At 46.1% G+C, this 144179-nt stretch overlaps 1 protein-coding gene across 1 annotated transcript; it reads left to right on the forward strand.

The window, feature by feature from the left end:
* The first annotated feature begins 19887 nt into the window (after positions 1-19887).
* WDR76 (WD repeat domain 76) lies at positions 19888-95024 on the forward strand. Its single transcript, XM_086957900.1, has 13 exons — positions 19888-20176; positions 31357-31641; positions 32080-32172; positions 34998-35056; positions 36450-36579; positions 37573-37674; positions 48305-48351; positions 49733-49886; positions 62600-62758; positions 76490-76707; positions 78323-78475; positions 92870-92926; positions 93841-95024. Exons 1-13 carry the CDS (start codon positions 20108-20110, stop codon positions 94094-94096), a joined length of 1782 nt encoding a protein of 593 aa, XP_086814026.1. The 5' UTR covers positions 19888-20107; the 3' UTR covers positions 94097-95024.
* Positions 95025-144179: the final 49155 nt, after the last annotated feature.

Genomic DNA, 144179 nt, shown 5'->3' on the forward strand with positions numbered 1-144179 from the left:
CGGGGGGGGAGAGGGGAAAGTCAAGGACGGGGAAGATGCGTAGGGGAGGACCAGGCCATGAGGAGGCGTACTGAGAGCCCCTCGCCGGCCCGGCAGGGGGCGGGGGAGAGGGGCAGGAGCGAGGGGAAGAGAGGAGGGAAAGGGGGAGGGGCGGGGGCCACAGGCAGGGGGAGGGGTCAGGTGAGGACGGCTGTGGGGGGGCTGGGGAGTGACCAGGGGCATAGGGTGGGGGGGTCCCCGCTTCTTTTGGATTCGGAAGAAAGCGAAAGGGAGTGGGAGGGGCTGGATGTGTTTTCATCATGGGAGGAAGGGATCAAGGAGGCCCGCATGGCGGCGGAAGGGAGGGAGACGGTGGTGGAGGAGGCGGGCCGTCAAGGCAGGCAGAGGTGGTTTATGGGCGGGTTGGCGGCGGGGAGAGGGCGGGGGAGGAAACCGCGGGCGACGCAGGGGCAGGTGTAGGGGGGCTCTGTTGGAGCGAGGACGAGGAGGAGGGGGGGGCAGGGGGGAGCTGGGGGAAGTGGCGCTGGGCAGACGAGGCGGAGCAGTGGCAGGGGACCAGCACACCAGCAATACCTTTTTTATTACAGGGAGTTAGACGGCGCGGGGAAGCAGACTTGGTACGGCTTGGGGCGGCCCAGCGACGCCAAGGAGAAGGGAAGGCGGAGCCTCCGGCGGCGAGCCTGGAGACCACGCGGGATCACGGCGCGGCTGGCTCAAGAAGGCCCCAGGCGGACTCGCCGGTCCCAGCACCCACAGGGCCCAAGCGGCTTGGGGAACAGCAGCATACCTGGAGCAACGCCAAGGAGGACTATTTTACTTTGAGCGAGGGCAGAGGCGAAGGGAGGGCCTCTGGCAGGTTTAGGTCGGCGCCGCCGGTGGCGCGCCGGAAGTATAGATGGGGAGGTGTGGAGTTGTTGGAAGGAGAGGATAGTGCAGAGGAAGGTGAAGTGAGAGAGGGGCCGGGCGGACGGGGGTCCGGTAATGGTGTTGGTTCTTTGTTACAGGTGTCATGGTGCCTGGGTGCAGCGGCGGCCCGGACACAGTCGAGAGGTAGATCGGCGGACAGGAGAGTCGAGGAGCGACGAGGGGATACTTTGCTTGCAGGTAAAAGCGGGATGACGCCGCGGATGGTGTTGGTGGGGGTGGGGGGAGGAGGGGAGGTGGGGGCGGGTGATCCGTTATGCAAGGGGAGGTATGTGGCGGACCGGGGTGTGGGGACGGATGTGGCTGCGCTTGGGGGTACGGGCGGGGACACTACGGGGTTGCCGGAGGGGAAGGTGGAGAAACCGGATGTAGGGGGCAAGGCGGACAGCGCAGCAGCGGACAGCGCAGCAGCGGGCAGCGCGCCAGCAGAAGGGGAGGGCGCGAAAAAACCTGACAGCAAAGAGTTAAAGTTTAAACGACTTCCTTATATGGGGGTCACGAAGCCGCTAGGGGCGCATTTGATGGCAGCTACTAAGGAAAAGATATGGAAGGGAGAGTATGTGGAATTGTTAAAGCTCTTACATAGGGAAGTGCGGTCGAAAGAAGGGTCAAAAGAGGAGGAGTACGAGCTACAGAAGCGCCCGAGGGTGCCGCTTACAATTGAAAACTGGACGGCGGCATTTCTGATTTTCGCGAGTGTGTATTGCGAGAAATTCCCAGAGAGGTCGGTGTCCCTGTTTAAGTACATGGACGTTATCCGGAAGGCTCAGATTACTGGGGGGGGGGTATGCGTGGGCGCAGTACGACGAGGAGTTCAGGGCAAGAATGGCGTGGGACACGGAGGCAAAGTGGGGCGAACTGGATTGCGATTTGTGGCAGCACACGATGGGTCTGGTGGGGTCGGGCAAAACTATCTTTACCGCCAGCGGGCTCCCGATAATATATCAGCCCTTTCAAGGGCGCCCCACCCGAGGAGGGGTGGGGGCGGGAGCCAAGAGCCAGCCCGGGACCGCGGGGCCCTGCTGGGATTTTAATAGAGGGGCGTGTGCCAGGGAGCACTGCCGTTTTCGACACGAATGCTCGGCGTGCGGGAGGTATGGGCACCCGGCGACACGCTGCTGGGGCCCGCCCGGTCAGCAATATGGAGGCGCACACACGGCGGCGGGAGCGGCACGTCCCGGGGGCGGGCAGCAGTCTGGGGGCGGTCGGGGTGGAAAGGGACTTTGGCCGAAGGGCTCATACGCCGGTTAGAGTGGATAAGTTGACGGCGGCCCTACGCAATTACCCAGACGCGGGGGCTGCGGAACGTCTACGGAGCGGGTTTCGAGACGGTTTTCGGCTGGGTTACGAGGGTCCGCGGGTGCGTCGGTGGGCGGACAATTTGCGGTCAGCGAGGGAGCACCCGGAGGTGATACAGGCTAAACTAGACAAGGAAGTACAAGAGGGGCGCATGGCGGGGCCTTTTGAGGACTGGCCGATGACGGACTTGATAGTGTCCCCTATAGGTGTAGTGCCCAAGAAGGAGGCAGGGCAGTTCCGGCTCATACAACATTTGTCGTGGCCGGACGGAGGGTCTGTCAATGATTTTATCAGCGAGAGCGAGGCCACAGTGGTGTACTCCTCGGTGGAGGCGGCAATGGCTTTGGTGGTGAAGGAGGGAAGAGGCGCAGTGATGGCAAAATGTGACATCAAGTCGGCTTTCCGGCTACTGCCTGTTCACCCAGACGACTGGGGCCTACTGGGGATCCAGTTCACGGCCGCTGGTATGTGGACAAGGCGTTGCCGATGGGCTGCTCGATGTCCTGCGCGCTTTTTGAATGTTTCAGCACGTTCCTGCAGTGGTTTTTTACGGAACGCACGGGTCACCAAGGAGTCACGCACTACCTGGATGACTTTTTCTTGGTCGGGGCGCCGGACTCCACGAACTGCCAGGTAGCTCTGGACAGGTTTCAGGAGATCATGGTGGACCTGGGGGTGCCGTTGGCACCGGAGAAGACAGTGGGGCCAGGCACGGCGCTGTCCTTCTTGGGCATTGAGATAGACTCACAAAGGATGGAAGCACGGCTGCCGGCGGACAAAAAGCAACAGATGCTGGGGCTGCTGCAGATGATGGTGGCCAGGAATAAGGTGACGGTGTTGGATGTCCAAGTGCTGCTGGGGCACCTCAACTTCGCGTGCAGGGTGGTGCGGGTCGGTAGGACGTTTTGCAGGCGCCTCGGCCGGGCTTTGGCGGGGAGGAGGCCTCCACATCATCGCGTGCGCGTGTCGGCGGGGGTGCGGGAGGATTTGCGGATGTGGCGTTTTTTCCTGCACCAGTTCAACGGAGTGCCCTTACAGCGGGACGTGGACTTGGTGTGGGATGTGCAGATCTTCTCGGACGCGGCGGGTAGCGAAGGTTTCGGGCTCTACTGGAACGGGAAGTGGTGCGCAGAGAGGTGGCCCCCGGAGTGGTCGGGGGGCGGGAGGAGCATTGCGTTTCTGGAACTCTTCCCTTTGATTGTGGCGATCTGGCTGTGGGGAGAAGTGCTGGCGCATCGTCGAGTGACGTTCAATGTGGACAATATGGCAGTGGTGCAGGTGGTAAATCGCCAGTCCGCCAGGGATGAGCAAGTGCTGAAGCTGCTGCGGGTGTTTGTGCTGGGCTGTTTGCGGCATGATATTGCTTTTCGCGCGGTACATGTCTCAGGAGTTGACAATGACATTGCGGACGCTCTATCTCGTTCGCAGTGGGGGAGATTCCGTGGGTTAGCCAAGGACGCGGAACGGGACCCGACTCCACTGCCGGCGCAGATGTGGGACATAGGCAACACCGGATGTTGCAGCTGGTTCTAGGATCCTTGGCAGAGTCAACCAGAACAGCGTATGTGGCAGCCTGGGGGGAGTTTGTGGCGAATGGGGCGTGGTGGCGGCCGCCTGGCAGCGACAGGCAGGAAGAGGTGGTGCAATATTTGCTGGAACTGATTGGAAGGGGGTTGTCGAGAGTGACGATAGCGGGTAAGCTGGCAGGGATCGGTTTCATGGGTAAGCTACTGTGGGGATACGCCCCGTCCGCAGGTGAATTGGGGTCCAGGATGTTGGAGGGTTGGGCGCGGGAATGCGGGGGGGGGGGGAGGTGCGGCGGCCGGTGTCAGTGGAAATGTTGGGCAGAGTGGTGCTGATGCTGCCGCGTGTGTGCAAGGATGACAGGGAAGCATGCTTGTTTGGGACACTAATGGTGTGGATGTTTGCGGGGGCCTTCCGGGTGTCGGAGCTTTTGGGCTCCAAGGCTGAGCGGGGCGTGGATTGGGCTGAGGTCCAAGTGTCGCAGGCGGAAGTGCGATTGTGGTTGCGAAAGTCCAAAATGGACCAGAGGAGTGTGGGGGCCTGGGTGACCATGGAGAAAGGGGGAGAGGGCAGTGAGTGCCCGGTGCTTTGGGGCAGGAGATGGAGGGCGATGGGGGATGCGAATGGTCTGGTGTTTCAGCACGCGAATGGGAAGGGGGCGACGGGGCGTCAGTTGTTGGGAGTGTTGTGGAAGGCATTGGCGAGATTGGGAGTGGATGGGCGAAAATTTGGCACGCATTCTTTTCGAATTGGGGCGGCATCCGAGGCGCACCGTCGGGGGCAGGGGAGGGGAGCCATCATGCGCTTGGGTAGGTGGACATCAGATTGTTATCAACGCTACGTGCGCGGAGCAGACCCGGCGCGTGCGCGCGTTTTGGCATTGGGGGGACAGTGTTGATTGACATATGTTTCTCATTCCAGGTTCGGTGGCGGGACCCTCGTCCCGAGAGATGTTGATCTGGATTGTGGGTCACTCGTTTGTGAAGAGGGCGAAGCTGCAAGCGCAAGACAGCTATTTTGTGGATGGTTTGGGGTTCAATCCTGATTTGTTCAAGGTGTTTTGGTCAGGGAGGGGGGGGATGAGATGGAAAGAGTTGGTTACAACCCTGAATGGTTTAGTGTGCGGGGGGCGGTGCCCCGACGTGTTGGTCCTCCATTTGGGGGAGAACGATCTGGTGCAGGAGACAGGTTTGGTGCTGATGAGGGCGATGCGGCGGGATCTGGCGGAGCTGCGCAGGTGTTGGGCGGGGTGTACGGTGGTGTGGACCGAGTTGGTACCGCGTAGAGTGTGGCGAGGAGCGGTGAAGCCGCAGGCGGTGGACAAGGCGAGACGGAAGATAAACGTGGAGATGGTTCGCTTTTGTCGTCATGTGGGTTTCACGCGCATATGGCACAGAGACATTAAATATGATGCGCCGGAGATGTTTAGAGGTGATGGAGTACATTTGTCCCGGATGGGAATGGATCTATACCTGTTGGAGCTTCGGGAGGTGTTGGCGAAGTTGTTGGGGGTACGACGGGAGTAATGTGTTGGTGACGGGCGAGGAAGTGACGGGGCGGGGGTGGGGGGGCAGGGAAAGGGGGGATGAGGTGTAACCACCTACCCCACTTTCCCTGGGTGGCGGAGTTTGGGTTGATGTTGGCCAAGTTTGGCTGGAGTTCGGGTCTTTATATTGATGTTTGGGGATTTGGGGAGCGGGAGCGGGGAAAGGGAAAACAGTTGTGGAGTTACATTAGAGGGGCTTAGTTACAGTTGCAATAAGGGAGATAGGTCTGCAGGTTTGACAAGGTTTGGAGTTAAGATGTAGGGGAGAAAATGATACATGACGATGTTATGGAATTTGTATATCTGTATATGCAGGGTGGGGGGATTGTATCATGTGGGGATCGTAGGGGTGGAGGGAGACACAAACCTAAGGGGTCAGGTAACTCGATGTTTAGAGAGGTTTAGTTTTGTGAGGCGGTTGCCAGTGGTTAATACATGTGATGTGCACCTGTTTCAAATAAAGCGGCCTTTTACACACAAAATGGTAGTCGGTCTTGATTGCCCCCTTCATCCCTCCCAAGGGGGATTTGGGGGGCAGCCGAGCCACGAGGTCTGCCCCCCGGGCAGGTTTGGGAGGGGGAAGGGGTTTCATGGGCGCGGCCATTTTGCCGCCGGATGGGCTGCCTGGGAGAGCCCAAAGGCAGCCCAAATACTACTAGCAAGCCCAAATAACGGCTTCTTAACGGGTCTCCGCTTCCGCCCAGCCACCATTTTAGGTATTGTAACCTGGTGGCTGGGTGTGAAGTACTTTAGCTTGTCCCACCCTCCCACCCTTAAGTGAGGGCTTGGGGGGGGGGGAGGTTTTGGCGGTCAATATCGGGCAGGTGGCAGTGTTTGGGACAGGTGCACAGGGGAAGTTTTGCTGTATGGTTTTGTCGCTTGGAGCAGGTGCAGGCGGAGTTTGGGTTGATGTTGGCCAAGTTTGGCTGGAGTTCGGGTCTTTATATTGATGTTTGGGGATTTGGGGAGCGGGAGCGGGGAAAGGGAAAACAGTTGTGGAGTTACATTAGAGGGGCTTAGTTACAGTTGCAATAAGGCAGATAGGTCTGCAGGTTTGACAAGGTTTGGAGTTAAGATGTAGGGGAGAAAATGATACATGACGATGTTATGGAATTTGTATATCTGTATATGCAGGGTGGGGGGATTGTATCATGTGGGGATCATAGGGGTGGAGGGAGAAACAAACCTAAGGGGTCAGGTAACTCGATGTTTAGAGAGGTTTAGTTTTGTGAGACGGTTGCCAGTGGTTAATACATGTGATGTGCACATGTTTCAAATAAAGCGGCCTTTTACACACAAAATGGTAGTCGGTCTTGATTGCCCCCTTCATCCCTCCCAATCAAACTAATGACAGTGCTACGCTGACTGCCACAGCAATATCCCACGTTGCTCTATCACACCAGAGATATCGTCCATCATCTGCAAAGGAAACTTTCAGCCAAGTTCCCTTAAATGCTGTGCTGTGACTTTTAGTGCAGTCACATGTAGTGCATCGAGCCCAGCGTGCCTCTAACACTTCTTCAGTTAGGAATGACCGTAAGATTGTGCAACAAGCTTGCGGTCATAGAAATAAAAAGAGGACTGCACAAACACGGTCCTCGGAAGAGAGGCACGTCTTTCACCGCTCAGTGGCTCCCAAACTGTGTGCTTGGTGCGCGGCGCCCCTGGCGGGTTTTGACGGCGCACCAGGGTGCCGCGGCGCACATATTGGGAACCACTGGGCTAGCGTATGGGATCATCTCAAAGACAGGGCCTTTTCCACTGGTGTAACCCCTTTTTAGCAGGCTGGGTTTCGCCCAAAACATGTTGTTACTGACAACATTGCAGTATTACAGACAATCATAGATAAATATGTGGTCCCAAAATCACAAGTTGTTTATGCTGTCTTCGTCGATTTTACAACAGCATTCAACAGAGTGGATAGACCTACACTTTGGAATAAGCCCAGAAACCAGGGAATCCCATCAAATCTCCTTTACATAATTTTATCACTCCATACCGAAACTTGGTGTCAAGTTCAAATGGAAAAAGAGAAGGGTCTTACACAACCAATAGATACAATCAACGGACTAAGGCAAGGGTGCCTGCTGGCCCCCCTACTCTTTTCGCTATACCTTAGTGACCTATCGGCACGTTTTTCGTAGGTCACTAATTTTCCTTCAAAGATAGCTTCTTGTAAAATTTATATCATGATGTATGCTGATGGTGTTGTAATATTTGACCTTGCCCCAATTGGAATTCAAATGACTCTTGAAGCCCTCACCAAATATACAAAGGAAAATTTCTTGATCCCCAATACAAAAAAAACGAAAATACTGCAGTTTCGAGGGAGAAAGCACTACACAATTACAACTGGACATTAGGGGGAGAATCGCTGGAAGTGGTAAAAGAGTACACATATTTGGGCCGAATATTCACTCAAGCATTACAAAACTCTCCCCATCTGCAGCATATTAGTCAAAAAGCAGACGTCCACGTCGGGGCGCTCCAGCGCTTAAATTCCTCCTCAGGAGAAAGGCATTTCCTTCCATTATTACAGGTCTATAGTTCTAAGATTCCGCCAATGTTATCATATGCTTTGGAATATATCCCAATGCAACACTGGCATCAAGTGCAAATTAAGGAAGGGAAAATTCTTCGCAAAATGCTTAAAGTCCATCAAGCCGTCCCGGTACAAGCGCTACGTCTAGAACTTTCCTTAGTTAGCTCCAACGCCTGAGCCATCACTAACATTCTTAAAATGGGCTTATAATCAGTGGCGTCAATAGGAGGGTGCGGGGGTGCGGACCGCACCGGGTGACACCATCACATGGGGTGACACCCCGTGATCCGTGTCGACAATAATCTTGGCCGGTGGCAAGGTAAGGTTCGACAGACAGTAATATTATTTTGCATTTGACCGGAATGCAAAATAATATAATTGTCTGTCGAACCTTACCCGGCCACCGGTCAAGATTATTGTCTAATTAGGCTACCACGTGGGTGTTAATTGGTAGGTAATGTTGATGCCTCAGCGCACAGAGTGCAGCACACAGCGCAGCCTCGAACAGAGGCGAGCTGAGAACCGGACTGAGGCACTTTAAGACCCTTGTCACTCTCAGAGCAGCGAGAGGAAAGTGCACTACGAATGAGAGCTCTGCAGATGTGTCCGTAGAAAGCAGGCATCCTCCATACTGCAAGCTATGGGTGACTGTGTAAGAAGAACTCTTTGGATAACTAACAACGTCAAGATGCATATGTGAAAATGCATGTGTCTGAGCGGTGTGTGTAGCGCCCCACTTCAGGCATGGTCATTCATGATGTGAATCAGGATAGAGTTTCATTGAGAGAACCACCTCAGTATCCCAGTTGTGACTTTTTTTTTTAGAGCTCTCTTGATGTCACAGGGGTGGGATATTAGGGCATGGCGTATCAGCGTTGAGGTGCAATACGATAACCCTGCAAAGGTGCGTGCATTGGAATCTGAAACACCCAGCACCTTGTGAATAATGTTGCTGTGTAAGTACTTAACTATGCAGTGTGTACGACAGATCCTGATGGGCATAACGTGAACTCTGTTGATTGGTCAGTGGTGTTCTTTTCCTGCATGTGGTGTGTCATAATACATATGCATTATGAGAGCTTTGCAAATATCTCATTATGGGCTTGTCCGTGCATGATGTAAGCCAAAATAAAGGGGCATTCTAAATGTATTTTATGAATTAAGTGAAAATTATAACTTGTAATCCGATCATGGACGAGTTGGGGGTGACACCATGAGTTACCCGCACTGGGTGACACCAACCCTAGTGACGCCACTGCTTATAATCTCTTACACTCTGATCCAGGTACCCTAAGATTATTACTAAAATTTGAAACGTTCGAGCAGGAATCTACAAAGTATATTTAGCCAAAATCTGACTACTGTTTTTAAACTATCAAACTGCACAATTGCACTTCTGATATCATGGACTCCTGCACAACTAAAGCTTTTTTTTAAACGTCTAACGCCGAGGCTTAGTTTTGACTTGGACATTCAACATTGTTCTAAACTCCATCATTACAAACTTTATGCTGCGTCCATTGAATACAAACAGTTACAACATTATATCCATTTCACCCTAAGGCATGGAGTTCGGCGTTGTATTATACTTTTACGTTTTGAGACACTCCCTCTTAAATCCTTTACTTCCAAATGGAACTATAAAGAAAATGTTACCAGTGAATGTGACTTATGTAAAGGAGGAATCCAAGATCTAAAGCATGTTTTATCTTTATGTCCAAATCCGATAGTAGTAGAGGCCAGAAAGCGCTATTTAAGATTAATCCAATTTAGATACAATAGTTCGTCAGTGGAGAGATTGAGTATGTTATGTAAATCTCCACCAAACAAATTTGTTTGTCACAATCTGTTTACATTGTTTTAATCGTTTATAAACCATATTGAAAAATTCATTTTATACTATATATTTTAAGTTTGTATCAGAAAATGTGTTGTTCTCAGTAGAGAACTAAACCAAATAAACTTGAATTATGACACTGCACTAGAAGCACTTTCAAAAAGTTAATGAAAACCCTGTACGCGACCCTGATTATTATAAAGCAACATTATTGTCTAATAAATCAAACACATTAGGTTTTTGTACAACTGGTAATCTGAAATTCTGATCTAAATACAAAGTAAGGGGTAACCAATAAAGCTCAACATAGCGAGGAGGTTTACAAGAGGAGGCAAAGGCAACATCAAGTCTGTGGGAATTACACAGGAGATTCCACCAACAACGAATGGATCGGTTTGTAAGTGACTTCCAATTGGAAGCAATGTATTGAAGTGCATGGGCTAGCATGAGATCAAAGAGACCCAGTGAATGTGAAGGAAGGTTCAAAGAATCTGAAAGACTTCCTAGAAAGATAAGGGAGTTGGAATAGGGAACAGAGAGTGTAAAGATACGTGAGATGCGAGCCCAAACTTGTTTCCAAAAAACTTGAACAGAAGGACAGAGAAAGAAAAGGTGAAATAGATCAGCCTCAGGAGTATTGCATGTCCAGCAGTTAGAGGTGGAGGAAGAAAGGAAACGAGATAAGGAAAGAGAAGAAAGGTAAAGTCTATGATAGAAGAAAAAGATGGATTGAGTGAGGGATGTAGAGCGAGAGGTCTTCAAAGTTTTAATCCATATTTTATCCCAGAGAGAGATAGGCCAAGAACAAGCCAACTCTTTCTCCCAAGATAATTCTATCTTAGATTTGGGACGGTCAGGGTTGGGGGCGGAGAAGAAGCGGTAGATAAGAGAAGCTTTGGTAACAGAGGAAAGTATGGAAAGAAGAGGGGAAGAAGGGGGAGGTAGTTCTAAAGAAGGGAGGGAGTAATAACGATCAAGGATAATTTCCATAAGGATATAATATTTCGGTGCAAAGGAACGAGAGCATTGAAACCGCAACTGAAATTGAGGAAAAGAGCAAGGTGAAGAACCATCAAAGAGATGATGAACCCAAATAATACCTTTCGATCTCCAGGAGGACCAGGAGATAGGTCTATTATGGAAAAGAATGAGCGAGTTATACCAAATGGGCAAAAGTAGAAAAGACTCACGAGAAACAATCAACGGGGAGAGCAAAGGTTTCAAGAGAGAAGAAGTATGTTTAAACAGAGGAGAAATAGTATAAGGAGATTTAGAAGTAAAGCGAAGAATATCTTGAAATGAAAAGGGTAATAATAAAGAACGTTCAACATGAAGCCAAAGGGGAGAAAAGGGGGATAATTCTGACGATAACCAACGAGAAGCCTGACGAAGAGAGAAGGATTTATGGTAGAGTTGAAAATCTGGAAAATTAATTCCTCCATTTGATTTAGGTCTGCGAAGAGTCGATAAAGAAATACGAGGTTTTTTCTGTTTCCAAAGAAATTTAGATAAGATAGAGTCAATGCGATGAAAGTAAGTGGTCGGAATGCGTACCGGAAGCATAAAGAATAAATAAATCAAAATAGGTGCGATCATCATCTTGACAGAGTTAAGACGACCCCACCAGGAAAGAAAAAGAGGGTTCCAGAAGGACAGCAAGCGTTCAATTCTAGAGATGACAGCGTTCATATAGAGGATGAGATTGAGTTGGAAAAAAGAACTCCAAGGAATTTTATCTTATTACTATTCCAAGCAAAGCCAGTGGAGGTAAAGAAGTGCAGGAGACAATATTTAGTCAATGGAAGGTTTTCGGTTTTGTCAGAATTAATTTTATATCCTGAGACAAGAGAAAACCTCTCAAACTCAGCCAACAGAGAGGGGACAGAAGAAATTGAATCTGAGATAAACAAAAGAATATCATCAGCATAAGCAGATAGTTTGAGTTGATGATCTCCATATGGAAAACCAGAAATTGAAGAATTGTTACTGATAGAGGAAAGAAAGGGTTCAAGAGCTAAGATAAATAGAAGCAGAGAAAGGGGACATCCTTGACGAACTCCACGTTGAAGTGTGAAAGATGAAGTGAGTTGACCGTTTACAAGGACTGAAGCTTGGGGAGTACTATAGATTAAAGAGATGAATGAAATAAAATTGGGACCAAAACCATGCCATTTTAGGGAGGCAAGAAGGAAAGACCAATCAACTCTGTCGAAGGCTTTTTCCGCATCTACAGAAATAGCTGCCAGGGGAAAAGAAAGAGACAAGGCTTTATTTAAAACATTGAGGAAAAGTCTAGAATTATCCGAGGTAAGACGACCTTTAACAAATCTGCATTGTTCCTTCCCAATGGGGGATGGCATGAAGGGATCAAGGCGTAGGGCTAACAGTTTAGCATACAGCTTATAGTCAACATTAACTAAAGAGATAGGACGGTAGTTTTTACAGAATTTGGGATCGCAGCCTTCTTTAGGAATAAGACAGATAGTGGCATCTTGAAATGAACCTTGAGCAAGACCAGTGGAACAAAATGACTGAAAGAGAGAGAGAAGTTTGGGCAAAAGAAGATCAGAAAAATTTAAATAAAATTTGACCGGAAAACCGTCGGGACCTGGAGTTTTGCCTTTGGTAAGAGAGGACAGTGCAGTGCAAAGTTCATGTAGAGTAAAATCAGTTTCCATGTCTGAGAAACGAAGATGGGACGTATCAGGTTGGGGCAGATTATCAAAGTAGGATTGAAGAAGAGTAGGCGAGGGGGGGATTTTCAGGAGTATACAAAGATTTATAAAAAGACTGAAATTGGTCTAAAATCTCTTTATCTGTGTGCAGGAGAACATTGGAAGGGGAATAGATGGAGTCTATGAAGGTACGTTCTTTCCGAGACTTAAGATAATTAGCGAGTATTTGGCCGATTTATTTCGACCCCCATAGTAGCAAGCACTACTAAGAAGAAGGAAGGAAGAAGCTGAATCAGTGGTGAGTTTGTTAAAGGCAAGTTTAGCTTGAAGAAGGTCAGAGGGTATATGATTGGGGGAGGAAGTATAAAACCGATGTTCCAAGGATTTAATATGTGCCAAAGCAACAGTACGCTTTTGAAGAAACTGTTTTGTTTTTTTTTCTTCGAAACAAAGTCAATGATAAAACCACGGGCTGTAGCTTTGAAAGAATCCCATAAAATATGGGGTGAGATATAAGGATCAGAGTTGAGCTGAAAGAATTCAGAGGTAAAAGCACGGAAAGAGGTGGAGAAATTAGGGTCAGTTAGTAAGGAAGAATTGAAACGCCAATGAGATGATTTAGGAAGAGGGGGAAGGAGGTCAAAGTCTGTTACAATGGGGGCATGGTTAGAGATTACAATAGGTTCGATAGAGGAAGATAGAAGATTTTGGGATAAAGAAGAGGAGAGAAAAATATAGTCTAGACGAGAGAAGGAAGCATGTGGGGGAGAGAAGAAAGAAAAATCTAAAATGTCTAGGTGAGTGAGTCTCCATGAGTCCACAAGGTGGGCCTGTGCAATAGTATCCAAGAGTTGTTTATGGGGCTTATGTGGGGTGAAACGAACAGAGGACTTACGATCCAAGAAGGGGTCAACTATCTGATTACAATCACCACCTAGAAGGAAACATTCATCTTTATGCTGAATACATTTGGAAGTAATTGTTGCTCAAAAGGAAGAATCGAAGTTCGTGGAACCATAAACATTAAATAGAGTAATCGGAATTGTGTTAATAAATAATTTAGCTAATACCCAACGACCTTCATCATCTTTGTCCTCCAGCACAATTTTGCATTTGAGGCGTTTGTGAATCAAACTAGCAACTCCATTCTTTTTGTGAAGGGCCGGAGAGAATAACACAGTACCAACCCATTGTCTTTTCAACTTTAGGGATTCAACATCAGAGAGGTGGGTCTCTTGGATAAGAGCAATATCAGGGTTATAAGAAGAGAGGTGAGATAATACTTTCTGCCGCTTAATAGGATTATTAAAACATATCATGAAACAACTTTAAATATTAAAACAGAGTAAACAATTCAAATTCAAAAAGTGCAAAATATACAGTAATAGTGAAAAACCAAGTATAAAAAGGCCGGAAGTAAGAAAGTAGGAGAAAAGAACAAGGGGAAGGGGGAAAAGAAGGGATAAAGGAGAGGAAGAAAAATCAGCGCGAAGAAAGGGAGATAGAAAACAGAGAAGACAGTACAAATCCATAAGGATGACTGCAAAAAACATACCTGAGGGGAAAGACAAACATGGATAAGGGGAAGTGGTGACGCGTAACAAGACGGAGCAGACCAGGAGCAGGGACAAGACCGCACCGAGATCTCACAGAATCATATAGGGATGATACAAGATGAGGGGAATAGTCGGACAAGTACAAAATCTGTAATGGAAAGAAAGAAGAACAATTAATAAGAGGGTCAAGTCAGAACAAAAAGAACATACACTATTGGATACAAACAATGTAAAAAATACAAGCAAGCGGAATATAAGTCACAAATAAACACTACAGCAAACTAGAGGAAAAATGAATAAAGGGGAAGAAGAACAAGAAGCACAAAGAACATGGAGTACATAAGTACAAGAAACAACAGAGCGTCTAGAGGCAAGAAAATAGTAAAACCATTTAGCCACTATTTGAAGGGGAGGATTCCATTCCATCACTATTCTGCAGAAGGAGGAAGTTACGAAGTTCACCAAGCTCTTGAAAGGACCAAGTTTTATTTTGATGAGTCACTCTGAAGGTGCAAGGATGAAACAGGCCATAGCGTGCGCCCATGGAGCGTAAAGAGGGGCGAAGGGAAAGAAATTCCTTACGCCTAGAGGCAGTAGCATTAGATACATCTTGGGTTAGAAAAACACGTTGACCTTGCCAGTAAATTTGTCGTTTGGCTCTAGCTGCAGAGAGAATGGAGAGAAGATCCGTGAACTTCAAAAAAAGGATGATGACACCCCGAGGTTTTGTAGATGTAGTTGTACGTGGTCCAAGTCTGTGAGCTCTTTGGATGCTGATGGTCGTAGAAGGAGGCATGTCCAAAAGTTTTGGAAGGAAAGAGGTGAAAAAAGTGACTGGGTCATCCCCCTCAAGAGATTCTGGCAAACCATAAATACGTAGGTTATTTTTCCAAATCCTCCGTATGGTATTGAAGTGAGAGAACAGTCTTTTCCAAAGAAGTGATGCGTTGTGTATTGGATTGAACCTCCGGAAGTTGATGTTCAATTGAGGAGATGCAGGCATCCATGGTCTCCCACCTTTCTTTTAAAAGTTGCATATCTTTACTTGTTTCCTCAACAAATGGGCGTAACGCCCGGATTTCTTCCACGATCAAATCCATGGAGGATGAAGAAGAAGATTTATCCAGTGAAGGAGGATCTTGCTTTAGACGTTTGGAGGAAGACGCCGGAGGGGAAGATTTATGTGAGGAGGCCTGCAATGTGGAGGAACGTTGAGAGGCAGAGGTCGCCTTCCTAAGAGACTGTGAGGAGGCAATCAAATCAGTGGGAGGATTTAAAGGAGTCTTCACAGAGGAAGTAAATATAAATGTAGGCTTGCGTAACTTGACCATACGAGAAAGTTTCGTTAATGATAACACAAGAAAAGAAGGTGTATATTCAGCACTCCATTCAGCAAAAGTTAGTCAAGTAGAGCCACCTTAGGTAGGAATAGGAATCGAAGAAGAGAGCCAGCGAAGAACGTAAATTCTACTTATATACTTTACTGAAGTTCACTGAGAAACAAAAGCACCTTGTGGAACATTGTAAAGCTTATAGCAGGAAGGGGCCATCCATGATATGTAAAATAGCAGAAGGTGCAGAATGCCTGGAACACAATTTACAAGGGACTGAGGAAGTCATGGAAATCACAGTTATCAGGCATAAGAAAGTGCTGGAGGCCTCCTAATAAGCAGGAACATTGTAAAAAGTTGAACGAGGCAATTGTAGAAACAGTGCATCCAGAAGAAGGTTTGTCATGAAGGACGCTCATTCGATATATATAGATCAAACTTGTACACACCAGTTATGCACCAGTCATGGTGTAGGAGGTGGAAGCACATCGAAGCAAGACATAAAGTGAGATAAAGCCGTGAGGAGAAGCCGTGGTATTGAATGAGGCTGTAGCACTCACAGCGCACTCAAAATGGCGGCTTCCTGACAAACACCAGTTGCATTGTAAGTCAAAATAAAAGTTAGGTAAGCGCAACATATTCAGCAGGAATCTCCACGGGGCTTACCGCAGTGTTCACAAAATTGAAGCAGAGGGATAGCGGAGAGACCAGCGATGAAGAGCGTTGAAAGTTCAAGAAGTCCGTTACTGCTGCGGCGCTCGCGAAATGGCGGCTGCTCAGAACGCACGTTTCCAATACGCGACAGGCGCGTCGCGATTTACAATGGAAAAACGGCTCCGATGGGGTCGTAGAAATGCCCAAGTGCTCAGCGCCAATTCCGATGCCAGGTGGTATCAAGCCGCTGCAAAAACAGTTCCCTTCACATCGGGAAAACTGTCTGGAAGGTCTGTGGTGTGGCGGAGCTCCGCAACTAGCCGGCCATCTTGCACGGCGTCCAAGCCACGCCCCCCCATATAGGATATTTTAAATACAGACTTTGCAACCAATTAAGCAGAATACATTTACTGCCACATTTCTCTTTGTTGCCAATTTTTGGGTGGTAGAGTTTTAAAAAAAAGGTATAGGTTGAGGTCCGTATTTTGCATAGGGGTTGCATTACTTTTTTGGCATAACCACAATGCCATAAACTCATTTGTTACATTTTGTAATGTATTCATGATAGCCCTGCTAAACAAATGTGTGAGGTGTTAGGATCTGATGTTGCTTCTTGTGATGTCACTTCCTGTGAGGTCATGGGTTGTGATGCCACTTCCTTTGTTTTCACTTCTAGTGATGTCACATTCTGTGATGTTATGAGGAATTATGTCATTTGCACCCTGCCTGATCTTGGTCAGTCATACCACTTCTTATTTTTATGACTTATGCCTTGACAAAGGGGTAGTGAAGCAGCAAACTGCAGGAGGCTGAGGTTTGGTTGCTACAACAGCTATATTTTGGCTGTCCATGGATGCTTCTTTCACAGGACCTTGGGGTGATTCAGGAGATGCTGCTTGCACCAGGGGACCGGGATATGGCTGACTTACCCAGGTCCATCTTCCAAAGAGTGCCAAGAGGTTTCAATGTTGGGTTGTCATTGTATTGTTTAGGGTATAAACTGTTCGTTGGCCCAAGCGGGCTCCCCTGGTGTGAGGATGTAGCTAAGTTAACCTTGCCAAGTACTAAGTAGTGGCCCTAGTGGAAATCTGGGGAGACCAAATCACATTTTCATGGGGATGATGCTTGATGGGCCAGACTGGTGGGTAACTATGATTTTGACAAATTTCAGACAGCAAATGTTATGTATAGCATTGCATTGATATGGATGTTCAATGTACATGACATGAATATTTTGAGGTGTGTCAATATTAAGAAATTATACTTCTTTGTCTTTTGGAAAATACATGAGAATGATTCATTCTCAAACCAAGTTGGATAGTTTCGAGCTACTTCCTTGCTTTGATGCTGGGGTGGGAAATGGGGCTGGTTTACTGTATTTACACAGATGTCCTCACCGCTCAACCTCGGTGGGTCCCTTGCCTATGTAAAATATGAGCTCTTCTCTCTGGCATCAAGCTTGAGCTTTAAAATCCCCTCTTCAGGCAAACATTCAAAAGAGGCGAGGCATCTAGACAATGTCTCAGCAGAAGGTGCATTAATGCACAGGACTGCGGTTGCCAGTTTGAGGTTGGCATAAGGGAGTAGAAGACAGGGTGGGTGCCAGCTGATTGCAACAGTGGACCAGGATGAGGGACAGCAAGGTCCAGAGGTTTCACAGCCATGATCCATTTCAAATGAGCCTTTCGAGTTTTTAAGATGGAACTGGGTACTCCTTTTCTCCATGTTTTCCAACCACCACTGCCACTCGCAGAGATGGTAATTAGGCCCAAAAGGTAACACAAGGGCAGAGCAGTCTGGGATACATCATGCTGCTGTGACAGAAATCTTTGGTGGAGAAGTGTGGCTCACTGGTTAGTGGAGAAGTGTGGCTCATTGGTTAGAGCAGGCATACCCTGAAGCAGAGGTCAGACCCGGGACCAGGGTTCAATTCCCGATGTGGCAGGGTCTGAGCCCAAGTGTCCACGGACTTGATAATTCTCACTTCGGTGCCTACTCGAATCACGGGTTCACACTCTGCAACTCTGGGCAATAGCTTTCTTAATCTCCACTATGGCCCCCCGCGGCGGGATGCCTGGCTTTCACCCTGGGGATGCCCAGTACGGGTTATCTCACAGGGAAAGAGCCAGGACGGGTTCCCAAGGCAAGCGCCGAGATGCCCAAGGGTAAGTCGAGCGCTATATAAGAACATACATACATACATACATACGTTGCCAAGTGCTGCTTTTGCACAGTGCCATGCTGATCCACTCTACCAGTATACTAAATGTTCACTCAGGGCAACAAGCACACACAGAGTTCTTTGATGTTGACCAAAAGAGGTCAGCACCCAGCAGCCCTAGACATAGCACAGTGAATACTGCACCCCATGTATGTCCCTATTGTGATGCGCGTGTCCCACTCTACCCAAACTGAGCTACAAAGCAAACAAGAATTAGAGGTGCAAAGTGATAGGCTGCTCTCCTCTGCTGCTTGTTTACAGAGTACCTGTGTGGCATGACAGGCAGCGAGGGAAATTTTACTCAGAGGCTGACTGCAGGACCATCTTTTAAAAATTCCTGCCCAAACTCTTAAGTGCTGGTGCCACCCACCATCAACCACCGAAACAAACTAACTTTCCAGACCCCTATTTGCCAATATCACTATGCACATTCTTAGGTCCAGATTTATCAAGGTTTTGTGTTGCCCTTGCACCATGTAAGGGGGTGCAAGGACGACGCAAAACCTAAGTAACATTTATCAAGCCATGCAAGGCCACCCTGTATGGTCCTGCAAAGTTTGATAAATCTGGAGTAACGCATGGCAGGGCAATCGCTCCCTTGTTTTCCTCTCACCCAGAGAGGCGCTCCACCGATGCACCCACCACACAGCTCCGCCGATGCACCCACCACACAGCTCCGCCGATGCACCCACCACACAGCTCCGCCGATGCACCCACCACACAGCTACGCCTAGGCACCCACCACACAGCTCTACCGATGCTCCAACTAAGCTCCACCAATGCACCCACCACACAGCTCCACCAATGCACCCACTAAGCTCCACCGATGCACACACCACTCAGCGCAACCACAGCATCACTCAGCGCCACCACAGCATCACTCAGCGCAACTACAGCATCACTCAGCGCAACTACAGCATCACTTATCACAACCACAGCATCACTAGTTCAAATATGTTCTTTCAATGTTTCAAGCTGTTTTCAAGCTTTATTACAAATCACAAAAAGATGTTAATAATTCACTTCTGTTCTTGGATTTTCGTCACAATAAAAAACACTGAACATAATCTTCACAAAAGTTATTTACAAAAGTTTAAACTATTGCCATTACAAATTAAATAAATTATTTAAGTATTAATTATTTAAAAAAATTAAAAGCCATTGTTATTTGTAATATCAATATGATGTAAGTAAGATAGACGATCTGACACGTTGCTGGTTGGCAGATAGTAGATTTATTGCAGCACAGAAATAAGCAGGACTGTCACCCATCTGGCCAAAGCTCTAACTGCCACAGTATGGAACATACAAGAGCATCATCACAGAATCTACAGGCAATCTAGAAGGCTGACAGGGAAGGAAGGCTAAGCATAATACAACACAATACTTCTAAGTCACGTAAATACAAAACATGTTGCATTACAAATGCTATAGGTGTCACATTTGCGAAAGTTATAACTATTGGCATTGTAATTGACAAAGTTATTAATTTAGCTATTTTAAAAAATAACACATAAATAAAAAAATTCATGTATAAGACCAATAGCTCAAACTTTTCTAATGCGAGCCCTATTGCATTTCCAATGCTTGTTTCTATTTCCAGTACGTCAGTCGGAGCTCCAAGAGGAAACAAGACAATGCTACCCCACACACGGGCTGGTCCTTTTGCTGAAAAAACGGAAGGTTGTATAACCATTTCCTGGTTATTATACAATTACAACAGTGGTTTCCATGGAGACAGTTCTCCCGCCCTAATTGCCGACTCTTCCTGTGACGTCACTTTGTGAGCCGGCTAGTTATGAAACTAGTGCTGGCGGGAAAGAAAGAGAAGAGTTGGATTTGGGGATCTGGTGGCAGAGACTCAGGGGGAAGGCAAAGTCATAGACGCAGACTTTTAACAGACAAAACTTACACAAGAACAAAGAGTGGAAGACAGCACTCGTGAAAGAAGTGGAGGTGATCGGAGAAGTTTTTTAAAAAAGCGAAGAGACGCACATCATGGAGGGGATGGAGACTGACATGCCCGGGCTTGAGAAGTTCTCCCCAGGGGCGCTGCAAAGGCTTCAGGTAGGTTGTCGACCCGAGAAAATTAAACGATACATGGGGAAAACAACTCCCCACCCGTCTGTCGCTTCTCCCTGAACTCCGCTGCTTGCCTATTATGCAAGTACCTGGCTCGAGCTTTTAGTGGCTCGCCCTCTTCTAATTAATTTACTATAGATTATCGTATGTTACCAGTGGCGGGCAAGCCACTGAAAGCTCGAGCCAGGTGCTTGCTTGGCTCAACTCGAGGCCCTCGTAGACCATCGAGCTCAAAACTGAGTGTTATGTAGTTTCTGCTAGCCAACACGCTTCAGCTTCATGGACAGGATTTAAAGGCAGCATTAACCCTGGCTGAAAATAGACAGAAGGAGATGCCCATCTACTAACTAAGTTGCTCATTGTGAAATCAGAAAACCTGAGATCAGTCTCTGCTTCCCGCTTGACAAACTTGTGGTATACTATGCAAATATTTTATTGAACCAAGTCTCCCTTTTCTTCATTATCACACAGCTTCTTCAAATTTGTGAGTTCAGGGTATGTGCTGTACAAAAGCCTCTTGTGTTTGATTTAATAGTCTACAATGGTGCTCAATGTAGGATTGGAATCTAGACTTCGTAGACCACCAGAGACACAATAGTTGCCTCTTAGTCCACTAATGGCATTGTTGTCATTGCAAGGGGCAGAAAATGTTCATGATTTAAAATTCGCCTTTTTAGTTCTCGCCTGTCAATGCAATGATGTACTTGGGTAAAACGCTTATGCATGCACTTTTTTAAACTTTTGAATAGACTTTATCATATTTTGTTCGTTTGTTGCGGATTTAGATGCCAAATATTTTGGAAGCTCAGCTCAAGTAGGTACTCTTAGAGCCAAACCAGACCTTTGGCATGCATGGCTGTGGCTTGCCTCTCTTGACTTTTTTAGTCTCCGATATATAGCTAAATAAACACTGAGCAAAATTACACCGAACTTCGCATGACAGTAGAACGTTATTCAGGGAAGTGCACTTGCATGAATTGATGGAAATCTTTTAAGTCGTTTTTGAGAAATTAACACTTAATTTTTTGGGAGAGGCATGAAGAGTTTAAATTATAGAGCGATCCCGACCATTAATTAGAAGATGTGAATGAACTTAGGCATACAGTCTTCCACTGCCCAAAAAGAAGAAAACAAAATATAATCTAATTGGCCAAGGGAGCTGTTTCTTCCTTCGACCATTTCAGGACCGTAACCCCAAGTCAGGTTTATAGACTTGGAGGTCTCTGAGTGTGGACCCAAACTTTTGGAAAAGTGTTGTGGCTGCCATTACAGTACAAGGACACTCGGTTCTTATGTTCTGGGAAAAAAAACTATAAAGAAGGAAGGGGAGATTCTCTGGCTAAGGTTGAGGGTGAGGATTTAGCCTGTCTGTCCTTCCCCAGCCGAAAGAAAATCAATAACAAAATACAGAATCACTGATTTTGCAACTAGTTTAGCATTCCAGAGGTGAGTATTGTGCTTGATTTGAAAGTTATAGTTTGCACAGCTGTTGTGTAAACTATAGATTGTTTTTTTGAGTTTCAATGTGCAACCACAAGTCTAACTTACCTGTTTTTAAGTGAGTGTCTGACTTTTTGCCCCAATAAAGTTAATCTTATCTTAATTTTAATGAATATGAGCTGGTGGCCCTTGCATGGCAGCATGTGCACCACGTGCTGCCTTTGTTCGAGGAAGCCAACATCCCAGTGATGTTACAGGTGCCCCACCTAAATCACAATAACCTCTACGCTGAACATGGGCTCTGGATGAGTGATGCCAGCACACCATTTTCCTCTTAATGTCTTTTCAGAAAAATTCCGGGTCTGCTGCATGCATTGTTCCTGTAATTATTTTTGGAATGCAGTTTGTTTAGCCAAAGACTGGTAGCCCGTTAGCATTGGGTGCTTCCAATTGCATGGCTATCTCTTTCCTCTCATCTGCTGGGCTGTTTAACCTGTAACTGTCTACAAAAAAGGCAGTAGGTCAGGAATTACACTTTATTTTGAATTTCACGGGTCTTCCAATGACCTAATGACATATGATGGTTTGAAAAGGCAGGTGACTCACACATATGGTTGATGAGTTATCCGAAGTAAGCAGAGACCCCATCCAAATGAGATCTGACCACTCCAGCTTCTCGGCTCCTACTCCTGTTCTTTTTAATCAACCCATTCTGTATTCTGGAGAGGCCAGCACATTACAATTCCATGCTATGTATTCCAAAATACTACAGATGCCATTTTCTATTCCTAGCTTTTCTGTTTACAGCATGTTGCATTGTGGTGGCGGCAGTCGTGTTTTTAACTCTTTCATTATGGGCCTAAAACCCCAGTATGGTTGGTGATGTTGCCAAATGTGTTTTACATGTCATGGAGCTACTCGTCAGCTGTATTTTTTTTTTTTTTTACTATATCCGTTTAAAAAAACGCTTGTTTCACACACAAAACCAGAAGTGAACTCTGCTTTTCTTTTGGGAGTTCACTCTTTCCATATACATTACAACAAGCATTGTTCTATCGTTTGTGCAATAGAGACTTTAAGGTGAAGCTTCATAATGCCAAGGTACAACATGAGCACTAATGTAAAGCCATAACCCCAATATTTAACTGAACCCCAATATTTTGATCACCCCAAAACTTACTTAAGGTGATTCAGCTCCAGCACCCTTTTTGCTTGCAGTAAGTCACCACCCTCAACGACATCAGGCCCACGAATATTAACAGAATAAATCAAATAGTAACTGGGACCAACGAATAACTGAGTTCTAGATGTATTAAAGAGTTTTATTACAAAAATCTCAAAATAAGCAATACAGAGAAATGGAGTAAATGCCATAGAGGTTCAGATGGCGAGAACAGAATCAGAATGAAATAAAGTCCCACAAATCGTGTAACTCTAAAATTTGAATGTAAGATTCACAAGTAACCCTGACACCATCTTTAAAACAAGCATTTACAATGCAATGGTTTTGCCTTTGTTAAAGCTAGAGCTATTGCCATTGCTCTTGACATTATTTTTATTTATGTGTTTTTTTAAAACATAAATAAATGGCATTGTCATTTACATTGCCAATAGCGTAATCGTTAAATAAATGGCCTTGTCATTTACAATGCCAATAGCTTAATCGCTCGCAAATGCATGACCTATTGCATTTTACACCCACACAGAGCCACACACGCAAAGCCACCCACACACACATAGTCACCCACACACACATAGTCACCCACACAATCTGCACTCTGTATCTGCACTCTGTATCTGCACTCTGAATCTGCATTCTGCACTCTGAGTCTGCATTCTGCACTCTGAATCTGCATCCTGCACTCTGAATCTGCCCTCTGAATCTGCCCTCTGAATCTGCCCTCTGAATCTGCCCTCTGAATCTGCCCTCTGCATTCTGCACTCTGAATCTGCCCTCTGAATCTGCCCTCTGAATCTGCCTCTGCACTCTGAATCTGCCTCTGCACCCTGCCTCTGCACCCTGCCTCTGCACCCTGCCTCTGCACTCTGAATCTGCACTCTGAATCTGCACTCTGAATCTGCACTCTGAATCTGCACTCTGCCTCTGCACTCTGCCTCTGCACTCTGCCTCTGCACTCTGCCTCTGCACTCTGCCTCTGCACTCTGCCTCTGCACTCTGAATCTGCACTCTGAATCTGCACTCTGAATCTGCACTCTGAATCTGCACTCTGAATCTGCACTCTGAATCTGCACTCTGAATCTGCACTCTGAATCTGCCTCTGCACTCTGAATCTGCCTCTGCACTCTGAATCTGCACTCTGAATTATTTGGTAATATTTGGACCACTTTGTGTGTGTTGCCCCCAGCTGTCCTGGAAAGAAAATCCCAGAAAAGCAACATTTTTGGCTAAACAGTATGGAGGCTGGAAGTAGGGTAGGGTATCTTTGCTGAACAGATTGCATTAGCAGATTCAAGGTGTACCTTCAAAGAAGAGTGTTATGAAACAGAGTCTGATACGGTCTACTTCAAAGGCATGCACATCCAAATGTTGCATAGAGTAGATATGTTTTACAACGTGCCATCGTTTTTGTTGCACTTTCAAGAAGGTTTATACACATGGAAGTATTTACATTGCAAACAAAAATGCCATAAATCCATAAACAAGTTAAGGGGCAATCAGTGACTAGAACTCTGTCTTTATGAATGTTGATGCCTTCCAACAAAACACAATTTCCAAACAAAAAAAGCTAAAAACGAGTAATTAAAATGTTGTTGTTGTTTCAGCAAAGTAAATTAGTTAACACTTATTGGCTCTCAATTTCAAGGCCAGAGTCACAATACATTTGTAGTCTAATAAATAGGACTACTCCGGTCCCCTTCACCAAAACCTAATGGAAATGTCACCATCCACGAAATGCCACGGCCTTGATGACAGCCCTTCCCCCCCCAATGGCAAAGAATGAACACTGTGTGGAAGGCAACGGCTGAACGGGGCTAAACCGTAGCCCGCTCTCTCGGTGCATCGTTTTTGTGGGTGTCTTTGAAGAATGGATGGCAGGTCGTCCAGACAGACAGCTAACGTAGTTAATAGTCAGACTTCCTAGAAGCGCACGTGTCTGCAAGAATCCTGAATCTCAAATGGTCTCTGTGTTTAAATGTGTACCACCCAACGTCTGGTGCTATTTTTATGGTTAGTTTAGTGCAGGGCTCGATACAGATATAAACAAGTACAGGTCTACAGTACATTAACCTCCCCCCGCTGCGAGTGAACACTTAATTAAATAAACAACAAGCATATTAATTATGGCAATACAATTGAGGAGCCTAGTGGAGTGTAAGCATGTATAAATATGTATATGTAGAACGGCTGTGTATAATAAACTGCATAGGCATGCTTGTGCTTGGTGTTCCGAGTGTGTGTACACGGGCATCTAAGATGTCCGAGCCTGGGTCTTTGTTTGCTATTGATGAGCCGAATTTACTTGTGGCTTCCGTTTGCCTCGCTCAAGATCATTTTAAATGCATTTGGCTGCATACATATTCCAGTGGCTCATAGCAGCAACTTGCCATTATTCACCATTCATATGCTGTGCCACGTGTACGGAGGGAATCTGCACATATAGTCAATTTGAGACTACTAACAAGGGCAAAGCAAGTGACCATGAATATCTGACGGATGCCCCACCTATAGATCCGACCATTAGCCACTCCCCTACCTCAATTTGATAAGTACCTACACTTATTTTTTTCCGCCCCTTTTAAAGCCCTGGTTACCATTGAATTAACGTGACTGCAAGTACCACGATGCAAATGAAACGCCTGCTGTGATGAGCGGGCTCGCGCACGGACCTGGGAACCCTGGAGCTCTGTCCGCGCAGCCTCGAGGAGTCTCCGGTGCTTGTCTGCAGCTGGGAGTTTGACGTAATGTGATAGTGTGTATTTGAGCTGGCCCTGCCGTGTGCAGCTGGATATCACACGGTTCTTATTTTCTTTAGTTCTCAGTTCTTCCATTGTTGGCTCATTTGACGGAGGGGATGATTAATTAGGGGCAGGAGGGGCCAGGGGACTCGGTCGGTGCAGCAGCTCAGAAGCCGCGCTGGGGAGACCGTGAGAGAGAACTAAGGGAAATAGGACAGCTTAATTTGCACCGGGGCAGTCCTGGACCTCTTGCTCTAAAACAGGAAAAAACATACATATGAGCTTTGGAGACTGAAGCTTGAGAATTGTACAATTTATTTGAAGACACAGCTTCTAGGAATAGTCATTAATAACAGTTTGAATATACTAAGTACAGTTTAACATTTGCTAAGGGAGAGAGATTTTGCTTTAAGTACACTTGTGAGTTCTGAGGCAGATTGAATAAAAACGGTTGTGCTTGTTCACATAGATGAATACTCACATTTGCTTATAAGTGTAATCCTGCAAGATACATTAGAATGCAGAGTACATGTTATTATCATTAGGTACGCTCACAATGCTATATCAGTGAGATGTCCTAAGACCACAATATAAATGCTTAAATGTAGAGAACAAGTTAAAAAAGTACATATGCAGATATGAAATGACTTATCTAAAAGGCAGTTAAAACATAACACAAGTAAAATATTTACATGCACAAAAGTATGAACATTAGATCAAGGGCCCTTGGAGACAACTCTCGGTCTGAATACCTACAAACAGACGAGGAGTTGCCCGCTGATGTTCTTGCGGGGCTCCTTCTTATACTGTCCAAAACACATGAGATGATAATTACGTCATCCCACACCACCACGTATCACATACCCGTCCATTGTCATTTACTGGCCTGCCCTGTACCTTTCCCACCCGTAAGGTTAGGTATGGCCTCTTTCCTGTAATTGTGGTACATACTCCAGTCTAGACTGAGACCTGCCACTTGACTGGAAGTTTATTATTAAACTATCAATGGACGACAGAAATGTGTTAGTATTGCTTCGAGGGGTTCTATTCATGTGTCAATCAGGCAGTCTGCAATAATATTTTGCCACATTTATCCTCAGTTTATCGGATATCTTGCTTGACGTAGCTGTGGTGGGAACTTCCCTTATTCTATTCATGGCTTAGGTGGGGGACGTGGGGTATGTTGCAAGATTTATAGAGGAACTTGACTTCTACAGTGTGTGCGAAATATACAATGAGGTGGGGCCTGGTAGGGGTGCGGGTCCTTGCAGACAAGAGCAGCTGGGTGAATCTTGGGTCAGACCTGCTTCTGCTTAAGCTAAGAGAAAATGGCAGTGCTCAGGGCAACGTAACTGAGGCCTGTAACCTCTAAACAGCAGGGCCTACACAGGGGCCATGTTGTGCAGGTGACAGGTGTGTCCATGGATAGCTATGCAGCTAAAAATTCTTCCTCCAACACATTCTCACATGCAGTGACGTAGCATGGGCGCCAACGCGCCATAGGGGCTAATGCAAGCAAGGCGATTTGGTTTGGTATTAAATACAGCCACTAATGTGGATGAAGCGGGCCCCTCACGACCCTGGGTCCCTCACTGCCCTGTGCCCCGGTGCCGCCCCACTTGCTGCACGAAGGACAGCTTCGCCCCTGTCTGTATAGGCTTTGCATCCTCCATGCTCCAGCCAGTGAACCCTGCTCTGTTTGATGCCGCTGCGTGTCTCTCTTGTGGCTAATGTTCACCTCAGGTCAGTCGGTAATTGGCTTCGGCCTTCGGGGAGTTCTCGCTCTCGTGTTTGTGCTCGTTTTCCTGCTCAGCTCGATTACGTGTGTGTTTTGTTACTGTGCTTATTCGCCCATTTACCCTGACACTGCACACCGTTCCATCTGTACAAACCAAAGTAAGCCTAGACAAGCCATAATGCACCTGGGAAATAATGCCTTTACTTTGTGTAAGAGGAGTGTGAAAAGACGTTGAAGAAAGATGGAGGCAAACAGCAGTGACAGGCGGAGAAGACATTCCCGAGTGCAAGGGGAAACAAGCAGGAAGGCGGGTGCCGGCTCAATGCCGGAACAGATTCGGGGGCGTTCTCGGCTTTTGGCTGACGTCGCGTGACGTAGCCAAAAGCCAAAAATTCTCGGGAACGCCCCCGAATCTGGTCCGGCATTGACGGACAGGCCCGTCTTCCAATGGCTAGCCTCCATTTATGGAGCTAGCCAATGAAAGACGGAGGCCGTTCCTGTCTCCCGTATACATCTCAAGAGGTTTTCGCCTGCGCGAAAAAGATGCGCAGAGCGCATCTTTTCGCCAGGCAAAACCTAAAAAGAGACGTCACAGGGTGAGCAGGCTGCCTCAAGCAGGAAACCGGACGCTATAGTGAAAATGAAAGTGGGCACGTCGATTAAAGGTGCACAGCCTCTAAAGTAAAACAATAATTAAACCAACAATGCAAATACCAACCGAAACATGAAGCACAGCGTCCGTGAAGTGTGCGCTTTTCTGATGCCCAAGCTGAGGCAAACAAGAAACAAAATAGTGCGCACAATGGAACTTGGATAACTTGTGACTCGGCTCCGCCATAATTTCAATTTACGACATCAATCCGGTCAGCATTCCTCGGTGTGTGTATGTAGGGTGGGGGTAGGCAGCGCTGAGATCTTGGAAGTTGGAAGTTCTCGGGTATTAAATAGACAAGTACGCAAATCTTTCATCAAGCCTGCGAAAATGCAAGGAGAAGCAGGCAAACTGAACCAGGGGAGCTGGAGAGCGGGGGAGGAGAACGAGCAAGCCAGCAAACAGCAGAGGAAGTGTGGCCACCGGGAATCCAGTCTATGCTGTGTGAATAGCTGTTCATAGTTCCTGCGCAGAAAATGAAACAATCGGTCACACGTGTGAAAAGAGAAACAAGCTCTCGGCATTGCGTTTGGGGGGCGGGGGCGGGGGAGCAGCAGCCTTTGATGTGGTGTGCGAGGCGGATGGGGGTGGGAGGCGGGGAGCGAGCGAGTGGGAGGGAACCAGTATTGGGTGTGAGTGAGGCCAAGCGCGCGCCTGGCGAAGTGTCACGATTCAGTAGACCACATGCATTGGGAGGAATCCGGCTTGGAATCCTCTTGGTCAAAGATTTTGTTACAATAGTTCAGAGCTATAAATAGCTCGACCTAAAAACGGGAATGTTGATTTAAAAAAAATGCTTTTTTCTTTCAACGTGTTTTGTTGTTTGAATATTTCCCTTCCGGGGTCAGGTGCATTCCTTAGGGCTAAAGAGATCTCGTATGAAATATTATGAAAGGTTGTTATGCAAGTGCATTCAATATATATTTTACTTTTTCTATGGAAACTGCACTTCTTCATTGAACAAGCATACATTAGGCAGAAATAGTTCAAGATTCCCTCCTTCAGAGGACAGGTAGAGCTCGGGCAGTAGCAGTGCAAGCAAACCCCATCACAGAATATGTAAAAATCAGGCCTCATCTGCGCATGCTCTGCTTCTTTAGGACCGGTATCGTACGGCAGTAGCAAATCACTGCATAAGGCAGTAAACACAAGCTTCCTGTCATGCATAAGGCAGTCAACACAAGCTTCCATTCCCTGCGTAACAGATCCAGCAGGTCAGCAAGGATGAAGAATTCCCTTTTTAGAGTGTTGTTTCTTGCGTCCCCTTTACCAGAACACTTTTGCCCCTTTAACATTGTACTTAAACCATTCTGGCCAAGTGGCCAGACCTCTGAACACCCTAGTGTCCTACTGTATGACCCGTTCAGAACTCATTTACCAAGCTGAGCTTGTCATGAGCCGCGGGATTTTCGAATCTTCAGCGGGAAAATGCGCCGCACCGATGGAGTTAAGGGAGCCTCAGCAAGTGCAACTCAATAACAATGAATGAAAAACATAGTACACATACTGTATTATGGATAATAACGATTCATTCGTAGATCGAACTATAGGTGCACCTGGTGCAGATGCCGTGTAAGTGAAAATGGTGAAAAAATAAAGTGCACAGACCGCTATATACTATTAGCAATGTTTAGAAGAATACATTGCAGTATATAGCGGTCTGTGCACTTAATCGTTAATATTTAATCTGTATTTTATTGATTGTTATGGGGGATTATCTTGGGATTGTTGAGGCTCCCTTAAGTTGTGAAGGATCTTGAACAAACCCGAATGGAACACTGTATTATTGTATATACATAACTTCCCTAGATCCTAGGAATACTGGGATTGCCCCCATTTCTTCCAGTAGGGCTCACATTAAGCCAGAGTTTCGATTCTAGCAGAATTCTGATCAGGACACCATTCTAATTATGCTGATCAGGCTAGTGCTCTGTTTGAGTCAAATCTGAGTATTCACAGGCTCTATATATGTAGATCTCTATTTGTGAATGGGTTCTGTTTAGGCTAGCTTTCTGATCACCGATGGATTGTAAATGTGCCAGCTCTCTAATTATTCCAGAATTCTGCTTATATAACAGAGTTAAGAATATATAGATAGATGGATGTCCTTTTATTTTTTTATAATTTTTTTGTCTACATATCTTGTTGGTTTTTCTAAATTTTAGTTCCTGTCAAAGTGGCTTGGTACATGCTCGGGCAGATTTATTTTGCAATATTCACTTGTTTATACAAAGTATTCTTGTAAATAAACCCAGGCTATATTTGCTGTTAAGTGCCTAGGACACCAATTCATCTACAACCTCTTTCTCAAAAGAAAATGTAATTTACTATTGACCATGGTGGGAGTACAATCTTTTTCATGGTAGGTTGAGACCCCACCACCTTCTAAAACGAGGTAGGGTATTGGGAAAGGAGTTTCTCCATGGAGGAAAAAAAAAGTTTCAACAAGTGCATTTGCATTACTTGCATCTACAAATGTGGTTCTATATTTGCTTTTGCTCCTACTTCTATAAACTCTTGTGAATTCTTGACAGTTGTAAACCTGCCCACAGACAAGGTACTTGCTCTACAGTGCACTTAGTGTCTCTCTTTAAGATGGGGTCCACACTTTTTTTTCTTCGTTGCATATTATAATAGTTTTATCCTGGTACTTCATTTTTCTCAAATCTTGGAATGCAACCTGCATGCTTGATAAATGATGTTGTAGAGAAAATGGATATAAAGTTGTCCTTTAAAAATTGCAAATTTAGCAAAAGTATCTTTAACTTTAATATGTTTTGCTGAAGGTGCAAATGTTTTGTGAAATTATATTTCGAAAGCAAATTTCATAAGTTTCAATAGTTTAGCAAAACTGTCTGCAAACGTGTATTTTTTTTTTTAGCTGCGGCGTATGTTTTTATTTCAATTCGGAGAATCCCTACTCCTGTTTCCATCCTTCATATTTTCAAAGCACATTGTAGATACCTTGCAAACCTCCACAAAGTTATATTTTGCAGCCATTTTTAGATGTTTTATAATTGGAGCAACTTTTGGTGAAGCAAGCTGAACTTATAACTCACTCGGTTTCCTGTTTAGCCATCGCCCTACCAATAAATGCTTTGCAATAATGAATTATGTATACTAATTTAAGCATCTTTTACATGTGCATAGATATCTTGCCCTTGCAGCAGCAGACAATAATAATGAGGCACTGCAAAACTGCTAGCCAATGGGTTGTGCCTCATGCAGTGGGTGTACTTTTCCGGTGGACAAAATAAACATGAAGAAATGTTGCCTTTGATCCCAAACAATCTATCCTAGGCATTGGGTGCTGTATATTCCCTGATTTCCATGAGTCTTGCTTCTCACACATCGCCCACAAAAATCTTCGCTTTTCTTGTTTTTGAGTATGCTTGTCTGTCTGATTTATTGGTACAGGAACAAACCCCCAAAGAAAAGCCAGATGTAAAGAACTCACCTCGACGTTCAGTGCGTATCGCCCTGGAGAGGTTGCCTGTTGCCGTTTCGAACACGCCAGCACTGCTTCCACAGAAACGAGGACCACAGAAACGCCTGTTGGAGGCATATTCCAGGAGTCAGGAGCCTTCAAGAAAGGAGAAAGTCCGAGGTCAAAGGAAGCCCCAGACACTTACAGCAGACAGAGACTCGGGAAGTGACAGCGATGACCACACTGAAGACAGTGACCATGAGGATAGCTTCCTGGTAAGATGCCCCGAAACACAGACTGACTTGCAGCAATTGGTTGGTACAGTTTCAAGCTTGTTTTCTAAGTGTGCCAGGCTTGTACTGAGTGATTGAGATTCCTATATAGTATTCACTCAGAGCATGAAATGGTTTTTTTGGGGGGTGGGGGGGTTAAAAGGTACTAGTCTGTGTTAAGAGCAGTGTTTCTCTGTTTGATCTCTGTGACTCGTTTAGGGGGCTTCCTTTCCAAAATCGCGTTGCCCCTGTAAAGTGGGCTGGATGTCTGCAGTATATCGATTACCCCTAAAGTGAAGGGAGGTTATCTAATTCTGATCCTAGTGATTCCGCTAATCGGGGCTGACTATCATCTTTATGATCAGACCCCTGTAGTGAGAGATGGGTTACCCTACGCAGTCCCTGTGACTTCTGATATAAAGCCTTTTTTTCGTCTTCAAGGGCACACCGGCTCCGCTATCAGAGTACGAAAAGAAGAGGTTGCAGAGTATCAAGGACAACGCAAAGTTCTTTGCTGCTTTAAATATACTTGAGGTGAGTTTTGTATGTTAGTATATTTTGGGGATATACTGATTTATGTGTTGCTACTAGAAGTGTTAAAATAGTTAAATCATTGTGATCATCATTTTGTTATAATTTGCATCACGTTGGTCAAACAGTTTTCAGCCATTGGCCTATTTCAGAGTAGCTCATTCTTAGGTATCGCCCACCAGACAGCACAAGATGTCTGAATGCAAAAGACTTGTTGTGTGCTTTCCAAAAACAGATTAAACTTCAGCCTCTCCATTGCTTACCATTTGTTGGCTTGATTGTTGTTTACTCTCGATGCTTGCTTCTTATTCAATGACCTGCCTTCTCCGGTTTGTCCCTCCCTTAGAGCATATTGGGGCACATGCAGCTTTGAAAATTGCATTCGCAAATGGTGCGGATTGCAAAAAAACGGCCGTTTGCGAATGCAATTTGAACTTTTGGGATGCATCATAATTTTTGTACTTTTCGCAATTTAAGAAATCGCAAAATTGCGATTGCATTTAAGGAATCTCAAATTGAGATTCCTTAAATGCAATGCATCAAACAAAAATAATTAACAATTTCGCTAATAGGGGGAGCAAATTACCATGAAGTTGACCTTCATGGTAATTTGAAAAAACTTTGAAAAATGCACTAAAGTGCATTTTTCAAAGTTCCATTTTACACACACACATGCCCTTGGGGCATGTGCGTGTGCAAGATGTACTTATAGGCAGATTTCAGGGGTGCAACAGGGTGTCTTTTGACACCCTGGCACCCTTGAAATTGCATTTTCAATTTGCGATTCTCTAATTGAGAATCGCAAATTGAGAATGTCTTCTCATTCATTCCTATGGGCCTCTAGGCCCATAGGAATGAATGGGGAGGTATTCCTTAATTGCGATTTGCAATTTGCGAGTCGCAATTAAGGAATTTTAAGAAATCACTATTTTATTAGCGATTTCTTCATGCATAGCCATTTGCGATTCCTTATTAGCGAATCCTTATTTTTCGCTAATAAGGAATCGCAAATGGCAATGTTGATGCATGTGGGCCATTGTCTTTACCATCCTTTTGGTTGGCTGACTTATAGCCTTCCATTGCTAGCGTTTAGGGAACTGTTGTGTTTTTACTCAAGCGCTGTGAGAGTGCATGTTCCTTCCTGCTCTCCTCTTCCTCGTGTGCTTCCTCTCCCACCAAATACCCACCCCACGCTCGGAGTTGCTCGTTACCTTATGTGCTGCTCTTTATCTTGTGTCTTTTTCCCCCACGCTCAGTGTTTCTCCCTTGTGTGTTTCTCCTTATACCCCCCAGTGCTGTTCTCTTCCCTCATGTGCTGCTTGTCCTCTCCTCCTCTGATCGTGCTTTTATTTTTTAATTTTAATCACTCTGCTCACTCCTATGGGCCACAACCCTCGGTCCATTTTATTTTTAGATGTTGGGGCAGAAGCAGAAAATTTCAGTTGGCCCCTCTGCTTTAAAAAATAGTGCTACATGCTGCTGATTTAAAAAAAAATGTTTTATTTGATATTGGATCTGTAAATAAAAGAAAAGGCATCAATAATTTCGAAAGCGCATGCATGTGTGATAAATGATGACACATGCGCACACTCATGCACTGATGTAGCTGTTTCCTCGCGCCGTTTATTATTATTATTCCCAATACTGCATCTCATCAGAAATAAAATACTTTTTGTCGATGCTTTGAAGTACGGTCTTGACAAAAAGCATTGACCAAGCCAACGAAGGACTGATAAGCCCCTGGTATTTGCTTGAAGTTGGTGCAGACCCCTTCCATGCTAAAGTGCCGTGATAGCTATGTCTGCTCCCACATCCTTCTGCCCAAGACCTTAAGATTCTCTCCTCCACCACACCTTTCCAAACTAACCCAGCAATCACTGATTGTGTTTCCAGGAGAGGCAGGTTGCCAGTGCAAAAGCACTGCGCCACATCCTGTCACACCTTCCCTGGTGGTATTGTAGTGCGAGTGCTCTCTTGTGACTGCATAGCTGAGTTTCCTGTGGCTGAAGGGATGGTCCAGGGCAGCACTGCTCAAGAAGCCTTCAGCCTAACCCCGCAAGAGTGGTTGCAATTTGGTATAAGCTACTAGAGATGAGAACATCCTTAAGCCCCTCTGAACGAGCTGGTATATTGTGTTACCGACAGTTTCTGCTCACAATTTCGAAAAACATTCCAAAACTCTTGTACCTTACTTCATGTTTTCACTAATATTGCAGTACGCCTCCCTGCCTCCCACCCCGACTATATAAGTGCTAACTGTATGAGTTTTGGAAAGCAGCCTTGCACAGATTATTCCTCCTCCCCCCATTCTGGCAAACTGGGGGGATGCATGTTGTGCAATTAATTATTCTTATTTTTTATTATTGGCAGTGCTGCACCAAAGTGCTGTGGTGAGGTGTCGCTGTTGTACAACACCGAGTGGTGCAGTTCTGCACAGAGCCTTCAGTCTGCAGTATGGCCGCTTTTTTGGGGGATCTCTCAATAGTTTAAGGGGATAGTGAACGTGGCACATAAGTGTAGGCAGCCCTTTACACAGGTTGAGGTGCCCATCACTAATCTTAAATCAAATTATCACGCAAGAAGACCACAGTAAACTCAAGAAATGGATTGGGTGGTAGGGAAGGGTTTCAAACTGGTCAGGCCAGAGTGGCATTTATGAAAGTAAGGCACTCGTCAGAAGTTTAGAATTATACAAAGGAGATTTGAATTCTCTCTATATATCTGCCAGACATTACATCCTCCTAAGGCTTTGATGTTCTTCTGGGTTTGACAGTTTAGTATTTGTATCTATAGGACGTAAAAAAATTTTTTTCTAATTTCTGTTGCAGACTGCAGCGACTCTTAAGAAAAAGACAAAAGTGAAGATTCCTTCTCGTCAGTTGAAAAGGTGAAACTTTTGCCCCTATTTTGATCTCCATATTATATTACTGAGGTAATCGTGAGGGGTTGTATATATCAGAGTGGTTTTATTTGGTGGTGCGAATTCTTTTGGGTTCATTGATGTTGCAAAGGTGGGCCATACAATAACCTTGTATTACTTAAAGGGATAGGCATGGAAGAGGCAGGGCAATGAGGACCATGGTTTCTGGAGGTCTGGGAGCCTTTGGAAGCGGAAGTAAACATCTGCACGCCACGTGGGGTCAAACATGTAGTACAAATCGATGCAGAGTATTAACAGTGTTTGAGATAAAAGCTCAAGTGTATTTAGCCATGAGGATAGCTTTTGCTTCATTTTTAAAGAGTGTAGTGGAAGAGAGAAGCCTGGTTTCGGGCGGGAGTGAGTTCCAGATCCTAGGGCAAAGAAGGACCCTCCTAAACCAGCCATACCCCAATTACCTGTTCACATAAAAACAACATGCCTCTGAAACAACCCGCCAACCACCCCACCATGCTTCTTACCCTCTCCATCCCACAACTATGTACAGCTCACACATGCACAGACTCCTAATGAAGCCTATCTGCTAACTCCAACAACTGCACCGCTTTAGGCCAGTTCATAAATTTTGATATTTCATTGCCATTTCAGGCGTCATGAGAAGATTCATAGAAGTAGGGAATTGAGCAACACACTGGCTATAGTTTTCTAAACTATTCTTTCATCTTTGAATCATTCTTATATCCTGTATTTCACAGTTTCAACAAGTCGTGGAACTTGAACGACTTTACAGGAAAGTCACACTCGCAATGTAAGCCCATGAGTGTGTATGTTAATTTAGGAGACCCCTCGTTAAGTTGCTTTTATCAGAAGAACGTGGCACGTCTTGCCCCTAATGCCTCTGGTACATCTTAACAAACGTAGATCCTTTAAGTTTAGCCATAAGACCAGAGTTGCTGCCTTATTCTACAGACTCAAACAGCAGCAGTACATATAGGGTAAAGTGAACCGACAAATGAAGAGCTAGTTTGTTAGGGAGACTATGAGACAAGCCTGCTTCTGCATCACATTATTGTTAGGGTCCTCCAACAATGGTTACACTTTGCAGGAGCACCGAAGTTTCTCAGGTATGGCAGGAGGACTGGCTTATTAGGGGACATCTGGACAAGAAAGTCATTTTGTATAAGGTAGTCATTTGAAAGATGGTAAGCGTTGCCATCGTTACCAAGTCATGTTCCATCTACTTTAGTGAATCTGAAATCCGTCATAGGCCAGGCCTCCTCTACAATGACACAACTTGCACTCTGACCCTGAACTTGCTAAGTAGATGAATCTCACTGTATGCCTATATTTGCATGTGTTCACGAAGCTCATTAACCTGTGAACCCCCTTCTACATTTCCTAGACCGTTTATCAAAGTGCAAGAAGTGAACGGCGTTCGTCGCAGGTCAATGCGGCTGCAGAGGGTTGATCCTTCAGGGACACCGCTACCAGAACCAGCAGTGCAGTTTGATCCTCTGCCCGGCGATGAGAACGTAAGGCTGTGTGGATTTTCAAAGGCTGGCACTGCATGAAGCTCATTTTATGTTATTTATTCTAGCTGCATAAGTCGTGGTGTAGTTTTGGCCTAAAAGCTAGTATCAATGTGTTTTTTTTTTCCACCACGTTCTTCAGTTTGAATATTTCAATTTCTAACAGTTCTATTCTCAACCTCTACAAAGTGTCTTCAAAGGATGAGATCTTTTTATCATCTGTTTGTGGTTTGGGTTACCCATCCCACAGCCACTCCCAACTTTTTTTTCCTTTTATTCCTTCCTGTTTGTGCTAATGTCTCCTCTAGGGGAAAGTTGGTTGTGTTTTGCAAACACAAGTGATTTTTTTTTTTCCTGACAAATCCCTTGCTGATTTATTAGTGTAAGATTTCTTTTTTTAAATACACTGGCTTCACGTCTCTACTCCTATAGAATGTGACTAGTTTAAACTTCTTAAAGCATAGGTCCTGCAGATTGGGGGCACTGGGCATGTTTTGACTTGCTGTAGAGGTACTTTCCCACGCTCGCCCTCATTCGAAAGTTTTTTTTAACCATGAAAATGCAGACTTGTTTCTTTACTTTGATGGAAGGTAGATTCCTACTTGTGTGATGATTGATGCATTCCCTTTAGCTTGAGGATTTATGTATTTCCTGCACTCTGGCTTGTGTTGAGAATGCAAAGAAGTTTGATTCAGAAAACTCAATTCAGATTTGGTGGGTTTGTTTGTATGTTTTTCTGTTTGATTTTATTTTCTATTTTTTTCTCCTCATAAGTTTTATTGAGTTTTGCAATATTTGAAGGCCCAACCAACCCATATACATACATAGGAGATTGCTATATGAGCTCCCATAAATAACTAATACACACGAGTTTGCACAGTCAATCCCGCCCCACTCTCTTCCCAGCCCGCACCAATAAGACCTTTTCTGTTTTGTGAGTGGAAATGCACACAGGTGACAAGTCTGTCCTGTTAATTCCTCTGCTTGTTTCAACAGCCAATGAAGCCTGTAGGACCTCTGGACATGAAACCTATTCATGAGGTGCAGGACGAGGCGGTGATGCTGGACTTTCTGAATACATGGAAAAAAGCGAGTCTGGTAAGTAAATCATACAAGATTGCGGACTCTGTAGAGGGTTCTCTGTGGAAAAGCTTGTATGGGATCGGACAATGGGCACAGCTTTCTTTTCTCGTCTGAAATACTCATGGCACCTCTTGTGAATCGTTAGCATATTTTCTGCAAGGAATAGTTCAAAGCACTTCCCCATCGCTCCTCAATCCTCCTATTTATCTATTCTCAGTCAGGATGCTTCACACTACTTTAGTGACTCATTCTCTCCTCTTTTGCCCCATCTTTATCCCTAGGCAGTGTTCTTTCCAACCTGTGACATTCTTCCTTCTACCGCGTCTGTGTGGAGCCTTCTATAGCCCCCTAACCTTTCTGGTGTCCTGTTTGTGTTTTATGAGTTCATGCTTATTTTCCCTGTTTGGGTAAACCCGTAGTGTATCAACTTCTCTAGTAGTGCTGCGGCTAAACTAATTACTAAAGGGACTCGAGGAGCTTGAAGGAGCCTGGATAGATATAACCGTGGAGATCACCTAAAACCAGGGGGCAGAATTGTCTGTAAATAGTAGTTATGTGAGAGTAGTTAAATGGGAGATGAAGTAAAATAAATCCTCTCTGGTCTGTCAGTGCATGAGCTTTGTCCTTTGGCTAGTACTTGAGTTTAACGTGAGTGCAATTGGATATCTATTATCTATTGCCTTACACTCTCGCAGTTTTTTTTTCTTTCTCTTATTCTAAAACCCTTTCTATATTGTCCAGGCACGTGGCTGTCGTGCAAGCTAGTCCAAAAACTGGATGCTTCATTTTTGGTGTCTAGTCTGTCAAAATTCTCCCTATTGTTACTTTAAATACATCACAATGATTTGGGGGACCTTTTGGATATTTTGGTGGCATCCGATTTCCCCACCCCGAGCATACCACACGTTTCTTAAGATGATTATTTGGATCTTAAGTGCGAGAATTGATGCTCAAACAAAATTACTTTTGTTAACATCTTCCCTCCTTTTTTGACTGGAGATACTAACAACCCTACCCATGGTTACTCTTTTAGTAGAGCTGTGCAACTTCCTCTAAAGGCCTTACCCACCCTTTTACACCTCTCCATTCTTCCTAGAGCTACCAGAGCCCATAAACTGCCTGAAAGTTAAATTTATGTGCTGCTCATTCTCAAATCTGTGACATAAATAGTTTGCAAATCTCTTCTTCAGTTGCAGAAAATGAGCATCCGCTGTGTGCAAGGCACAGGTTTTCTGTGCACGGCACACTTTGAAATGTCTGGTACTAATTCAATAGTGAGAATAGTAGTTGAGGCTCTGCACGCTATTATACTTATAATGCTTATATTAAATGTAATAATTTAAGGAACAAGGGGGACCCAGCGGGTAGCTATGGACCATGGGTGTCAGTTAAGTTTTTGGAAACAACGGTCCTTAGCAGTGGTGAAATAATAAGCAATTGTTATATAGACCACAATAGGTGCTATATATTTATCTTCCTTGCCCAGCCGGACAGGAAATTTATTAATCAAAAGATTCTCAGTCAAAATAAATTTCTACAACAACAGTTCATTGCAGTAAGGCACACTCCTGTCCCGTACCCGGAGAAAAGAAAATAGAAGAGAGTGAAAGGGGTGTTTCAGGCAAAGGAAAAGAGCAGGCAGGGTACTGTTTCAAGTCAAAAGTTAACAGTATCGCCTCGAGTAGTGCATACAAATTCAGATAAACATTGCTTTAATGTATGCCCACTCATAGGTGTCGACGTTTCGATCCCACGCTCAATTAATAAAGGGGATCATCTTCAGGACTTAAATAATAGTTTTGCCTGGGTTATAACGGCCTCTTGTTGGAGGTGTGGAATTCAGGTAATGCCAGCGTCGCGGGGGCTTTCCTTGACAATGCAAGTAAGGTTTAGTGCCTGTGAGGCGCTATCCAGGCTCCTTCAAGCGCCTTGAGTCCCTTTAGTAATTAGTTTAGCCGCAGCACTACTAGAGAAGTTGATACACTACAGTTTTACCCAAACAGGGAAAATAGGCATGAACTCATAAAACACAAACAGGACACCAGAAAGGTTAGGTGGCTATAGAAGGCTTCACACAGACGTGGTAGAAGGAAGAATGTCACAGGTTGGAAAGAACACTGCCTAGGGATCAAGATGGGGCAAAAGAGGAGAGAATGAGTTACTAAAGTAGTGTGAAGCAGCCTGACTCAGAATAGATAAATAGGAGGATTGAGGAGCGATGGGGAAGTGCTTTGAACTATTCCTTGCAGAAAATATGCTAACAATTCACAAGAGATGCCATGAGTATTTAAGACGAGAAAAAAAAGCTGTGCCCATTGTCCGATCCCATACAAGCTTCTTCACAGAGGACCCCTTACAGAATCCCAACCCATATGCTGTAGCCTAATGAATGGGCGTAACCTTCCCGTCACCTTTCACCTCGTGCTACTGCTTCTTACCTTCCCCCCCCCCCCCACCCCCCTTGTGTGGCTGCCTCCCGCTTTGGTTTTTTTCCCAATTGTCCATCTGTCTTACCCCTTGGGCTCATGTCCACCTTCCACTTTTGCAGCTGCTTCCTGCCTTGGGCCCCTCTTTCACCAGACCAGCTTTTTTAGGACTGTTCCATCTGAGAATTTCCTCCTCTGCGGATGACTCTGGTTTTCTTCCTGCTCTCTTTTTTTTTTTTTTTTTTTTTTTTTTTTTTTTTTTTAGTGGTTCTTCTCTCTCCCTTCCCACCTTGCGGCCCCAGCCCCTATGTGCCTGTCTTTGGTCTGGCTTCACAACCTCTGTGTGGCTTTGTCTGCCCTTGAGGACGCATACCCTTTTGTACAGCTGTTGCTTGCCCCCAATCCATTATCTTTTGGGCCTCCCCTTTTACTTATCTTGGGCCCTTTTCTGTGCGGTGTCCCTGACTATGTCCCACCACTCAATGCACCTTTTCTTTTGTTGTGTCTTGTGCATGTTGTGACAGTGACTTACCCTATTAAGTATAGCTACACAGAAATCAACAAAATATGGATGGGTTGATTGTTTGAATGTCTCAGTCATTGCTAATTACTCTGTGACGTAAGCCAGTCCATTTTCTTTTTTAATTGACCACCATTCCTCTTCAGTCAGGACCCAGCCATATGGAAATCGGCCTTGCTCCTCCTTCACTGGGAGCAGTCCAACCAAAACTGCCAGATTAGGCCCCTCTGAACAGGAAGACAAGCAAATCTGGTTTCTGACTATTTGAGTCCTGTGGCGTAGTGACCACTGCCACCATGTCAGAGTGTAACCTTCCAGTATACTAATCCCAAACATTGAGCCTAGACTCTCAGCGTCCTTCATATATTCCTTTAGTTATCGATTTGGAGTGCATGGATGTTCTGCGAGAGGCAAGCAGACCTACAAGGAGTTAATATGCCATTAAAAAAAAGGAAGATTTTGACTGTCAATTGCAACAAGTGTAGTCTTATACTTCCTAATGGGTTGTATGGCAGAACATGAAGGGAAATACTCTACATGCCTTTACGGTGCATTTTTTCAGATTGCATATGCTTTTACAACAAAGTCCTTTACCACACATTGTTTATATATGTGTGTGTGTGTGTGTGTGTATATATACATGTGTGTATATATATGTGTGTGTATGTATGTGTGTGTATATATATATATATATATGTGTGTGTTTGAGGCATGTGTGCTGTAGATACACATGCTTTGCATACTACTGCCATCTAGTGTTGGGTCAGGATGTTTGTAAATTGTTTTTGTTCGAAGAAGTCTTCCTAGTCACAAGTTAATGTGGCGCCTCCTTTTGGTGATAGTGCGCATGCGCATCGACTCCATTGTTGGAGTTTTTTTTTCCACCATCGGGTTCAGACGAGTATTGCTGCGCTCTGTTTCAAAACCGTTCTTCTGGTTCCCCTCGGTGTGCAATACTGTTTACCCTTGACAGTATTGTTTCTTACGCGTTTCCCACCTCACCGCGTATCGTTTCAGTTGACAATCTATTTTTTGATCGTAAAGCTTTGTGGACACCGTTCAATTTCTGTCCTTGGTGCCACCCAAAGTATCTGCGCACTGACTCACACCAAGTGTGTAACTTGTACTTGTCTCCGGAGCACAAAGAAGAAGACTGAGACGCTTGCAGATCGTTTTGGTCAGAGAAAACCCATTATTGGGCACGACGTCGAGAGATGCAGCGTCAAAGGATTGAAGAGTCCGTCTCATACACCAATATCTTCTTGACCGGAGGCGTAAGAGGCCTTTTCGGTCTTGGAGTCTGATTCGGAGCTCAAGATAGACCTTGATGGCGAAGAACTTCCACAGGGACATGGTGAGGTGAGTTCAGAAGACCCCCTTGCCCTATCAACCCACTCACAAAAAGCCCAAAGGCTTTGGCACCACCTCTGCCTTCTGGCCAAGGTCGGCACCGAGATGACATTTCCAACGCCCCGCCTTCCGGATGCACTCTGAAACACCCAGTCAAGCCTTCTGACTCGGGGCAGAGTCGAGACAAGACCTTTCCGGAACCGAATCCCTCGCGTCCCAAGTCGCAATCCGGCTCGGAGCCGAAATCCTCCAGGCTGGAAATTAGACCACCTTCGGAGCCGACATCTTCCGCACCCAAAGGCCAGTCCATATCGGCACCGAAAACGCCGGTACCCAAACCGAAAGATGTCCCCTTCAATCCAAATTTAGATATTGTTCCACCAAAAATGGATCCCAAACAGAAGAGACTTTATATTAACCCAGAAATGGGTCATATCAATACCAAGCTGCCTCGTAAATGCAAGCTTTCTGATGAGGACAGTCATTACAAGATCCCTTTAAAAAAGTAGACTGTTGGTACCAGCCCTTTTTATCCACCACCAGCATCCCCTCCACCACCCTCTTCTCTGACTTTAAATCCTTTGCACATCACACGTCTGGATTCTCCACAATCTCAGCCTGATGGGGGATGATATTGATAAAGGGGACCAGCTTTGAAAAGATTATACTATTGACCCTCCATTAGACAATGATCTAGACCTTTACCCTGCCAAGCCATCTCCACTTGATGACAATGTATCTTATCAGGAACTCATTGCCAGGGCTACAGAATACCATGGGGTGGTATTACACAAAGAATCCTTAGAAGAGGATTTTTTTTGTTTGAGACAATAGGATCCATACATAGGTCGACACAAACACTCCCTATGCGTAAAGGTATGATGAGACACACTGAAGACATTTTTAAAGATCCTTTGCGTGCACTCATCTTGACTCCTAGAGTCGACAAAAAATATGAAGCTTCCCGAACAGATCCGATATTTATCAAGGGCCAGTTGCCACTAGACTAACTGGTGGTGTCCAGTGCTCGCAAACAGGCTAATTCCCAAACCCCAGGGGATGCTCCCCCCCCATATAGTAAATAAAGAAAAACTAATTTCCAATTCTTCAATAAGATGTGCTCTAGATGCTGCTAATACTGCAGCTAGGGAGGTCAACCTTAGCATCTTACTCGGAAGACATGCTTGGTTAAGAAAGCCCGAAGTCCAACAATCTGTTTTAAATACACCATTTGACAAAAAACATCTCTTTGGACTTGAAGTTGATCAGGCGTGTGAGAAAATGAAAAGACACTAAAGTGGCTAAGTCCATGGGAGCTCCCTAGTCTCCTTCAAAGAGAGGCTCCTTTTGTCACTGCTTTTACTGAGCAGGATCCAAAATCACACCCTCAGCCCAGAACACCTCCTCTTACAAAGGTAATACTCAGTTCTCTTACTCAAGGTTTTTTTCGAAGAGGATATGGAGGAAACAACTCTAAAGGCACCAGTGACTTTACCATGTTTCCCTCTGACCATACCACACCTGTCGGAGGAAGACTTCAACAATTTCTCCCCATTTGGCAAACTATAACAACTGACAAATGGGTGATCGGAATTATTCATCTTGGCTATTGCCTAGAGCTTACTACCAATCCCCCAAACATTCCGCTTCGCTCTCACAAATTGTCTTCAGACCACTTGCAGTTGCTCGAACAGGAAGTGCAATCTCTTATTAAATGAAGCCATAGAACCAGTTCTGGTACAGTACCAAGGTTCAGGGGTTTACTCTATTTTTTGATTTCCCAAAAAGGACGGCCCCTTAAGACCTATTCTGGATCTCAGGGAGTGAAACCAATATATACTGTCAGCACTTTCACATGGTAACCCTTCAACAGGTGCTTCCACTTTTACAGAAGGGAAATGTTATGTCTACTCTAGACTTAAGCCGCATATTCTCATGTTCCACTTCATCCAGCTCATTGCAAATACCTCAGATTTGTGATGGCAGGAAAACATTACCAATTCAAAGTACTCCTGTTCGGAGTGACTACTACTCATAGAGTATTTGCCAAATGTCTGGCAGTAGTCACAGCTCATCTCAGAAGACAACCTTTTTACGTCTTACCCTACCTAGATGACTGGCTCAACAAAGTCAGCGCTTACCAAAACTGTCTACGACACACTCAAACCACAATAGACCTACTTCATCAACTGGGCTTTCCCGTCAATGTACAGAAATCTCATCTGTATCTTTCACAGATACAATCTTACCTAAGGGCCACTCTAGAGACTATCAAAGCTCTAGCCTCTCTTACCATTGTAGCCAGAATTCACAACATTCAGTCTATGATACTACCGTTTCAATCCATCAAACGTTACCAGCCAGAGTGTTCATGCAACTGCTGGGAATGATGGCGCCTTGCATCTTAATTGTACTTCATGCAAGACTCCACACGTGTCCCCTACAAGAGAGCTTAGCACGCCAGTGGAATCAGTCGCAGGGTCAGTTAACCGATCTAGTGTTGGTAGAGCTGTGGTGGCGGAGTGAGCTAAAGAACGGTGATGGATTAAACCCAGATCAGTTGACTGGGGGTGAGTGTTTGTATTGTCAACGCTCCGTCCATCGTCCCCTTTGGTTTTTCTCGGTAGACGGCCGCACCCATCGCTCTGTGTAGTGGTGGAACCCACAAGTTTATCAAAAGAACGGCCTTTCATCAACCCTGTTCCTCAGATCGTGCTCACAGCAGATGCATCTCTGACAGGTTGGGGAGCCCATCTCCAACATTACACAATACAAGGCCTATGGAGCAACATGCATGAAAGCCTCCACAACTATCTAGAGCTTCTAGCTGTTTTTCTACCGCTCAAAGCTTTTAAGACTCCCCTCATAGGCAAAGTTGTTCTAGTCCACACAGGCAATATGACCGCAATGTACTAGGTACAAAAACAGGGGAGGACACTGACTCTCCAACTGTTAAGCCATTTGGAATTGTGCAAACCATCACCGGATTTATCTTCTGGCAGAACACCTTCCAGCAGTAAACAATCAGATTACCTACCTCCTCCGCAGAAAAGAGGCAGCAAATTCACAAGTGGGAACTTCATCCCCAAGTGCTCCTTCCATACTTCCTACTATGGGGATTTCCACAAATAGACTTGTTCGCCACAGTCGACAACTCAAAATGCCCAAACTTCGGCTCCAGGTTCCAATACCCACTCTCAAAAGTCAATGCCCTATGGATGAACTAGTCAGGAATATTTGCCTCTGCTTTTCCACCTCTCCCACTCATTCTGTGTCTGGTACGAAAGCTCAGGCAAACATCTCACACTAATTCTAGTAGCTCCCTCACCGGCCCGTCCGCCATGGTTGGAGTTGTCATTAGTTCCACATCAAAAGCTCCATCTCACCTCCAGGCTCTTCATGCAGAACCATGGAGAAATCAGACCTCCAAATCCCACAGTAACTAAACTTAGCGATCTGGATCCTGAAGTCATAGAGTTTAGTTATTTAAATCTACCACCAGACTGTATGACTGTTCTAAAAGAAGCAAGAAAGTCCACTACCAGAGCTTGTTAGGCAGCAAAGTGGAAACGATTTGTAGTCTACTGTAATAGCAAAATCATTCCTCTAGATACTGCTATACAAAATGTTACCTGTTACTTATAGCAAACTGGACTGGCTTCTACATCTAGTGGGTTGCACCTTGCAGCGGTAGTTGTGCATTTCCAGAACAGGCAGCATTTATCACTATTTAAAGTTCCAGTAGTCAAAGCCTTCACGGAAGCCTTGAAAAGGGTAATACCACCAAGAATTCCTCCTGCGCCAGTATGGAATCTTAACATTGTCCTTACAAGGCTTAAGGGTCCACCTTTTGAACCATTGAACAATTGCCCTTTGCAGTTTCTTTAATGGAAAGTTGCTTTCCTCATTACAATCACTTTAAGGAGATTTGGTAAGCTACAGGCATTAGCCTAGGAAGAACCCTTCTTTCAGTTCCACAAAGACAGGGTAGTTCTTCGCACCAACCCTAAATTCCTTCACAAAGTGGTTTCTGATTTTCATATAAAGCAGTCAGTTGAGTTGCCTGTGTTTTTTTCCTCAACCTAATTCTGCAGCAGAAAGGGCTCTTCACACGCTTGATGTCAAAAAAGCTTTATTGTACTACATAAATGGGACCAAAGATTTTCGCAAAACAACTGTCCATTTCATCTCATCTCAAAATCTGGCTTTCAAGATGGATTGTTAAATGCATTCAACCTGCTGTGCAAAAGCTAAAAAAAAAACTTTTTCCATACCCCCAGAGCGCATTCCACAAGCAAAATAGGGGCGACTATGGCCTTTTTAAGTAACATTCCTCTAACTGACATATGTAAGGGAGCTACATTGTCTACACCACACACATTTACCAAACACTATTGTGTAGCTGTTAGCACGCCAACAAGCTAATGTAGGTCAAGCAGTACTTAAAACACTGTTTCAAATAACTAACATCTACAGGTTGGCCACCGCTTTGGGAGTACACTGCTTTGTAGTCTATGCAAAGCATGTGCATCTACAGCACACATGCCTCGAACGGATGATGTTACTTACCCAGTAAGCATCTGTTCTTGGCATGCTCCCACCCGCCTTCCCGGACACCTATAGTTGTTGCAGTTCTTGATTTATATATTCATACACATGGACATCTCTATACTACACTTATTCCATTCTCACCCTCTTGCGGGAGAACAATCCAACAATGGAGTCGATGCCCATGCGCACTGTCACCGAAAGGAGGAGCCCCCTTACCTCGTGACTAGGAAAGACTTCTTCGAAGAAAAACAACTTGCAAACATCCAGACCCAACACTAGATGGCATAAGTATGCAAAGCATGTGAATCTACAGCTCTACATGCAAAGCACAGATGCTTACTGGCTAAGTAACGTATATATCACACACAATGTATTTGTGGGGGTGAGACCTCCCACACACCCTCTTTCCTTAAATGCGTGGTAAAGGCATACGTAGTAAAAGCATATGTGTTTTAAAAACATATGTGGTAAAAATTTGTGGTAAAGGTACAACATGGTAAAAACAATGTTGTAAAGGCTGTTTCCCCTTCAAATGTAGCATTGTATATCCTTCCATGATTATGGAGTTGTAAGGCCTCAGCACAACAAACACAAAGTGATCTGTAGATTGCTTGAATTGATCTCGGTCACTGGTAATTACTGTGGGTGGTGATCTTGAGTATAGAAGCCTGGGAAGTGGTCATGTCAAGAACATAGTCTCTTGGACTTAAGACAATATATTCTTCAAAGAGAAAATGCAATTTCAGCTGTGTGTGGAATTTCCCACTTTAAATGACTGTTTATCTACGGTTAATACATATTCACAAAGTCACCAAGTGCAATTGAATATGGCAGAAAAATGTTTTCTTTCCACCAATACACCATCCTTTTATTTTGAATGAAAATAACTCTTCCTTACTTATGTGTGGTCTGGTTAGTCAGACACACAAAAGGTGATGGGAGGAATGCTTGCACTTTGTCTAGCCACTATGAATCGTTTGGGGTAGCATTCCATTCCAACTCATAGTTCTTCTGCTCACTATGCCACATCAGTTTGGGCCCAGCCATATCCAACTCCAACTGGACCCTGCCCACTTAGCAGCAGTCTAGCCCAAACTGCCATACCAAGTCTTTCCTGAATCGGAACACAAGAAACCAAAGAATGGTTTTGCCCTGTTTGGAGCTCTTCTGCCGGGTGTAGCTTGATTTCAGTGGCAAAGTAAGCATGCAACCCTTGTCTGGGCTACCCTTGCCACTTTGGGTGGTACATCAAGACCACAAAAGGTAATGGCAGGAATGCTTGTGATTTGTCTAATCTCTGACAATTGCCCAGGGTAGCATTCCAACTCATAGCTCTTCCGGCACCATGTCACCCCAGTTTGGACCCAGTCATATGCAAATCAGTCTTGACTCTGCTCCAGCAGTCCTGTCAGGCCAGGTCTTCCCTGAATTGGAAAACAAGCAATCCTTTACAAGTTTCACCCCACATGGCCGTATGGTGGGCAAAAGAATGATGGGTTGGAATCCACCCCAAACAATTTCCAGTGGTTAGCCAAATTGCAAGCATTCTTCCCATACTTTTTGGTGTCCGTGTTCTTGTTTGTCTGCCGGGCTACACTAGCTAATTTAGTTTCCCATCTCGATTTAGTCCCTTCTTTTTATTTTTTTCTATTTGCTCATGTAGGACTGTGGATGCTCCATGTTGATATGTGGTATGCGCAATAAGTTTAACATTGTGCCCTCTCGTTCTGTTGTGAGCTCTGCTAATGGTGTGTTCCAGAAGTGCTGCAACTAATTTCACCTTTAATCTTTTCTGTAGGAGGTGCCTCCCTGTGCCATGAAGCAGCCACTAAGCGGTTTAAAGGGGTAAATAGTTGATAGTCTCGTTCTCTCACTTCCCTTTTCTCGTATTGTCCTTCTGTAATATGCAGTCTTCCTCTACACTCCTCCTGTTCTTGTCTTGATGGTGCCAGACCTTTCCCATGTTACTACTGCGGTACCTCTACAGGATGCATACATCTTATTATGGAATCACATGCTTTGCTATATAATGCTGTTAGACAGTGGAACAATGGGAATCAACCCTTGGACATGTCTCGAATTCCACATCTACCATTCCTTTGACTAGAATCCCACAATGCCCTTCAAATATCAAAAATAATTTTGGATTATTGGATGTTGTATGATCATTGATAATCTAAAACTCAGTGTCACCTTGACTCCAAATGAGGAGAATGAGGGCACCCTAGCTGGGGAGATTGTGTTTTTTGTGACCTTGACTCCAAAGCAGTTTGTATGTGGAATATACATCTTAATCAAGATTAGCAAATTTGACATTTTTAATGTAGAGGAATTTTACCATGTCTGAAGTGTGACCCCTTTCAGGTTATGTCAGAGATGCCAAAACAAGCTTACAGGAAACATAAGCAACATAGTGTCCTGTCGCTGTTTCCCCCCCATCAAAAACAGGGGTGCAAATTGTCCAGTTTCTAGAAGTTTTTTGTGTGAGTAAGTAGGTGGGGTAAATTGGTGATATAAAGCCATGCGGGCACTCTTGGGTGTAGTCATTGTGTCTCCTAAGATAGGAAGCTTGATGAGAGTTCTTGAATGAACAGTAGGGCACTTGACCATGACACAATCTTTTGAATTAGCTTTAAGGACATAAGCTCTTGAAGCATAGTTTTTGAAACCGCGAATAAGTGTCCTTGCTAACTGTTGTTTGGAAAACATCTCAATTAGGGACCTACAAAGTCATTGGCCACTAAGGAACTTAATTTGCATTATATGCTCTTGACTCCAAATCTCGGAATTATTGGCAGTGCGCCCAAGAAACCAGGAATGGCTATTTAATAGGTCTTTCTAAACACCCTGATCCCAATACGTTGAGCCTAGGCTCCCAATGTACTAGGGTATGGCCATGTCGGTGTTGACTTAGGGTAGAATAGACATTAAGTGTGATGCAGCCTGACCTCCTGTGAGGAAATGTCTTGAAATATGGTATGAAAGGTAGATTTTGACTGTCAGTTGTAAAAGTCTCGAGCATTGTATTATAGTATTTGTATAGCAGTTCCTGAAAAAAAAAGTAGTAGAAGGCAAGTGTGTACATCTACAACTGATTATGAAGCTGCAAACCTATTGCTGTAGGGAAGTGATGTGTTTTCCCGTCTTCTCTATAGAGGCCATTTCCCAGTCTCGGTTCTCTCCACCAGAATGGAGAGCTTTACTCTTACTTTTGCCACTTCCGCAGGTACAAGGCACGTCTGCGCAGTATGACGCTTGTGGAGGAGAGGGTTGCCAAGGTGACTAAGAACCGGATCTTCTCTTTAGCCATCCATCCTTCAGAGAGCCAGACTCTGGTGGCTGTCGGAGACAAGTGGGGGGAAATCGGCCTCTGGAACCTGGTGAGTAGTTGCAATTGCATTTCATATAGCACTTAATAACCCTGACAAGGTGTCGAATCTCTTTTAGGCGAGTAGCGTGCTATTCCGGAGTCCAAAAAGAATTTGTGGTTAATTCGTATAGGGAAATATGAAATTAATGTGAGAGATTGACATGTGAGTATGTTAACTGGATTGAAAAGAGATAGTGGAATGCTCCTTAAATGAAAAGTGCTCGAGGACTTGTCTGGTGAAATCCTACGGCCCCTGCGCTCCGCGGGGCTGTGCAAGGAGGCTCGGGGGTTGGCACTGAGAGGCTGTGCGCTGACATGGAAGCTGCCGGGCGGATGAGCTGACCACTTGAGCTCGCGGCTTTGGAGGCTGTAGGTGCTGCGGAGGACGCTAACTGTTGTGGACCCTATCGCGGGCCTCCGGAGCATTGCCGAAGAACTGTGGGGGCAGGAAGGCTTCCGAGGGTGCCTCTGGTGTGGCGTGAACGAGGAGGTGAGAGCTGTGTGGCTGCTGAGGCGTCGGAGTCCACCCGCAAGGGAGCCGGAGGAGGCGTACGTATTGAGGCACCTGGGTTGCCATACTAGATCGTAGTGGCCTGCTGTACTGCCGCTAAGTAGATTGGGCAGCTGTGCTATGGGGAAGAAGCGGAATCCTTGCCTCCGCGCCTGTGGGAGAGCTGTGGGGCTGAGGCAGAGGTCATCCCCCGGCGGTGGAATACACAGTGCGGAGGCCGCCATTTTGTGTCGTGCTACTCGTGGCCCTTGCTGAGGAGTGGCGAATGAGCTGAGGCAAAGGCTGGATGTTATGATGTGGGCTTCGGGAGGCACTGCTCATGCTAACTTACCCCACGGTCTGGCTGGCCTGAGATTTCGGGACTCTTGCAGGGCCTGGGCTCCTGTGATCCTCGTGGAGACTATTGTGTGCCATGTAACTGTGAAGGCGCATCTATATGTAAAGGCAGAGTGAGAGCGCATGCAACTTGTGGATACAGCATTCCTTTGCCTGAACCATCTACAGTTCGTCGGGATCTGTGGGGGGTGGATGGAAGCGGAGCTTGGGCTCACGAATGAGACTGCGGTGAGTGGAATTTCCCCCATCCTGCGTCACGACTATGCTGGTCGTTGCGGTGTGAATTTTAGGGAACTGCTGCGATGTGACAAGCTAATGGAGGGAACGGAGAGCGCTATAACACCCCCTCCCGCCCCCTGAATGTAGACTGCTGCCCTGCTATGCATGGTTCCATCTAGGAGGTTGGTGTAGACATCATTTTGCTGTCAACGGGCCATTTGCGACTCACGGTTCCTTCCTGACGCACTACCCTGAGTACGGATCACTGGAGTGGTGTACGGACATTACTGGCGCCGGGCTCTGGAGAACCCGGGGGAGCCCGCCTTGTCGTGGCGAGAGACAGGTGGTGGCGACGTGCATCCCACCTTGATTGTGTTCCCCCCATACCTGGTGGTGTAGGTGCTGTCCGATGCCAGAGGTGTGATCTGCTGGGACAATCCTTCCTCGCCCTCAGCTTCACTGATAGGGGGCCACGTGTGTCCCCCCTGGCCCAGCAGCCCATGGCGCAGTCCTCATGGGGCGACAGGACGCCAAGCAACCTAAACTAACATTTGAAAACAAACGCTCCGCTAAGCAGGGAGAACCGGAGTCTGGCACACAGGCGGACGACTCGGGAGTCCAAGCTGCAGGCGACCAGAGCCTGGATCTCAGAACACTTATGCTAGACATGCGCTCCAGTCTTCGGAACATAGACGCTAAGCTTGACACCTTGACATCTCAACTGGACGCTGTCAAAACGCAGGTGACATCACATGAGACTCGTTTAGATGTGCTAGAGAACCGTCATACTGAATGTCACGAAGTCCAAGTTGAGAGGAAGGACCAACTGCTTCAAATGGATAAGCTCCTAGGTATCATACGGGCCAAAAATGAGGACTTGGGAAGCTAGGTCGAGACGCAATAACCTACGCGTTACAGGAATACCGGAGACGACCGCCATTACTAAGATGGTAACGTTCATCACGAACCTCCTCCACGAGTTATTTGATCCACATCTCTCTGCGGTGTTTGTGGTGGAAAGGGTGCACAGGTCTCTGGGTCGGAGGCCTCCTGTGGGGAGGATGCCCATCATTGCCAAACTACTGATTTATCAAGACCGAGATCTCGTCCTGCGGCTCACTAGAGAGAAGGGCCAAATCATGCATAAGGGAAATACCCTATCGTTCTACCCTGATTTTACACCAGCGGTGCAGGCGGCACGGCGGGTGTTCCTCTCTGCGAAGCGCATCTTACTACAGGCACAGATCCCCCAATTCTCTACTGTACCCTGCGAAGCTGAAGGTGTCTGTGGATGGGAAGCCTCATTTCTTCACGGATGCCAAATCAGCACTCAAATTTGCAAAACATGGGGGGGAAGCAGATCAAGAACAAGCAGGCAGTAGCGGAGGCAACGGGAGGTGCTCTGAGTGACAATGACTGACCTGGGTATCGTATGAGCATTGTATGTTCCGTGTCTTGACTCCTATTCAGGGGAACACGATTGACTATCTGTTGTGTTTGCTGTGGTCCAACATTTAATTCACATGCAGTCCCTCCTTGTTTTTCTATATCACTAATAGTTTGGGGGGCGCTGAGGTCTCCCGACCACCTTGTGCGATGCAAGGTAGTTTGCCGGCATCGCTACGCCTCCAAGAAAAGGCTTCCGACATTGATGTTAAATGCCTTACGGGTTGCATTTGGGGGAGGTAATTAACAATCTAATTGGGGGGTTGAAGTGGGGGGGGGAGGGTGGAGATGTTTTTTTTTTTTTCCTGTCAGTCACATTTCAGTTGGGTACATGAAAATGATTTTAGTATGTGGGTGGTATAGCGTGCCATGGGTTGATACCATCAGTTTCTATGTTCTAGATGTACGTGCCTCTTGATGCAACGCTAAATTTTCTCACTTGGAATGTGCAAGGCCTTAATGATAACAGGAAAGCGAGATTGGTGCATGCCTACTTGACTCGTCACAATGTGGATATATGCCTCTTACAAGAATCACATTTGAACAGCACGCAGTCCCCCATACTCCGATACGCTAGATGGGGTCATGCTTACTCAGCGTTGTGTTCTAACTATGCCCGGGGAGTGGTTGTGCTACTTAGGAAAGGCCTGGATTGGAAGGAGGGTTTGGTACAAATGGATCCGGAGGGGCGGTTTGTCCTGATGCAGGGGCTCCTCTGTGGTAGATCCATCATCATTGTGGCTGTATATGGCCCAAATACTGACTTACCTGGTTTTTTTCACTGATATATGGTCTAAAATTAGAGCTTCTGGCTGTGACTCTATTATATGGGGAGGAGACTTCAATGCCATACTTGAGGATGAGGTAGACAGGAAAGGCACAGCCAGGACCCTGCACCCAGAGGCCACCGCAGCCCTGAGGGCGATAATAGCTGAGGGGGACCTGGTAGATATCTGGAGAAGTAGACACAAATCATTGAGGGAGGGCACCTGTATCTCCGATCACCACAATGCATGGTCCCGCTTAGATTTATGGCTTCTTTCCAGGGACATGGCCACCTGCACTGCTGCGGTCAGGCACCTACCGAGATCCCTGTCGGACCATGCCTGTTGCAGATATCGCTCCGGAACATGCAGTGAAGTGCTTTTTCATGGCGTCTTCCTCCACATGCCCTATTAGATGAAGCCTTCAAGGAGGAGATACGACATGACATTGATGACTACTTTCAGATTAACACAGGGTCTGTAGATACAGAGGGCACCTTATGGGAGGCCTTTAAAGTAGTAATCCGTGGTAAATGCATTGCTCGCCAAGCGGGGTGTTAAGGGCTATTCGTGGGACACTGGCGTCCCTGGAGTCTGACATCCAAACTATTGAGACACAATACTACAATGGGGGAGACCACACGACTGCTGGTCTGTTTAAGGATAAATTGTTGGAATACTGAATACGCTGAAGAGGCACAACGGGAGGTTAAATTCCTCGGCAAATATGCAGAAGCCAGGCGGTATGGGGAGGGAGATAGACCGGGGCATACACTAGCGGCTATGATCAGACCATCTAGCACTGCAACCTACATACACGAGATACATGACACGACTGGTGTTGTAGTTAGAGGCCAGAGGGCGATCTTACAGGTTTTTTCGGGCTTTTATTCTACCCTGTATACCTCCACCCAGAATGCTTGCCCGGGTGGACTGGAGTCCTTTCTCGATTCCATTAGCCTAGCCTGGTTCAACGACACGTACAGGACATATATGGACCTCCCGATCTCTGCTGATGATGTAGCCCAGGTCATCAGGAGTTTGCCACTAGACAAAGCCCCTGGCCCGGATGGCCTCACCACAGCCTTTTACAAGGCTTACGTGGAGGAGCTAGCTCCTCGGTTATTAGGCGGTGTTTGAGGAAGCGCTGGAGGCTGGGAAATTCCCCGCCACAATGCGTGAGGCCCATGATAGTCACACTGCTAAAGCCAGGTAAATCGGAAGAAGAATTGGACTCTTACAGGCCCCTCTTGTTAATTAATGTTGACCTGAAAATACTGGCCAAATTAATTGCTAACCTGTTGCAACCTCTTTTGTCCTTGGTAGCGTTGCCCGATCAGTCTGGTTTCATTCCGGGGCGCTCAACATCACACAACCTACGCACCATCTTTTCGACGTTGCATTACCTTCATCCCAGTGTCCACGCTGCTATGGTGTTTTTGGATGCGACTAAGGATTTTGACACTTTAGAATGACCCTATTTATTTGCTATCTTAACTAGGATGGGGTTCAGTCTGCTTTTTTTTTTTTTTTTTTTTTTTTTTTACCTTTATTTAACATTTGCAATCAAATACAGACAAGGGCGGGGGAGGAACCAAGATGGCGATCGGGACGGTCGTGTAGGCTCCCGGCTCCGCAAGCCTTCGAATCCCGCACCGACATCCTGACCTCCATCCTGTGTTTGTGCTGCAGCGGGACGGTGATACAAACGCCTCTTTGCGTTCCTCTGAGGTCTCTGCCTGCCAGACAACTGGAGATATTGTCGAAAGTGTTTGGCGACTTCCGAAACCCCGGCTCCGGGACTCATGTTGCTCTGCGCCGCTGGATGCTGCTGGAGCGAAATCGGACAGTCGAGCTGGGGCGGAGCTGGCACTCGGGGACACACTGCCTGCCACAAAGGGAAACAGACGAGATCCTTTCCGCCGCGAGGGGATTTTCTGCCACGTACGGATTGCACACACTGGCGAGGCGGGAGCCCTTTGTGACTACTTCTCCCTTGAGCAACGCTGGTGGCGGGTTGTACCGACCCCATCTTGGAGCTTGTACGTTACTGGCGGATCACCTTTGACTTGGCCCCCGTCTTGAGCTGAAGGAGGAATGGCTCTCGCTGAGGGTCGCTCCCTGGCAGTGTGTCATGTTTTTACCAGCGGCTTGGACTGCAGCCTCCCGGTGCCGATTTCGCCTTCCTTCCATTGTGGTTCCCCTGACGAGGTAGAAATGGCTGCTGGCTCCCTGACTGGGAAGACAAGCGCTACCTCGCATCAAGACTGTTTCACCCAGCCTGGTTTTCGAGCTGTGTGTTGGACCGCGTATACCGCTTTGTGGTGAGGAGCTGTCGGAACTGCAGCCTGCACTGACCTGCGGTGCCATTCTGGCCGCTCTTGCTGATTTGCAATCTACATGGCGAGCAGGCTCCCGTGAGCTGGGTCAGAAGCTTGACGATGTCGCACTCGCGCGGGGGCGACCGCGACCGGCCAGCTCCCAGCGCTGCGTTGATCTACCTTTGCCTGTTCCTGAGGCGGCTACCATGTTGCCACACGTGTACAAAGAGGAGCAGATTATCCCTGGCTACAGGGATAATCTGCTCGTCCACCAGCTTCAACGGCGCTACAGTGTTTCTCTCCCCGCCGAAGGTTGAGACTTTACCCATGATGTCGCTACTGTTGTCTCAAATGCCATTTTTGCAGTTATTGGCCCCCCTTGCTGCCTTCGCCTCGCAATCCTTTTTCTTCCTACAGTGGAATGAGTGTCATTGTGCGACCTTGGGGTTGCTCATCTTTTGGGTCTATGGATTTAATGGTAACTGGCGACGTCCATTTTGCTCTCACACGCCTCTTCTTTGCCGAGTGTGGCCATCTTGTCCCTTTGTTCTGCTTGGGGCGGGCTCTTTTCGGGGGCCATGTTTGAAGGGATTTTTACGAACAGGCCAGGGCTGATGGTTTACTTTTCGCTGTTTCTGACTGCTTGGCTGGCGGAGACCCGGGTTGGAGCGCTTTTCTGATATACTTGGCTGTGTGATAAGTGCTGTCTCTCCCCATTTAATGCTGTAACTGACATTTGTTGTTGTTGACTCTTGTTTATGGGGTGGAGGTCTTCTGCGGGGCTGGGGAGTCTGGGAGCAATTGGATTTGGCCCTCCTCCGGTTTTATACGATTCTTTCTTTTTGTGTCTATATTTCGGGTACTCTTTTTTGGGCGACAGGCGCACTGCTAGGGGGGGGTAGGCCGTAGCCTCTGCATGCGTGTAGAGGGGGGGGGGGTTACTTTGTTCGTTTTAGTTTCTATGGGCCTTATTTTTTCTCCTTTCTAACTTCTTTTCTCTTCTTATTTCTGTCTTTGGGTCCGTGGGTTGCTTGATACGTGATGGGTAGCGACCGGCATGAAACATGAGGTGTGCTTGAATATCTTGTAGTATAAATCCTTATGCCGCTATTCCGACCACAGTTTTTTAGTCTGGTTTCAGTACTGAAAGTTGCCCACTCATGTCGTAGGTGGATGGACTGGACTCTGCTGTTTCTTAGTTTTTACATTTAAAACTGCTTAAAAATTTTTAAATTAACCTTCACTTATCCTATCTCCCGGTAGTACGATGATACTCAGTGTAACTCTGATTGCTTGTCAATTTGTATTGCGGTGCTACCGAGTTGCCGTATAGCCTGCAACAGTGCTTAAAATGTTTTCGAGGCCGGCCGGATGGTTGTGGGCCCGTATTTGTTTGCTGATACTGCACAATAAAGGTTTCAAAAAAAAAAAAAATACAGACAAGGGCCTACAACCCCCAGGGCTGGCCGCTAAGCATTTTTAGTACGTTATTACCAGCCAACTTCAAACCCGCCTCCCTGGGGAGCATAGGATCTCCATTCACAAAGCGCATCGGTTGCAAAGGTAGTTCAATTTAGACACAGGATAGGAGGTTTTCATTTTAAAATAATAAGTGGAAAGAGTCAGGTGTCGCACAGTGTCTCGGATCACCAAGGGGGGGCGAGCAAAGAAACAACGTGTCCAAAATAAACTCGCTATAAAATAAGTCAACGGAGTTAAGACATACGACATCAGGATAAGCTAGCACATTATTATTCGTCTACTCCATCATTATTGTCCGCCCCAGAGCACCAAAACCTCAGAAAAGTCAAGGTACAGATATAGAAACAAGGATGTAAGAAAGCCGAACCCACTACACTAACTCGGAAAAGGAAAAAGAGGAAAGGACAAGGGAAGAGAAGGAAGAAAAGAGGCCATAGAACAAAAATAAAAACGAACACCCATCCCCACACCCCTCCACCCCCCACCCCCCCACCCTGCACCCCTGCTGATGACTACGGCCACCCCCCTCGCAGCGTGCCTGTCGCCCAGTAATCAGAATCCGAAATATAGAAGAGGGGAAAGAAAGAAAAGGCAAAGAACCCCACTCGGTGAGGGAAATCGGAGGAGGGCATATTTCTACGGACTCCCGGTCTCCTTCCCCCGTCTTAGCCAGCCCCGCCCCGGACTCCGTTGGGTCAAGAAAACAATCCCGTTAAACCTAGTGCCACAATGAGAGACCCAGATACCAATCTCAACCCTGGCCCCGTCGATCAAATTCACTAAAGTCGTCAATTAAAGAAAGCCCTTTCCACAAATTACTGCAAGAGTCTACAGAACAGGAGTAAACAGACGAGAAAAGAACGGCAGTTCTCAATGTAGATGATTGGTGCCAATGTTGCCCCTCCCTGTCTCCGAAGCCAAGCTTTACCCCATCCGCCATCTTGTAAGACCGACAGGGGAGGGGAGTCGACATGGTCCGAAACAGCAAAAGATAAAAAGTAGAAAGTTCCAGAATGGGGACGACATGTAAATGTTCCAAGGGATACTCAATCGGGGGTTCCAACGGCTCCATTGGGTGATCGGGTGCAGTACAGTCAGGAAGATCCAATACAATAGGGGCAAACCCTGCTTCCAGCGCCGGGTCAAAAAACGTCTCCGAAACATCTATTGAAATGCAGGCTGGCTGCCGGGGCGCGGGTGTCGAGTCAGGATCCGCTCTCAGGCCTGTGAGGCCATCCGTCGCAGACAACAAACTGCAAGTCTGGATTTCAATGATCCCCTTAAGTGCCATGAGTGCCTTCAGCACCGTTCGCAGTGACGGGCCAGTTCGAGCCTGCTCCGTTAGATGCCTTTCTTCCTCCAGCATGGTGGTCCCCACGGAGAGGCGCCTTCTCCGGGGCAAAATTAGGCGGAGCAGGAGTAAGCCATGAGGGACTGACGGTTAGCAAGCAGTAATACGCTGCGAGGCACCAACCCGGGGGGATCGACGATGCGAATGCCGAACCCCCGGAAAGGGACCCCCGCGACACAGCACTGTGCGTCACTCGTCACCTCACCTACTGTAGGGCACCAGGCAGCTGGTGGTAGCAGACCAATCAAAAAGTCCGAGTGTTCCAGAGAGCGGACCCGACCACATTCAGCAGTCCGTTGTTATTCAACTCGGACTCGGCAGAGCCCGCACTCGAGACCCCGGCGTCCCTGCTGGGTTAGGCCTCAAGCGACCATCGACGTAACTCCGCTCCACAACGGCGGAGAAACTCCGGGATTGCACCACTGGAGAGCAGGTCGGATCACACACACGGATCCGGTGCAGGTAACCAGGATAAGCGACATGATAATAGATCGAAGGACGGAGGTCAGCGGAGCTGGGAGACTATGCGGCCATCTTGGTTGGTGTCGTAGCTCCTCCCCCAGTCTGCTTTTTATTAGGAGAATTAAACTGTTATACACAGCTCCGAGCGCCCGGATCAAGGTAAATGGCCTGATTTCTGACCCGTTTCCCATATCCCGGGGCACGAGGCAGGGATGCCCCCTGTCCCCGCTGCTCTTTGACATCGCGATGGAGCCGCTGGCGGCTCGCATCAGACAACACCACACTGCACGGGGAATTGGGTTCAGTTCCAGGAGCCTGTTGATCTCCTTATATACAGATGATGTGACCCTCTACCTCGTCAACCCTGAACAAAACCTGGACCCAGTACTGCGCAAATTTATTCGCTTTGGGGGTCTAGCTGGTGTCTGTATAAATTGGTCCAAGTCTGTCGTGTTCCCCTTGACGGACAGTACCCTGCAGGTGCATTCAGAATTCCACTTGAAGTGGGAAGCTGAAGAGGTCAAATATCTGGGCATTTGGATTAGATGATCTCTCCAAGAGATCTGGAACCTGAATTTCGGTCGAGCTATGACATGGCTGGACGGCTGTCCTGTGAGTGTACTGATGTGGGCGGGGTAGGTGACTACATGCCCTCTGCCAGAAGCGAGTAAGGTGACCTTCACATAGCTCTGGCCCCACCAGGACAGTCCGTGGGATTTCCGACCAGGGACTGCGGTCCCAGGGAGGGCCTCAATGAAGGGTTGATCCCGCGACCTAATACAGGTCGTATACTCGATTCCTTCAATCACTGGGGAATCGGTAGCAATTTGATGAGCACTCTGGTCCTGATGAATTGCCTTAGAGGCATGAAACATGTCGACCACACTTTAATTAAGGGTTGAATGAGGCTTGATCACCCTAGCCGTCACGCCTCAATACCCTTCATTTTTAATAAAGCAGTGAGCCATGCTATTAAAGTTTTGCCTAATGGACTCTACTGACTTTTTTAAAACTTCACTCACGCTCACTATTGCTCTTTCTTCCTTGGCCCCTCACACTCATACACCCATTGGCAAAGGAATAAAAGAACTCCGCTAAAGTGCAGCACCCCGTGCTGCCCGACGGGCATTGCATCGCCAGCCTGCCGCAGGAGCAGGAAGCCAATGATGACACTGGACGATCATCGGGTGGGATGGCAACAGTCGTCCAACCGTTGACTTGTGTGAGGCATCCTTAATTCCGCAAAGGGTTTATCACATTCCCTAGTATACACACTCCTTTAGAGGGAGGTTAGATTTAGTTACTTTAGTTGACCCAATCTGGGGAACTCTGTACAATTGTTGTTGATTTCTATGGCTGGAGGGCAAAAATGATCGTATTGCGTAAGATCCTTTACCTTTTTGTAAATATCCCTATCCCACTCACGTCGTACTTTTTTGCCACGCTAAAATCACAGCTTGTCACTCTGGCTTGGGCGAGTGGGCAGGCACAGATCACCTGGGACATACTAACACTGCCCTTGAAGAGGGGAGGATTGGGGGCCCTGGACATGCATCTCTATGCGCTATGTGCTCAGGCTCAATTTCTCCACTTTTGGATACATCCAACCCCGTTCCAGCCACACGTGGCCGTGGAGATGGACGCTGTAGCACCGGTTCCGCTGCGGGTGGTGGTGTGCACGTAGGCGAAACGCCCTAGAGGAGACGTGGTCACTGCGGATACTCTACGCTGGGTGTGGGATGAATTGCCGAAGAGGGCGAGTGTCCCGCTGATGTACGCTCCCTCATTATCTTTGACTCACAACCCTCTGCTACCATGCATTGCAGAGGGCATGGGGCACTCATTGCAGCAAAAGCTGGGCCTCCAGACCTTTGCAGATCTTTTCCCAAATGATGAATTCCTCCCCCCACCTGAGGTCGCTGAAGGCCAGGAACCACCTTTCTCTGAGCTATTCCTTTATCACAAACTAAAATCGGCATGCCGAGAGATGTGCAGCGACTTCTCAGGTGCTCCCCCGACCTTTCTTGCACTTGAGAACATTGTGAGTTCCCCATCCCCTAAGAAACTGGTAACTCGATTATATAAACGGATGCAGGGGGGCGTGCCCGTTGCCCAACTGTCGGCACTGCAAAGGTGGAATGAGGAGTTACCTGCTGTGATCACTGAGGATCAGTGGCTCTTCTGCTGCAGACAGCTCACTGAACTTTCCCCCAATTACAAATTGCGCCTAATTCATTTCAAGTACTTAATCAGGATGTATCGAACACCGATAAGTCTTCACAGAATGGGGCTCCGACAGGGAGATGGTTGTTGGAGGTGAGGTTATTCTCCCGCAACATTCCTGCACATGTCATGGTCCTGCACTAAACTGGAGGACTATTGGTCCTCGATCTTTACAGCTGTAAGCCAAATTGTGGGGCGCACCGATGTCCCGTCTCCTGAGTTAGGCATTCTGGGATATGTTAAGGACACGCCACCCAAATTCAGGAAATTGCATGCACTGCTGCTACTGTATGCCAAAAGGAGGGTAGCAATACATTGGGGGAGGCGCAAGGTGCCCACGATAAAGAGATGAAATACGGATGTTACCTATGGGCATACACAATTGGGTATTTTTTAGGAGCTGATGCCATTCGCCTTCAGACCGTAAGACATCTCGGAACTGTTTACACAGTGGATGAGCAGACAACAGTGTGGCGGAGGGGTGGGTGATGATGAATGATGCTCATGGCAAATATTGGCCACTTTACCTAATGTGTATAATGCTGTGGTTGTGCTAGGCTGATTTTATCATCAATTTGTTGTATGCCATGGGGAGCTCTTGGGCATTTGTCGAGATGGGGAGGTGGGCATTATGTGCCGCTTCTGAATAAGAATCTGCTTGGTATCACAGACTGTTGCCTTGGGGCCTTGACCCCAATGTATTTATTTACCTGTATGTACTTCATTTGACGAAGCGGACATGCTGCTGCCTATTATTTTTTCCTTCGTTAAATGTACCGTAGAATTTTTTCTCTAAGACTTTTGATTTTATGTGAAATGTAATGACAGACAGTTGTTAATGCAATGCTTACTGCATGTTGTTTTGAAATGTTAATAAACAGAATTTTAAAAAAAATGAAAAGTGCTGCAAGATCTTAAATTGAGAAATATATTATTTGAATGGATACTGTGAAATATGGGAATCAATTTACTGCCTCAAAGTGACCTTTGATTCATTGTCCCTCTTCGATACACAACTGCTGCCTAGCAGGATTCATAAAGTGAGGGGGTGGGTATGAAATGTTCAGCATTGGTGTATGAAATGAAATCTACCATTCTAGAAGTATGATAAAGTTGTATGTAAAGTTTGAAACTGGAAGTGCATGCTCAGCAGCTCAGGTGTAATGAAGATTTTCATGTGGCACATGGTCTTTCTGTGCTGCCATGTAGGTACAAGTGACTTGAGCTGTGTATTCTTTAGTACTAAATGCCTTTTATTTGTGGGGAGCAACGAAAATTGGGGTGGGGGATGACTCCTGTTTCAACTTGTGTCCTAGGACATTATTTTTAGGACTAACTTGGCAGGTGAGTAATTTAGTGTGGGGAGCTTTATGGAGAAACTTTGTAGGAGTTTATTGGGCGGGGGGTTTTGTAGTGGACTGTGGGAGCTTTTTGGAAGGGTGGTTCAGCAAGCCTGTCGAAGGGGAGCTGATGTTTCTTTGTGTGTTTTTTAGTTTGTTTCCACAGGATTAATTAGCCATATGGGGGAAATAGTTGCTACATGGAATCCCTCTAGTTGGTATTTGATCACTTTAACCTAGAATCTCCTTTTCTTTCCCCTTTTGTCAGGGTCATGAGTCTGCAGATGGCGGAGTATACATGTTCGAGCCTCACTCCCGCCCAGTGAGTTGTATGCACTTCTCTCCGTCTCATCCTGCACATCTCCTGTCTGTGAGCTATGATGGCACTCTTCGATGTTGTGATGTGACTAAGACAGTGTTTGATGAGGTAAGATCCTGCCACACTGGCTAAATCCATTTGCTAGGAGTCTGTCCCAACAGTCTGCTATAAAGTATCAATTTTGTAGGAGCCTGTCCCAGCAAGTCTGATATAAATTATCAACATTAAGCAACATAAAACTCGAATTCTAGGTATTTAGAAAAAAAGCAAGGTATCATAATGCCAAAACTAAAAGCCATTCCTCATGTTCAGCCTCTAACACAATGTAACCTGAGAGACTTGTAAAGTGTGCTGATACCTGAAAGGTGTCTTGATGCTGAGGGATTTTATAGCTACAGGAAGCTTAGATGCCAGGCTGCCTCAGTTCATCAAGAAAATGGCACAACTTTTAAAGCTTTCCTTAAAGGTAGCAGCCTCCGAACGGCTCTAAAGTCGTCAGGTAAGAACTTCAAATCCTAGCTGCGATAACCTAGAAGGTAAGACCACCCGCCCATGAGTGGAGGACCGCAGGAATTACTAAAAAACATTCCTCCGAGGGCCAGAGAACAAGCAGGGGAGTATGTGGGCCCAGACCGATGTTGAGCTTGAAATACCGTGCATGTGGCATTAAAAAGTATGTTTAGCAACCAGCAGCCAGTGCAGAGATTTCAAGGAAGGATGATGTGGATGAAAGCTGAAGAGCATGGCCGGATGCATAGTTTTGGATGCACTGAAGACGCTGCAGGAAGCAGGCCAGAGACCGCCCAGGAAAAGGGAGTTTCAGTAGTTGGTTACTGAGGACAGCCTGGACGACAAGTAGGCAGGTGTAAGATGGGAGACGAGTAAGAATTTTACAGGGTAGTTTCAGCAAAAGAAAGCAGGTTTAGGGAAATGTGTTAATCTGAGTGGTAAGAGAACAATCCTGCTTGAGATATTTGTAATGATTCTGAACTGAGGGTACTTGAACTGGAGCAGGGCCTAACTGAGTTGGCCAGAGGCTTTTGGGTAGGACACAAAGTGGATTGCGGTCAGAGTGAAATTATCTTGGTCTTGCCTGTCTTTAATTTAAGTGAGTTGTTACTCATCCACTTAACCGCTGCAATCCTACAGCTTGGACAGTAGTAGGTTTAGTCCTGGGTGTTGTCATCAAGTGAGATCACTATTCAAGTGTCTTCTGTGTAACACATGGACATAAGACCGAAGGAGCAGATAGTTGAACAAGCAGACGCACGTAAATATTGATAAGTGTGTGGCTCGTTGAAGTGCTCTGGAAAACTCTTTGGGGAAAGAGATTTGAATTCGGAGCAGAAGGGGGGGCTAAGGAAACTCTTAAGCTCTTTTAATGTAGGACTCCGTCCAGGCTAACACCATATCCTGAATCCCTGCCTCCTTGGGTTGAAGCAAAAAATGGTCATGAAAGACCTATCAAAAGCAGCTGGTAAATCTAGCATGACCAGGGCAGAATTATCTACCTTGGTATGCATGTAGTCGTAAATCTTTCAATACTGAGACCAGCGCAGACTGTATTATGGCATGGTGGAAAACCGTACTGAATAGCATCCAAGAAGCTATTGTCCTCTAGAAAAGAGGAGCGCTGCATATTGATGCCCTTTTCTAAACATTTTATTGGAAAAGTAACAAGAAGATAGGGATGGATTGGCATCGGGTTTTTCCACAAGTGAGATAACCAGGACCTGCTTTCTGGCCACATGGACAGTGGCATTGAGTGACTTTTTGCTGATGGTTTGTAGAGAGTGAGAGCTCTTGAGAGACCCAGAATGTCTAATATGCGGGGACAAATGTTCAGAAGGGAGCCTGAAGTGACCAAGGATAATAATTCATGGATGTCCTTGGAAGATAGTACAAATTCACTGAGGCGAATTGGCAGATGGCGACTGAAAAGGTTGCCTTAGAGTGAGTATTTGGAATAAGTACCTAAATGGGAAAGAAATCAGATAGTCTTGATCTTTTTGAGAAAATACTCAGTCTGTCACATAGTTTGACTGCTCCATGGCCGATGAGGTTCACTCTGGAGCTGCTAAAGAGTTGACTGTTTTTAAAACCTCTTTAATAGTATTCCGTGTGTTTAGAATTTTTGCCAGAATCGTAGTTCATCTTTGTGGTAAGACCTAGGATTTTATATACCCCGAGTGCTGGCTTTAATTCACTCTTGTTTGCAAGGACAAACCACCCTGCATTTGAGCTCTAAACCTGTATTTTCTAGTTTAGGTTCTCTTAAGGCAGAGTTATACCAGGGGTTGTAGGACAACATTGGCTGGCAGAGGAGAAGAAACAAGTAGCACTAAATCTGAGCTTACTTAACCCAGTGATTACATTCTGTGATACCATTATGTATGGTAGACCTAAAAGAGGCACAGCCAGACTTGGAGAGAGCTCTAGTAAAGGCCTTAAACAAAAGTTTAGACAAGGTTTTTTTGGGGTGGTTGTGATTGGTAGGTAAAATGCTTTTAAGAGACTAAAAGGGATCAGTGAATTGTCCGATCAGGCCTGTGGAGCAGGTGTACCACATTCAACCAGGTCTTTAGTAGCGAAAATAAGGTCCATGCAGTTAAGTCAAACCTTTATTTGGTTACCATACATAACCATAAAAGTAAACATATGCTCAAAAGATGACTCAATTAAAATGCAGAGTTAAAACACAATTAGGCATAATTGGTTAATATATTGAGCTCCCTAAAAACAACAGCAAAGTAAATCAATGTCTTGAGAATCTAAACAAAATCTGATATAGAGGGGGCGTGGCTAGCAGCCGAAGATGGCAGCATAGAAGGCGAGCTCCGCGGTTGAAGCGGCCTCCTCGACGATCCGACCACTGATCCGTCACACAAATATCTCCTACGGGAAAAGATCGACACCCAGGACCGGGCGGCACAAACCGAAACAATCGGAACGAAAATCCGACATCGGTGCAGTACAGTTCCGATAGACGCCCGTGCGGGCAGCAGAGCAGGCCTACAGCCGGGCCGCAGACTGAAGCGGCGAGCCGACAGGAAGTGCTACAATCAGGGCAAGAACACCGGAAGCGCCCGCTCGTGGACGAGCTAGTGCCGCAGGAAGGAACAGCGCCATCGCCGTACTTGAGGGGCTGGGGTCCGGAGGACCAAACATCCTGATCGGTAGTTCCGTGGTGGTTCAGAAGCTCCCAGCGAACATACGGAAGCAAAAAATCCCTGCGACCTCCGGGACGAGGCCGCCATCTTGATCACGGAGCACGGGTGAGCCCGGGGTGCGAAACAGCGAAAAGACCGCGCTGACCTCCCCGAGAGCCGACAGTTTTGGTGGACAACAGAACTCATCCTATAGACCACTGGCTGCCCGGTGAAAAAGGGTGCAAAATCCGTCGCATAGTGGCGCGACCGGAGGCGGAGGCAAGCAGGCGCATATCCGGACTTAACCACCACGATATAGACGCAGGCCCCAGGGCACGGACTCAACCTCTCAGGCAACGATATGCTCGAGATAATCGATCCATAGAGGCACTGCACAACGATTAGGACCTACATACGGAGATAGGGCGGCGACTTGAGCTTAGCAGGAAGTGCGGGCCGCTTCCGCGACAGACTTGGTGGCACGAAGGGGAGCAAACCCCATCGGTCAGTGGCCCTTGAGACCGAACGGCCCAATTCCGGTGAGCGTGAATTAAACAGAAGGCCTCCGCAGGGGTTTCATCTGAACGGTCGCAACACCATTCGGGAACTGATTTCATAACGAGCGACCACTGCGGACCGCGGCGGAAGGGACCGCCAGGATGGCCGGTAAAGGGCCGAAAAGCGGAGCGGCGCAAGCCCGTCTTGAAAGATATGCCTACGATAAGTCTACCTCCTCTCCGCCAGATGCGAAACAGCAGGCGGGCAAAACTGCGGACGCAGCGGGGGGCAAGAAAGCGACCTTGGACGACGTGATGCGGGCCCTCACCCAGGTACAGGCAACAGTGGGATCGATCTCAGCAGAAATAACTCTCATACGTGCAGACTTCCATAAAATGACAGAAAAAGTGAATGCAATGAAAGTAGTGACCAAATCGTTGGTGGAAGATGTCTCCGAACTGCAGATAAGTGTGGAGCGGATCACAAAAGAAAACAAGGAGCTGCGGGACAAGCTGGATGACCAGGAAAGGCGCTCGAGACGGAACAACATTCGTATCATAGGGGTTCCGGAATCGGAAGACACAAGGGCGATGGACCTGTATGTGGAAGATCTGATCAAGCAAAGCCTTCAGCCCAAGGGTCTCTCCGCTTTCTTTACAGTGGAAAGAGCGCACCGAGTTCCCGGGGGACGCCAGAAAACCGGGGCTAACCCAAGGCCGATCATTGCTCGGCTCTTCAATTTCAGAGACAGGGATGGGATCCTACAGGCAGCAAGGACTTCACCCCCATCAGAATACAAAACTCCACTCTGGCATTCTTCCCTGACTATACGGCGGAAGTCGCACGTAGAAGAACTTTTTTCGAAGTTAAAAAAGAACTTAGGGCGAGGGAGATTCCCTACTCGATGCTTTTTCCAGCCAGACTGAGGATAGTGGCGGACAATAAAACATGGTTTTTCGACACTCCGGAGGCAGCTCAGGATTGGCTGGAGGGATGGAGATCAGCAGGCCTGCCGCGCCGCTCCAACAGATCGAACAAATATCGCAATAACGGACCCCGAACGGGATCCCAATCATCTGGGAGAGAAGCAGACTCACACTCACCTCTGAATGACGTACCAGAAACAGAAGACAATGAGGACCAATGACTTCCCGATGCGGCCTACCTAGGCCAACTGTGTCGCTAACCGGGGGTGCTACCATGGACACTGGGCAGAGATCCTCCGTGGTCAAGGAGGGGGGCCACCGACTCCGGAGAGTCCTTCACCTCAGCGAGCAAGTACTGTGTTTTGGGTTGGGATCAGGCACTCTGCTGAGTTGGGGGGGCGGGCAGTTTTAGGCCCGTTTAGCAGGGGGGCAGGGTGGGGGGATGTTGGGGGGCGGGAGGTTTTGCATTGTTTAAATTGTTCTACAGGTCAAGATTGGAACTATATGGTACACACCAACCGAAAGGCGACACATTGGAAATGCGCTCGCACACAATCATCACGACACACTAAGGTCGGCCACCACAGATATTATGGCACACACCATGCGGGTTGAAAGGGAGGTAGCCAGGACGGGGCAGGTGACACCACTGTGCCTTATGACATGGAATGTTAGGGGTCTGGGGGATAAAGTTAAAAGAGGCTTGGTGTTACAGAGCATAAAACAACTAAACCCAGCCCTGGTCCTACTCCAGGAAACACACTTAACAGGCACAGCAACCAAAGCACTTGATAGGAAGGGCTACAGTATGATCGTACACTCAGAGTTCACTAGGGGGTCCCGTGGTACAGGGATTCTGATGCACCGCTCATCGAGATTCATACTCCAATCCACGAAATCAGACACACAGGGACGTTTTGCGGCGGCACACGGGCAGTGGGAAGGAAGACCGCTCAATGTGGTCTCGGTCTATGTCCCGCCGGCACTGCATGCTGTCGCGCTACCAGAATTGGGGAAATTCCTGCTAGACCTTCCAGAGGGAGATCTCATTGTGGGTGGGGACTTCAACGCAGTAGCACACAACACACAAGACAGATTCCCGGTGAGAACTCAGTCTCCCGGGCCCTCCCGACTACATGATTTTATGGAAGCACAGGGCTTGGTGGACCTCTGGCGGCGATTCCACCCAGACGACCAGCAATACACATTCCATTCAGCGGTCCATGATAGTTTGTCACGGATCGACTATTTCCTAATACTGGGAGACGGCACCCTCACTATAGAAGATGTTCAAATCAAACCAAGGGGTGTTTCGGATCACTCTCCCCTGACACTGAGTCTCTCCAACCCTGGACGGACCCAGACACGCATTTACCCGATCTACCCGGGATACCTTAAAGTACCATTAGTAGCAAAAGCACTAAAGAGAGAGACAAGGACATACTTCGCTGAGAACGAAGGGTCCGTTAAGTCCCCCATTATCCTATGGGAAGCGTACAAAACGGTTCTCAGGGGACAGGCTATTTCCACTATCCCGAGATACAAGCGAACGCAAAAACAAGAGCTCCTAGACCTAGAAGACGGGCTCGCCGAGGCCAACAGAGCACGAGACTGACCCGACGAGGGACATGCTGCACAGACTTCGACTGTGTCAGCAGCGTCATACCGACCACATACGCCGCAAGGTAGTGGACAATATAGCAACGACAGCACACAGAATCTACGATGTAGGTGACAAAGCTGGTAGGCTCATTGCCTGGTTAGAGAAAAAACGGGAGGGGCAGAGGGCCATCCTACACTTGAGAGATCCCGCAGGGGTACTACAAACCCGTCCCTCACTGATAGTAGAACTCCTAGCTGACCACTTTCAAACAGTATATTCCCCTGAATTCGATGTTACCCGAGAGATGGAGGAGGCGTCTCTCGCAGGAGTACCCACTCGCACCTTGTCACAGGACAATAAAGACGAGTTGGAAATGGACCTAACTGCTGAAGAGTTACAGATAGCCATCACTGCATTACACTCAGGAAAAGCGTTAGGTCCCAATGGGATACCGATTGAATGGTATAAAACCATGTCGGAATTGCTTGCGACCCCCCTACTAGATATGTTTAAGGCCAGTCTGGAACGGGGACAGTTGCCGCCCGATCAACGCGCAGCAACTATAATAGCAATACCAAAACCCGGCAAGCCACCTGAGGACTGCGGGTCATACCGCCCAATATCTCTACTTCATGCCGAGAGTAAGATCTTAGCGAAACTACTAGCCAACAGACTGTTACCTCATCTGGTGCATCTAATACATCCTGATCAATCCGGATTCATGCCGCATAGGAGTACGGCAATGAATCTCAGGCGCCTACACGGCGTGATGGCACGGGCTCCATTACTGTCAGAACCAGCAGCTATCCTGTCACTTGACGCCAAAATGGCGTTTGACCTGGTGGAATGGCGCTACCTCTTTGCGGTTCTGGAGCATATGGGTTTCGGCCCAAAATTTGTAGCGTGGATTAGACTTTTGTATAAAATCCCAGTTGCCCGAGTGACAGCAAATGGCCACATCTCGAGAGAAATACCACAAGCGAGGGGAACGAGACAGGGGTGCCCACTCTCGCCGCTCCTGTTCGCACTGGTCCTGGAACCCTTAGCCACCGTCATTAGGACCACCCAGTTATTGAAGGGCATACGGTGGGGAGGCGACTGGGAAGACAGGGTGTCACTATATGCCGATGACATGTTGATCTACCTAACCGACTTAGCAACTGGTATTCCGGTACTGCTGGCCTTGTGTGAGAGGCACGGCACAGCCTCGGGGTACAAAATAAATTGGACGAAATCTGTGCTCTATATGCTCCACGGCACGCCGCCGACCCTAAGTGCGGACTGCCCATTATTATTAGAACCCACCTCCTTTAAATATCTAGGGATCCAAATCACACGAGAACATGCGACCTTTCAGGACTTAAATCTCAGGCCGCTGCTCGACAGACTAAAATCAGACGTACGTCATTGGAAAACCCTCCCATTAACACTGTTGGGTAGAGCCGCACTTTTCAAGATGATGGCGTTACCCCGTTTCCTATACGTCCTGGAAAATACGCCAGTGTTGGTCCCATCCTCGTTCTTCCGACAAATATCGACTCAACTGTCCAGTTTATTGTGGGGTAACAGACCGGCCAGGGTGGCGCATGTGAAATTGATTCGAGACTGGTATAGTGGGGGGATAGCACTCCCAAATTTGGAACTATATTACTGGGCAGCCCACCTCAAAGTGATTAACCAGTGGATACACAGGCCGCAGGACGATCCGGCATATATGGCGGATAGGAGGCAGCTAGGGACAAACACGCTTCTGGCCCCACTCTACAATAAAGGATTGATGGCAAAACTCAGCGGCCCAACTAAACACACTGTGACGCTATGGCATAAAGCCCAAAATCGACTAAAATGGGAGGGAGTAGTTACACGACTTACACCCCTGTGGGCCTCCAGAATTTTGGGGAATCTGAGACACAGTAAAGGCTTCGAACAGTGGGACAATATCGGGATTTCCACGGTGGGTGATATGTGGACGAAGGATGGAGTGGTTCCGTTTGAGACCCTGAGGGAACAGTACGAATTGGGCATTACTGAAACATACCGTTACATACAGATTCGTCACGCATTACTGTCAGCAATAGAACCAGGCACTAATGTCCCAGAATCGGCCCTGTTGGAGGACCGACTACTTACAGACTACATGGAGGCCAGTGCTACTTCCCTCACTTACCGTAAACTCATAAACAACTTACCTGACCCGTTGCAGAAATTGAAGGAAAAATGGGAGGGGAAATAGGAGAACTAGATGAGACCGAATGGAATGCAGCGCTGGCGTCGCCTAAAGATGCTGGTATCTCGTCAAGATTTAGGTTGGTGCAATTTAAAATATTGCACCGAGTATACTATACACGCACCGCTCTGCACAAAATCCAAAGAGCGGATCACCCCTACTGCCTGAAGCATTGCGGAGAGGAGGGCACATTGTATCACACCCTATGGTCCTGCCCCTGTATGGTGGACTATTGGCGGAGAGTAACACGCACGATGGCCCAAACCTTACAAATCCCGATCACACCTGACCCCCGAGTTTGTCTGTTGAATGTGTGGGGCCCAAACAACTTAACATCATATGGAAGGCAATGGGTGGTCATTGGAACGATGTTAGCAAAGCGAGATATAGCGCAGAAGTGGGGATCATCCGAGACACCGACCCTGGCACTGTGGTGCCGGAATATGGACATGCTTATGGTGGTGGAACGGGCAGTGTACCAACAAAGAGCCAACCCACGTAAATGGAACAAAATATGGACACCGTGGAACACTTATAGGGGGGAGCTGTGTGAGCCGCTGCCGGAAGAGGAAGACATGGATAGCTCAGGGGATGAGGAGGAAACTGAGTAGGGGAGAACGGAATGTGGCGAGGGGTTCAGACAGGGTAGCCCCAGGGTTTGCCAGGCTCGTAGGGTTGGCATAATAGATCTCCAAATTGTGGTATTAAAGGCTTTGCCCATTGTGAGGTTGATTTGAATGCTCTAATCTATCTGAAATGTACCAATTATCCAATCGATGACCTTAAAGTTAAGAGTTGTTTAATAAAAAAGAAAAAGTTGCGCTATTGGTTGACTGCAGCAGAATGTTGACGCTGCAGCCAACGGAAAAATATGACTGTGACTATTGCCATTTGATGCAACAATAAAAACAAATTTAAAAAAATAAATAATCTGATATAGAGAAGCTAATAAAATAAAATTTGATTGAAACGTGTTATATACAGAAGTAGTAGACCAACAAAAACCTCAAGGTGCCGCCATGAGTCCCAATCACTCCAATTGAATTATCCATTGATGCTGTATAGCAAAGAACATCTTCAGAATTGTGATCCTATAAAAAAAATTAAGAATATTATCCACAGCATGACCAGTCTGGTCACCTTGTAAAAACAAATGTAAAACCAGCATCAAAAAATGAGTCTGCACAGGCTTACGTCACATAATAAAGCACATGAGTGAGACCAGGGCTTCATATAGAGCGTGCAAGAGAGAATAAAGTGTTATGTGCTAGGAACAAGAAATGATTGCACTTGCAAGAGGTGCCATATACCATCTACCCTAGAGTTCCCACCTAATAGATTGGAGCACACTACCCTTCAATCCGAGCCCTAAAGTTCTGTAGTAGTATAAAGTGCTAGTGCATACGTAACAAATATAGATTCTGGAGAATAGAAAATAATACAAAACAACTTTTAATCCTTGCAGCAAGAGAATACAGACAGTTGTGTAATCTGCAGTATCCCTTAAAACCTGTCTCCCTAATCATTTTCTTTGTCCATAAATACCATATGGATGTCAAGAATTTACAAATGGAAAAAACAACTGGTCTACTAGTGTCTGTAGTGCATATTCTAAGTGCAATGCAGCGATCCTCAAAACCTAGCATTCTACCTAGTGAACTATCCAACACTGCTGTTTCTTTTTATATGCAGGACAGAAAAATAAAGCCTATCCAATAGACTAATTTGCTTAGCAACCCACTGGGCGCTCAGTTGGTCCACCCGACCCATTCTTCCAGTGGCAGATGAAGGTAGCCAACGGTTAAGTGCCCACCCTGAGCTTGATGAAAAAGTGCTTGTGCATGAAGGTTTCACCACCAAATCTAAGTAAGGTTCGAACTTAAAGCTGCACTTGAATGAGAGACAAGAATTGGTCAAAGTGCCCAAGCTAGATTTGGAGGTGATTTCTCCCAGGACATACGACCAATAGGCCATTTTAAACTGGTCACTGGCAACGCCTGGTATATAATTTTGGTTTGACCAAATGTCCCCTTGCGCCATCGGGTGCAACAATACCTTTATGCAGGCACACCAAGGGATCCTAGCTGCACAAGAGCCCTCTAGAAAGCCCTGGAGCCACTCAATAAGGCTCCAGATATTTTGTTGCCCAGACCCTTAGCCAGCACAAAATTGGTTTCATCGTGGCGATCTCAAATGTAGATCTATGCGGATAGGTAGTGTGGGAGCGCTCAAAGGGATTTTAAAGAGATTTCAGAAAATTGTTTTATGCTATTTCGAACGTCTCCAAATTACAATGCCACAAAATATCCGCTCCATAAAGGGCCGCCCCACGTGCTTGGCTCCTGTAGATTTCCAAAGGGGGGTGATGGGGAAAAGATGGAGCATTATGTGCTAACCTCACAATAGACCCAGCAAATTGCCTTAGTAACAGGGTGCTCTTCTACAGCTGGGCCGGCCACCCATGTGAGTCTTCAAAGCGGATGCCCAAGTAGTCAAACTCTGACACTTGCTCCGGGGCTACCCCATCCAGTAGCATGGCTTTTCTCATTTCTAACCCGTAATCCATGCAATAAACAGAGCAGCTATCAGGCAGGTTAGATAGGCCTGTGAACCTTTTGACAACAGCAAGGTGTTGTCAGCAAATAGCAGATAGGGTGTTTTTTTTGTGGTCTTTAATCTTAGGGGGGAGGGGAGGAGTCGTTCACACAGTTAAAGAGGTAAAACTATACCCCTGGCGCACTCCTCTCCGAATTGGTATCTCTTCGGACAATTCTCCCGACATTCCCAACCTCACCCTCGCAAAGCTGTCTATATATAATGCCTGGATTAGAGTCAGTAGGCCCTATGATGACCTTAGCCTGCTCAAGGTTTCCCACAGTTTCACCCTTGGAACCAAATCGAAAGAGGAGAGAAGATCCGCAAAGGCCATGTATAACCTTCCCTTGTCCAGGTCTAGGTTCCTCCATTTTATGTCTAGGAAGCGTATGATTTGGTCTATTGTGCTGACCTTCCGCCTAAAGCCTGCCTGTAGGTGGGAAAATACTGGCACATGTCTCTTGCTAGATGTGTCAGCCCACTAACTGATTGATGTAAGTTAAGTCCAGCAATGGAGTTTTGGAGAATAGAGAAAGCATAGTTATCGGGTATCTACATGCAGATGGGAAAATCTTCTAAGACTAGAAGGAGTTGCTAAGGGTGTGTGTTGGGTGAAAAATTGTGGCTATCAAAGTTGGTTTAAAGATGTGGCCTTGCAAAAAAAAAATAATAATAATGTTGAAATCTGGCCCCCCTGGACTCAGTGCACCGGGCCTTGAATTACATTCAGAGCTCCTATAAGATATGAGACCTATGAGAGACAATATTGTATACTATTTAGAATCGCTGGTTTTTGTATGGCTGGGTTGGACAATGTTTAATGGTTGTTTCACTTAAGTCTTTGATCTCTTCTTTTGATTCTTTCGACGTAGTCTTTGCTTATGTAACAAAACAAACACGGAGAGCTATAAAATAAAAAGAAATCCAATAATGGATTGCTGAAATTTGAGCTAGAGGAAGCGGGGTGATAACAAAGTACACCAAAGATGGTAAAGATAAAGATAGAAAAGCCTAATAATTCAGCGTCTTGGAATGACCGAGATTAAATGTTGATAATTTGATATGGTCTCTGAATGTAATGGCTAACCCACCACCTTGTCTGTTAGGGCGAGACAGGTGGAAGGGTTTGTACCCCAAGGTAGACTGAGGGGGAGAAGTCTGAGGCCAGGTTGGAAAGGAAGACTTCGGAGTAACAAGTAAAACCTCTAAACAGGAGTTGGTCAGAGGTTCATGAATCTTCAGTGCTTGCTTTGTCAGAGAGTATCCCTTTATTAATGCTTAGTTCAGCATTAGGGCAAATTTTGATCACATAATAAAAGGTGGAATGCTTCTAACAAAGTGACAGGGAGAGGGCCCGGGCTCCACGAGTCAGGGCGGAGCCCAGGAGACATAGATGGGTGTATCTGAGGAAAGATTAAAGAACAAACCTGTGGGAGCCCATCTTATGTTTGTGACTTACCCCTGCAACTGAGTCCAGGACCATATGGAGTCAGGCAGGGTGACTAGTGTTGTGTAGAAGGGATTTCTTTTGTAGCACTTGTGGTGCACCCACTGTGACTTCCAATATAAATCTGAGTAGGTGTGTGTCCCGAAATAGCTCCTAGGCAATGAATCAAGCATTTGCCTATGATGAGCGAAAGAAACGGGAGGGGTAAATCAAAGCAAATGAAGCCCAGCAGCTCCCAGTGTTGGCACCTGTCTCCCTTGGTGCTACACCTACTTGAAAACAGCCAAATTAATAAAATAAGCTAAAACAGTAATGAGAACAAAATAACACATAATGGCGTTTTTGAAAGAAAGGAGCAAGGATACTCGATCCTGCAGCATGCCTTAAACCTCGCTCAGTTACAAGAAAATTACAATGAAGTCTGCATGCGATACAAGTGCTTCATAGTCCAGTCTAAGAATGTTCAGAAGTCTGCACCTCATCAACACATTAGATGTTTTTTATGGTGCTATCAAAAGTAAAAACTATGAACCAAACTTGGCCTGATCCAAGAATCTAGCCTGTCTGCTAATGAATCATGGATGGCGGAAAGTGGCGTATAACTCAGTGGAAGGAAAAGTGAACTACTCTATCAGCAACATATGTATTACCATCTCTCATCAAAGAAAATCCATCAAAGATATGGGGTCAATCAATACTTGAGTCTCCCTCTATCCGCGTCAATGTGCCTGCATTACAGATGTAAAGAGAAGGGATTCACCCAGGGTAGAGTATAACAAAACTGATCTGTAAGCACGCTCCTTCCTTTAAGTAAATCTTTAATAGAAATTGAGTAGGGAAATGGTTTGCCTAAATTCGTCAATAGTGGTGACTTCAGCTTCTCCCTACTTATACATTGTAGAGTCCTAGATGGAGAACTGCAGCAACATGAAATGAATTGAAGGGAAGTTGATGGTGGTGGCCTAGACATGGGTGCAAGGAGGGAGTACCCTTGAATGCGCTTACTTTTTATTTGTTTTAATGTTTCTTTTTATTGCAATCAAACATGTGACAGTGGCATTCAGCATAATCAATATCACATCGTAGAGTACATGAAATTACAGGTGCCAGGACATTCAGATTACATTATATGTCTACCATTGTATCTCTGTCTTCCTAGTCTAGTGGTATATCTAGAACATTGCATCTTTAATCTTCGATTGCCCGGGAATTTCACTAACGGGCAAACAGAGCATCCCCCTAACTCTCGTTTGGATTTGCTTTCTTAGTCAATTACTTCATTCACTCTAATACACACTGATTCTGAAAGGATAACCTTGATTAATTAAAAAATAACACAACTCAAAACTTGCAGCATAGGAATAGTATAAAGCAATCTACCTGTTTGCTCCTAGGTGTACCGAGATGAAGCAACTAGCTTCTCCTCCTTTGATTTCCTCTCCGATGACGGCTCCAACCTGCTAGTGGGACACTGGGATGCTGATGTTTCTGTGGTGGACAGACGAACGCCGGGAACCTCCTGTGAACTGTTAGCCCAAGTGAATTCGAAGTCTGTTCGGACTGTACATGTGCATCCAGTAGACCGGAACTACTTCATGACCGCAGGAGGAGGGTGAGTCTGCTTTTTCTGTAACTACTTGTGCTGACCTTCCATGTTATTGTGATGTGCTGTATTGACAGTTATGTTCATGTGGAGCTTTCACAAAGGTCTTGGTTGTTTATTATGGCATGCTTTGCCTCCTTTAAGGACTTTCCTTGCTGCAGGAGGTCCTCTGGTCATTGTGGCATGCTCTGCCTTTTCCTGTAGCTGCACAGCTTCGGTGATGGTTTTCCATTGGTTACTGCTTGCTATCCTGTCTTATGAGAAAGTCCCCTGACCGACTGGTTCTCAAGAGATTGGAATTTGCTGCCTCTATTTGGCTTTCCTCACCAAGGGTGGTCTCCACACAGTAGTAGCATAGTTACCTCCTTCTTTGTCTCTTCCTGTGTTCTACCCCGTGTCTTGTGGATGTGATGCATGCTCCCCTCCCTTAATGTGTTGCTCCACAAGAACAGCTGTGCTTCCACTCTGGCTTTTAATCAGGGAGGGAATTCCATACTGCTTCTTTCTTCAAATTAAGAACGTTTTTTGCCTGTCCCCTTTTAATTTTATTAGCTTGTACTCTTCTCTTTGCTTCTTGCCTGCACACATTGTTCTTCTGATCTATCTTCCATCGGACTCTCTTCTCCCACATTACCTCTGTTAACTAGGTCCTTGTCTTTCCATTTTTGGTTCCTCTCCCTCAACTTCACTTGCAGATTTCCTCCCTCGGCTGACCTGATTCCCTCCTAACTTTTCTCCCTCCTCTCCTTGGCTGGCCTCTTCCCCCCCCCCCCCCCCCAACCTATCCCTTCCACAGCATGGTTAGGGGGAACACCCTCAAACAGCCGTATTCCTCCATGTCTCTGTCCCTTGGCTGGCCTGGTTAACAGAACATGCATATGTGTAAAGTGCTCATTCAGCATGAGGTGCAGGTGGGTGCGGAATTGCAGATTTATTGGCATCCCTTTTCCCTTCCATGGGCAGCCTTTGCAGTCTCCTTCCCACAGCTTTTCTTGTTCCCTGTTTTCCCACCTTCTACTGGTTTTGTTCCCTGCCTCCCACTCTCCGCTGTCCTTTTTTTTTTTTTTTTTTTTTTTTGGTCTTTCTTCCTCCCATCCTTAACTGCCTGACACAACTCACAACATAAAGTGAGTGTTTGTAAAGCAGGGCAAGGTGCTGAGTAACAGATGTTTGTCCCCCTTCGCCCCCACACCCTAAAAAACTCATTCGCTCAGACAGCCTTGTTCATTCCTCACTCTCCATCCCTTGAATAGCCCTGTTCACTGCTTCCTTCTATGAACAAGTCTGGTTACCCTCTATCACTTTACTCTCTTATTCTCCTCACATCCTAGTCCATAATCAGGCCTCTACCCAGCTCTGTCCCGCTTCGCCCCAGACTTGTTCCTTATCTCTCCATTTGTTCACCACTATATCTCCTTCCCAACCTTATCAGCGCTCTGCTGCCAACATACACTTGCATTTCTTGTTCGAGTGCCACCCAGTAGCCCACTCCTCCCCTAGTTCCCAACCCTCCATGTACTCCATGCCCAAAAAACATTCAATGAGAGTAGTGTTTGTTATGAATTTGTACTTGGAAGGATCCTACTTCTGCAGATATGGTATGAAAGAAATGTTTTTGTTACAGGGATGTTTCGATCTATGACGTACGACGCCTGAAACCAAAAGGGATGAAACCAGTGGCTTCTCTGAGTGGCAACACCAAAAGTGTGGGCTCAGCCTACTTCTCACCTATTACTGGGAACCGAGTAGTAACAGTCTGTGCAGATGACCGCATCAGGTAGGCTGGAGTTATGTTAAGGTTGGGGCTCAATGTTGCTTAAGGTTGCATGATGAAGACTGGGCAAGGATCTTAAAAAAAGAAGTGGAGAGACTAACCAAGTTAGGCAGTATTCAGGTGACATCACACCATGTGTGGCATCACAGGAAGTGGCATCACTAGCTCACAGGAAGTGGCGTCTCACACGTCTTTAGCAGGTCGATTATCAGTACATTTGAGAGCATTCTGAGATCTACCGAATGAAAACTGATCAGACAGTTTTTTCTCTTAAGAAATTAACAGCACAAATGTGGATGACGTTTTTTGTCAAACTGCTAACTAGACAGGCCCCTAAGTTCTACAAGCGAGGCATGCAAAACGTTGCACCAAAAACAAAGCACAGTTGGTGCGTTGCAAATGTGAATTTCAAAGCTAGAACATTTATTAACCTACCAAACCTACCACCACTATATACACTAACAGTTTTCTAACTTTGACCGTTCTCAAATAACATGTAGGTTGCACACTGCATTTGGTATTCGGAGCATGGCAAACAATATTACCTATGAAATATGGGTATACCTGGATATTCTGCACATATATTAATTCAGACATTAGTTCATTAGTGAGCCCTTTTACATCATTGAATCCCTAACATATGGGTAACAGAACCAGTGTAAAAAATCCTATCCATCTGGTATCTTTTGTTGTGATGGGCCTACCTTCCTAGACTATCATCCGCATGGACATCAGCAGTCAGCCATCTGTTAACTAATGGCAATGGATTCCAGAAAGGTAGGCGAGAGCCCATGACATCTATGAACATTAGTGAAGAAGGACTTGCGATACCAAGATCTTTTAGTGCATGGTGTTGAAACCCCTTACACAGTAGTTTAAAGTCACTGATAGTGCATTGCCCTCAAACGGGTTGCAGATGTTTTGTTATTTAATTCCCACCATTATACATACAGTTTCTGTATGTAGCATTCAGATACTTTGAATCCTAGCAATGCCACCTCAAACTTTCACAGGTGTGTAAAATTGATTTAATTCGAATTGCAGCGTTGAATTAGGAGCATCTAAAATTATGAGGTAGGTAAACTGACTGGACAAAGACCCTAGTATCTACAGAAAATGGTGCTGAAACTTTTCAGACCGATGAGTGGCCAAAGCATCGGACACAAAGTGAGTGCCATGTTCGGAAACCATCCAGCAGGTTTGCAGAGATTGTCAAATGGATTATGAAAACCAGGGACAAGAAGTACCCACACCATCCCACTTTTTTCAAGCTACACGTGAAACCATGTTGCCTCGTCCTTGTAAAACTTCCTTTACCCAAGGTTTGAAAAAAACTGCTGCCAGCTCACTCCGCCAGGAGTACTATCCTATGTGCATTGTATTTCCATGTAGTGTGAAGTATGCTTACCCAGCCATTCCCACTGCTTAATGCATCTGTGGTGGGCAACATTACTATTTTAGGAGATTGGAACTCATTTTTTACCGATAATGACCCAGAGCAAGAGAAAAAGACAAGGGGGAAAAAGTGGGAGTAAGAGAGGGAAAGGAAAACCATGGCAAAGATAGAAAAGTGGATGGAAAAAACTCGCACAAATAAGACGGTCAGGAGAAGTGTAGGGCAGTGAAACAAAAAGGTAATTGTAACAATGGCTTTCAGCAAAGGGGACCTAGGAAAACATTTGGGGCACTGCAGTTATGTTTTTACAATTTACATAGTGCCATGGTTATCACCTCCACATTTAGTAGCAGACCTCTCTTGTGTTTTTTTGTTAAAGTTGAAGTTACTATATCACTCTTACATTCACCAGCACAACCGTGGAATTAGCACCACCAGAATAGCCACACAAAGAATGGGACATAAATTTCAACGCAAGAGATATTACCCTTCCCCCCCCCCCCCCCCCCCCACCACCCTCTGCCCCCTCCCTCATCAAAATAAGTGTAAGCTACCCAAAGACGAGAAGGAAATGGTGATAGTCATTGCACAAGAAAAGGACACCTGCAATTCCACTCTTAAGTAGCACATTAAAGAAAATACTGATGTGTGCAAGTAAATATTTCTAGTTTGTATAGAAAAAAATATCCAAGTATGGAGATGTAGGAACAGTGAGAGAGACCACAAATAGGGCCAGTGATTCGGATCTACATTAGACTGCGTTTGCTAATAAGAACTTTACTTGAGGGTGTGGCCTAGTAGCATGGCCATTAGACGTGAGCTCTCGAGCTCTAGGCCAGCCAGGCAAGTTGATCCACCTGAATCCTGCCCCATCCTGACAACTTGCGGTGGCCACAACTAATGTAGCATGCTGCAGTCCCGTTCCTGACTTTTGGCTCGACATTAGGGGCCAGAATTCCAAGCTTTAGCTGTGAGGCCTGGTTGGGCCTGTGAGTGGCGTAGGCGGAATGCCAGGGGAGATTAGGACTCGCCCCGCCCATACCCCCATATCTCCCCCCACCCCCGTATCCAATGAGAGCCTTGTATGTATGTATGTATAGGCATTTATATAGCGCACTACTTACCCGGAGGGTCCCAAGGCGCTTCGACCGCTGCGAAACCCTTCCTGGCTTCCCTGAGAGATGGTCCCTTAATGGGTATCTCCAGGGTGAGACCAGGCATCCCCGGCGGTCTGGTGGGGCCGTTAGTGAAGATGAGGCAAGCTAATGCCCAGAGTTGCCGAGTGTGATCGCTGATCAGAGTGGGCACCGAGGCGAGAGAATTATCGAGTCTGCTGACCCTGGTCCAGAAACCTGCCGCGCCGGGAATCGAACCCTGGTCCCGGGCCGTCCTCTGCTCTCGGGTCTGCCGCCTCTAACCAGTGAGCCTTGGGTTTAAGTGCCTCTATCTGGCTGAACATCAGCTTTGGGAGCTAGTGGCGAATGTGGCTTTGCTCCGGGGTCCTGGAACCACTGGGCCACTATGTGAACTATTTTCTGAAGGATTTTGTGCCCAATACTGTTTGCTTTGTTAGGGATAGTATGCATATAATCAGCTTGATTGAGAACTACCCTTTCGACCCTATACATGAGACTCTATGTACACTGGACGTAGAGTCTCTGTATACAAATATACCCCAAAGGGATTCATTATTTGTAATGCAAAGTATTCTGGATACCAGGGAACGTCCCCATAGGGTCCCCACTTTATTCATTATCCAGCTTTTGGAAATTTGTTTGACTCAAAATTTTTTTCTCTATGACTCAGATTTTTACCAGCAGGTACGTGGCTGCTCCATGGGAGCCATTTTCGCACCGACTTTGGCAATTTTGTATATGGATTGGTTGGAAACTCACATTATCCTCCCTAGTAGTAACCCATTCCACCAAGGGTTACTACTTTGGAAACGTTACATAGACGACATTTTGTTGATCTGGGGTGGGTCCATGGAAGATCTTTCAGGACTGACGCACTGGCTCAACAATAATTGCAATGGGCTTACATTTACCTTAACCTCTGATAAAAACTGTATCCCTTTCCTAGATTTGAACATCCAACATCAGGAAGGGGCTTTATACACATCCCTTTTCCGTAAGCCCACAGAGAGGAATACTCTGCTCAGTTACAGGAGCTGTCACCCGAGAGCTCTTAGGGACAGCCTTCCCTACTCACAGTTCCTTAGGCTTAGAAGAAACTGTTACAAGAAAGAGGACTATTTTCTAGAGGCAAATACTTTATCAGAGAAACTTAGGTTCAGAGGGTACCCCAAGCGCCTGGTTAAGAACTCTATGAAGAGGGCCTGGTATTGCCCCCGTGACACCCTGTTAGAACCTAAACAGAAAACCACTGATGTGAAAACAGTTTGTGTAACCACTTTTTCTACCATTTCTCACCGGGTAACGCAGTGCATCAGAAAAAACTGGCACATTTTGAATTCAGGCCCCCTTGACTGGGAAATCCCTCTCTTTGCCTTCAAGAAGAATAAAAGCCTGAAGGACCAGTTAGTGAGGGCAGCACTACCTGCCACACCTGGAAAGAATGTAACACTACATGACCACTGGTCATTGCCACCTGTAAGGGGTCACTTTAAGTGTGGCTCATGCATAGTCTGTGAGTATACAATAGAAGGAAAAGAGTTTGTTTATAGGGATGTAAAAAATGTTTTATGCACTTTTACTAACTGTAACAGCTGTAATCTTGTATATGCTATTTTATGCCCTTGCAATTACATTTATGTTGGTCAGACAAAGCAAAAGATCAAATTACGGATTTCCCAACACCGGAGCCGCATTCGATGTAAAACCCCAAACGCTCCCTTGGTCGAACATTTTCTGGACAAGGGACACACTGAGAATGATATCCGTTGGACTGTCATCACACAGGTTATCGTCCCACCTCGAGGTGGTGACCTGAGCCGGTTGCTCAACAAGGAGGAACTAAAATGGATATTAAAGACTGATAGCCTGAATTCCGGGCTGAACCTGCAAGAGGACTGGACATCATTAATCTGAATTGACCTTTTCTCCTCTACATGCTGTTCAAAAACAAGTGCTCCCTTGTTATTGTTTCCTTAAACACTATTTGTCTTGGAATAACCCCTCTTTCATGCCATTCAGAAATTGATGTTTAATTATAATTATTTCTTGGAATTATTTTAAAATTGCTGAAATGGTTTTATATTTTAAATGTCACTCTGCATGGTATTCACTTAAGGTTCACTTTAATATGGCCCCTGGAACTAAGTCCTTCCTTTATTCTTATGCCCCTCACTCCGGTGCATTGCTCCAATCACAGCGCTCCCTACTCCCTTCATTACTTCCTGGTTCCAAGACACGAGCACGCCAGGGACACACTCCATGACCGTAACTATCGGTAAGTTTTCACTCCGCGTCCTGCTCTGTCCTCGGGCTTCAATCTGTTGCCACGTTTTAATTTTTAAAGACCTGTGTTTGATAGACGCTACTTTGATCCTTTCTTAGGCTTGTCCTGGCGTCGCCCGTTTACGACTGTGTAAACCGGCATTACCTGACGCTCCATTGTGGTAAGACTATTTCCTTTTTCGCCCGCCGGGCTGTCCCCAACCTTCGGCCTGCTCTAATTTAATTCCTTCGTTTTATAGGGTGACTGGCCAAGTTTAAAAACGGGCATCTTGACGGTACTGACTTTCGATGCCCAAACATGCTATACCTCGGTAAGCATTGCAAGGCGCCCTTCACTCTGAAGTAGCCCCACTTTCCGGCAAGTGCTTGATACACGATATCACCACGAATTTAGGTCACTAGCACTGCGGTCAACATCCTCTTGTAATCACTAATGCCCTATAGGCACATTATAGCAATTTTGGACGCATGACCATACACTTGGTAATTGTGTCACTACCTTAATAGCAAGGTTATGTATAACATCACTCCCTGACGATCTAGCATGTGCACAGCGCACGTAGAGTCACTTCACTTATTCTTGTATGTATTCTGTTTTCTAAAGTATATCTTTATCTTCTTCTTCATAGGCAAAATTGAGGTTTAATTTAAAGGCAAAGTATTTAAATGTCCTGATGATGGTTTCTATGATTTTTTGATGAAACCGAAACGCCGTCGACTTGCTTATGCACCCGATACAAATCTGATTGTTTGATTTTATGTAATGGTGCAGCGTGATATTTTCTGTACAAATTTATATGTAAACAGAAAAAACGTTTGTTTTGCCTTGAACCTTTCCTACTATCTCCACTTGTGTTCACCCCGTTAGTGTCGGGCACAGGCTGTGTACCACACAGGGGCAGTGTGGAAGGTACTCCTGACATCTTATTTGTTGAAATACTGTGTTTATTAAGTAAACCTGGAAGACCTCTGTCCGGCTGGACATGTCCTTCTGAAAATATAGAAGCGATTTCGTCTATATTTATTTTGTTTGTTGCATCACATAAGCATGGGACCACTGTTGTTTCCATAAAATTGCTCCGGGGAGGGCATTTGTTGGGGCGGGCAGGGGGACCTTGAGGGAGAGGCTGACTCCTGACCCCGGGCTGGACTGTCTCATTCCTTCTAGAGAGGGTAAACCCCGAGTGTGGTGGTTGGGGGGCTTTCAAAGGTTTGTTGGGTCTTCCTGTACCCATCTCTGACTAGAGTGCGAGGTGCGGCAGCTGTGTGAGCGGAGGCTCTCTGGCCCGGTTTGTGGCTTATACGACTGGGGCATACTGCCTCACGGAGGCCCGGGGCTTGCTGGAGACCATCCTGGATGCTAGTGTTGGCGGGACCGGTGAGTGTATTTTCTCTGAGAAATCTTCATGCAATACCTCCCGGACCCCTTTGCTGAGTGGGGGAAGCGTGTACCCCTGTTCTGTGCCTGATACTTGGTGGCGTGGGGAGCACCAGACTGTGGAGTTTCCGTAGACTGAAGCGTAGCTACTGAAAGCACTTCTTGTCTCCGGTGTAGCAGAGGCTGCTGAGGCTTGGGATCATTCTTGCTGCAGACGTGTGGCCGTGACTGCTGTGGTGGTTTGGTCAACTACACACGGTGCTCGCCCCGGAGGAGGTCAGTTGACCAGATCCTCCTATTTGGCTGCTTTCTCTCCTCCCCACGACAACAACAAGGTGATGGGTGGAATGCTTGAATTAATCTCCGCAACTGGCAATTGCTCGGGCCACATCCCAGTCCATCTTTTTCTGCCCATCGTGCCTCCTCTGTTTGGACCCAACCACATGCAGATCTGTCTTGAACCTGCTCCTCATGGAAGCAGTCCAACGATGGATTGGAAACCATCCTGAGTGATTATCAGTGGCTGAGATTAATTCAAGTGGTCTTTCCATCAATGTTTTGTATAGTTATTGTCACCCTAGGCTTTTACATAGTCTACCTGGTGGTTCCTTGATGTGATCTATCCGCTCTTAATGGGGGTTATCTGGAGCGAAAAAAGGCACAGTAGTGCAGAAGAGAACCATCTAGGCTTGATTGGGTCCTGCGTTAAGATCTGCTATGCATTGGCCAAAAAGCAAAGCAGGGCCAAAGTTGCCTGCTTCCACTGCATTGGCACATAGAGTCCCTGTCCTAGACATTTGTCAGACGGCTACGTATGCATCCCTACACATGTTCACAAACCATTATTGCCTGGACAGTTTGGTCTGCGAGGAGGGGCATTTTACCTCCTTGGTCCTGTAGGACTTTCTAGTTTGAGTCCATTCAGAGGTCCACCTCCGAATAGGTATTGCTTTGGTAACTATTCAAAAGGTGCAGACTCTGCAGCTAGAAGTCTCTATCAGAACAAGTTACTTACCTTCGGTAAAGCTCTTTCTGGTAGAGACCATCTAGCTACAGATTTTTCACTGACCCTCTCATCCTCCCCATTCCGTGTTTGGACTCTAACCTTTTAATAATATCCTAAGTCTAGGAATCTGCACACTGTTTACCAATTTGTTTATGGGGCTCTCCATTGGTGGGCGGGTAAAGTCTTGAACGCAACTGACCTCTCCTGGGAGTGGCGCTTCTATAGGCCCCACACATCATTTCCTGACCAGAACCGTGTCAGTACAGAGCCACAAGGCGCAACTTTCTGGTGTACAGAGGTACTGCTGAAAAGTTTCTGGACCCAGTGTAACGCCTGGGGATTATTCAAAAGGTACAGACTCTTCTACTAGACTCAGTCTCTACCAGAAAGAGCGTTACTGAAAGTAACTTGTTATCCATTCCTTATTGTCAGTCTGTGTTAATGGTAAGTCCTTCAGTTGTCCGTGTCTGGATTCCTTATCCAGACTGCTCTTTGCAGCCCCCTTTAGCCCCATGCTGTCTCGTAAAACAAGCATTTGCAATGCAATCGGTCTCGCCTTTGGGACCTCTTTTGTATTTAGCTATGCAGCACATTAGCCTGGGTGCTGAAGCATCTACTGTTCTTTAATATGGAGGGAAAGTAAGCGCCGAACTGCGTGACACGCCAGGTATGGGAACACATGGAGAGAAATATTGCCTTTCAGCGGGAAACAGTGTAGTCCAAAGCTCTGTGTTTATATAAAATCAGGGCCTTCGGTGGTCATATCACTGAAAATACAAGATTTGAAAAAAATATTATTGTCTATGGGGGCCAGTGAAAGACCATTTCTATGGACTGGAATCTAGAGAAAGTTAAGTGATTTTGGTATGCTAATCCCAAGGACATAAAGCTGTCTGTCCAAGACCACAAATTATGTGTATAAGATCCACTATGATTTTCGTTCCATTTGTCACAAAACCATATTTTAGCCACAGTTTAAGTGCTAGGAATGTGAAGTACTGTAGCAGCATGTTTTCATTTTTTTACTTGGAGGTTTTCAATCTTCAGGTTACAAATAATATGAATTAATTTGCTCCTGCCCTTAAGTTAGAAAGTTAGAAGCCTAAGGCACAAGGATAAAAAGCATTCTGCTAATCACATTATTTTCAGTCCGGTGAAGATCCACTGTCCTTTTAGTTTCATTTGCCACAAGACCATATTTTATCCATAGTTTAGTTTTGCTGAGCAGTCTAGTGCTGGATATGTTAACCTCATCGCTGCGGTGGTAATTATCGCGCTACGCGGCTTTTTTCAAAAAGCCGCATTAGATGACTAGCTCAGCTCGTCATCCGCACACGCCCCCCGTGGCTGACGAGCTGAGCTCGTCATCAGCATCGAAGGGGTTAAGGTCCTAGAAATTTAAAGGAAAGCATTGCTAGAAAACAAAATAGGAAGAACTCTCAGCTTTGCAAATTTCATTTCGAAGCATTGTGTTTTGCTAAAAATAAATAAAAAGAAAATAAAGATAATCTTCATAACTTTTAATTATGTCTCCCAACAGGCATCTTTTCATTTTAGTATTACCCAAGGGTCAAAATAGAGTATTTCAATAAAGACCAAGACATTCACTACTTTTTTGTTTTCCATCTTAACACTGTTTCGCATATTTGAAGTGCTTTCTTCTTCGGTATGCTAGCCTCTTTCCTCTCCCTCAGGTTTAGACCACTCTGCAAACACTCTTTGCTTTAATATTCTTTCTGGCACTCTCGTTTCTTTCAAGCCATCTTTTTACTTGCGACAGTGTTTAACTTCAGTATAAGAAAAAATAAGGTACTCATGCCAAAATGCAACATGGCCCTTGCTACAAAGTTTGGAATGACTAAACCTACAACTAACCACAGCTCATAAAATTACAAGTTTTGTTCAAGAATTGCCCATCCAGGGTAGGCTTTCTAAAATGTATTTTACACCATATTTGATACTACGATAAAAAAAATATAAATCTTAAATGCAAAAAAGAGGGACTAGATTACATAGTTGAAGTAGCGAATGATTTCATACCACCCAATCATCGTGAAAAATAAATATCCCCAATAGCACACATTATTTAAAACCACCATATTAATACATGCATATTCACACATATTACTACAATGCAAATATTAAACGCCAAGTAATGAAGCAACAGAAAAATTGACAGAAGAAAATCAAAATGTACTTCCTTTTATATTGCACGCTGCAATTACTTTACATAAGGAAGCTAACTCCTAATTTTTGTATGGCCTCTTCGTCATTTTAACTTCCTGCACACATTTCACACCTTGCTTGCCAGTTTTGGTCAAATACCTTTTTGGTTAAATAAAAAAAAAGCACCTCAACTTCAAAAATATTTTCTCATCACTCATTCCCCTTTGTTTTTTTTTGTTTAGCAAATAACTTTGCCGCCGTTTGTCGAATCTTCACAACATTTTCAAAAGTAGTTTGCTACTCTCTTCAGCTGCTGCCTGGAAAATGTTTGGGTAATTCCTCAAGCAGGGGCCGAGAAAAAGGAAGGGGTCCCAAAACGCATTTTTCCCAAGCGATTTTCCGATAGGGGGTTTGACCTGACTACTGTTCAAACCACTGAACGGAATTGCACCAGATTTGGTTGAAAGCTAAATCTTGGTTCAGAAGGAGTGATTGTAAGTTGGTGGTAATCTATTCAGTAGTTTTATAGTTTTTAAAGAAAAAAGATTGATGTATTTCTAGAAATCCACAAGCCAACAGTGCCGTGATTGGCTGCCAACACTTCAGCCAGGAAGTAGTAACAGCCATCTTGGGACTCCAACTTGGCTGAGTCCCAAGAAAAAGGCAAAAAAACAACACATGGGCTAGGATAGGAATACCCTGACCCCATAGGCCTCCCTGTTGGTAGGGTCCCACCTGCTGCCAAAAACATATTCTTAAATACAAATTTTGCAGCGAATTTGCAGAGGATCCGCTGCAAAATTAAAAAACCAAGCTCTGTCTCCCGCTGTCGTTTTTGTAGGTTCCCTAGTTGGGCCAGGTCCAGGAAGCAGGTTAATTATAATATGAAGGCACACACGACCCTTCCCTGGGCCACTGTAGGCACTGGGGACCCCATTCCCCAGGGCCTGGCTGATGAGAACAAAGGGAAAGGGTGTAATGCGCCCTCTTCCCGGCCCGAACATTCTAAGCTGCTCCCTGTGGGCTGGAGCAATTCCGGCTCCCGCTGGATGGGGGAGCCGGTGTGGATTTTGAAGCTCGGATTGTGTTTAAGTCCCTCTTGCGGATTCTTATCCTGTTTACCAATTCTGTCTAAGGAAATTCCAGCTTTTAAGTCCCGAAAGAGGCCCTCTGCCATCTTTTCTCTCCCTTTTTATTTGGATCCATGATCTCAACTGGAGTTCTTCTGTCAATCAATTACAGACTCACAAATGCATTGAAGCGTGCAACCCCTTCCCAAAAAAGTACAGCTCTGCAGATGTAATGGCTAGGAACATCAGATTCCTGCGCACATCCCCCTTTTGTAGCGTAGGAAAATTGTTGCATTATCTTTGTAAAGTAGTTAAGTGCTTCTAGGGGGATGGGGTGGCCATTATACACCCCACAACAAGAATTTTACCAAATTTGAAAAACCACTCTTGAGCGCCAAAATACAATCGTCCAAGCCTTTTTCCGTGTTGATGCTTGTTTATTTCGTAGCTTCAGCACTCTAGCCAACGTGTGTTTCGTCTTCTAAAATACTTTCTGAGGGCTAGAACACTTTCTGAGCACATTATCAGAGAGCTGGGATAATTTGCTTGGGAATGATCTCATGTCTCTTTTGCATGAGCCTTTGACCCCCACAACTGTGCTGACTAAGTACTCTCTCACCCTGTATTGTTGTGGTTTCTGCCAGCACCAAAGTCGTTAACATCAGGGAAGGACCCTAACTCACTGCCTTGATATTGTCTGGGTACATTCAGTTGCTGACATTGTCATTCATATTTTTATTTGCCCACTTTCTTGCCATATGCACCAGTAAGTTCATGTAGCAACCAGGAGCATGCTGCCTCTTCTATTTATTTATATACATATATATAGTGGTGTGCTGTGCCACTCCATTGTCCAAAAGGCAAAATGACAGTCCACACGCCAACGTGTGATAAAAGGGGGTAGCTGGTTTGTGGACTGTTAATGTGTCGTCATATTGTGTTCTTTATAGAGGCAAATCTAAAGCTCTTTCCTACATTTGAGCAGGATTGGGGCAGTCCTGAAGGAAAGGATACTTGAACTTGCTATTCTTGTTTAAATATTGTGCGATTGTTGCATCTGAATCATTAATCAGCTAGCCCTGTTACTACCGCTTTCTTTGCAGATGATGAACATATATCCATATGAAAGTATTTTTGCCGCTCTGATGTGTAGTAGCATAGGCTAGTGAAACTTTTTTCAAGATGGAGTAGCTGTTTAGTTCCATGATACACATCGTGTAGTATTTTTATTTATTAAACGGTTATATATAGCGCCAGCTAGACCCAGAGGTATCAGAGCGCTTTACAGAGGTTAGAAGTGGAAATAAGTTACAAAATTACATGCGTACGAAAAGGAAAAGCATGAAAAAATGAGCAAAATGTGAACAAAAAATACATAAACAGAAAAATTAGTACATTTAGTCCATGACAGGATTTGGATAGATGTGTAAGCATGGGTGGAGGGGGGAAAGTTTGGCGGTAGGGTGAGACCGAGGAGGGAGAAGGGATAGTAAATAGCATAGAGGAGTAGGCAGTGATTATATGAGAGCTAGTAGGAGGGTGGAAGTATATATGAGGGAGATAGGATGGGGTAGTAAGTCAGGTATAATGTATTGTGAAACATTGCACCATCCTCGGCATGTAGTGAGACCCTGTAAGGTGGCCGGATTAAGGACCCCAGTATTTGTAGAGAAAGTGTTGCTTGAGATCTTTTTAAAAGCTAACTTATGAGGGGTTGCGACGTAACTCTTTGGGGACTGAGTTCCAGATAGTAGGCGCATAACCGGAGAAAGAGTGTGATTGGGTGGATTTCTTGTATACTAAGGGAGGTACCAGTATGAGGGTATTGTGCTCCTCAATTCTCTGGAGCAGCACGCTTTGTGAAATTTTTGTCAGAGATGCAGAGGGGTTTGAAGATGCAAGGCTTTATGCGTAATGCACGCGTTCTTGTTGGTGGATCTGCCTTCGATGGGAAACCATTGGAGATCTTTGAGGATGGGGGAGATGTGATCGAACCTCTTGCAATCAGAAATAAGCCTGTTATAGAGAACAGGGGTCCTAAGGATTCAAAATATCACATGCAGATAATAATATAGACTACAGTCAGTACTATATTTTTGAAAAACGCCCAGCCGGACGTAAATTTATTCATAGAATAACATAGAATTGGGTTGGCCCATGGAGGGGCCACGAATAGTAGCAAGATAGGGTACAGTCCTGTACCTATCCCGAAAGGTTTAGAGGAGATAAACCAGGAAGGAGGAGATAGAGCAAAGAAAAAGTTTTTCAGGCAAGCAAGAATTTTGAGCCAGAAGGTGACTTGTGGTTAAAGTAAATACAGTCACAACAAATTCACCCTGCAGTGTCAACAATTTCAAATAAACATATTAAGTAATATGCTACACTGCATTTTGCGTCGACGTTTCGATCCCTAAGGGCTCATAATACAATGGGATCATCATCAGGACAGTTTTTTAAAGTTAGTGCCTGCAGTAAATATAGCCTGGCGCTACTGTTAGTCGCCTATAGTTGGAATGGCTCTTCCTACCGGTGGGCAAAATTTCAACCGGTTTGCAACCTCATTTGCTGGCCACATATGGTGTGGGCCGTGTAGCAGTCTGGAAAAATATGTTATACGAGGTATCTTCCGGATGGGTCCTCGTGCTTGCTGGGGATTGCCTAGTTACATGTGCTGCAGCCAGGAGCGTGCAATGCTTGCTTCTAGTGTGAAGCAGCGGCGGGTTGGGGGCTTGGAGTTAATCCGGCCAGTTGCTTGCTTCAATGTGGAAGCAGCGGCGGGTTGGGCGGCCAGTTGCTTGCTTCAATGTAGAAGCAGCGGCGGGTTGGGCGAAGCTCGATCGGCTTCTGCCCTTTCACAGTGGCAGCGCAGGACCTGCGCTGCCACTGTGAAAGGGCAGAAGCCGATCGAGCTTCGCCCAACCCGCCGCTGCTTCTACATTGAAACAAGCAACTGGCCGCCCAACCCGCCGCTGCTTCCACATTGAAGCAAGCAACTGGCCGGATTAACTCCAAGCCCCCAACCCGCCGCTGCTTCACACTAGAAGCAAGCATTGCACGCTCCTGGCTGCAGCACATGTAACTAGGCAATCCCCAGCAAGCACGAGGACCCATCCGGAAGATACCTCGTATAACATATTTTTCCAGACTGCTACACGGCCCACACCATATGTGGCCAGCAAATGAGGTTGCAAACCGGTTGAAATTTTGCCCACCGGTAGGAAGAGCCATTCCAACTATAGGCGACTAACAGTAGCGCCAGGCTATATTTACTGCAGGCACTAACTTTAAAAAACTGTCCTGATGATGATCCCATTGTATTATGAGCCCTTAGGGATCGAAACGTCGACGCAAAATGCAGTGTAGCATATTACTTAATATGTTTATTTGAAATTGTTGACACTGCAGGGTGAATTTGTTGTGACTGTATTTACTTTAACCACAAGTCACCTTCTGGCTCAAAATTCTTGCTTGCCTGAAAAACTTTTTCTTTGCTCTATCTCCTCCTTCCTGGTTTATCTCCTCTAAACCTTTCGGGATAGGTACAGGACTGTACCCTATCTTGCTACTATTCGTGGCCCCTCCATGGGCCAACCCAATTCTATGTTATTCTATGAATAAATTTACGTCCGGCTGGGCGTTTTTCAAAAATATAGTACTGACTGTAGTCTATATTATTATCTGCATGTGATATTTTGAATCCTTAGGACCCCTGTTCTCTATAACAAGTTAAAGTAACCCACGGTCCGAAGGTCCCCTACTGGGTTCCCTTGTGTCCAAAAACGATCAGAAATAAGCCTGGCCGCGAGGTTGTGTTGCCCTTATGTGATGATAAGGCCTACCAGCATTGTCTCAACTAATCTAGATTCTTTAGATTGTTAATCCTACTTTGTTGCCTGAATTTGTCTTGTAAGGACGTGAATTGGGCTGTCTGTTCTTCATATTATTTTGTTGTTCCTTGACAGGGTCTATGACACCACCAGTCTGCATTCAGAAGCTCCCCCTCTTCTCCTGTCACTGAAGTAAGTTGGAGGTTAGATTTTTTGGTATCATGAGTGCTAGAGCCTTTGACATTAGTGTTTGTTTTACTAACTGGTCTTCCATCAACATCTACCTTGGGCAAACCAAGAACTGCTATCCTCCATATATAGGATATATGTGGTCTCCAGTACTCCCTTACCTGGAGCACTGACATCTCACCAGCATTATTAACAGAGCGTCTAGTCGGGAGGTTTGCTAGCTCCCAAAAGTACATACTGCTGTTCTTGTACCATGGAGAGACTGGTTGTGTTCCCCTATGTATTTTCCAGTCTCTGTTCTGTATCTTAGGAAGACACTACTCTGCTGGTTGAAGGAGACCCTATGACCACAATACAGGCCACTTTAGCTTGCCTCCAAATGTCGCTCGGCGGCTGTGGTCCCTGCTGCTGCATAGACTAGTGCAGTCTTTTGTTTTCCAGAGTACTAACAAGGGAGGCTGTAGGGCACCTGCTCCTGATTATCGATTCCCAGCTCCTAAAAAAAAGTTATTTCGATGTATATCAGCCTCCTCCGTTCAGTCTAAAAGCTACTTGCTTGTTGTGGTCCAATCCTTTCCTCTAAAACTGACGTTACTGCCTACCTTTCTAATAAGGGTGCTCTCAAGTAGCATCCTGTCTTCTCACAAACACCAACACTTCTGTCAAGGTTTAAAGTGGCATTGCTTCCCATAATGACCAGAAAGTAGTACAACCTATTTACTTAGCTATTGACTCCCCTTTCAACCCCTCTTGTGCCCTATGCTTTAGGATAGTGAATTTGGATTGTTGATTGAAATGTGTGAAGGGTTATTGAACACTCCCAGTAACACTTGATCAAGGTTTTGCATCAAATTTTAATTATGCTTTTTTTCATCATTGCCAATTAAAATCAACCTCCCCTCTTCCTCTCCCTTCAGGCACAACAATAACACAGGCCGGTGGCTCACCCGGTTTAGGCCCGTGTGGGATCCCAGACAGGAAGACTGCTTTGTGGTGGGCAGCATGGTCCAGCCCCGTCAGATCGAAGTCTTCCACGAGAGTGGCGAGCTGGTGCACGCCTTCACCGACACAGATTACCTGGGTTCTGTCTGCTCCATTAATGTTATGCATCCAACGAGGAACATCCTGGTTGGGGGTAACTCCAGTGGCCGCGTGCACGTGTTCATGGACTAGCTGACCACGGACTAACCGGGTGCTTTTTTGACTAAAGCATCACTGCTGCCTACTGTGCTGGAGGATGCTTCCACTAAAAGCAGGCTCTTAGTGCAGTCATTCCTGAACACACTTGTGTTTGGGGTGCTCACCTCATTGCTGTCTCTAAGCTGCTTTCTATTGTATAATGTGGTCATGACTTCTTTTCTACCTTTTCCTTTCTTTGCGCTGTGAACATCATCTCTACTGTCTGACCTCAACAGAAGCGCACAAGTCGGAGAGCAATGTGAAACAATTGCCTTTTAAAGTTAATTTTAAAACGTATGTCCTCTGTTCTGAGGTGGGGTTTGGGTTTTTGTCATACTGACTTTTCATAGGCTTGTGGAGAATGTTGAAGCCTCTCCTAATTATGGTGTGCTAAAATGTAAGCCTTATTCACATTCTTGCTCCCTCGTGTATGGTCGCTTAGGATAAAGCAGTATGCATTCACTTTGTGGCTTCCAACTTACCCGGCTAGAAAGCCTTTTTGAATAATATTTGGGAAGGCTATGAAGGGTAAACAACCCAACGAGAGTGTTAAATATATTTATTTGTTATTCTTTGTAAAGAAAATATAGCATGTCTAATATACTTTCTTTGGAACGCCATCTTTAATGTTTCAGACGCTTGTACTTGTTTTTTATTTTCTCTTTCTACACTGGGCGGTTTGAATCTCAATCATGTCGGGCATCTGCAAAATTCCCAAATTTGGAAAATATTGTTACTGACAATGGTACTTGTTCGTGCAGTGTTATAGTGCTTTTAGGGCTGCAACATCCCAAGCCCTCTGACCTTTTGTTCTTGGTGCATTCGTTGGTCGTTCATCAAAATGTCTTTATAGTTTCTGTCACTGTGGCCTTTTTTTCCTCAGTGTTTCTTTTTCTTACATTAAAGATATTCAGTTGCTACCTAGTGCTTGTAGTTGGTGATTGGTGTTGCTCCCTACCAGTTCACCAAAAAGATTTTTGGGTAACCCAATCAGTTCAAGCCCTTGAGTCTGGAAACCAGCCACAAGCTGCTGTTCAAAAAACCCTATCGCATCCAGAGTTCAAAGACCTCCATAAGGTTCAAAATTCATTAAGGAAGTGTTCACTTTTACTTGAGACTTATTTGTGCGTGAAACATCTGTTTGGTGCCTTTCAGCTTGAAACTTCAAACTACTTTTGTGGATACTTGTTTTGAAACTAGTCTTGAAGCAGGCCGAATCATCTGCTTCCGATTCAACCCTGCCTCACCTTGGAGCACGACTTGTAGTGTGTGATTTTTAAGTAAAAAAAAAATTGCATTAAATGGATGCCAGCGCAGGGTAATTCTTTCTTAAAATATAAAAAAAAATCGTATAAAACAAAAATACATTTTTTAGCGGGGAGATGTATTTTTTTAACAAACTTTATTGGGTACCAGAAAGTTAATACAATGTTCTTTACCAGGTACATTACGGCTTTTTTGTTTGCCATCTTATACAAGTATCTTCTTATTTGTAGATTAATTCGACTGGGTGTGGATAACAATAGATCAAGGTACAGTCAATACTATTGTAAACAAATAATGCGTGCTTATAAGGTACAATGTTATCTCTTGGAACAATTGCATTTTAAAATACATTTTGAACAGTTACGTTTAACTGGAACTCCCCCTTCCCTCTTCCCATTTCTCCCCCCCCCCCCCCCCCCCCCCCCCGGCCTATCATTTTTTGTATGTCATGCGGCCTAATGCAATACATCTGTCTAAATCATTTATGCTACCAGTTGCTGGAGGTCTGGTGTGTGGCTTGTAAATTGATAGGGCCCGTAAGTAGTCCATGAGACGTGTTATGTAGGGATATAGATACGTTATGGAGTAGGGGTGACGGACCGAGTTATAAGGTCTAGCCTTCTATAATCCTCTAACATGCGGTCAACAGAGAGATGTTTTGAGTAAGAATTGAGAACCCAGTAAACTACCTTCTGTACTTCCAAAACGTCTGAAGTGTCTATAGACTTAAAAACATAATGCAGTCACACAGACTGCAGGATACCGGAGTTGTGTTAGTGGTTTTTTTCTCTGGGTCGAGCATGTTAAAAAGAAATCTGCCTGTCCTATTGACCAATATTTTTTTTTTAAAAGGGGGCTTTGGTACATGTGGTGTTACAGAATAACAATCATTCCATCAACGTTGTTTATGTGGTTTTCACATATCTGTACAGAGGAATATATAATTTGCTTTGCGAATGAATCAGTTGTAGGTACAGAAAAGCTGACGATGGACAATAAGAACACCTTAATGTTGGTTCATGAAGTGAGGCAAGTAGTGTACTAGTACTTGCTATCTAGATGGTTGTGGCAGTGTCTCCAAGCATCCAGAAGGGCCACATCCAAAAGGGCTGAAGGTGGTGTGTATGGAGTTAGATCTGTCATCATCCCTCCACCCCCCAACACACACACACACACACACACACACACACCTCTTTACAAAACGTTTGACCCAACTGGAAGTATGTTAAAGAAAAGCCTAGGTAACCTCATGTGTCCTGTGTTGCAAGCACTGTGCATGTTTTATCCTAATGGGTTCATTTCTACTGTAAATTCGTCTTTTCCAAGCATTATCAAAAAGCCCTTTGACCGTGTGTGTGTATATATATCTATCCACACAAAACACCCCTCCAGCAGGAAAAGAGAAGATGCCACACAGGGTAACTTTGGGAGCCGTTTATTCAGGACCGCAAGGCAAGATGCATTTCGGCGTTGTAGCCTTCTTCAGTTGCCACTACTACCGCGCTTGGGCTCGTCCTGCTCCCACCTCATTGGAAGGTAAGTGACTTCCACCCCAAAGTCACATGGTCATTCTTCCGTAGTGGCTCAAAAACTTCAACTCCCAGAAGCCACTGCTCTTGGTGAGTATAGCTAGGGGTAGGAACACCATATTCAGGGCAAAGGCGCAGTAATAAAATGGTCAATCCGAGTCCAACACACTCCTTCGGGTCCCCTTTGCGTTTCAGCCCCTATAGTGTTGCAAGCACTGTGCATGTTTTATCCTAATAGGTTCATTTCTACTGTAAATTCATCTTTTCCGAGCATTATCAAAAAGCCCTTTGACCTAGTATGTGTGTGTGTGTATATATATATCTATATCTATATCTCTCTCCATATCCTTTTCATCAATAATCTGAATTTCAAACTGCCTCTCTTAGAAAACGGTGTCTGAGGCCTGTGTGACGAGCATAACTATTTCAGGAAATGTGTGCCTAAAACCATCAGTTGTTGCACGTTATACATTTGCTAATAGGATGAGAACAGACTAAATGGTGCAAGCATAGTTGATCAGCTATACGATCAGCCCTGTCTGGTACCTCACGTCAGAACTGGGAAACTGTGCAGCATTACTAAATGTGCCTTAACAAACCCTCCTCTGAATGCACACCATAATTTACATCAGTTTTAGCTGCATGCTGAGCTCTCAAGTTTCCCATGTCTGTGTGTCTGTAGCTCAAGGAGCTACGCGTTTTCCCTTGCATTCTGGTACTTGTAGTACTTATTTTGTAATGGGATTCACAGGACTACGAGGGGTAGAATGCATATAAAAAGCCTGGAATGGATGAGCTACGTGTGCTTGGAGCAGCGAAGCTCTGATGAATTGTGTTGTGTCCTATGTAGAAAGACACCAGGAGCCATGATGTACATTTAGGTCTTCTTTATTATCTCTTCAGTTCAGGATACATCTGTCTTGACTCCAGCCTAGTGTGGTACCAGCCCCACCAGGAGCAGCCTGCCTAGCTGCTCAGCTCATCTCTAACTGCCACAATCATCCCACTCAGTCACCCAGGCATTCCACGCATCACAGGCACACCAATATATATCAATTCAGGCTACCAATGTATTGCAAGTTTTTGAGAATATTTGGATTATTCTGCAATACATCATATGCCAGGTGGGTTGTTTAGGCTTTTTTATGTATTTTGACAAAATACTTGAAACCTAAAGAGATTTAGGACGACTCCGAAGATTCCTAAAAAGGTGCAGAAGATGTGGCATTGGAGGAAGCCCATTTCTGAAAGGATGCCAAATACCTGATCTCTTGAATAGATGGTGCATTATTGATATTTCTGTTAATTTAGACCCAAAGCGCGTCATGTATCTTTAGTAGTAAGGGGCATTGTATGGCGGTATGTCCTGGTCGAGTTAAAACTGAAAGCTGCACCTGTTATTTAGGGAATATTTGAAGCGTTAATGATGTGCATCTCCCCCAGTGAGGGCTCTGGATGTAGATTACTTTAAAGGAGAGTAGAATAATATTAGCAGGCAAATTTAACATGGTTCATGGTATTCAATTTTGTAGGTTTTTATTCTTACGGGTGATGTATATGGAAGGATGGGTCACCCAGAGAGTGGGATTACACTTTTTATTTAATCATTCATAGATCAGGTACTCGTATTGATTATTTACTAATGTATGGCGATCTAGTAAGTAGTGATATAAAAGCTGACTTTGGAGGAATTATAGTTTCAGATAGGATGGTACAGTGAGGTAACCCTACCGGCTTCTTTGATTTGCTGGTCATGATTTTGAATCTCAGCAAAGAAAACTTTGCCTTACATCCTTCCGATTTCACTAAATTGAGTGCCTTTATGGTGGGCAGGACTAATGTCTTATGGTGGTTGGAAAAGACAGAAGGACCTGTATGAGTCGCAATACAGAACCATATTAATATTAGAGCTTGCCGATACCTGTAAGAACAGTGGGTTTTTGAAGGTCAGACATTGATTGTCAAATCCCCATTTGACAAGGGATAACTATATGGTTAAGCTCTTTAAAGACCAAATGTCAGAAGGAAACAAAATGGTTACTTTCTTGTAGCAGTTTTGCAGTTTGAAGAGTTTTCTGGATTCCCATGCTCTGTATTACTCCACCATCTAGTGGTTGGGTTGTGAAATGTCTTCTATCTAGTGTTTTCCTTTTATCTTCTCTTGGGGTGTTGTCTGCCATTTGTTGGTATGTCCATCCTTCTGCAATGTGAGGCGCCGGCCAAGGAAGCCTCTGTGCTTGGTTGCCATCTTCAAATTCTTTTTTTCTCTTTGGCAACTTCTACCTTCATTTTGGCTTCTTATTTCTCTGCATATACTCTCTCGGTTCTAAATCACCAAATATTTGGGGGACGTGGGAGATTAGCTTTGTTCCAAATCCACACAATTATTCAAGCTGTAAAACTAGTTTTACAGGTAAGTAGTCATTTCGTTTTATAGTGTGAATCTTGGCTGGATTCACATACTGTGCATTGATTTTTGTAGCGGTCTTCTCCCCCCTTTGGGATGCAGGGTTTAAATGAATGTGTATTTGCAAACATGCTTTTGAGTATCTTCTGTCTTCTCTGTGCTTCACTGTTGGTCTGAATGATGTCCACACAATAGTGATCTGTGAAAGTAGGTATGGAATGCTATCTTGCTCCCATGGAGATCTTATTTATGGAAACATTAGCAATGAATCCCAGTGTTGTCCCCTTTTTCAATATGGAGTGCGCTCTTGATTTTTGCCCCACTAGACCCCTTGTATCCTGTAGCATTGTTTGTACAATCAGTCTTGCATCGGTCCTCCTGGTGACTGGTCAGCTTTTGTGCAAAAGAAAAAAAAATGCCCTAAACCTCTTTCGAATTTGTCGTTTCCTGCAGGTATTACTACTGCCCTCCTGACATCTAGAATGTGTGGGCCCTTTCCACCTGCACCGTTGGCTGTTGGAAAAAGGTGTTGGTTGAATGACTTGGTTGAATGACTTGGTTGATGTGGGGAAATGACCTTTCGGAAAAACTGCAGGTTTCTCTTCATAACTAACCTGTCCTTGCTTATCTGCAAGAAGAATTTCTGTGTTGTATGCCTGCATTTGCGTCCCTTTGTAATGTACCTTAAGTCTAATGTAGGAAACTTTCTCATCTAAAAGGTGAGTCATTTAGTAGTATCCTTTGTCCTGCTAAAAGTTGGGAATTAGGAATTCTCCAAAGAAGGATGAAAGTCATAAGAGGCTAGAAGGCAACCATAAAATAATGCTATTCTGCAAAGTAGAACAGGCTTACCCACTGTTAAAACAAGGAAGGGCATTGCTTGCCCGCCTAAGTGATATCTTCTGGAGCTTTGGTAGATACTCCTGCTTCGCGATCAACTGGGAAAAGTCCTTACTGTATCCACTGGGAGGTTGGGAGCATGTGGGGGCACTGCCTCTTCCACTATGGGTGGAGCCCCAAAGATTCAAATACTAGGGGATTTGGATCACCAGGACGGCAGCAGCACATTGAGGGAAATTTGTTGCCCATGGTTCAGCGATTGGAAGTGGATGTGAGGCACTGGCATATGCTGCTGCTGTCGCTTAAAGGCAGGCGGCTATGCTCAATATGATTGCGCTGCCGCGGCTCCTCTCCATCCTCTAAAACTGCCTTCATAAGGTCCCAGATGCTTTCCCTGCTAAGCTTTCTTCACTAAGGTGGATATAATGGTCAAGAAGCTGCTCGGCAGAGGAGGTTGGGGGGACATTGGATCCCAATGAAGGTACCCCAGCGAAGCAAATATGAAGGCAGCATAGCCCTTCCAACCATCTACTACGAGGCGGAGCAGGTTGGAGTGGTTAAAGAATGGGCTTACTCAGACTGGGCCAACCCGGAATTCTGTCTCAACAGGAAGGGAGTGGGAGACTAGAGCTATCTCTGTGTGCTGTATGGGGGAAAGCTAGACTTACAGGAGGGACCCAGGACAAAGATCGTGATGTACACCAGGTGCCGATTGCACAAGGAAATTAAGTGGGATAAAACACTGACCCCCAAAACACGATTGTGGGAGAAGACCAGACTGCAACCGGTGACCTCGCTACAGGACTTTTGAGGCTGTTATGTCATTGCTTGCTTCACACTGGTGGATATCTGGGACATAAATGGCATAGTTCCATTTGATCACTTGCAGAAAGAATATAAGATGTCAGCAACACAATGGTTAAGATACAGACCGCTGCGGCATGCGCTCCAGGAGTTTATACCCAGTGAAGAATGGTGTGACAACCAGACACAATAAAAAAATACCCTTAAAGAAGAAAAGGGAAATCATCGAGGAATAGTCGCCTTTTCCTTGCCGCTTGTGGCAGCGTTCTGCGGCTCCCTTTTCCTTCAAACAGCACGCCGTAGACACAAATGTTGCAAAACTGTATTTATTTTCGGTTTCAGTCAAGACTCAACGCGTTTCGGGGACAACGCCCTTGATCACGAGTAAAGGCGTCTTTGTTTCAATGTGTTTAAATAAACAGTCATGTGATAAACATAATAGAAAGACAGAGTTACAGCACTCAATCTTTTCGTCTTATAAAGTGATTTAAAATACATTTGGTGAAGAGAACCTAATTGTATTTTGTCAGAACCACATTTCTTTGGTATTAAAATAAATCAATAGCCGTTTCAATATGAGCATTATTTGTTATCCTTATTGTTTTAGTTTTAACACGTTATTGTCCACCTCAAACTATGCAAGTTCAGCCTTACATATTGAGTGTAAAATCTCTAGAAATTTCCCTTTCTTTAACAATCTAGCCCAAGTGGGCTTGAGGTATGTCTAATTATAGTTATAATTGTATGTTCCATCACAAGCAAAGGCCTAACAGTTTATATTTTTCATACAGGTTAAATTCGGACTTCTGTTCAGATATACTAATTTTAATTTGGCAATTCAGCCCTAGTGGGCTTACTATTGTCTGCTTTCACAAGCTTTCATGCAGATTCTAGTCTGGGATTTATTGTTATTACAAAGTAAAAGAACTGAAATAAATCATCTACAATCTAAGTAGGTCTTTTAGATTTCTACTTGTATGCATATTCTAATCTTTTAACCTTATACCAATTTGTTGGTAGGCTCGGCTGGTCTTCAGAACAATGAACAAGCTTCATACTTTTCTTAACTGCATTCCATTCAATCCATCCTGTTATCTGAATAAAACAAAATTGTTCATATCATTTCACTAAAATTAATGACAAAGACAAACATATAAAACTTTTATGCTCCGAGACAACGGATTTGATCACCACCCTTGAAGGATATATATATATATAATCCACAGCAAATAATTCGCTCTTACCCGAATCTCAGGCGATGGCGTTCTGCGACGGGATTGCAATTCCCAATAAATCCAACAAATGCTGTTAAAACTTCAAACTCATAGCATGTCTCGGACTCCCAAGATTGCAAAGTGGTGATTCATTCATGGCATGGCAACAATCTACGAATTTCGGAGCCTGCGCTCGCGAGCATGGAGCGCAGGCTCCGAAACGCGTAGAGTTGTTGCCTTGAATAAATCTCTGCTTTGCTATCTTGGGAGTCCCTGACATGCTGTGAGTTTGAAATTTGAACAGCGTTTGTTAGAGATTTAAATGTGTGTGTGTGTGTGTGTATATGTATGTATATGTGTTTATATATATATATATATATAAACACATATACACGTTAAGTTCCTGGCGCAATCTTCATTTCTTGAAACACGAGAGTCGAAGCCCAAATACAGTTTTTAAGTGCTTAGGTTTATTTGGCGGAAAAACAACCCCTACGCGTTTCGAGGTAAGCCTACCTCTTGCTCACGGGTGGAGTGCAGGTAAACGCGGAAAACTTTTAAAGTGAAAGACACAGTGTTTGCACAAACCACGTGATAGTAGACAATGAAGACATACTAGTAGTGCTACAATGTTACAACTACACCGCATTTAAATTAGACACATAATGATAAATGATGAATATTGTATCAAACATTACTGTGTAACAAGAAATTATATAAACAAAATTATATACAGTGAATTTCTTGAAAATTGCAGTGTAACTTATTAAGACCAATCAGTTATAGGTCAGAAATGAAAAAGCATCACATTGCGTTACAGAAGTGAAATGCGTTAAACCCGCATATGTTATAAGGTAATGGTTGTGATCAATATCGCACACAACATAGAAAAAGTCACACAATATTGAATCCATATTGCGCGTGTTTCAATTAATAGAAGATAACTCCCAAGTGGGAATACACCATCTGATGTGCTGTAGAGAACGTGTTTGACAGTATCACCATTCAGCCCAAGTGGGCAGGAGTCCAACATCTGCAACAAGAGACAACAGTATATTTTTCAGCACTTATGTCCCCAACATCAACATCTATTATACTGTGCATGTGCATGTGCATGTGAAAATAATTAAACTCAGTTAAAAGTTAGCAGTGAACACCAAGGAGGCGATGTCAGAATAAAAACAGTTATTCAGTCAATGAAGGCACTATACACGGTTACAGTCATATCAATACAGAGTTCAATCTCGAAGGTGGATTGCCAATTCTACCCCGAGGTTATGACCAACAGGTTGGATTGTATTATATTTGAATATATATCTGGACTCTAGCTTTCTTAAATCCAGCCACCTGTTGCCACCTCTCTCCTTATTTTCAACACAGTCCAGTACCACAAAGTTTAACAGATTAGGATTTTGATTGTGTTCTAAGGCAAAATGCCTGGCCACTGGGTACTGCTGGTTGAGATTTTTTATAGCCCTGAGATGTTCCAGGACTCTGAGTTTGGCTTGTTTGGTGGTACACCCGATGTAGAATTTGTCACAGGGACATTGTAGTGCATAAATGGCATATTCGGTAGAGCAGCTAAGGTGTTTGGTGATTTTGTGTTCCTCCTGATCTGGGGAAAGTTTGATGGATTTGCAGTTTTTACTAAATCTACATGCTTTACACCTTTTACAAGGAAAAAATCCTTGTATCGCATTATGTTTCGGGCGATCTTTGATAAGTGTAGTACTTAACAGGTCTTTCAGTGATTTAGCTTTTTTATATGTAACGGACGGGGAATTTTGTGTTATTTCCTGCAGATCTTTGTCTAATCTGAGAACATCCCAGAATTTTTTTAACCCACGTCTTACTTCCCAAGATTGACAATTGTAAGTAGTTATGAAACGAATAGTTTCATCTTTCTTACGCTGTTTAGGTATCAGGAGATCCCCCCTTTCCATCTGGGCTACCTTAACTTCCGCCTGTTTGATGGTTTTCTTAGAGTAGCCCCTATCAGAGAACCTCTTCCTCATTAGTTCTTTCTCTTTCTCATAACTGTCAGTTGTGCTGCAATTCCGTTTGGCCCTGATGAGTTCTCCCAACGGTATACTACGTATAAGTGTGGCTGGATGACAGCTATCAGCATTAAGGAGACTATTTCCCGCAGTTTTTTTGCGAAATAGTGAGCTAGTGAGTGCCCCATCCTTAACTACCAGGCTCACATCTAAGAACTCAAGTTGCGTTTGGCTCATTTGGCTAGTGAATTTGAGATTGAGGCTATTTTTGTTAATAATTGTCTCAAACTCTTGTGCTTGATTGAGTGTGCCATTCCAGATGCAGAAAATGTCGTCTATGTATCTTATCCATAGGACGGTGTGGGCACTGAAGTGGGGGATGTTACTCACCACTAGCTCCTCCCACCAGCCCAGGTACAACCCTGCGAAACTGGGGGCGAAGCAAGTACCCATCGCCGTCCCACGGATTTGTTTGTACATGCGTTTATTGAAGATAAAAAAATTGTTACTGAGGCATAGCCACATCATTTCAAGTAACATGTTGGTATGCACCAAATGTGAGAGAGAGCGATTTCTTAAAAAGTGTTTACATGCGTCAATACCCAGATTTTGTGGTATGCTTGTATACAAGCTGACCACATCAAAGCTAATCAGCCAATATTCTGGTTTCCATGTAAATTTGTCAATAATTCTCAAGAAGTCAGAGGTATCTCTGACATAAGATGGTAAAGCATGTACTGAAGGCTGCAAAAAGTGATCAATATACCGAGAGGTATTTTCTAATAAGCTGCCCACAGATGAGACAATTGGTCTCCCAGGCGGTGTTTCAATGTTTTTGTGCAATTTGGGCAGTAAGTATAATGCCGGTATCAAGGGATGTTTGCATAGCAAAAACGTATACTCCTCATCTTCTATTGTACCCATTTCTTTCCAATTGTACAATTTATCATGATACATTTGTTTCATTTCATTATATTCCTGTTTAGTAGCTGTGACAAAACTTTCCAAATCACTCAACTGCCTGTCTCCTTCCTTCAAGTACATGTCTAGGGGCCAAATAACCACGTTGCCCCCCTTATCGCTGTTTTTGATCACCACATCGGACCAACTTGTCATATCCTGTAATGCAAGAAACTGATTTCTACTGAGGTTCATATTAAGCTTAGGTCTTTTCTTATCAATTCTACGCATTTCAACCAACATACCCTGTTCAAAAGTGTCAATATAGGTATTTACAATGTTGGGTACAAAGACAGATTTGGGTTTAAAACCACTCATACTGCTTATGTCAACTGTTTCTGTTTCAACCAGGTTCAGTACCGGATCATCAAAGATATTGTCACATCCAGCTAATTCATGGAAAGTTTGCAAAGTTTCAGCATCATTAAGAGTCAATCTACTCACTTTGTCTTGACTTTCGTCTTTTTTCAGAGGTATTTTGCTGGCAAACCACTTTTTTAACTTAAGCTTCCGGGTGAACCTGAATAAGTCTATGCGTGAGTTGGTAAATTAAATCTTGCCGTAGGGCAAAAGGAAAGACCTCTAGACAATACTTCTAATTGATCAGATGTTAAAGTACGTTTAGATAAATTTACCACTGTTCTGGTCATCATTTCTTCGCAGATTTGCCCCTTGTGCGCATTCCCACCGGGCTGGCCACATTCTTTACGATTCCTCTTCCAATTGCTTTGTTTCCTCCTCTGCCGCCTCTTCCACGATTTCTTTGAGGCGTGCCCACTTGACGTCCTTGTACCATCAAAGCGAGCTCGTTTAAAATTCTGTCTTTTGGGGCAATATTCTCCTCCAAATCGGAAACATCACTCTCGCCAGACTCACTTTCTGTAACCACCAATGCAGTTTCATCCTCTGTGCTCACAGTGACTTCAGAAATAGTTACATTCTTACTGGCTGATTTACTTTTCCGGTCTTTTTTAGCTGAGTCTCTTAGAGCGTCAAATCTTTTAGCAAAAGTAAGAATCTGTCCCTTTTTGTAGTCGACCTCGTCACGGAGGAATTTTCTTTGTTTTTTGTCTTATTTCTTGTTCAATTTTTTCCAAACGTTTATTTAATTTAGCCATCTCAGTTGCAAAATCCGTTTCAGTATATTTTTCTTTCAATTTGGTTATAAGGACTTCACTCTCCTCATTCAGTTTGGCACACTCCTGTTCAGCATACTTAATCAATATTTTTAACATGTTATTAGAACATGCATTGTTGTTTTCCATCCACTCGTTGATGAGTTCTGGGTCTGGTTTCTGGAAGGTAGGAATGATAAATATTCGCAAACCTCTTGGTACTCGATTACATTCGAGGTATTTGGTGAGAGCAGCCGCTTCCCACCACTTAGATTGTTCACGTTTAAGTACCTTCCAGAGCGTGTCCCATAATCGTTTAGCCTCGTCCACCGTTTTGACTGGTAGCGTGCTCGTGCTTGCATTTTCCTCCACACTGGTCCCAGCATGGGTAAATAGTTTATCCGCCGCCTCCTTCCTCCTGCTGTTCCTCATATCAGCCATTGTCACCTATACGATTCAGAAAAGGGGGTGGTGATGAACAGAGTGTCTGAATTAAGCAGACCACTCTTACCCAGTCCAAAGATCAGGGCTTGATCCATCACCGTTTTTTAGCTCACTGCACCATCCCAGCTCAGAACTTGGCTATATGCAAATTAGCCTGACCCTGGCCCAGTGCATCATGGGAACAGGGCAGACCAAACTACCAAGCCAATTCTTATACTGGGAAGGAAACAAGCTACCGGGGACCGGTTTCTGGCATTTCAGCCGTCTTCGGCCCGGCTTGCTTGAATCCTGATGGTGCAAGGAGCTAGGGACTCACATCTGAGTATACCCTTCCACGCTTATGGTGGACAAAAATGATTCATCATTGTCACCTATACAGTGAGCCCCCCGGCGTGTCGCTGTCAGCACTATAAAGTAATCTGTTTCGCCCAACTCGTGATGCCTCCGTTTGAAAACACGGCGTCCGAGGTAATTAACGCATTTACATAACTTCAACAGTGGAAATCTAGAGTTGAAATGCTGTTCTTTCCGCTCCAGACAACGTATACCACTGTACGCGGTTTCAGTAAAAGTTCGCCGCTTGGTTAGAGAATCCACAAACCTCGATGTTTAAGGCAGTCGCGTTCAAGGTGGGCAGAAGCGTTTTCATTTGAAATCGAAAAAACATGCGGATGGCGTGCTCCTGCCGCTTTTACAGCGGGCATTCGACAGGGTCGCCAAACCTTTGATATGTTAAGTTCCTGGCGCAATCTTCATTTCTTGAAACACCAGAGTCGAAGCCCAAATACAGTTTTTAAGTGCTTAGGTTTATTTGGCGGAAAAACAACCCCTACGCGTTTCGAGGTAAGCCTACCTCTTGCTCACGGGTGGAGTGCAGGTAAACGCGCCAAACTTTTAAAGTGAAAGACACAGTGTTTGCACAAACCACGTGATAGTAGACAATGAAGACATACTAGTAGTGCTACAATGTTACAACTACACCGCATTTAAATTAGACACATAATGATAAATGATGAATATTGTATCAAACATTACTGTGTAACAAATTATATAAGCGAGCATGGAGCGCAGGCTCCGAAACGCGTAGAGTTGTTGCCATGAATAAATCTCCGCTTTGCTATCTTGGGAGTCCGTGACATGCTGCGAGTTTGACATTTGAACAGCGTTTGTTAGAGATTTAAATGTGTGGGTGTGTGTGTGTGTGTGTATATATGTATGTATGTATATGTATGTATGTATATGTGTGTATATATATATATATATATATATATATATATATATATATATATATATGGTCCAAACCTGACGTTTTGGTGGTACAAAGCAGTCCCTGAGGGGCTCCTGTAATGCCCGGAGGGGTAAATGAGGGGCTGGACATTGGAAATGTAAGTGTTCAGGGGCTAGTCTACGACCAACCATCAGAAAGGGGGGTTAAAGATCATATCTTGGAACATTGCCAGCCTAGTAAGTAAATTTGACAACACTGAATGGTGGCAGTACATAAATAAGTTCCAAATAATTAGTTTGCAAGAGACTTGGGTCGTGGATAACATCCCTTTTCACATGACCGGGTATAAATGTTTTTTTGTGCCTGCTCAGAGATCGAGATCAGGAAGAGCAATGGGACGATTGTCCGTATATGTGGACTTAAATCTGCAAGGAACATGGACTAGCCGATCCTGGATCTCAAATAACCTCCAGGCTCTGGGGTTCATGGGCAGTGGGACAAGGCTGATTCTGTTTAATATTTATAATGAAGGAGCCCTTGGAGTTAACGACCCGACACCCCAAGAATTAGATCATAGACTTACCCAGGAACTAGATGAAAGGTGCTCCTGAATCCATTGTTCTTGTTATGGGTGATTTTAACTGTCATCTATGTCCAAAGTTATTTCCCCTGAATGCAGACTGGTCCTGTTGAGAAAGGCCCCCACTTTAAACACACGTAGAGGGAATGGTCTTTAGTAGATTACTAAAAACACACGCCCTGGAACATACTAGTGACATGATTAGCCTGGAGAAGGAGGGAACTTTGGTCCCAACCTTCAAAGGGAGAGGGTGCTCGTCTTACATTGACTATATATTAGCTTCCAGGTTATCTAAAAACTGGATCAGGTCAGTGGGGATCGAGTGGAGTCCATTCAGCGACCACAACCCTCTGGCTCTAGAACTCATGTGCCTGGATCGACCCAAGAGAGGGTTAACAGTAGGGACCCCTGTTAGGGTAACAGACCAGGGCAGACGGTTGAGGTGGTCCAAAATTGATGATGAGGCCTTTTATAAATCACTAATGGTTTCTGGAAAATAACCCATCGGTGTGTGCTTAGACCCTGTGGTCGAGGGCCCACAGGTTATTAAGGCATTTGGGATAATAACCAATCTGATTGAAGGGCTTCTAAAGACAAGTTCCTCTAGGAATAATACTACTCACCCAAGATGGTTTGACAGGGAATGCTCGCACGCCCTGAGGGAGTTAAAAACTAGTCTAAAAAATGTCCCCAGGGATAAGCAAAGAGTGGTGCAGTGCAGACAGGCATACAAGAAGGCAGTAAAAAAGAGGAAACTATCACTCCAAGCAGATGCCTGGGCAGATTGAAGGGAGGCTGCAGATAGGAGGGACATGGCAGAATTTTGGAGAATCATTAATAAACCATGCTTTCAAGATACCAATGCCCCTGAGAGTACTGCAAACGTCCTCCCAGAACATTGGATCACAGATTTTGAGGGCCTGTATAATTACAGCCAGGAAATTGTACTGGAGGGGGGAAGGGTATGCCCACAGGTCCAAGGAGTAGAATTCTCACTAAATGAAATTACTGTAGGTATTGAGGGTTTGACAAGAAATAAAGCCCCAGGACCCGATGGCACTCCCCCAGACCTGTACCTGAGCAATATAGATCTATGGGCCCCAATTCTCACCAGAGTTATAAACTCGGCCATTAGGTGTGGTTTACCTCGCTCTTGGTCCACGGCAATAATTGTCCCTATTTTCAAAAAGGGTGACCGGGATAACCTCCAGTGCTATCGGCCTATATCATTAATTGACGTCTCCGCCAAAGTGCTGGGACGGGTTATCTCAATCGCCTCATAGAGTGGACCGAAGAACATGGGACCATTTCGGACACCCAGTATGGTTTCAGGACAGGGAGGTCCACAAGTGATCAGTGCCTCAACCTTTATTTGCTGGTTACCAAATACACAAAAGCCAGCAATGAAGCGATTTTTTTTGTTTTGTTTTGTTTTTTGTTTGAAAATTTCTTTATTAATCACATTAATTCACCTTAACATACACGGTGCAATATCTCTTATCAGCAAAACATTTCCACAGTAACGGTGAACAGTACAGTATACTTTCAGTATTAGTATTTTTGATTTTTGTGAAAACACCCCAAACCCGGAACTGTACCCTCCCCCCACTTGCACTGAAAGATCCAGCTATTAAGATCAGTAGAGGCAATGGTTCGGTTAAAATAGACGTGTTAACCTAGTCGAGGGTTCTTTTACATTCTCCTGTTACACGTGAGCAAAACATTGTATGACAGCATGTGAGTCCAGCAAGGTCTGCTTTTCAGGCAGGGCTAGGGGCTATTAATATACAGTGAACATGTGTGTGGCCCCAAACAGACAATTCATCCCAGCGCAATCCACGTCCAACTTCTGTTATTACTTGTAGACGCACCCCTAATCATCGAGTTCCTGAAGACCCTGCTCAAATTCCATCAACAATTGGGTCCAGTCTAGAGAAATGGGATGTTTACGGAGTCCCCTGCGCTCTTCCCTATGTAGTTCCTGCCCCTCTGCCTTACCCCATCGTATTACTTCCCTGCCCCAGTTGTCCACGTCTGGTGGCCTAGCTGACTTCCAATTCATGGCAATCGTCCTTTTCGCCAGTAACCACGCTAGATCCACAAACTGAGTAGTCACACTCCGTTTCTTCTCTTTGTGGCCTATTCCCAGTAATCCAAATAAAGCGGACGTGTAGGGCCTGCCCGGTGCTACGTCACTCAGGATGTGGTGAATCGTGCCCCCGTAATTGTACAGTTTGGGGGCAGGTCCAGAACATATGTAAGAGTCCCGCATCGTCGTGTTGACATCTGGGGCATGTTCCGGTTGTATCAGGGAACATCGTCCGCAGCCTGTGCAGAGTCAGGTATGACCTATGGACTATCATGAGCTGTATAAACTTGAATTTAGGGTTGCGGGATGTTTTCTTTGGCAGTTGGAGCGCCCTCTCCCATTCCTTGTCATGCATAGCCCTCCCCACATCCTGCTCCCAACGCATACTGAGGGTTTGTAGTGGATTAGTTCTGCCGGCTCTGATGCCATGAGTCAGCCATTTCGTTAGGTGGCTACCCGTTCCCATCAGATACATCATAACGATCAGTGTGTTAGTATCCGGTTCCAGACCACCTCTCGCCCAGTGCGTGGTTATATAATGTGTGACTTGCGCATGTGTTATAAACAGTGCCGTGGGCGTCTGGTGCAACCTGAGGAAATCTGCATGTATCATGAGTCCACCGTCTGAGAAGAAATCCCCGACTTGTGTGACTCCAGCGTCAGTCCAAGGGTGTAGCTTCCGTTCTGTCAGTAAACCCGTTCCAACAGTATGCCCAGCAATGGAATTGAGGGTGCATAGGACTTATTTCTGTTTGTGTATCGTACTGCCCTTTTCCACTGTGTTATCGCCAGCCTAAGCAGTGGTGGCGCTGTGTCTGGTATCCTGGCTTTTGGAAGTAACAACCGGTGTATGTCCCCCCGTTGCCTGTCTGATTCCGTCATATCTAATTCTTGGAGGTTCCGGCCCGCCAGCCATTGCAGTTGACATGCATATCCGTATGCCATCAGGTCTGGCACCCCCAATCCGCCCTTGCCCGTGGGAAGTTGTAATTTTGCCAAGCTTATGCGTCGTCTGCCTGTACCCCACACTAGTTCCGTTAGCATCGTGTTTAGGGACTTGAAAAGGGGGGCAGGCACGAGGACAGGCAAGTTAGTGAAGAAGTAGAGTAGTCTTGGCAGTACCACCATTTTGGAGATGGCAACTCTGCCCGCCACAGACAAAGGCAGGGAGGTCCAGAAGCGCACCTGGGACTTCAGATCCCGTAGTGCCTTTCCCAAATTGCCCTCCAGCATGTCCTTTGGTTGGCGATATATCTGGACGCCTAAGTATTTAAAGGTAACTGGTGCTATCTGAAAGCGGTAGGGACCAAACGGGATATGTATCTCGTCTAGTGTTTTGTGGAATCCCAACCCATACGATTTGGTGTCATTGATCATAAGGCCCGAGAGGTCGTGGAAAGCAGAGAAGATCTCCGATAATGGGTGCATTGGACCGGTGACATCATTCAAAAATAGCAATATTTCATCCGCATATGCTGAGATGGCATGATGGTTCGTGAGCCTGTTGATACCAGCAGTGGCTGCAGAGGCCCGCACTTTTATCATTAATGGTTCCAGCGCAAGTATAAATAGTAAGGGCGATAGCGGGCACCCTTATCTCGTTCCCTTTTCTATCTTGAATGGGGCCGAGATACATTTATTAGTGCGGACCCGTGTTGTAGGTCCCCGATACAGTAGGGACACCCAAGCTATGAATTCCGGTGGGATCCCAAACCTGGCCATCGCCGTAAGCATATAGTCCCACCTGAGGGAATCAAAGGCCTGTCGAAGGTCCAGGGATATGCATCCCTCTGTGTCCCTACCCTCGGCGCTAGGCACCATGAGTTGGCTCAGCCTCCTCAGATTCAGGGCGGTGCCAGCAATGAAGTGCTTTATCTGGGTTTTATGGATCTGGCAGCCGCTTTTGACCATGTCAACAGGAAAAAACTTTGGGCCTTAATGGGTAACTTGGGAATTGATCGGGCCTAATTAATATTTTTAGAGAACTCCACTGGGACACCACAGCCAAGGTCCTTTATCACACAAAGGGGGAGAACACTGAACCCTTTACATGCACCAGTGGGGTGAGGCAGGGTTGTATTCTTGCCCCCTTTTTGTTCTTGCTCTATATCAACAACTTAGAGCAGGCCCTGGTGGCTTTGAAAACAGATTGCCTGAGAGTAGGAACGCGTCAGATCCTGGTGCTTTTGTATGCGGATGATGTGGTCCTTTTGGCCCACACCCGAAGAGCCTACAGACCCTAATTGATGGATTCGCAAAATTCATGGATACATTAGATCTTTCAGTGAATTTGAGCAAGTCCTATGTAATGTTGGCTGGCAGAAAACCATGTAAACATTTCTCCTTTCGTATAGGGAACCACACTCTAGAAAAGGTACAGTCCTTTTCCTATCTTGGACTGTTATTTGATGGGTCACTCAAATTTGATTCTCCGGTGGAAAATCGATGCAGTAAACTGATAGCCACAAATGGGGCCGTTGTAGGTTACGGGCGTAGATTGGGTCGTTGGTCCCCTGAACAAATCATGAATTTGTTATATGGCTCCGAAGTAGGGGGTTTTGTTAATATTGATCAATTACAGTGGGAGGAAAACAAATATTTCTGATCGATGTTGAAAATACCTCGGAGTACCCACGCTGTAATCGCTCACAGGGAACTAGGGATGCCATATATTGAAGACCTAGTCAAGCTCAGACCAGTTTTGGCATGGATAAAAATCTGGGCAAACCCTGAGGCAGCGTTAAGCAGACAAATTCTAAGAGACTGTCTGGATAGTGAAGAAGGTCTGGAAATAGCATGGCTGAAATACGTGAAAAGTATCTTTGAAGATCTAGACCAGAAGGACCTTTTCACAAACCCCACAGCTATTTTACCTAGAGACAAACTTAAAATTAAAAGAGCGTTTTTGGATTGGAGAGCCACCCGGAGAGAAGCAGCTGAAGGGACCAAACGCTCAGTAATTGCATATGACCTTGTGAAGTCCACGGAGGGCATGGAACCGTATCTCTGGGTTATGTACAATGCTCAGGAGAGGTTCCTAATGTCCCGCTTTAGGCTTAATCTTTTACCTAATTTGTTAGCGGACCCACCAGGTTTTACATTATCAGTTGAGCAGAGGGGTGCATGCGGCTGCGACAATAGGTTTCCGCAGGACACCCTTCACTTAGTACTTCTGTGCCCCATTTATGCTATACCTAGGTGTAGTTTCTTGGTGGGTATTTTAAAACAAGCCAAGCTGAGACATGCCAAAACGGCACTGCTCTTCTTGCAAAGAGCGAATGACCCCCGTACATTATTCTGTGTAATGAACTTTTTAAAGGTCTCTTTAAGATTAAGGAAAACAAGAGGGTTGGCTTGATTATGGACCATGTAAAACCTTTTTAACCTATTTGTATAATCAGGAGTCGGGATCTATATAATATGTAATCAGGTTTTAATTTGTGTATATTTATGTGTTTTTAACCCCTTCGGTGCTCATGACTAGTTCAGCTCGTCATGAGGCACGGTGCTCGTGTGCTCATGACGAGCTGAGCTCGTCATGACCACACCCATGATCATTATGGCCCAGCACAGGAGAGGAATATCCTACGCATCCAAGGTGTTAAGGTGTTCTTGTGTATATTTATGTGCTTTTATGGTGTTTTTTAATCCCCGAATAAAGATTCTTGAATATATATATATATATATATATATATATGTGTGTATATATATATATATATACTACCAGTTCCAAACCCTGCTTTCGGATCGGACATCCACTCTGGTAAAAGACACCACACCACTCCTTGGGGAAAAAAGTGCTTGGATTTATTTACAGCTGTAACGTGTTTAGATTTAACCACCTTGATCACACATCAAGCATTTGTTGCATATCCATGGTTTCTAAAACCACTAGATGCTGCCGGTCACGTGGGTCGCAATAGTCATCACCACTGAAAACAAGACTATGCTTCGCTATTCTTGCTGTGAGTAAATGCAACTAGTAATACTAAATTTCATTTAACCATTGCATGAATTAAATAATCATTTTGTTGAACGGCACAAAAATAAATTCATAAATATTAGTCTTCAAATCCAAAGACTTCCATAATTTCATTTTATAGTGGGAAACCAATGCGCATATGCGATGTCCTTCAATTACATTCAAGTAAATATCCGAATCAAGGTTGTATACTAAAGTGCACGTGCATTACGCTTGAAAATAATTCTCAAGAGTTGTAAACAATACTTTTCCAGTATACTGTAAAGGTTGTTGTACTGTTTCTCAATGGGAAACCTGATCGTGTATGCAGCTTCCTTCATCTACATTCAAGTGAATATCTAAATCACGGTCGTAGATTATACTTCAAGTGCATTATACTGATGTTCCAAGTTGTACACAGTGATTCTCCAGCATATTATAAGAATTATTATGCCATTGGCTGCATACTTTCTGCTAGTGCATGATTACTTTACCACTTTATCTCTTGCTAGGGAATGACATTTAAAACATCCAGCTTTGCACATATATTGACTCTTGATTCTTATAGCAAATTTACCGTCACCAAACATCAATTACCACAGTTCCCTCACTGTGTTTCACAATTTGATGATGCATAATACCCTGTGTGCTCTTAAGCAAGTGCCACACCTGATTTATTGCCCAAGTGTTGTGCCAACTTGCATCATTCTATTTCTTTGCGGATTTTCACAATTCCATAATTGTTCTGTGACCTTCAGTTCCTTCTACATGTTAAAACATCTAAAACCAGAGGGGGGCGGCTATTCTTTTTTCAGACTCCTAAGTGTACAGAAAGGTCCTAGTCAGAAATGAGTCCAAATGAGATCTCGCTATTGAAGAGTATAATATAATATACCTAGACTCAAGTTGACGTAATCGTCACCTCTGATTACCACCTCTCCTGTTCTTTGGTACCTGGTCAATCGCATAATAGACTAAATCTTTGATATTGCCATTATGAGCCTCATTTACATGCCTCGCTAATGGGTAGCTTTTGTCCTTATTGGTCACAGCCCTCATATGTTGTAATATTCGAATATGTGCCATATGAATGGTGCTGCCTACGTATATTTTTTGGCATGAACACTGAAGCATGTAGATTACAAAGTCGCTTCTGCAGGTCAGATGAGTTCTAATCAACCAAGGACTTTTCAGTAGCGGAGACCTTAATTGTTTCATGTTCTGTCCTATTGTGCAGGCTTTGCACTTCGTGCATTTATATAATCCTGCACTAGCCCGCAACCACCCTTCTGTTGTCCTTAGCTCTGGACTGCTCTCGACCAAATTCTGTCACATTGATCGCGCTCTTCTAAAAGTGGCTAAGGATCTCTGAGACACCAGCTCTCTCAATATGGGATCCCTCCTTATCAGGTACCAATGCCTACTCAAGCAGTCCCTCACCCTACTATGGTAGGCATTGTAAGTGGTAGTCCTCCTTATTTCGTTTCTGTTCCTACTGAGCTTTCTTTCACCTTCATAGTAGGATGCGATAGACTGGATCTATCCATTGTATTTACTTTAGTCAGTGCCTGATCAAGTACTGAGGGTTGATATCCCCTCTGCCTGAATCTTACTGTTCGATCTTTCTGTGCTGTCTTTACCACCCATATCGGTTTGGCGTAGCACTGTCTTTCTGTTTTTTAAAATTTATTTTTACAATCATTTCAGATTTTCTTTCTTGTTGCCTATTACCTCTCAGAAAACTTTCACTGGAATAAATAGACAGAGATTGTTAATCTTTTACAACGGAATCAGTAAATACATCTACTGAGTCCTAGGGTGTCATGGGCATGGGCATAAAATTAGATTTTGGTTTAAACGGGGTCTTACTGCTGCTGTTTATGTTTAAACCCATGAGTTCAACTGTTTGTTTCACAGTCCTGGATGTGTTGCCCCTTCACACTCCTTCTCCAATTCATGTAGTTTGTGTAGAAGGTCCAGATCTTCAACTTCTAAGGACGTTGTTTCTCTCATTAGTACTTATTCTTCTGTTCCACCCCCAGTTTTTTTGTTATAGAAGAATTTCTTCAATTTTCAAGCGCGTTGGGAGTCCGTTAAGATAAAGTAATAGCTTTGAGAGTCAAGGAGCCGGTGGGAAGAACTGTGACTGAGAGGATATTACCTAAATAAAAACTCGGCATGGGAGCAATAGTGGAGAACATGCTTAATCCACAAAAGTTGAATGCAAACAGAAACAGACTACTGTGAGAAATTCGCTTACTGGTTGGGTAACTACCATTCTTGTCCGGGTGAAACCTAAGCAAACCCCAAATTAACCTGTGCTTAACCCCTTTAAGCTTGGCACAAGAGCAGTTAGGCTGTACTTAGAGGCAATATGTAAAGTAGTTATGAAAAGACCTTTGAGCATACTCTGAATTCAGTTACACAGAACAGCCATTTCAGATGCACTTTGGTGTGTGGAGTACTCTCCACTAGGTTTCATGAGGTACACTTCTCAATATATATAATTTATTTAGAACTATTAATTTGATGAGATTGCTTCAGGTTACATGTAGTAAATTATATTTGAGCCCAATGAAGTTGAAGGCATACTGCCAGAAAAAACTAAACACGTGTTGGCTAGAGGCTCGAAAATTATAATTAAAACGACACAAGATAGGACAATTTTTTTGTGGACTATTAATTCATAGTGTGCGCAACCATCTTTTCATTATTACAGCTATTGTTAGCTGCATAAAGGCCGTTTGGTGACCACCTTTCCTTTTAGAGCACTAAATGCTGGATGAGATACATGCCATGCCGTTGGATTTTTAAGTTGGATTGGAGAAGTGTGGCTCACCGGTCAGAGCGGCAGACCCTGAGGCAGAGGTCTGGCCTTGGACCAGGGTTCAATCCCCGTCACGGCAGGGTCTTGGGCTCAATGTCCTCGGACCGATAATTCTCGCCTTGGTGCCTACTCTAATCATGGGTTCCACTCTGCAACTCTGGGCAATAGCTTGCTTAATCTCCACACTGGCCCTAACAACGCTAGGATGCCTGGCTTCACCTTGGGGGTGCCCAGGAGTGGACACCTCACAGGAACAGGCCAGGAAGGGTTCCACAGCAGTATTCGTACAGCGCTTAGAGACCCCTGGGTGATAGGTGCTATACAAGTGCAAGTTACATTTACATTAATGTAATAATGGTTGGTGCCTTCGATCAATATCAAGCCACTTACTGATGTATAAATTGTGAAGTATTTATTTTGGAAAAGAGCAAAATTAATTTTTTTTACAGCATTGCAACAAAAATCCAATAAGTAGAACCAGAGATATGCAATTTTAATTATTTAGATAAAAATAGTCCTTTAAAGCACCATTTGTGTTAATCTGGTCACACCAGGCTGGGACAAAGTCACAAGTTCAGGCAGACCATGGAGCACAGGACAGATTCAGAAACCAACTTAGTCTCGCTGAGAAATGTACCTTAAATCTTGGTTGAGGAGTATTGTGCTGCGTATAGGTGGTCTTGAGAAGCGATGTGAGGTCCGAGTTCAAGATACGTCCCGCAGCAGTGATTCCATTAAGCTGTGAGGGCTTCGATGTGGGCTTGTTGAGGATGCATCATGCAGCGGTGGTTCTAATGAGCTGCGAGTTGGGCTTACATCGATGTTGTGACATATCCAATTTGAGGTTGCAAGGTCCACATTGAGGTTACGTTGCACAGGGATGATTCCGATGACCTGTGAGCGACACTGTTTCAAAGCGGTGCGGCATTCTTTTTAATGGCAAAGCACCTTTAGACTCAGTGTCAAGGACTGGAGGTGCACCACCGGTGGGGTTAGGACTTACAAAAGGCAGAGTCCAGGTGTAGGGTTTAAGATTGTTGGAGCCTTTTCTGTCCCTGAGGTTCTGATCAGGAGGCCCGTCAACAAGCTTTTGGAGTCACTCTGGGGGTCCTCGGTTCAAGCTGAAGGTCCAAATCTACCCACTTGGACAGTAGAGTAGTAGGGCAGCAGACCAGTCCTCCTTGCAGCACAGCAACACAGCAATTTTTCTTCTGAGTCTTCCCAAGGGCCAGAATTGTACTGAAGAGTTTGGTCTGAGGATCCAATATACCTGGGGCTGTATTAGGAAAGTGCCCCGAGGACCCAGCGGGCGTTGATGCCCGCTTTGTGGGCCCCCATGGGACTTTGGTATTACAGAAGGGTCTGCAGGCGCTTGTGTTGCCCCTTCTGTAATACATAGTGCTGGCGTACGTATATTACCAATGCTGTCACTAGAGGGCATTACCTCATTTGCATGGGGGTATGGCCCCATGCAAATGGGCCGCTAAATGTTTAATGTTCAAAATTGTATAATTAATAAATATATATATATACATATATTCACAGATTAACCAAAAATGGCAGAGGGAGAAAATTCATTACTTCACAAAAGGGAAACCACTTCTCTGCTACATGTGCTACACCTATATCCAAGAGAAAATGAGTGGAAACAAAATAAATTGGAAATGCAGTAAATATTACTCTTTTATGGTAGAGGCACTATAATAGAAACCAATGTTGTAAATGTCAAAGAACATAACCATCCCCCCAATTTAACTGAAATTGAAGTTAGAGATTCTCTCGAGACAATCAGAGAAGCAAGTACCAGCTCACAACAAACAAGTACCCAAATACTTAAAAAAAAAAGAAAAGTGTTAGCTAGGGTACCTGAGGATGCCACAGGACAACTACCATCTATCCCCACTCTGAATAAATTAATTTCCTGTACTAAAAGAGCTACAGCTCAAACACCATCATAACCTCACACTTTTACTGAAATACACCATCACCAAACGGTTAGGACAGGAAAATGCCAACATTCTGTTAGTCTACCGACCCCCTGGGCGTTGCCGGACTTTCCGGATTTATTCCTGGAATTGGTCCAGGATGTTCGTTCACGTTACAATAACATAATTATCACGGGTGACTTAAATTTCCATTGGGAAAAGTCCCCGAAAGAAGGCCAAGCCAATCAGATAGATGAGGCGCTTAGGTCCTTTGGGTTAGTTCAGAGAGTAATGGGCCCTACACACGAGAAGGGCCATACCCTGGATCTCGTTTGGATAATAACCTCAGAACATGGCCGGGATCATGGCCCAGTAGTTGCGCAGCCTTGTGCATGGTCAGACCACTATCTAGTGAAAGGCATGATATTGGTTGATGAACAGAAGGGGAAGTCCGGAGCAGGATGGAAGGTTGTGAGGAAATGGAAACATATAAACAGGGATGAAATGGTAGCTCATCTCCTAGCTCGTCCTCATACTAATAAGATGGAAGATAATCCAGAAATTATCTGTAATGACTTAACAGATAAACTGAAAAGGGTAGTGGATCTCGTGGCACCAGCTCGAAGGATGAAGATGGTAGATAGAGGAGCTGGGGCCCCGCGGTACAATGAATTCCTTAGGGAAAAAAAGAGGGCTCTACGTAAATCTGAGAGCATGGCAGGAGGACTACAGCCTCAACGCACGGAGTCTTTACATACAGGAGCTCGCTTCCTATAAACATGCTATTTTGGTAAGGAAAGCTGAGTTCTATGAGGACAGGATTTCTAGAGCTTCGGACCCACAGAAAGAAAATGTTAAGGTCCTTAAGGAACTCAGGAAAAATAAGGAGCAGAGTCCTGAGTTTAAGCAAGAAGACTGCCAAAAATTTCAGGACTATTTCTCCACTAAAATTATCAGAAATTGCTACTACCCCAATTTTGGACTGTCCTCTACAGACTGTCCCGGTCATTCGTCCAGTTGATAACCCCTTTGTCACTCTGCCCTTGATTACGAAGGACAGACTGTCAAATCTTGGTGGGCGGGTTAAATCTGGCTCCCGGGCCGACCCTTGTCCCCCGGAGGTCTTTAAGTTAGCCATGCCAGGTATTGAAGATGTTTTGACTCTCCTCAATAACTCCCTACAAATAGGACTGGTTCCATCCTCCTTTAATGAGGCACGGTTGATCCCCCTGCTGAAAAAAAACTGGGGCGGACGTTAAGAATCTAAAGAACTTTAGGCCTATTTCTCAGTTACCATTCTTGGCCAAAGTTCTGGAGCAGCATGTCCTTACGTATCTCGCGGACCATCTGGAGAAAAATGTCTTACTTGAGCAAAACCAGGCTGGGTTCCGTGCGCATCATAGCACGGAGCTAGTGATGCTATCCATCCTGGATGAGTTAAGGAATAGAGCTGACAAGAAACTCCCTGGGGCCCTGGGGCTATTAGACCTCTCCGTGGCTTTTGACACCGTTTGTCATAGTCAATTGTTGCTGCGGTTGAGGGACTTAGGCATCCAGGGCACAGCACTTGTCTGGCTCTCCTCTTTTCTCCAAGGGAGAACTCAGAGAGTTCAACTGGCGGACTTATCTTCAACCACAGTGCCGATTACCTGTGGTGTACCACAGGGCTCTGCCCTTTCCCCTCTTTTATTTAATGTTTATTTACATCCCCTGATTTCGGCACTTAACCAGATGGACTATCAAATCTACAACTATGCTGACGACACCCAAATTATCATCCAAATGGAGGATTGTCCGGGTGCACACGCAAGAATGCAGAATATCCTAAGATACACAGCTACTTGGATATCTCTGAAATCTTTGAAAATCAATCCAGACAAGACCAAGCTGTTGCCAATTACCATCATGGGCAACCCCTGGAATGATCAGTTCTGGCCATTAGAACTATGAGAACTCACTATATGCAGGGCTCCCTCAAAAACATCCGAACTGTCTGCAAATTGTTATGAACGATGCTGCAAGATTGATTTTCAATAAACCTCGGAGAACGCATGCTTCTCCTCTATTGCGTGAACTCCACTGGTTACCGCTCAAACAGAGGGTTTTGTTCAAAGGGCTTTGCATTACACACAAAGTCCTGTATGGAAAGGCTCCAAGCTACATCAAAGCCCGTTTGGCCCCATACAAACCTGGTAGATGGCTGCGTTCTTCAGATGCTACCCTGCTAACTCAACCGCGTTTCAGATTATCCACCCTGGGTGGTCGTGCTTTTTCTAACATCTTTCCAGGTGTCTGGAATAGTTTACCAACCGAACTGCGCAAAGAATCCAACCTGTTGCCTTTTCGAAAAAAACTAAAAACCGTGCTTTTCCAGCAAGCATGGGGTGTGCTGTAATTTGATGATAACTGTAGAATTTGATTGTTATATACCTGGTAAAGCGCTTAGAGACCCTGGGGTGATTACGCGCTATATAAATCAAATAAATAAATAAATAAACATTCTAAAAGTGCCATTTTCAGAATTTTGATTAAAAATCCAATGCTACTATTAAATAGGATTTTAAATTGCATGTGTTTTTAGAGGGTAAACTCGACTTTCCTACCTGGTCCCAACTGAAAGTTATCACTTATTAAACATAATAAGGTAAGACAATATTATCCTATGGGTAAGGTAGGCCTCACACTACCAGGACATGTAAAAATAAAAAGTACATGTATCTTGCCCTATGGACTGTTTAGGGCTTACCATATGAGTGCGAAACAAAGAAGGGGAAGAACAGACTGTTATTTAACCAGGTCCAGCATACATGTCCGAGATAACAATAGAACAAAAACAGTTTGCAGTTCCAAACAGAGGCTGCAGGATTTAGGAGTGTTAGGTGCGGACGCTCAAGGAGAACCGCAAGTTACAAGGTGGAATGGAGAGGGCACCTCTCCTTCGGAAAAAGACCCTCAAACACCCAGCCAGCTGGGTGTCTTGCTTCATCATCGGGTCTGCTCCTTATCGGGTCGGCGGTGCAATACCCGATCAGGCACCGGTGATGGGGCCTACTTGGCAGAGATCTTTTTAGGTCTCGGCCTGCGTAGGCTGCGCTTGCGCAGTCTCGCTGGGCGTGAAATTATGTTTTAGAGTAGGGAGGTAAACGAATCAGCTCTTCTCCATTGGCTGGCTTCCTAAACGGCGGCCAGCCATTGGAGAAGAGCTCTGTCTGTCCCTGTAAGCCCCGTCCGTTTCGGATTGAGGGGCGTGTTTTTTGCTGTCCTTTCTATCCCTGACATCATCCGTCCAAAACGTGCCCTCCAATCCGAAAAGGATAGGGCTTAGTGACTGACAAATCCACCCGTGATTCCGTCAGAGCTCTGTGACTTAACCGCGTTCATTTTAAAATTGCCCGGCGCACGTTTGTTAAATTTCTAACCTCAGCAGAACAAGCCGCTGTATCCACTTCAGAGCATTCAATCTCTGTTGTTCTCGGTTTCCCCTAAGCAACTCCCGGAAAGAACGCGCGCCTGCTCAGCAGCCCGAGTTTGTGTATGTTTTGCCCCCCCCCCCCCGAGTCTTTCTGGAGCTGGTCGCTGAAGTGGGATTTTCTGTTACCCAGGAAGGAGCGCGAGGGAGACAGCCAGCTGGGGGCGCGTGACCTCGCCTCGCGGAGCGTGGCAGAGCTACAACCGGTGACGCACCCGGGATCACACCTGACCTGACCACACCGCTGGGTCTCTCTCCGGGCCAGCCAGCGGGGGGGATGGCCGTGCCACTCCCCTGGCAGGGTGCCACGCCCTTCGCCGGCATGCCTGCAGCCGTGGCTGCGCTGGGACCCGGACCCCCCTCGCTGTTGCCCACTGTTCTGATGACGGTGTGGTGTCCCAGGGTGCGGGGGTACGGAGGGGACACCCCACGGAGGACCTGCAGCTCAGTATGGACCCGGAGAGGAGCTTCCGTCTGACCCTAAGGCACGGTCTGGTGCGCATCCCGGTAAGAATACTGGGTGGTTGGGGGTGTGGCAGCCCTTGACTTATCCCACCCCCGACACATCGATGGTCTGTACTTTTCTGCTTTTAAGTAGTTGCGGGAGGGGCCCAAGCCCAGGGCGCCAATTTTCAGAGGGGTGCAAAGAGCTTTCTGCATAAAGATCTTGCAGACAGGAGAGTCCCTGGCTCCAGTGCGGCTGTCGCAGTTTTGAACACCCTTCAGCTTTCTTTCTTTCACTCCCTCCTCCCCCTGCCCTCACACCCTATTAACCCCCCCCCCCCTCCAAAAAACAAGTTGGCACAAACTGAGATGCCAATCCATGCATAATAAAGGGGAGTGGGGAGGTGCAGAGATGTGCTCAGATGCCTGTCACTACTATTTATTAAATCAGCCAGGGGCTGACCTCTGAACCCAAAAGGGTGCCTCATTTTATTCACCAGCTTGTTCCCCCCCAGGCCGCTACCCTGACAAAGGTCGCCTCTGTTTGCAGGGATATTGATAATAACTTTTGTTTGAGCCCTTCAGTCAATTCTAAGCACTATAATTTGCAGGTGTTACTATTACCAAAGAAATGTATCTTTACTATATCAACACCTACTGCCGATATTATTACAACTCTTGTCTGTATCACTCAATAAGTCCCAACCAATGTCATCTTCATGGTGGGTCCGCGGCACACTTGCTCTTAGTGACCGCTTCCCATGACACCATACGGAGTAAGTCCCCTAGAGGGGTCAGACATAGATACCTGAGTAACGACTGCCAGAGAAACAGAAGGGCTGGTGTGCGAAAGCTTTATTAGTACTCTGGTGTCGGTATTTTAGCTTTGGGTGGAAAGTAGAATATAGGCCTGCTGGACATGTGTCTCTTGCACGGACAGGGGTGGACTCGGTTGTATGGGGGTGCTTTAAACTTTTGTTTAGACATTTTCTTGTTGTAGATAGTCCTGCTTCTAGGGAGGATGTTTGCCTGTTGTAAACCCGGCAGGGCTGGGTTAGCCTTTAATCTCTCAGCAGAAAAATACTGTGAAACCTGGTTCCTATGCTTCGAGCCTTTGCTGGCTCTTGGAATTATGCTCTGGGGCTCTGTGTATGTGTGTGTGTGTGTGTGTGGCTCTGTGTGTGTGGGTGGCTCTGTGTGTGTGGGTGGCTCTGCGTGTGTGGGTGGGTGGCTCTGTGTGTGTGTGGGTGGCTCTGTGTGTGCGTGGGTGGCTCTCGTGGGTGGCTCTGTGTGCATGGGTGGCTCTGTGTGTGGGGGTGTGTGTGTGTGTGTGTGTGTGTGTGTGTTTGTTTGTGTGTAGCTCTGTGTGTGGGTGGCTGTGTGTGTGGCTCTGTGTGGGGTGCAAATGCAATAGGTCTCGCATTTGCGAGAGATTAAGCTATTGGCATTGTAAATGACAATGCCATTTATTTATATGTTTTAAAAACAAAAACATAAACAAACATAATGTCATGAGCAATGCCAATAGCTCTAACTTTAACAAAGACGAGACCATTGCATTGTAAATGCCTGATTCCTTAATGCCGGTGGGTGAGGTGCGTTTGAGGGCCCTAGGAGAGTGTAGGTGTGGGTGAAGTGTGAATAGGGTGTGGTAAAATAGGGCAGGAGGTCAACTCAGAACAATTTTAATGACTGTGGCCCCTGTCCTAGTTAAAAATACAGACAAGACGCGTATCCTCACTCTAAGGATGTGGAGTATACGTGCTTGTGAAATCAGGTCAACATGTTTCTCGCCTTTCAACCTATTAGATGGTGATTCGTCAGGACCAGAAGGATCTACCTACACTTTTTGGTAGCAGTCACATGGGAGAAATTAGAGTGAATAAGTGACCACCAATACAGCACCCTAAAAAGTGGTACCTAGTAGATCATATGAACACAACCTGCAATAAAAACAAGGAGAACATTAAAACAATGATAATTGATAATCTCAGCATTCTCAATGGGTTAGAGATCGTACAGATTCCCTGGTGACATGTTAAATTCCTGCTTGAGAATGTAAGTGACACGTGGCATGCACAATGTGGGCACTCTGTGTCACTTCAATAGGTATGGGGTCATAGCAGCGACGAAGGAAGAGAGCACAAACCGAAATGAACTCACCCATATGTGGTCAAAACAATCCTTCAGCAGTACCGGCTCGTGTAGACACTCAATAGTAGTGTCCTGCTAAAGGGGATGTGGGCAAAAGAGAGAGAGAAAGTGAGTCCCAGGTAAACCAGCCACGGGACTCCACAAGGTGGCAATTGCCTAAGGATAATCACATGGACGCCGCCGGTGTGTGCTTCATCCTGTGGAGCACGGTATCCCTAAATGATGGAACAAAGGCCGCCAAAACCACCCGATGGTGGCTGTGCCGGACCGTGAGTAGGCTCAGTGCACGGAGTTAGCGGACCTGGCCGAGCCGGGTCATAGCTCACGCACATAAGGAGACTCACATGCCCACGCAATCCGACCACGGACTGATAAAGGTGGAGCTGCTCCGCCTAGTGAGCAGGTGTCACGAAGCAAAATGTGGGGAAACGGTCAGAGCCCATATCACGGGGTCTGACAGTGCAGAGTAGGCCTTCTCATTAAAGGCGTGATATCGTGGACTCGCCCAAGTCTCCGCAAAAGCTTGTGCACCCCACTCCCCTGCATGGGCGGGTGCCTGCAATGTCGGAACCGGAGAACAAGACGTCCTCACACCCTGAGGTGAAGTACTCACGTGCTCAGTGCAAACCAGGGCGAGGATCCTACCCCCATGTAGCCGGTCTGGGTAGAGGGAGTGCGCTGCCTTTGCCTTCATTAAGTAACCCTGGCCGTTGCCGCTGCGGGGCGGGACATCCGGTGGAAGTGCCGGAGCAACCCTGGAAAGACTAGATCGCGGGTGACACGTCGGGGGCCCTGTTGGAATACCCGGAAGCAACCGGGGAAAGCCGGGTTGTAGTTGGTGGACCTGGGAACCATTTATCTCAGTTTGGCTCAGGTACGAAGTAATTTAGATAAGTCCAAGAATCAGGGGATAATAGATATTAATAGGCCGGGGTGACTCATGACCGTGGAAGGGGATGTGAAGAAAAAACTCACACTCAAGATACAGTCAGGTTGCAAGGGCAATGGGTGTAACAAGAAGTACAGGGTGTGGACATACCCCTTGTGAGAAATATATCACAGTGCGATGGTCATGTCAGGATGACTGTGCGCCTGTCAAAATGCTAAAGGTTGCAGAGGCAATGTGTGCAACTCACAGTACAGGATGTAAGTATACCCCTTATTGACAAAATATCACAGTGTGTGGGTCATGTCAAGATAACTGTGCGTCTGTAAAAAATGATGGGGGGATCAGTGGTATGAACTAGACGCCGTAAGTATATGGACATGGAGCGTATAGCATTAGTCGCTGTGCTGTGTGTTGATCACTATATGAGGATGGGCTGTTCAAGTTAATAAGCTCCAAGATATATTGTCATTAAGTCCTGACTGGTCGGTGGCTAGTCGTAACACCCACCGTTGCTCCATGCGGAACAGTGTATTTTTAGATAGCCTTGGATGCGCTTCCAGAACCCACCATTCAAATGTGTCTGGTGAGTGATGCGTTTCTTTGTAGTGGGTGGTCATTTTGGTGTTGCTTTTCTGACATTTAAAGTTTCTCCTATGTTTCATAATGCGTACTTTTACCAATCTGGTGGTCATCCGCCGCTGGAGGTTGGGGTTCCTCAAGGGTCCATTCTGAGCCCCACCCTTTTTAACATCTATATGGCCCCTCTAGCGGCGGTGGCGGAATCTTTCGGTGCCCGGATCATATCCTATGCTGACGACACCCAGCTCCTTTTTACGTGCAACAAAGGTGAGGACTTTGACGGCGGCCGGATTAAGGAATGCTTGGGCGCTGTATTTGACTGGTTTCAGGGGCACAGTCTGAAGTGCAACTCCGATAAATCGGAGCTGCTTTTCTTCGGATGCCCGCCAGATCCCTGTTGGAAGACATGGTGGCCCCGCAATATGTTCCCGCCTGATGCTGCCTCGTCAAAAGCCAAGAATCTGGGTGTCCTGTGTGATGATGATCTCTCCTTTAGACCCCAGATCATAAGGCTGACAGGGAAATGTTTTGGTATCCTGAAAATGTTGCGGAAATTTCTTCCACTGCTGTCTCCGCAACATAAAAAAATTACTGTCCAGGCCTTGATAGGCTTGCGTCTCGATTACGCGAACGTTCTCTACCTTGGCCTTCCCAAATTCCTGATGGCACGCTTGCAGGTCGTGCAGAATTCGGCTGCCAGAGCCATCTTTGGATTACAACGAAGAGCAGGAGCTTCGGAGTTACTCAAGAGACTGCATTGGCTCCCAGTCTCTAAGAGAATTAGTTTTAAGGTCCTGACCCTTGCCTTTAAGGCCCTCGATTCTATTGTCCCAAAATATCTTGGGAAGCGTATGGCCCCCTAGGAGGACTTTAAGGTCTGCTATGCTGGCTAAAGCCGTTGTCCCTACCATCAAACGTGCTCGCATCGGAGGTCGTTCCTTCTGGTTCCTGGCACCTTGATGCTGGAATGAGCTTTCTCTTTCTTTGAGAATAGCCAACAGTTTGCTCTCCTTTACAAAGGAACTGAAGACCTGGCTTTTCTCCCAGTAATTTTTCTGTCGGCCCGTGGTTGGTGTTGTGTTGTGCACTTTTCCTTTAAGTTCTCTTTGCCAAAGCGCCGGGACACTCCATGGAGTAGCCGTGCGCTATAGAAGAGACCTTTATAACATAACATCCCGATATAGAACATGCCACAAGGGCACTTGATGATGTAAATAAAGTTTTGGGTATTGCAGTTTGTATGGGAGGCCATTTTACAGTGGACTCCATTCACAAAATTCATTTCTTTGGTAGCTTTCGTGAGATGGCAAACTGCGCATGAACCACACGGGTAGTGCCCTGTGACTGGGGGAAGGGCCGAAAGAGTTGTTTGCCCTTTTCTTCGTTGTTTCTTAGGCCTAGTATTGATCAGCATGTCTTTGATATTTTTTGTTCCCTTAAATGCGAACCTTGGGAAGGGTAAAGATATGCCAGTGTTTACAAATTATTTTCTTTATTCTGTTTGAGTCAGGGGTAAAGGTACTGACACATGTGATAGAAGGACTAGGGACTTTGGTCCTATCCTTAAAAAGGCTCTTGCGGTTGTTGTTCTGTGCTCTTTTACACGCGGTCCCTACAATGTGTCTGGGATATTCTCTCTGTATCAAGTCTTGTTTAAGTTTGTTTGATTCTTTTTTGTAGTCCTTCAATTTTTTTTATTTTTTTTTTAAATATATTTTTATTGCAGGAATTAGTAAATCGTTACAGTATCGACCAGCTTTGTATCATAGGCAGTATCAACAGTATAAAACCCCTTGGCCCCCCACCTTCAATCCCAAACACAGCCATCCGGCCCACAACCCTGGGGTCGGGCGGCGAAAAAACAGAGGGGGGTCCGTAGGATGCTTGAGCTGGTCCGGATGATACACTGTCCGTCATCTGCTTTTCTAAACAAGCCTATAAACCCAAAAGAAAGGAAAGAAAACCCCCACCCACAAAAAATAATAAGCAAAGAAACCCCACCCCACCCCACCACCAGCGCTAGGGAGCCACCTATATAGGATCTGCCTTGGGACCCACGGGGAAAGCAATAGGACCATCAGTACAATCGTTTACTGGGACTCGGGGCGAGTCGCTTCTTCACTTTCCGAGTCGCTGGGGGCACAATAATCCCTGAGGGCCTGAACCAACATTTCCCATTCCAACGCGGCCTCCTGCGCCTTCTCATTACGCCGCCTCCAAGCTAGTTGATACCTCAGCGCGCTCTCCCCCGCCGCCCATTTCAAAAGCTCACTGTGCCATCTGCTGCCTGCCGGACCAACCCGTGCCTTCCAGTTCCTGGTCACCTCTCGCTTAGCCAGGAGGAGCCCTAGGTCGATAAATTTACTAGAAATTTTATTTCTGGGGGTATGGGGGAACCAGTGCAGGAGCCCCACCGCCGCATCGAATGACAAGGCTCTCCCCGTCACCTCCTCCAGGGTCGTCTCTACTTCCCGCCAGTAAGATGACAGACCTGGACAGGCCCATAACATATGTAGGAGGTCCGCTTCCGGCGCCGGACACCTAGGGCATGCCGCCGAATTCGTGGCAAAATATCGCCGGATTTTCACCGGAGTTAGGTACGCTCTATGGAGAACGTAATAGTGCACCAGCTGGAAACGGGCGTTGCGAGTGCCCTTCCAGGCTCGTCTCACCAACTGGGACCAAGTCGTCTCTGGGATCTCCCTACCAATGTCCTCCTCCCAGCGGTGTCTGAGAGTGGTGAGAGGGGCTAACCCTTCGTTGATCAACCTGCCGTAGAGGCAAGTGACCGCCTTCACCGTGCCCGCCGACATCATCACATACTGGCACACCTGAGATAAGGGGGGTTCCTCCTGCCCGTTCTTCCAGTGGGCCTGGATCGCTCTCGTAATGGCCGAGTGTAGCAGAAAGTCACCACGGGGGATCTCGAAGCGGTCAATAAGATCTTGAAAGGACAAGAGCGCTCCGTCCTCGTATAAATCCCCAACCAGCTGTAAACCGGCATCCTCCCAGGCCGCCAAGCGCGACCAATCCCCGCTGTGGGGGAGGGCCGTCAACATCCCCAACGGTATTTCAGGCGCGTATGGGATCCTCAATTGGCCCCGGGCGTGGGCCCGGTTCCAACACAGGCGGATAGTCCGCTCCTCCATCGACAAGTCCCGAAGGGCCAGTCGCTGTCGCAGCGCTATAAAGGATAGAACATGCCTGGCCATGCCCGTTCCCCTCCCATCCTCCGGGCCCCGGAATTCCCTGGCGACCTCCTGGGTGAAGGTCTGGAGCTGTGCCGCCAGATAGTACTTTTCAAAGTCCGGCACCGCGAGCCCCCCCTCGTCTTTCGGTCTCATCAGGGCCTTGAGGGCCACCCGCCGGCGGCCCGATCCCCAGAGGAATCCGACCACCATGGAGCGTAGCAGTTGAAACGTGGCCGGTGGGACCCAGATCGGTAGAGTCCGGAAATAGTACAATAGCCGAGGAAGCGCCACCATTTTAAGCAGGGCGATCCGTCCCGCCACCGAAAGCGGCAGCGTGGCCCAAAAGGCCATGCAGCCTCGGAGTGCCCGAATGCTGCGGGCAATGTTCCCATCTAGGAGGTCAGGTTGGTCGTGATAGACAAACACCCCAAGGTACTTAAAGCAGTCGGGTTCCCACCTAATCTCCCTACTTAGAGCAGGGGCAGGAGTGCCCCTGCGCACCGGAAAAAGACAGGTCTTGGGCCAATTCACACGGAGCCCCGAGACCTCCCCGAACTCTGTAAGCGCCTCCGCCGCTCCACGTAAAGCGTCGATCGGGTCCTCCAGGAAGAGCAACAGGTCATCCGCATACAGTGAAACATAATGCGGGCCCGCAGGTGTCCACAAGCCCGTATAATGGGCTCCCGATCGAAGATGCAGCGCGAGTGGCTCCACCGCCAGCGCAAAGAGAAGTGGGGACAGCGAACACCCCTGCCGCGTGCCTCGTTCTACCGGATACTGCGAGGAGATCAGCGGTCCCGCCCGGACCCTGGCCGACGCGGAGGCATATAGAACCGTGGTCCACCTGATAAAGCCCTCCCCGAGGCCGAATCTCCGCAGTACCGTGCAGAGGTAGTCCCACTCCAGGCTATCAAAAGCCTTCTCTAAATCCACCGACAGGACGACCGGGGATGGGGCATCCACAAAAGGTTCCCCTAGCAAACGGAACAACCTGCGGATATTCATAGACGTGTTCCGTCGTGGGATGAAACCAGCTTGGTCCACATGTACTAGGGAACTCATGTGTCCCAGCAGCCTCAAGGCCAGGATGCTGCTCAATATTTTATAGTCCACCGTCAGCATCGATAGAGGACGGTAAGACCCCGGGTCGGACGAGTCGCGGCCTGACTTCAGGAGAGGAACCACCAACGCCTCACACATCGAGCTCGGGAGTCGCCCCAGCCTCTTCGCCTCCCTGTAGACCACCAATAGCCGAGGGGCTAGGAGGTCAGCGTAAGCTGCATAAAACTCCACCGGCAGGCCATCTAGGCCCGGGGTCTTGTTTCTCGCCATCCGTTTGATGGCCCCACGGATCTCTCCCAACTCAATGTCGGATCCCAGGGCTTTCGCCACCTCCTGCTCCACCGTGCAGAGCTCCAGTGGACGTAAATAATCCTCAAGTCGGTCAGGGTCTCGAGTGGAGCGACTACGGTATAGACATTCGTAATAATGCCGGAAGCAGCTAAGAATCTCGGGTTGGGTGTGCACCTCGGTGCCGTCCGCCTGTCGCATACTCGTCGTCGATTGGGATTGGCGCGTAGGGTTCGCCAACCACGCCAACAACGCGCTCGATCTGTCCCCCTCTGCAATGGATCGGACCGTGTAGGCCTTATAGTCAAAACAGCGAAGCCGTTCGACCTCTGCCGCCACCTTTTCCCTCGCCTCCGCCGTTGGTACTTGCAATTCCGGGTGCCCGGGGCGCCGAAGTTCAAGCTCGCGGAGTTTCCGATCCGCTGCATCTAAGTCAGCCAGGATAACCCGCCTCATGCCCACCTTTTTAGAGATACAGTAACCCCTCACCACTACCTTAAAAGCATCCCACTCTAACGCTCTGGTACTCGCGGTGCCGCCGTTGGACGCAAAAAATTCCACCACCTTGTCCCCCAGGTCCGCCCTGAAAACACTGTCCTCAAGGGTCTCGGGTTGCAGCTTCCAGGTGGGCACCGCCGGCCTCCCGGGGAACCAGCGAAGGTCCAGCAGGAGGGGGTTATGGTCCGAGATGGTCCTGGATAGGTACTCGGATCGGAGCGCCGCCGAGACCAGTTCGGGCGACCCCAGAAAGCCATCGAGTCTGACATGTAGCTCATGAAGGCTCGAGAAATATGAATAATCCCGAGCTGCGGGGTGATGCGCTCTCCAGATGTCCGTCAAACCCCAGCGAGTCTGCCAATCCTGGCGACCCTTAGCTGTGCGACGAACCGGAGAATCGGGAAGCGGTGGATGCGAGCGATCAATGTCTACGTCCACTACGGAATTGAAGTCTCCGCCAAGCAGAAGGGGCCCGGAGAAGAAGTGGGCCAACGAGCCCGATAACCTGGAAAGGAAGGCAGTCTGGTCCACGTTAGGAGCATACACACAGCAAACGTTCAAGTCCCTCCCTCCCAGTGTTCCCGAGATGGCCACGTAACGCCCCTCCGGATCTACCACTGTTCTCGTGACCTGGAAGGGGACCCCCGCCCTGATCCATATTAGCGCCCCTCTGGCATAAGCGGAGTACGAGGTGGAGAAGACCTGCCCCCGCCATCTACGCTGTAGCGCCGCCCCTTCCGCCTTGTTCAGATGAGTTTCCTGCAGCAGCGCCATTTGCACTCCCCTACGCACTAAGTAAGCGTGGACCTTGTGGCGCCTGGACATAGTATGAAGCCCCCTTACGTTCCAAGTGACACATTTCAAATTAGCAACATCAGCCATTGTCCCATAATGTTCTCGCACAGTCTCCCCATCCGGGTCCCCACAATAAAAAAACATCATTCTTCCCAGCGCTGATGGCGGCCATTTCCCCCAACCAAAACCAAACCACCCAAGAACGAACCAAACCCTCACCCACCCGCCCCAGAACAGGACCCAAACTATGCCATCTAGATCCCATCCAAACCTCGCCTTCCAGCAACCCAATAACCCCAACTAATCCCACGTTCGCCACCGTGGGAAGGCCTTAAGGGCCAGGTGCGGGCTGGGCGGAGGCAGTGGGCCCTCGACGCTTAGGCCACCAGGACCACTGCAAGCCCTAAACAGTGTCGACAACCTCTCCCGGGGCAGAAGCAGGGCCCCCCCCCCCTCGTTGTCAGCAACTTATAGACGGCAACCGCCTCCCCCCTGCCGGGCCCCCACCCAAAATAAGGCAGCAAACCCCGTTACCCTTGTCCATCCAAAAGGTCCTCCACCGATTTCGGTGTGATCACCGGAGTATGGGCACTATCAGTTACTGAGTCCTCCGAGTCCGATGGTGCCACCTCTTCACCCGGGTGTTCCTCCTCCTCGATGGCTTCGTCCCGGGCACCCGACAACTCCGACAACACTTCCAGCACTCCCCTCCGCTCCGATGATGTCTCTGCAGTGGAGGGCCCTCCCGTGCGGCCGCGGCGATTCCTGATCCTCCTGGATCGCCGCCTCTGTTCCGGCTCATCTGCCTGTTGGGACGAGGAGCCGAAACCATCTTTCCCCGCCCTATAGAGCTCGAGCCAGGCACAGACATCCTCCGGGGTGTCGAAGAACTGAGTTTTGTCGTCTATTATGATGCGGAGCCTCGCAGGGTAGAGAAGTGAGTACTGGATGCCCTCGCTCCTGAGCTCGCGCTTGACCGCCAGGAAGGAGAAACGCTTGCGTTGAGTCTCGTAGGTGTAATCCGGAAAGATGTTCACCTGACTGTTCGCTACTTTGAATGGACCATCACGCCTGGCGGCATTGAGGATTAAATCCCTGTCCCGAAAATGCAATAAACGCGCCACCACCGGCCTCGGGGGGCGTCCCTGTTGCGGCGGCCGCGCCGGAACTCTGTGGGCACGCTCCAGAGTGTAGAAGGAGGATAGCCCCTCCGGAGCCACCGTGTCGCGGAGCCAGGCCTCCAAGTATGTCACCATATCGCCATCTTCGATTTTTTCCGGGAGGCCCACGACACGAATGTTGTTCCGCCTGTTGCGGCCTTCCGCATCCTCCGCCCTCTGCTCCAGGGACGCAATTCGGGACAGGGCATCCTTCATCGTCGCAGCCAAGGTTCGCAGCCGGCTTCAAGGCCTTCACCGAGCCCTCCACTTCTTTGACCCGGTCCGAAAGTTTGCCATGGTCCGCTCTGAGGAGACCAAGGCTCGTCGCCACCTGGGCAATGTCTTGTTGGAGGGCCGATCTCGTAGTCGTTATCGCCTCTAGGACGCGGTCAAACTGCCGTTGCATCGACGCGCCATCAGAACTCTTTGGGTCCCCAAGCTCTTCTTTGTCCTGGGCTTCCAAGTCCGAGGCGGTCGGGGTGGGCCCCTTGGCTCCCCTAGGTTTCCCCATGTCGCCGGGGGCACTCCGTGAAAGTCCCGGTGTAGGCGTCTCCGGGCGCAGGTGTCGACCACGACCCTCCCGGCTCCTGGTCCTCAGATCGAATACAGGAGATCTCCGTCTCCAGGGCCTGTGGAGACTTCTCCGCTTCGACTCACGCCACCGCCACGGCGTCCGAGGGCACCGATGAGGGGGCGGAGACAGCCGTCGTCGTGCCAGGCAGGCCCGCTCACCCGCTAGGGATCCAGGGTGAGGGTCCCCAACTCCACTGGACGATGTGTAGCGCCAAGGTGTCGCGCCTCCCATGGAAGTGGGCTGGCCGGGAAGATGTAGCTAGGTGCGGAGTCGCGAGACGGGCCACCGCCCAGAGCACAGGGCGTCCGCTCCCGGGGTCCCCTACAACGTGGGCACCCGCCCGGCCACCCAGCCGAGTGCAAAGTCGTCGTGAGAGATCCGATCCAATAGACAGCCAGTGCATAGAGCAGTCGGGGATGGCGAAGTCGGGCGCAAGCCGCCGCTCGCTACGCTCCTCCAAGTCAGTGGGTCCGGCCAGGGGGACAAAGAAGTCCGGGCGCCATGTTGGGACGCACTCCGCGACTCTGCAAACTTCGGTTGCGCTCCGGAGCAACCCTCGTCCGAGCTCCACCAAGGGCCCCGGCAGGTCTCCGTCGGTCCGCTCAGCCGAATGCGGGGTCTGGGGTGCCCCGCAGCCACCGATTTACAGGATAAATCCGGGCTCAGTCCCGGAGCCGAGCTCTCAGGCGACCATCGCCATCGGCGCCCAAGCCACGCCCCTTTGTAGTCCTTCAATGTACTACAATTCCTTCTGATACGTAGGAACTGGCCGAAGGGTAGGTTTTGTCTAAGGGCCCTCAGGTGGTGGCTACTGAATAGTAGAAGGCTGGTTCTGTCCGTAGTTTTCCAGTAGAGAGTAGTAGAGATATTCTCATCCTCAATTCTCACCAGGAGGTCAAGAAAGGGGATCTCTTTTTCTGAGATGGTGTTTGTGAATCTTAAATAAGGATTCAAGGTGTTAATCCAGGTGCAGAACTCCTTGCATTTGTTGTGGTCACCTGTCCAAAGGATCAAAATATCATCTATGAATCGTTTCCACATGAGCACATACTCAGGTATGGATTTCTGGGGTTTAGAATCTCTCTTTCCTCAAATGCGGACATGTATATACACGCCAGGCTCGGCGCGAACGTGCTCCCCATTGATGTACCCTGTGTTTGGTGGTAAAGCTGGGTGTAAAATTGAAAGACATTTTCAGTAAGTGCTAAGGTGGCACACTCAAGTACAAAGGCCACAGGAGTGGGTGAGTTCCACTCACTGCTGGTCAGTGCGTCTTCAATGACATCCAGTGTGGCCCTCTGGGGGATGTTGGTGTAAGGCGCCTCAACATCCAGAGTGACCAGAAGGTCTACTAGTTCTGGATGCTGAGTCCCCTCAATCAATCGGATGACGTCAGTGGTGTCCCTGACAAAGGATGGAGTTTCTCTGACCAAGGGTTGAATGAAATGGTCCACAAATTTTGATAGTGGTTCCAGTAATGATCCAATTCCTGATACTATGGGACGTCCTAGAATGGGGGATGTCTTCTTGTGTATTTTTGGCAGGCTGTAGAAATAGGGGGTGATGGGTTCCCTAGTCACCAGGAAGTCTGCTTCTCTCTTCGTGATCCACCCTTGTGTTTCTGCCGCGAATACCATAGTGGAGATGACCTTGCTCAATCTAGGTGTGGGGTCTTCTCTTATAGGAGTATAATACTTCCTGTCACTCAGTTGTCTCTGGCATTCTGTATTGTAATAAAGGGTGGACATGATGACTGTGGCGCCACCCTTGTCCGCCTGTTTGATAGTGATCATGGGATCATCTGCTAGAGACTTGATAGCTGCAGTCTCATCGTTAGACAAATTGTGAAAGGCAGTGGTGGGGGTCATACTGTTGAGGTCTTTTATTACTGCCTGCTCAAAAGTCAGTATTTCGTTGGGGACCATGCTGCTTGAAGGTGTGAAAGTGGATGGTTTGTGCAGGCCAGAGTCATGTGAGTGACATATTTATTAAAAAGGTTTATTTTGCTAGGTCGAAATGGCAGTTTAAAAACGCACAGGCTGCAATGGCAGGCCTGAGATGTGTTTAAAGGGGTACTTAAGTGGGTGGCACAATGAGTGCAGGCCAACTAGTAGCTTTTATTTTACAGGCCCTGGGTATGGTCCCATGCAATTGAGGGAATCCCTTTGCCACTGCGCCCTTGCCATATTATAGACGGACTCTGAGGCAAAGGAGCTGTCGGCAGGGGTAAATAACCGGGTGCAACGTAAAACGTGGTGCACTGTCAGTGTGCCCCCTGATGGCAACCCTCTGCAAGGGGAAAAGGGGGTCCGATGGAACCCCTAGACATCCCCTTGCAGGCAGGTGCAGTCACTCACTGCATCATTCTACAAGGGGATCTCTCTTCCCTCTTACACTGTGCAGGTGGCAACCTGCCTGCATTTTTCACACTTTTCACTTTAATGCAATGCCTGTTCTCGGCTGCCCGGAGAGCAGCGCATTCAGGGTAATAGGGCGCATTTTCCCTGTTTCTGCCATGTGCACAGGGCACAAGTCCTAAAAGAAGAAGTGGAGGGACTGACCAAGTTAGCAGAATGCAAGTGACATCATGACGGGTGCCATCCAAGCACATGACATCACGACACGTGGCGTCACTGGAAGTGACCTCGCTGGAAGTGATGCTCTGATATGTGTATGACAACTAAAATTGCAATAAAATGTTTTTTCTTTTAAAGTTGTCTCCTGCAAAGCATATCATGTAACATGCAGATGGCAGCTTCTTATTTTATGTAGATAGGTAAGTGGATTACTGCTTTGAACGCAGATCCTTTTGTTACTTGCTGCTAATAAATTGTAATCCTTCAAGTAGACCACAGTGAGCTATGAAGGGTATTTGACTCCTACACTTTGTAACCTTGACTGTCTCATGTAACACATGTTGTACATTTACACACTTACATGATTTATTTGAAATGGATAACGTGTATGTTATGTAAAGCGCTCTAACTCTCTGAATTGGGGTGAGTAACGCTATAAAAGAAATAAAATAGTGCTATTTAGATTGTTATTTGTGTAAATACTGATACAGAGCAACCCGTCTGACATTTTTACGTGTATACAACAAAGTAAAAAGCATGCATCTCTTAAGTTCCTGTGAAGAGATCACAAGCTGTGTGCTTTTGTTGCATCTCCAGTGTATTTGAGAGGTACCAGGACACCTCCAGCCCCAAACTCGATCAAAAGGAGGCCTGATGGCCCCTTAACTTCGGCCCTGCTGGAGGTGAAAAAAAGCACCCTTGCTGCTTGTACGTTGCTGCTGGGAATCAAAAGCAGACAACGTGCAGGCGCTGCTGAACGTGTTCGGGTGTCTAAAAATTACGCTTGGACAAGTTCAACATATTTCTGTGGGGACCAACTTCTTAGCAGGGCGGACGCTGAGTACCCCCCTGGACCCTCAACTTGTGCCCTGCTGGTGCATCTTTTTTAAAGGATGCTGTGACACAAATAGGGAAAGTGCGCCCGATCCATAATACGGCCTCTCCTGCCCACCTTGAAGTGGGAGAAGCTTATAGAGCCTCATCCTACAGGTGTTTGGAAATCCTCACTCTGTGCCCTGGCCCCAGCGGCACAAAAGACTAATGTGAAACTCTTTGTGAGTGTGCTGAGGCAAAATCTTTGTGAGGTGCAAGTGAGGTAGGCGATAGCTCCTCCACCTCATCCTGACAGAAATGGCCCATCCTGCAAACATCTATTCCTCCTTTGTCTCACTGTCTGGGAGAAATACACAAAGACTAACTGCCTGCTACACCTTATCATGTGGCTCAGGATACAGGCTGCAGGCACCAAACGGTTAGGACAGAAAAATGCCAACATTCTAAAAGTCGAAGAGACATGCCGTCCTTAAACTTATTCATGTGTTTGCGTGCTACCAGTGATATGCCGATCACCAAAAACCACAAAAATGTATAATTGAAAAAACTGTGCGCTGTCCTTGTGCTCGTATACTGGTGCACTGCGCTGAGTGGGAACAACTCCCTCCAATGTATCATGTTCTCCAGATAATCCACAGTACTCTTATGAATCAATGAGGTATTCTCACTTCTTATTGCTGTTTTAATTCTTAATATTCTTCACCACAACTGAGACAGTAATATGCAATCTGTAGTCTTTATTTAGACATTCCAAATACATACTTTATACTGTTTAAGCTTCGTACAGCTGTATGCACAAATTGATCTTGGAGTAAATGAACACGAAATATATTGTCCCAATGCATTTCGAGCCTGGTAGGCTCTTCGTCAGGGGAATCTATAACATGAAATTGAACATTGTCACCTGACTGTGCCACTATAATTCATGTCTACTAACACTACATTAACATAACATGGTGAAAACATGCTAATACTAACCACCTCGTGAGTAATGTCCCTTACTTCACCCCAACATTTTAAAAAAGGTTGTGATAATGACTACAGCACTGTATAGTGCCCCCCTCCCTCCTTGACCAGCCTTGTTTTAGCCAAAGTTCATTCTAAAAGTGCCATTTTCAGAATTTTTATTAAAAATCCAATTTTACTATTAAATAGGGTTTTAAATGTGTTTTTAGAGAGTAAACTCGACTTTTCTACCTGCTCCCAATTGAAAGTTATCACTTATTAAGCATAATAAGGTAAGCCAATATTATCCTATGGGTGAGGTAGCCTCACAGTACCAGTACATGTAAAAATAAAAAGTACATGTCCAACTTTTTAAATACACTGTACTTTGCCCTATGGACTGTTTAGGGCTTACCATATGAGTGACATAAGCCCTTCTCTCCTTCCGTGGCGCTGATTCCCGGAGTTATTAATAGCGCTTTCCTGCTAGACCCGACGACACTGATGGTGCGGTGTGGTGCCGGAATACTTCAGGGACAGGATGGCGGCCCCTAAACTTCAAGATCACTGCCTGATTCTCTTGCGGCCGCATGGTCCTCCTTACGGGACTCGGACCGCACTGCCGACACGTCTTGAACGCGGCCCCAGCTGATCATGTGAACGCCGCAAGTCAGTGAATCCGATGCGGAGACAAAGATGTCCAGAAGCTGTTCCGATCCATGAAAGCAACTTAAGCGATCGGTAGAGAGCATTGGAACTCCCACATTAAGCAGGTACCAGGATTCGATGCGTTTAAAATGGCGGCTGCTCAGCGTTTCACCGGCCCGACCCTGTAATAAAGAAATCATAGGCTCCTCTATATATGCGGGCAGGCTATAAAGCGAGAAACATAAAGCGGAGACACACACTGTGATCCTGGGACCTATATGGTGCTATTTTATGCACACAAAGGCTGTAATGCGAGTAAGATATGTGCGATATTTGCCTTATCAATCAAGCTTAATCAAGCCTAACTAGCAGCGCTGGGGGCCCTCTTAGATGCCAACTTGTTTTACATCGACTAAGTTGATCGAATGTTTATGGAATCAATGCTTGTGGCAGGAAAAAGAAAGTGTCCACCTTTTGCCTTCCTTGACTTTAAGATGACCGACACTTGGGGCATTTCTTGCTAATGCACTATGAGGGTACAAAAGTTGCATCTCGACCTGCCGGTTCACTCAACAACAGGAGTCCTTCACACAAAGGCGATATCAACTCATCTGTACTAAACTATTCTGCCATACAGTGGGGGATACATAAAATTGCTGCTTACATGATGTCCGAATTATGTTTTGGTCCACGGTGATGGTGACATTGAAAATATGGAATACCTAAATAACGACCAAGACCTACAAGACTGTTGAGCGACAGGCATAACCTTATCACACAGCCTACCACTACCCTCACTCACGGTTTATGCATTTGCGCTCCACAAGCCAGGAACGACAGCTAATAGCTAATAGCTGGTCATCACTACCACCTGGCGCATTTGCTGAATATTCGGAGTAGTTCAAGCTCTAAGCATGGGGAACAAGTAAGCTAAAACCCTCAAAAAGCTGAAAGCCGACCCGCCGACTCCAATTTCACAGACCAAAGGGGCACATGATATAAATGCGACACTGGACACGATACTCCTCAAAGCTGAGGTTCATGAAATCGCGAAAACTACCAGAGAAGAAATTGCGGCAGTAAGGCAAGGCATCAAGGACACTAATGTAAGATTGTCTGAAACTGAGTGGAGGATAAGCCAACTTGAGGACTCGGAGGTGAAGGTGAGCAAATCTATTAAAGACCTCTCTATATCTACATCAATCCTGTCGCGGCGCATCTCGGAGTTGGAAGACAGGAATCGGAGAGGGAACCTTCGTATTTTCGGAATTCCGGAGGGAGCAGAAGATAAAGATGGCTCATGCATATCATTCCTAGAATCTTAGTTCCCCCACGCAACGAGTCTTTCTTTCAACACTCCACTGGAGTTCGACCGTGCTCACAGGGTCCCTGGTTGTATCACACACCAACAAAGGGGTCCTAGACCAATCGTCTGCAAGCCGTTGAGATATCAACACGTGGAGCAAATCCTGGCGTTCATACGCAGACACAATCACATCCTTTGGAAGACAAACAAAGTGTTCTTCTCTCAAGACTACTCCAAAGAGACGGTCAATCTGAGAAAAAACTTTCTTGCACTCCGACCACAGCTGCGTTCACTCAAATATCAATATGGTTTTGTTGTACCTGCACGATTTCGAGTAATTATCCGAGGAGTCCCACAAATTTTTACGGATCCAATGCAGCTAAAAAAGTTACTTGATGGCCCTGAAGACTCAGAAATGGATACTGCCATGGCGGCTAGCACTCGGTCGGACGTTGCCTAGCCCATCTGATCGCCGATAGTAGAAATGCCTCTCAAACGGTCCTGCTGCAGTCCATAATCCAAAGGGAGTGCTCCTCTATGTCATGGTCTTATACGGCAGTCAGGTCTAGAGTAGTGGTATGATTTACTTTTCCTTATTCCTTAGTGTAGTCACAGAGTGCCTAGGACTAAATATGTCCCTATAATGCTCATACTGTGAGATCTGGTTATGGTATCAATAAGTGCCAATAGATAATGGTTTTGGTTACAAAAGTTGCTATCATCAAGTTGGTGGTAAACCTTGTTAAAGCCTGTGCCAGAATGGCCTACTATGGTATGCATAGTCTTTGTTTATACCAGATCACCAGTCTTAAACTTTACAAAATGAAGCTATGAGACTTCTTATATTGGTGAGGTCGAGATATGAAGAGATTACTTTATATACCTGGTATGCGTAATGTTAATGTTACATATGGTCTACTGTTTATGCAGACCACCTTGGGGCAATGCGCCTATACCTTACGCCCATAACATATTTGTGTTGTTCCAATGTTCCTAGATCCTACTATCTGGTTATGTTCGATGTGTATCTTCTTTCTTATGTACGCAGGTTACGATAGTTATTCGCCACGGAGGAGAGAAACTGGTGTGGTTACTTCTCCCTGGTTGCTATGTCCTTAAGGTACTTTTTGGGTGCGGAGGGTGGGTTGGGGATGTGGGTGGGTTGGTTGGGGTTCTTGGTTACATTAGTATTTATAATTTTTCCCTGTCTTTAGCTGTATTTTTGCTTTCACTTCCCCTTTTGTCTCTGTACCCCGGCAGCAAAGCTCAACAACCAGGAAATGAAAAGGGTGCGAGCAGCGGGCGCATGTGCATATACATGTTCATTCATATACTCACGATGAGGGGCCTTGACCCTACCTCTGTTACGATTATAACCTCCAGCTTCTGCCACAATATATATGTAATGGAGCTAGGTATACCATTCCCACTCCTCTCTCATGATGACAAATAAGCAGGCTATCAAGATAGTATCCCTTAATGTTAAGGGAATCAACCATCCCATCAAAAAGAGAAAAATCCTAGACTACCTCCACAAGCAAAAGGGTGACATCATACTGTAACAAGAAACTAAAATTGATTTGCCACAATTTAATTCAATGCAAAATAAATGGTATAGTGAAGCTATTGGGTCTGATGCCTTGGGAAAAAAGAACGGGGTCCTTACACTCATTGCCAAAAAAGCTAACATCGATGTCCTGCTAAGTGTTGCCGAAAAACAAAGGTAGATGGGTTTCAACCAAACTCTCGAAGGATGGGAGGGAGTTTTACTTTACCAATGTTTATGCGCCCAATAAAGATGATCAAGGATTTTGGAAAGATCTATGCACACACATCAACACGATACCAGACACCGTGACGCATATTTTAGGCGGGGACTTGAACCTCCCTATGGCCCCTACCCTTGACAGGGACTCGCGATGCCCCTTTCGTCCATCCAATTCACATAAAGCACTCCTCAACCTCTGCAAACGCTTCAATCTGGTGGATTCTTGGAGATTGATGAATCCAACGGGTAGAGACTATACATTTTACTCACCGCCGCATGGCTCATACTCACGCATAGACTACTTACTTACATCAGCCAACTCTATTGCAGACATTGAGGTCACATCCATTGAGCCACGTGTAGTCTCTGACCACTCATGTGGCACGATGTCTCTGGTGATACAAAGCGGGGTTAAAAGGTCAACTCTATAGAGATTCAATAATGCGGTATTAAAAAAAGCTGAAAACAAAGCAGCAATAGTAATGGCCATCAATGACTACCTTACTCATAACAAAAAAGGGGAAACCACAGATCTCACAAGATGGGAGGCACTAAAAACCACAATCAGAGGCGTGTTAATCAAGATGAGAGCAGCCATGAATAAGGACACTAACTCCACTCTGACACGACTAGAAAAAGAAATAGCAGCGCTTGAGCAACAACACATCATTTCTAAGACGCCCGGGTCCTCAATGATATAATGAACAAGAAATATGAATATAACAAACTAATCAGCGAAAGGGCAGGGATTTGGCTCCAGCACCAGAAAAATTTCAGACTGTGCCACACCAATAAGGCGGGCAAGAGCCTTGCTTCCTACCTGAAATTCAAATTACAACAGAACTCCATCAAGAGTATTGTTGACAAACTAGGGACACCTCACTCAGACCCTAATAAAATTGCTGAATTCTTTAGAGATTTCTATAATGATATATACAGTAAAAACAAAAACACTATGGGGTCTAAGTTGGGAAACTACCTAGACAAATGTAAACTCCCCTCTCTGCCGTTAAACGATCAAGAAGAACTAAACCACTCAATATCAGGAGAAGACATCAAGCTGGCCATTAAATCCCTCAAAACTGGGAAAGCCCCAGGTCCCGACGGTTTCAGTGCGGTGTTCTACAAAAACTTCTCAGATGCCCTGACGGTACCACTACAGGATTTGTATGAGCAATTTTCCAATAGTGGACAAATCCACGGCACCCCTGCAGAGGCCATTATTGCCGTCCTACCAAAAGACGGGAAAGACCCCACGTCCTCAAAAAACTACAGGCCATTAAGTCTGATCGGCTGTAAGATATATGCCATGATCCTGGCCAAAAGAATCCAAAAAGTACTGCCCCAACTGATCCATCCATCGCAAGTAGGGTTCCTTAAGAACAGATTGTCCAACGATAATACGCGAACCCTTGCACATATTCTAGAAAAAGCGAAATTGACTAACTCCTCCATGGTGGCCGTGAACCTAGACGCCGAGAAGGCCTTTGATAAGGTCGACTGGACATATCTGGAAGCCACCTTGCATTAATTTGAATTGGGAACCGACTTCATAAGCATGGTGATGGCCTTATATGCTAAGCCTTTGGCAAGAGTAAGGGCGGGAGGATGCCTCTCAGACCCCTTTGAGCTGCAACAAGGCACAAGGCAGGGATGTCCCCTCTCTCCCTCGCTATTCCTTCTGGCGATTGAACCCTTTCTATACTCTCTA

This window comes from Lissotriton vulgaris, chromosome 2_1, assembly GCF_964263255.1.
Source record: "Lissotriton vulgaris chromosome 2_1, aLisVul1.2, whole genome shotgun sequence".
In the NCBI taxonomy this organism is placed as follows: Eukaryota; Metazoa; Chordata; class Amphibia; order Caudata; family Salamandridae; genus Lissotriton; species Lissotriton vulgaris.

Bases quoted from the DNA above. Each gene is read 5' to 3' on its own strand.
- WDR76 (XM_086957900.1), top strand. From the start codon at position 20,108: ATGGAGGGGATGGAGACTGACATGCCCGGGCTTGAGAAGTTCTCCCCA. The intron at 32,173-34,997 runs GTGAGTTTTGTA...TTTCTGTTGCAG, and splicing joins CTGCTTTAAATATACTTGAG to ACTGCAGCGACTCTTAAGAA. The intron at 49,887-62,599 runs GTGAGTAGTTGC...CCCTTTTGTCAG, and splicing joins AAATCGGCCTCTGGAACCTG to GGTCATGAGTCTGCAGATGG.